Consider the following 144179-nt stretch of genomic DNA (forward strand, 5'->3'; position numbering starts at 1 on the left):
GCCAGGGGCCAAGGGCAGCCCCAGCAGACAACAAGCAGAGACAGGAGTCAGCAGCAGGCTCTACCCACAGACCCAAGCAAAGCAGGCAATGAGCCAGCTTCCAGGGTCCATTCCAAAGGAGTCCAGCTGGGAAACAACAGCAGACAGGACTGGAGAAAATACTGCACTATGGGTCCAGAGCCCACACAAAAGTAATGGCTGAAAGACATGACTGGAGACAAAGTGCAATGTACCTACAAGGGTAAGCACACAGGAGACACCTACCTACAACACAAGCCTAAAGTCCGCCCAAAGGACCAGGGGAAGAAATACACCTACAGCACTGCCAAAGCCAGGCCCAGGTCTGAGCTTAAATGGAGCTCCTTGGAGCCCAGCCCATGGGCCAGAGGGTGTGGGGCATCTGGAGGCTCCAGGTAGGGCTGGTCAGGACCATTAAAACCTTTGCAGGGCATTTGGGCCCTTTCCTCAGGAGAAGGTAGGTTTGTCCAAACAGAATGTGACCAGCGTAACACCACAGCCCTGCTCAGCCCATGTCATTACAAGATGTCCCGAGAGGCAGCCAGAGACCCCGGAGCACTTCTGCAGAGGGAGGCTCAAGAACGGTCTGGGCAGGACACAGCAAACCTGGTGTGACCTGATGCTCTCGGGACAAGATCAAACCTGCTCTTGATTTTGTCCAGGCCTGAGGGGACAGCTTAGATATTTAGTGTAACAGTCCTTCACTAAATTAGCAATGACCTGGTTCCCAGCTCTGCTGCTGTTTGTGTCTTCCATCTACTTTTGCCTTTGCTCCTCACCAGCAACATTGAAATACTACTATTGCCTGGTTTTCCCACTTATCTGCTCTGTACTAACTCTGAAAAGCATCCCATGAGGTTCTCAGACAGGTGCTTTGAAGAATAAGAGTTCTTTCCTAAATCAAGATTTTAGAGCAAATGCTAGTTTGTATTAGATCTTTGCCTTACAAGGTGACACCGGAGTATTAACTAGTTAAATAATAACATTTCTGTTAAAATAATCTAACCCCCTGCACTGTTTCACTTTTTTTTTTTTTTAGAGAAACTTGCACCTATTGGACCTGTTCACCTTAAAATAAATGTAAAAAAAAAAAAAAAAAAAAAGCAAAAAAAATGAAGAAGCAATGACAATGAAGTTATAATATTTGTTTAAATAGTATAACTGAAAAAGAAAAATAGTTGCTTTGTGTACATGTGTTTTGTTTTCAGGTTATTCTTTAACCCTGGACCATATGAATTAATGTGATTGCCCAGTTGTAGACTTCTAAAACAAGAAAATGATCTTTATACTCTGAAATGACCATAAAGACACTTTTAAAAAAACGTGGAAGCTGAGAGTTGCATATAATCACTTGACTCCAGGAGCCAGGACTGAGAGAAATTGCTGTTAGGATAATCTCGGGGATAATACCCCAGAAGCTGTAGGAGCAGCTTCTGGGAGGTAGCTGGTAGATAAGGTTGAAAGGCAGCCCTCGCCCCTGCCCTGCAACAGTCACAAGCCCCTCCAATATTTCATTCATGCAAGATTCAGGCTGAGCCTGAGAATAAAGTTCTTAAATGCTAACAACGACCAAGGGAAATAACAACATCCAATCCTTGTTCAAAATACGCTCCCTGGGCTAAAGGGCACTCAGTTCATTACTGCTGAGTGATTCCTTTTTTCTGCTGGGTGTTGATCATTTGCGCTTGCAAGTCTAATTCATTTGTAAGGGCATCTAGAGTTTGGGGAGTTGGGAGTGGAGTAGGGTGGGGTGATTTCCTGCCTTATTTACATCTGAAGGGATATATTTTATTGAAAGTCCATCTGAGTGTATCTCCTGTGTATGTACCTCTTCGAGAGCTGCCTCCAACCGCCCAGGAAAACAAACAGCTGGGGCTGGGGCACCTCCAGCCCAGCCGAGGTCAAGGGAAAGCAGAGAGCGAGTGGAGCTGGGCCGGCTGATGCCGGCAGGGCTCGAGCTAAGGATGCTGCTCTGTGGCGCATCCCAATCCATCCACAGAGGGAATGCCAGAAGAAGCAGCAAAACAAGTGCCTAACTTTCCGTTCTGGTGGGCAGCTCCAAGAAGGCCGCCAGCTGACGCCTGCCGGCAGCCCAGCCTCCAAGCTGCCCCCCGAAAACAGCAGCAAGGACTGGGGGGCAGAGGGACCAGGGCGAGCAGGCTATGCCCCCCCCACCCCCATCCCCAGCAGAGCGACAGGGGCCGGGTGGGCACCATCCCTGGGCCCCCTCTGGCTCTGCCACAGGCACATCCCAGGGGTGCAGGACAGAGTGGGGGGCTGGAGGTTCCTGAGGCATCACCCCCTCCCCAAAAAGGGAAGCTGAAATAAAAGGCAGAGGGAGCCTTGTGTGTGTTTTTATTATTATTATTTCTGATTAAAGAGGAATTCATTTCATCTTTGCCTCCTGCCAGGGGCTGAGGTGCCGCCATTGAGGTTAACGGTGCGGAAGAATACAAAAAAATTTCATTGAGGAGGATTATAAAAGTTACTAGCTGGAACATTAACAGAAGAGTAACTTGTAAAAAATGCAATATTACAATATTCAGAAGGACGGTAGAGCGTGGTAAAGCTATAAAATTCAACATTAAAATCTTCTACAGCCTAGATAACCTAGTTAACAAACATTGTATTGGAACTACTTTTTTTTCCACGGCGCTGAGGATGCGCGGGGCCAGGGCCGCCCGGGGCAGGGGCTGAGCCCCCCTCGCCAAAAGCGCGGCCGGGGCCCGGGGCTGGGACCCCCCGGGGCCGGGGCTGAGCCCCCCCCCCCCCCAGGAGCGCGGCCGGGGGGCGCGGAGCCGGGACCCGCCGGGGCTGAGCCCCCCCCCGCCAGGAGCGCGGCCGGGACCCCCCGGGGCCGGGGCTGGGCTGAGCCCCCCGCCAAGAGCGCGGCCGGGGTTGGGGTGTGCGGGGCCGGCGCGGCTCCGGCCGCGCAGTCAGCACTAATGAACTTTTTGTCATTAGCAAGGCGTGGGAAGTGATTTGGTTCGGCCAGACCCTCAACCGGGAAGCACCGATTCGTGTCATTTGTCACCGGCACCGAGCGCGCGGACAAGGCGCAGCCAACGCGTCCTCCGCGCCGGCGGGATCCTGCAAACACCCACGGCGGTGTATAAAAAAAAAAAGAAAAAAAAAAAAAGAAAGAAAGAAAAAGAAAATTAAGGACAAAACGATGGAGGGGAATGAGACTTTCCTACTGTTACTGTCAGTGCCGCTCTGGCCGCCGCCCAGCCTCGGCGCGCTGCCGCAGGGACGCCGGCCCGGCAGCCTCCCGCCCGCAGCCCGGCCGCGCCGGCCGGCCCCGCTGCCCTGGCCAGGGGCGGGGGGCTCCGCCCGGCCGAGCGGGGCCGCAGGGGCTGCGCCGCCGCAGCGCCCCCTCGCCCCCCGCCCGGGCCCTCCGCGCCGGGGGCTGCGGGGCCGCGAGGAGCAGCGGGTGTGGAAGGGCCGGGAGAAGGAGCGGAGCGAGAACCGCTCCGAGCGGCTGCGGAGCGGAATTCAGCTCCCCGGGGAGTTGGCAGACAGTTTGTGGAGATGTTACTCCAGAGTTTCAGACTATGATAAATATGATAATTTGTATAAAATTTGAATGGGTTCTTGTTTTCAGGGAGAATGCCTCCGATGATGAATGTTCATGATTTTCAGATAGATGGCTGATAAAAAGTGTATTGAATTGTTGAAAGCGATTTTAATTTTAATTCTCTACCTGCAGATGTCTGATAATAATAATGTCTCCTAATAAAATAGGAAGGTGTCAGTTTAAGCAGCAGTATTTCGCTTCACTTCATCCTTCCCATCCCCAGACTGTGGCAACATTAACCTCTTCTTATAAAAAGGCACATAAAATTATTATAATTACAGAGTTATTAATTTTAAAAAGAGGGTTAGCAGGATTTTTTATTATTATTAATAGAGCTCGCACAGTACCCCTGCAAGTAAATCCCCGTGTGAAATGATGGATCCGATTGCTAATTCTATTATTAGATATTGCCTAGGAATTGCCTTTCGGGTTTTTAATTAGAGTAATTGAAACTAGAAGAGGCGGGGCTAATTATTTTTATTTTCCCCCTTTGTTATTATTTAAAAGTCATCGATAATGCTCCCTGCATTCAGATCTCGGCTTCAGAGGGAGACCTGCAACAAAGCAACAAAGGGAGAACAGGCAGATCCCCGGCTCTGGAGGCTGCAACTCCCGAGCTGGCAGCGTGTGTGGCGGCCGAGCGGGGTGTTGGGGGTCTGGGGGTCTCGTAGGAGCCCAGCCTCAGCGCAGCCCCTGCTGCCTCTGATCCGGGCGGGTACTTCACGTCAAAAAAAAAAAAAAAAAAAAAAAAAAGGGGGGGGGGGGGGAACCCAACTACAACAACAACTCCGGTAACATGAAATCAATGACCTGGCAGTTACACTCTAATTAGCGCCTCCTGCGAAGCTGCCCAGAGCCAGCCCAGGAAGCGCTGCGGCAGGGCAGGCACCGGCACCGGCCGGCACCGGCCGGGAGCCCCGCTCCCGCGAAGCCGGCCCTGGCCTCCCCCACTCGCGGCGGGGAGACGCGGGGGGCGGCCGGGCCGCTGCCCCGCGCCCAGCCATGGGGGTCCCGCAGCCGCCCAGCAGCCCCCGGCTCCGCTCGCGTCCGCCCGAGCTGTTTTTCTCTCTCCCCGAAAGGAGCAGACGATCTTGTCCATTCATCAGACAGGCAGGAATTTGGTGCTTCTGGTTGACTCCGAGCCGGGTGATTCAGGGAGAAAAGCAAGCTGGACGAACGACTCGGGAGTGTAAATTGGAGTGGAGGGCGCAAACCGCCTCGCGGAGAAGTACGGTCTTATAAACAACAGCATCATCTGGCAAAAGGGTAAAGAACTGTGCCGAGCTCACCGCTTTTCTAAAGCATCACGTTGATATTTTATACATGCACAAGAGGGGGGAGAGAGAGAGATACGTGTGATATATGTGCATAAGCACAGGCTGTGCAAGCACACAGGAGCGTTCCCCCTCAAATCTCCGCACAGGTGCATCTCTCCCCATGTTAGATGCTCCCTAGCTGTCTCCGAAAGAAATCGTTATACGCAATAAAATATATATAAATTAAAGTATCTCCATTTTGATATAGAGATTCGGGTTTATACTATACATTTCGTGCATATTGCCACGTATTCCTCTCCACAGACGAATGTATTTCGGGTATATGCGCGTAGCTGTGAATATAACGTATATACTTATAGTCATGCAGGGAATCTGAGAATTGGCAATACGTCTAGCAATAAGAGAACTCGTTAGATATATAGTTGCATAAAGGATCGTGTACAGTTACATTAAGTCCCATTAAGAGAGAGAATGTCGGTCTGCGCCGTTTCGCACACGAAATTACAATTACAAGTTCATCGCGACAGAGTGGGAGGAAATTGCCAGAAGCTGGGGTGGTCCGGTTCCCCCGCCTGGTGCCTGCGACCTCCTTCCCACCGGGGTGCTGAGGGGTTTAGGGAGCCGGAGATGGGGAAAAGGCATTTATTCAGGGCAATTAGAAAGCAGGTACCGCTTCAAAAAATGGATTTATTAAGGGGGAAAGGAGTTGAAATTATTGTTTAAAAAAAAAAATTGCGCATAAACGAGTCTAACAAAGTAGGGAAGCAGAAGCAGCTTGGCGTGTAAGGTATCGCACTGGAACTGCTTCTACTTCAGACCTCGGGATTAATCAAAGAAATCGGTGCGGCTGATGAGGAGTTATTCAGCAGCTGAGCTCTGGAAAACTGCATCCATGCTTTCTTTATACATTTTATTATTTTCAATTGGGTTGAAAAATTAGGAGTGTTTAGAGAAAAGAAATACACATTTCTTCTTCCAGCGGGCTGGAAAGCTTTGATTTCATTTCCCCCCTCTCTTCTTATCTTTCCTTCCCTTTCTATTTTGCCTTCCTCCCAAGTTTGCGGTGGGGGCCGCAGGGAAGGATGCGTTTGAGAAAGTCCGAAATTGAGGCGTTTTTCTGGAGGGGGCTGCGGCCCTCCGCCCCCCCGCACCCGCGACTCCCGCTGCCACCACTCCCCCCGGCGCGGGGAGCCGGCAGCCCGGCCGTCCCGCACCCGCCAGCGCCAGGCGGGGAGAGACAAACGCGGGCGCGTCCTGCCCGCTGTCCCGCACCTGCCTGCAAACCGCGCCCGGAGGGCTCAGCAAGTGCCTCTGTCCGCTTGCGGGCGGCCCTGGCGGGGGGTGGCGGGTGCCCCCCCTTTACGTGGACGTTCGTCGATGACCAAACTTTGTCGGGAAACTTGCGGGAAGACCCTGCCCCTGGCAGTCAGGGGAAAGATGGCAGCTGCCGGGGATGCCCCTTGCCATCAGCCCTCCGCAGCTTTCTCCGCTTTCCAAACCAAGGGGAATACGCCTGTCCCCGGGCTGGCCGTCTCCTCCCTCCGTTATTTTTAAGGATAAATCTTTAAAGCGGTTGAACCAGAATCTCCGTCCCTCGGCAGGCTCGGAGGCAAAGCTGATAGGCTAAGGGGATGCTGGGGAGGTAAAGTTGCTGACACGAGTGGGAGAAGGCAGGAGCGGCCGCAGCCCCCGCGCCCACCTGCGCTGTGCCGCGGCCACGCACGCCAGGGCCGCCCGGGAAATACCCCCGGGGGCGTCCCCGGGCGGGGAGCGCGGAGCACATCTCCCCCTATGGCCGGCGGGGTGGGGGGGCAGGGAGGAGGGAAAGGAGCTCTTGGGCCACTCTATCAGTTATTGAAGGACCCTTCCTGGACCTGCAGAGCTCAGGGGCATTTCTCATCTCAACTCCAAATAGGAAAGGAAAAAAAAAAATGCAGTCAGCTATCTTTAATCATTGACTCGAGGGCACATTTCACATCATCTCTCAAATCTGCATTTTTTATGAAGTGGCCAAAACGTGTGCTGTGTGCCTAATTTTCTCTCCCTTATAGGCGTTAAGAAGAGTAATGAGAAATCGGCTGGAAATTAACTTGCTTCTGCCCCTGCAGCCTTCTCTCCTCATGAGAGACTGGAACTTTTATCCCTCTCGCACACACTTTTATATCAACTGGTTCAGAGCCCGGGGGCTGCCGGGGGTGGCGGGACAGGCGGGGGGGGGGGGGGTTGGCCGCAGCGGAGTTAGGAGACAGACCTGCAGAACTCCCTTTTCTCTGCAGCTCCCAGACCATAACAGAGATTCTTGTCACAAGGACAATGGTTGTGTTCCCGGTATAAGGTGAAAGGCACACGAGTTACACCTCCCCCGGCTCTCACTCTTCCCATCAATGTCCCTCTCTCGAACCCACCCCGGCCCTCGGAGCACCCTCAAAACTCAGCGCGTCCCAGAAACCCGGGGAGCGGGAGGCAGCGGGTGCAGGAGGACATTTCCTAGGTTTTAATATACGAAAACGCATTATCACTGTTGTCATTACTGTTCCTGTTATCATTATTAGTGCCTGGAGTATTGGAGTTTTCCACCGAGGTTTGGAGTTTTCCACCGACGTGGAGGCGGCGTGTAAGGACCGGCTGCCTGGGGAAGCGAAGTGGCTTTCGCTTCCCCACTTCCCTGCACCTTGAGGTCCTTCTTTCGTCGCTCCCGCAGCCGCCCCCCAACCGTCGCCCCCCGCCCGGCAAGAGCCGAGGAGCTAGACAGCCTGTCCGTGCCTCCCCCCGCCGCGGGGCCGCCTGTCCTCCTCCCCACCCCGGGGGAGCCGTGCCGGGGAAGGGCAGGTCCTTCCCCTCCCTCGACGTGCCGGGGAACTGTTGCTCCTGCCCGAAGGCCCACCCCGGCGGCTGCGGGCCAGCGGGGAGCCGCCTGCTGCTCCCCCGCGGGACCCCTGGTCTGCCGAGGTGGGCGGGGGCGGGGGCGGGAGCCGCCGTGTCCCCCCGGCGGGAGGCACTCGCTGTGGGGCGCCGGGCGCCGGCTGCCCCCGCTGCGAGGGACTGGCGATGGCAACTGGAAGTGAACCTAGAGCAGAAAAGTGTGGGGGGAAATAACTCTTACGGCTCAAAACAGCGTTAAGCGGAGATTTAGGAGCTCCATAAAATGCCAATGGGGAAAATCGCCTCGGCGCGGGCTGCCATAAATGCTTCTGCTTTTCTGTTCTAATTCTGATGTCTACCAACTGTTTGACAGCTCTTAAAAACCTCTTCTCATGTCTTTTTTCCTTTCCTTTCCTTTCCTTTCCTTTCCTTTCCTTTCCTTTCCTTTCCTTTCCTTTCCTTTCCTTTCCTTTCCTTTCCTTTCCTTTCCTCTCCTTTTTCCCCTCACTCCCTTCTTTCGGTCCACAAATGCTAGAAGGGTTTTTTTCACCCCTCATTTTCTGTTGCCCTCTTCTCGTATTTTCCATCTTTCCCATTAAAATATTATCTCTGTTCTGTCTATTTATCCATCCATCCATCCATCCTCCTTTCATCGTCAAATTAAACGTCCCCTTCTTTATTCAGCCCTTTTTTTTTCTAATATTAGTAAAAATCAATGTCTGTCTGTCTGTCCATCCATCCTGATTTCCACCTTCTCACTTAGTTTCATCCATCTTTTATTTTCCCCTTCTTTACACATTAGTACAGGGCGCGCTCTGCGCCTCCAGCCTCTCGGGTTTTTTACGTGATCTTCCACTTTCCCCTGCCCCTTTCTTCAGTCCTGGCAACGGCGAGGGGTGCCCCCCGCGCCCGTGCCCCCCGCCCTCATTCCTCCCCGGCCCCACGCAGCGGCCCCCCCACGCTCCCCGGCCCCGGGGCAGCTCCCCGGCCCCGCCAGCCTGGCGGGCTCCAAGCGCAGGGCACCCGCAGGCCGCCGGGCCCCTCCTGGGGCCACAAACTTGTGCTGAACTATCCGGGGAAGGAGGGAGCGCTCACACCGCCTGTCCTGAGCCCCCGGGGAGCGCTGCCGCACCGGGGCTGCGGCACACCGGACCCAGGGGGCCCTCGCCCGATGTTGCCAGCTGCCAGGGGACGGGGGGGTGAGCGTGGGAATGTGCTGGGCGGCGCTCCTGGGCCCCAGCCTCGCCACCGGGGCTAAGCGCCGCCGTCCCCGCCGGGACCGGGGCATAGGCCCCCTGAGCGGGCCGAGGCCGCAGCCCTGTGCCCGGGGGGCCCGGAGCGGAGCCCGGCACCGCCGATCTGCACTGCCCCCTCTGGCGGGACAACGGGCAATGGGGCCGGAGCCGCCCGGCGGCTGGGGCCCGAGAGCCGCGGGGCCAGCGGGGGTGCGCCCCCGGGCCCCCCCGGGCCGGCGCCGGAGCTGCCGGCCCAAAAGCCGGTTTCCCGCAGCCGGCCGGGCTCGGTGCCCCGGGGCGGCAGCGGGACGTCCGCCCGCCCAGCCCGCTCCTCCCCGCGCCGCGTCCCGGCCCCGGCCCCGGTCCCGGCCGCAACTTCACGCCAAGGCCGCGACACCGGCATCGCCTGCCGCAGCTCCGCCGGCCCCCACCCATCCGTCCCCCCCAAGCCCCCGCCAGCTCCGCGATACCCCGCCGGAGAGACCCGGAGGCAGCGGGAGCCCTGCGGGGGCGGGTCCCCCCTCCTCGCCCCACAGCAGCCCTAACCCACCGCCTCCCCAGGCGCTCGCCCCCGCCCCACACCTCTCGCGACCCTCTTCCCACTCCACTGCTCTGCCACCAGCCCCGTCCCCAGGAGGGCAGCCTCCCCCCGTGCCAGAAGCATCCCTCCGACCTGGGTAGTTCAAAGTTGCTCCCGCTGGTCCCACGCCCCCCCCCCCCCCCGGGCAGCCCCTGGCCGAGGGGGAAGCCCACTCCACCCTCTGCTCCTCTCCCCTTCCCTGCGCCCTCCCCGGCACCTCCACCCCCGCCCAAAGGCACCGGGGGGGCGGGCCCGGCGCCGGGGCACCGCGCGGGGCCCGCCGGCAGCGACACGGGCGTCCCCGCGCCCCTGAAGTCGCCCCGAAACTCCCGGAAGGGGCCGGCTGGCCCCGGGCTCGGCTGCCGAGGGGCCGCGACGCTTGGGGGCCGCCTCACCTCTGCCCTTGCACCCCCCGCGCAGGCTCCTCAGCCCGTCCCCCCCTTCGAACCCTTTCTATCCTTCCGAGCGCACCCGACCTCAAAGGGAGACGAGGCACCGGACGAAGGGAAAGGCACCCACTTCCTTACGCCGCTCTCCAGCCGAACGGCCAAGCAGTGTGCCCCCTGCTCCCCGTGTCGCTGGTGGCTGCCCTGTTACCTGTTGCAGCCACTTTCTGCCTCGGTCTATGGGAAAATATCCTGCCTCCCTCCTGCATCCCACATCCCCATCAGGAGTTTATTCCTTAAAACACTCCGTCCCGGTTTCCCTCCAAAAACTCGCAGGCGGCCGGACCCCCAGCCCGTGGCGGAGGAGTCGGGGAGTTCCCGGGGGGGTCCCTTGGGGGCCGGGGGCCGCGCTCCCGCGGCCGGGAAGAGGCGGCCGGTGCTTGGCGGGAGCAGGGCGAGCCGCGCTCCCTCTGCCTCCGCATGTCCCTGGGAACTTTCTGTTCCGGAGTTAACTATTAACTGCAGGAAAACAGGCAATTTTCTTCGGAATGTGAACTATTTCCTTTATCCACCAGATAGATGGGGTGATTGATTAATATGGAAATTTATATTAAAATATGGGTCGCAGGCATGAACACTTTCCCTGTAGTCACAGCCGCACAGAGGAACAGGCGTCCAGGGCAAAGCGGCGCACGGAGCTACTGCCGGGGTTCTCCTGGCCCGCCAAGACGCGTTAATGGGGAAATGCACGCGGAGGCAATTAGGACAGCTCACGTTAACACATTCCGAACAGCGCTGAGGGAAAGGGCGCCCGGAGGGGGCCCAGGAGCACCCACACGGGGGAAGAGGGGCCGGCGGCCCCGCCGCGGAGGCGGGGGGTGCTGGGACAATGCTCGGTGGCAACCTCGGGAGCAAAGGCGGGGGTCCCACATGCTGGCAGGGCCGGGGGGGGGTGAAAACCAAAGAGAGCCAGGCACGCGGAGACGGCGTGCAGCCAGCCAGGTACCCCCCGCCCGTCCGCAGGGAAGCAGCTCGCTGCGAGGGGAGAAGGCAGGAATTGCAGCGGCAGGTCCGTGATTGCGGGCTCGAGTTGGGCAGCACCTCGGCAGGGCTCCCGGGCAGGGACAGACGTATGCCCGCGGTGTACCGCGGGTCCCCCCTTCTCAGCCGCTCGCCCCTTGCACCCGCGGCAGCAGCGGCACTTGCGGCCCAGGGCCGCCCCCCGACGGGAGCTGTCGGAGCCCGCAGCGCGGTCAGCGGCCCGGTTACCGCCTCCCCGGCCCCACCGCGCCCTGCCGTTCTCCCTCGGCCGGCCCCGTCCTAATTAACAGGCGCCTCTTTTAATTAAGAGGAGGACCGGCTCGGTGGCGACCCCCGCTCTGCCCGGCCGCCCCCCCGCCGGGCGGGACCCCCGGGGGCCCCCGGCCGCCCCCCGGCCCCGCAGGAGCGCTTGGCGAGGCACCTGCTCCGCCCGGCCCGCTCGGCTCAGCCCCCCGGCGGCGTTTTTCGTGCTCCTTCCCCCCTCCCTCTCCCTGCCGATTCAGATGTTATCCCACTCACCCCCCTCCCTTCTCCTCTCTTTATTCTGGGGAGGGGGGAATTTTCCAGTCTCCTTCGCCGCTTTTTCCTCTTCTCCGGGTCTGCCCCTCTCCCCCTCGCCCCCTTCCCCCCCGTTTCCCTGCTCCTCGCCCCCCCGCCGACGTTTGCTTGTCCCGGTGCCCGGACGATCATCGCGGTGTATGAAGTTCTAACTGGTTTGTGTCAGGCAGCTCTCTCTAAGCAGCCTGGCGTGACGGATTAAACATCAACTAGTTAAATAAAAATTAATATCAACTGCCTCCTAACTTCTAATGTCATGTTGTTTATAACTAATGAACTGATTAGGGGATAAACACATCAGGAAGACATTTCTGCTTCCCTGCTCTTTCGAGAGAGATTTGCAGAATTCAAAGTAAATCTCCCAGAGTCCCTCCTGGGTTTTTCCCACACCAGCCTGGGAGGGAGGAGGGGGATCCCGCGGGGTTCGCTGGGGCCAGGTCGGAGGGAGCCGGCGCCTGGGTGAGGGTCACCCGCGCTTATGTCAGCATCTCCCCGCGGCAGCGCGTTTCGGAGCGGCGGGCAGGGCTGGGGCTGCGGCGGGGCGAAGAGCCTCCAGACCCGCGGCTGCTGCCGACCGGGCTGCAGACGGCGCCTTGGAAAAATGCTCATTGCTGCCATTATTGACTTTTGGCGTCCCGTTTTAATATTTAAAATTAAATTTCTCTTCCCCCCCGCCCCCCCTTGCTTGAAGCGACAATCGATGCTTTTTAAGTGTTACGAAGGAAAGCGCTGCCTCCACCTTCTTTATTTTTACAACGATCCACTTGTCTGGGGCACGCTTTTCGCCAGTCCGCGTTGTTAACATTTTCCTAAACACTTTAGAAAAAGAAACACATGCACACACAAAACCCCCAACAGCCTCATCTTGGAGACGTCCCAAGCTTTTAAATACTGTTTGCCCAGCACCGCCGGCTCTGACAAGACAATAATAACAGGGGAAGCTTTTTAAAACCAATTTAGCAAATGCAGAAATGTAATTTTAATGAAGAATCGATAGCAGAATGGTTCATTTTTCCTGGGACTCCTTGTTGGAGCTGAGAGAGACTTTCAATCAATGGGGAGATGGAAGAGGGGGGCTGGAAAAGAGAAAGAAAAATATTCGCTCGGTGATGTCTTTAGCACTGGGAATTTTTCTTCTTTTCTTTGGAGCTTTGTTTTATTAATTATTTATTTTCAGTCGCGAAGCCTCTACCAAAATGAGGCCGTAAGAGCAAGGAAGAGGCGAGTGGACAGATAGATGGACGGACGGACGGAGGGATGGGCAGGCAGACAATCCCGCAAGAGCACAAAGCCGGGTGCTCCCAGGGGCAGACTCCACGGGACTGCCTGCCGCCGCCTGCCAAGTCTGGCGGAGCCCCCGGCCGGCTCCCCCGCCGCCCCACCGGGAGGCTGCCCGAGCCCCGCGCGGAGTGCTGCCGGCCCCCGGGTGGGCTGCGCCGCCGCATGGACCCCCCTGCCCGGCTCCCCCCGGCCCGGCCCGCTCACCCCACCGCCAGAGCCCACCGCCTCCCTCTTCAACTCGGAGGAAGTTCCTCCTCTGTCCCGCGTCCCCCTCTCCTTGCCAGCCCCTCTCCGAGCACATTTTTATGGTAATAAGACAACAAATTAATCTGCTGTTGCAACAAGACTTCCCTACAGGTAGCCAGTTTGCGGGAGGGGGGCAAGGGGAAGCAGATTCAAAGTCCAGGCGCTGCCCCCCCGCAGCCCCCCCCCCAAGCCCCTTCCCTCCCCGGCTACACAGCCCTGCTACACTGGAGCAGGTGAGACTCTCTCCACTTTTATAAGCAGCAGCGCTGCACTTGCTTTGATTGTTATTTATTTTCTCCTCCTTTTAGCCTGTCCCGGCTCAGCAGAGCGGCGTTTCTTTCTCTGTGGCTGGCCTTTTTTTTTTTTTTTTTTTTTTGGTGGTGGTGCTCTGGTGTGTGTGTGTGCGTTGTTATCTAAACCGTTTAGTTTTGGGTGGTTGCGCCTAGATCTCGAAAGTCAGCGGGGGAAAGCAAGACACCCAAGCGGGGAGGAGAGAAGCGAAGAAAAGGCCGCGGCGGATCTACTGGTTTGCAGCCGTCCCGGGGAGACGGGCCATTAGGCAGAGGAGCCATGGCTCACAGCTCAGGGAGAGCAGGTAAGGGGGGGGGGGGGGGGGCGCTGAATATTCAGCAGGGAGGGATGAGATCGTCACCCCCAACTCCCTCCTTTGGCAGGAGGCAGCTTGCCTCTGCTCTCCTTCACACACACCCTCCTCGCCTTGCCAGATTCCCCTCTAAGACTCGTCACCTCACCTGCTAAATGCCCCGCTGGCCTAACGGGGGCCCGCTCCAGGCCCCCTCGACGGGCTCGGTTCCCCCGTTCGGACCGGGAGGGCTGTGCCAGGACCCGCAACGCAGCCGCCCTTCAGGCGCCAGGGCGAGCCGGGCCGACCCCCGGCCCCAGCCCTAGCCCCGCCGCCCACCCCGCCGCCAGCCCCCAGCCCGCTTTACACGCCAGTTTTGGCGATTTGCCCCTGCCCCGCAGCTTCCTCCCGTCCGTAGAAAGTTCAGGGCATCGCCTAAACTCTCCTCCCCGACTCCCCACACCGACCTCGGCCCGCTGTGGGGCCCTTGGCGCCCGTCCCCGCCGCGGGGCTCACCGGCCGCCCAGCGCTGGCCGCTCTCCGCGGGGCCGACCCGGGGGCCGCGGCAGCATCGCCCCCACGAGGGTTGGCTCTGCTCCCCCCGAAACCTGCCCCGCCGCCCGGGAGGCTCTCCGGATTGCCCCCCCCCCCCCCCGGCCGCTCCCCGTCGTCAATTTTATGATTTGCAAACAAAGCTTCAAACAAACCCCGCCGGAGAGGAGGCTTTCCCCGGCGCTGCCGCTTGCGGTAAAGGCACCATTACGCGGATTTGGTTCCCTCAAATCACGTATATAAATGGAGCTGCTTGTAATTTAGAGATCGGGGAGGGGAGAACACAGAGGTTTAAAACGCAAACCTCGCCGAGCGCCAGTACGGGGCCGCTGCCGGCCGGGGGGAGCCCTGGCGCGCGGGGGGCCGGGGCGCGCGGCTCCGCTGCCTGTGGCCCTTGCTGCTGGGGTCGCAGGGTGAGGTGCCCCCGTCTGGAGAGCGGTTCGAACAGAGGGACACGGACGGGAGGCAAATAAAACCACCCGCCCTTCAGGAAAACACATCTCTTTTCTGTCGATAGATTCCCTATATATAAGCGCGCGCGCACCGCCTCAGTAAATCTTAATATCAAATACGCTGTGTGTGTATGTATATACGCGCATATACGCACATACACGTGCGAGCGTATATTTTCATAATCGAACCAACAGAGTCTATTATATATGCCGTATATTACATATAAACACCACGAAGATTCACCAAACGTAAAGGAAAAATATAAAGGCAACAAAAAAGGCCTCCCGAAAGAAAAGGCCACAGCGGCTTTTTTTCTCTGTTCTGCACCGAAAACCTTCAAAGTCGAAACTAAAAAAAACCTTCAGAAAGTTTGCAACTCCCTCTGCTCCTTTTCCCTTCTGTGTTTTTAAAGGATCTGCCGAAGTCCCTTTGCATCTGAGGTTTAAATAGGGAGATCAATAGAAAACAGTTGTAATGATCTAATTAATTATGGCAAAATTAAAAGCGAGTAGAAAATCAATCTCTGATGGTGTTGAAGATGGAATTAAATTGATAGTCCATCTGTTCACCTCCTAGACCGTATAAATATGCAACCCAAGGACGGAGCTAATGGGATCAAGCTGCCTGGGAGACTCTCTCTCAATCTCTCTCTTCTTTTCACTCCTTCCCTTGCCGAGGTTGAGCTCCCGGGCTGTCCCCGCTCCCACCGCGGCCCTGGGGCTGCCCCGCGCCACCCGCTCCGGGGGGCAGGCGAAAGGAGCTTGTGCCGAGCAACTCACACCGACACCAGCAGCCTGCAAACCCGAGGGCAAAAAGCTGTATGGTTGGGAGGGGTGTGTGTAAAAAAAGGGAAGCTGAGGAGACAGCCTTCAGTGACAGCGTGATCCCCATCGTGCTGTTTTTAAATCAAACGGACAGGCTTGATGATGATGATGATGATGATGATGGCTACGGAGTAGGCTGGGGATGCTCGCTCTCCCTCCCTCTAAGCGTCTTTTTTACATCGGTGGGGGTTTCAGAAAAGTCAGCCGTTTCTTTAGCCGGATTTCTACAAAATACCGTGTGTGCGCTGGCAGGGAGAGGCGACACATTGAATTGGTTTTGTTTGTCGGGATTTTCCGACTGTGTGAAGCTCTGAGGGCAGAGACCCAACGGGAGGACCTCGGTGCCGCCGTGTCCCGACGCCGGCCCCCCCCGCACACCTGCCCGGTCTCCGCCGGGCCAGCCCCCCCCCCGGGCTGCCCCCAGCCCCCTCCCCCCCACACCGCCCACCGCGGCGGGCTGCGGGGCTGCCAGCGCCACCTCAGAGGGAAGGAGCGTCGGTGTCGGTGCTGAATTAAAGAGGGACAACGCAATTCCTGTATTTACCCGTTGAAAAAAAAAAAAAAACCAAACACCAATACCGAAAGAGCCTTTTCTCCCCATTTCCCGCTGATTCGCAGGTGCGGGGCCCCCGCACGCTAAGCGCAGCGAGAGAGGACGAGCTGTGGGGCTGGGGGAGCTCCCCACCGCCCCGGCCCCTGCGGACTGTGAAAAATGAAAGCCAGGGGCTGCGGGTCCGCCGCTGTGTATCGCCCGGGTTAGAGCTGCGTGGGGTGGGACGCAGTGCGGGGGGGGGAGGGGGGGGGAAGTGTCGCTTAAATAAGTGAAGCCTAAATATAAATCAGCTAAGGCGGGGGGGCCCAGGCCCGGCTCTAACCGCGTGTGCACACCCCCACCACCGCCCCTGTGGGGGCCAAAAACCCGGCCCGTCTGCCCCCGGGCTGTGTCATGCAGCCCTGTCAGAGCCCAAGCCCCGCCGCGGAGAGCCCCCCGGCTCCGGCTGCCGCCACCGGGCCCGGGCCGCGCTGCCGGGGCTGGAGCCGGGGCCGGGGCTCGGCGCAGGGCCGGGGCAGGGGGCGGGGGCCGGCGCTGCCTGCGGGGACGGCCCTGCCAAAGTTTGCCTTCCCCTCACACTTCCCCATCCGGCCAGAAAGAGTGCCCGGGGGGGAGCAGCCCGCAGCAGCAATCGGATTTATTAATTGATGTATTGAAAAGAAGGATTGATTGACATCTCCTAATGGAAATTACAGCCCCGCTTTCCTGCTGCACGCTGCCCTCCCGGCTATCCCTTCATAAAGAAACCCTTGAGGCGAAAGGTAAATTTTCATTTAAAGTGCCCAATTTCAGTCCTCAATTTCACAGATTAGATACATTTTAAACACAGACACACATATTGCAAATCAGAAGCTAATTTAATTATAAATCAAAACTGGGCATAAATCTGCACTCACCACAAAGGATCCATTTAGCAGAATGCAACCACCTCCCCTAACCCTGGAAATCTGCCTTGCAGAAATAACATTGTATATACATTGCCAAAGTTATGGCTTGTGCACAGTTCAAAGAGATCCACGGGAGATATTTTTTCCCCACGCTGGGGGAGGGGTATAGCCCCGTGTGTCAGAAATTAGCCGATCACATGGTGACAATTTCTCTTTCTCCTAGAGAAAGGAATTCTCCGATAAATAAAAGTTTGCATAGATGTAGAAGGTTGTAATTCTGAACTTACAGGCTGGGAGGGAGTCGGAAGCGGCAGATTTTTGAAGTCCAGCAGGTCAGGATCAACACACACGCTCACACACACTCACACACGCACACACACGCACCCACGCACCCACAGAGCCGGGGTTCGTATTGATTTGGTGACGTTTGGTTTGCAGCCTTCAGAGGGCTGAGGAAGGAGGGAAGGGATCAGGGTGCAAGAGAGGAGAAGGCGAGACAGGCAGCCAGGAAAAGCGCTCGGCGGCTCGGACGGGCGCCGTCCCTCCGCCCCGCCGTCCCTCCGTCCCTCCGTCCCTCCGCCCCGCCGCCCCGGAGCCGCTCGCCCGCTCCCCGCTGCGCGCTGCCCGCCCTCGCCCGCAGTTGCTCCCTGACTCCATCCTTCTCCCGAGTCTGCCCGGCTGAGGCATCCCGGGGAGCTGGCGGGGAGATCCGGTGTCGGCTCACAATCCAGTCCTTCCCCGCCCCCTCCACCTTCCAGCTCCTCTTTTTAAGTTAAGATTCTCCCCTTCCCTCCTTCCTTCGATTTCTCCTTCTCTTCCTTCACCACGCCGGAGACTGCCCTTCCCTCAGCCCCGCCGTTTCCCCGCACTCTGCGTTCCCCTGCCTCTCGCTCTGCGTCTTCCTCAGATGCACTAAACTCCGAGGCCATTAACAGCTGATGTTAAAGAGGAATGACTCTTCCTGCCACTCTTTTTAATTAGGCGCCGAACTTGGGCTGTCGCGGCTCCCAGCCAGGGGAAGGGAAGGGAAGGGACTGACCGAGACCCCCTGCGCGAAGGGAACGGGCGGGGAGAGAGAACTGAAACCGCCCGGGCTGCCGGCTTTCCCAGAAAGAGGGGAGGGGAGAGAAAGTTTCCCCACCGACTTACGAGCAGTTTCTCCTGAAGCCCCGCAGACCCCCGCTCCCCTCCCGCCGGTGCCGGCACTGCTCCGCGAGCAGGACCCCCGCGCCCGGCCGGGCGAGCCCCAGCGCTCACCTGCGGCGCTCGCACCGGGCGGAGGGGCCGCGCCAGGTCCTTTGTTGGTGCGTGCCCAGCCTTTGTTCGGCGGCGGAGAGCAGCCTGCCTTCCCGGCCCCGCTCCGGCGCGGCCCCGCGGCCCGGGAGCCGGCCCTGGCGGGGGGAAGCGGGGGCCGCGCCAGGGCTCGCAACGGGGCTTGGGGAGCGCTGCCAGGAACGCGGCCGGGGCAACTTTCTCTGGGGAGGTGGGTTCGTGTGTGTATAGAAATTGTCCGGGCTTAGCTTGGCGGGGAAGGGAAAGAAGACGGGCAGGGGAGAGGGAAAGGAAGAAAGATGGGAAGAGAGAAGGGGGAGAGAGAGAGAAAGACAGAGAGAAAGAAAGAAAGGGAGAAAGAAGCTGAGAGAAAGGAGAGAAAGAAAGAAAAGAGAGAGAAAGGAGAGAGAAGGCGAGAAAGAGGGAAAGGGGGGGGGGGACGGGACGACGGACACAGAGGGAAAGAAGCAGAGCAGGAGAGAAAGAGAGAAAGGAGAAATAAAGTCTGGAGGCATATCTATCACTTTCTAATGCATGTGTGGAGAAGCCTGCGCCCAACTTCCCCCGGCCCCGCGCAGGACGCGGAGCGCAGCGGCCGCCCCGCTCCCCGCGGGTCCCTTTGTGCCACCAGTTTGGCGATGGGAATCCCAGGCAGTCATTACCACACTTTGGCCCCTCTGACTGCTGGAATTACCCTTTCCGGGGACTTTAATGGGCAAGCCATAGGGTTTTTCGCTGATCCGCAGCAGTTTTCGCTCCCTCCCCGTTTTTATGGGTGTATTATAGTTAGGGGTTATATAAATGTTTTTGCGTGTGATAACTGTAAATCCTAACATTTGCAAATGGCCCGGAGGCAAACTAACCTTGGACGGGCAGAGAGAGGGAGGGAGGGAGGGTCTCCCACTACTGCTGATTAAAAGGAGACTTTAATAAGCGTCTAATTCACTCATCGGGAGTTTTATGGAGAAATTAGAGGAGGACAAAAAAAAGACATCTCCAGCGCGGAGGGAGGAGGCGGCAGGCAGAGGGGGGCTCCCACGCCTCCTCCCCGGCGGTAGCCCAGGGCAAAGGGAAGAGGCAGCTGGGCCTCGCCAGCGCCGCAGCCTCCCATCACCAGAGGGCCGGGAGGGTTCAGATCTGGGCCAGCTCCTTTGGGCCAGGCGCAGCACGGCCCCCCGCGCTCGCCCCCAGCCCCGCTGTGGGCTGGCAGAGGGGTAGCAGGGCCGGGGCACAGACAAAGGCAGCGCTCCGCGGCGGCGGCTTCGTGGCGAGCGGGCGGCCGAGCCGGGGCCGGGCCCCCGTGGCGGCGAGAGCTGCCCCAGCCCGGGGCCGGAGCGAGGCCCAGGCCCGGCGCCGGGAGTCGGGAGCCGGGAGTCGGGAGCCCTCTCCCTGCCTACCCGCCTGGGGAGGGCGAGGCTGGGCCGGCGGGCTGCGCCCAGGCCGGCCCCGGCCCCATGTGTCTGTGCCCGGGAGGCTTGGCGACTCGCCCCAGCTCCGGCCGGCCCCGTGCGCTGAGAGCTGGCTTTGTTGCAGAAGTGTCTCTTCACATTGTTGGCTTTTCCCCCCAACTCTTTCTTTCTCCCCACCCCCCACCCCCTCACCCCCCACCCCCAATGAGGCTGCAAAAGGTCTCCGGCTTGTCTCGTTTTTGTGGCAAACGCTCTCTTGTAAAGAGGAGAGGTTAAAGTGTTGGTGACTGAATAAAGAGCAGCACACGTGGGCTATTACCATTCAGGGCAAACAAATGCAGAGCAGGGAAAAGCCAGCAGCAGGCAGGGCAGGGGGAGCGCGGCCCCCCGCGCACACACGCACCCGCCCGCCGGCAGGGCCCGTCCGCCGGCCTCCGCGCGGCCCCGGCGCCCCCCAGACATGCAACCCACCCATGGCTCACAAAGGAGTGAGAGAAAGGGAGAGGGGGAGACATGAGGGGGTCTTAGATGGGAAAAAAAGAAAGTAGCTTTAGGGGGAATGTGCTGTGGAGTGTGAAATTGCAGCCCGTGGTGCTCCATATTGTACCAGAAGCTCTCCAAAAACTCATCCTCCAACGTGACCAGAGGTGCTGAGAGGGGGAGAGAGAGGGAGAGGGGGAGAGGGGCTCAGAGACACAGGGGGAGGGGAACGATGGGCATCTTTTATTCTTTTTGCTCTCTCTTTTTTATTAATTGTTCATTTAAAATCTAACTTCGTGCTTATTTGTTAAACTCAGCCACCGAGAGCAATCTTGGGTCTCCTGGGCAGAGCGGCTGGGGGGGCAGCCGGCAGGGTCCTGCTCCACTCCCCTCGCCCTGCCCGGCCCGGGGAAAACCTCTCAGGCAGCTTTGATCTTGCTCCCACATCTCCACACCGCTGCCTGGCACCTCGTCCCTGCCCCATCGCCCTCTCTCCCGGGAAGATCAGACCCCAGCACCCCTTATAGCGAAGGAGTGATCCCTGGTCCAGACACCCCCTTCCCCTGGGTGCTGGCTGGGGAGTGGCAGCAGGATGTCTGCTCAGGCCAGAAATCACTCTGTCCTTAGACAAAGCACCCCAAAAGTCGCCTGGGAAGGTTTTATCAAAGCACTCCCTTCCTTGAAGACCCTTCTCACACTCACACACATGCCAACTCCTTCCTTTAAATGTCCACAGCCCTGCCCCCCCCCTCCTTTTTTTAAAATCTTTTCACAGCCAGGGATTTTGCCCCCAACTTTCTCACATGAGGTTAACTTAGTTGTTGCAGGTCAGGAAAATACATACAGAAGGTCAGTGCACATTTCTCCTGCAAATTTGTAAATATGGTAACGTGGTGTTGGGCAGCATCAAGGGCCTGGCTAAACCACCTCCGAAGCACCAGCACTATGGCTGTAGATGCTCACCTGGTGCTCACACGGGGAGGAAGACAGGCGGTGCGTGGGGCCAAGGGACTCATGGCACCTCGATGCAAGGTCAACACAAAAATTCTGCATCCTCAGCATGCCATCCCACTAGCTAAGGTCGCGTTTAGCTGGTTTCCAGCATAACCAGTGACAGAAAACCTGTAGAAAACTGGGAGCCAAGCTGGGCACAAGCCCTGGCCCCAGAGAGGATGATGATGGCAGACATGAGGGCTTTGCTGCAGGCCTGGCTTCTCCCAGGGGCTCCCGTCACCTCCCGCATTGTTCCCGGCCCGAGCGCCCTTCCCAGGGCCAGCAGCCGGCGGTGAGGAAAACGCCAGGAACAACACTTGTTCCACCCGCATCCCAGGGACACGGCCAGCACGGCAGGTTGGCCAAGCCAAGGAGCACGGGGCAACCGCAAAGGCCTTGGAGGGAGCTGACAGGGCCCTCCGGGTATGTGTATTGGGGCCGGGGGTGGGAACAGGATCAGTGGAGAAGATTTCGGCTGGATCAGCTGGAGAAAGCCGGCTAACGAAGCAGATCGAAAGATAGCTATCGCAGCAACTCCCCCCAAAAGTTTATTTTTCTTGAAAGTTCCGCAGAAAGGCAGCCGTCTCTTTTGAAGTGTAAATGTTCCTAGCTGGGAGGAAGGGGGGGGTCTGGGTTTGCGAAGAAGGGGAGATCCTTAGATCCTCTTTGAGAAAGAGTAAAAGAAATAAAAGGGGGGAGAAAAAGAGAAGAGAAAACAAAACAAAAAAAAAAAAAGAAGAGAAGGGAAAAGAGATGAAAAGAGAAGAGAAAAAAAGAAGATATGAAAAGAGAAAAGAACAGAAAAGAACAGAAAAGAAAAACGAAACAAAACGAAACGAAAAGAAACGAAAAGAGAAGAAAAGGAAAGAAAAGAAAAGAAAAGAAAAGAAAAGAAAAGAAAAGAAAAGAAAAGAAAAAAGAAAAGAAAAGAAAAGAAAAGAAAAGAAAAGAAAAGAAAAGAAAAGAAAAGAAAAGAAAAGAAAAGAAAAGAAAAGAAAAGAAAAGAAAAGAAAAGAAAAGAAAAGAAAAAAGAGAAAGAGGAGAGATGGAAAGGTTCATTTGAAGTGGGATGAGGAAAAAATGCACCCAGGGCGGGTGAAGTGGGAATAGGCTGGGGAGATGCATGTGGAGCCGCGGGAGCAGGAAGAAGCCCACGGTCTCGGCCTCACCCGGTCCCGCAGGGAACAGAGCCGTGCCGGGGCCATGGGGACAGGCCGGTATTTTTACTTTGGGCAGACAGAAATTGTTCGGTGGATTTAAATGTTGACAAAGCAATTCTTCCAGGAAGTCTGGTGCGGGATGGGGTACCAGGTGATACTGTGGTATGCGTGGTGAGGGTAGGGGACAGCAAGTGAGGAGCTTTTTCCTTCTTCTTTTCCCTTCCTTTCCCTTCCTTTCCCCTTTCCTTTTCCCCTTTCTTTTTCCCTTTCCCTTCCTCCTTGCCTTCCTTTCCTAAGAGAACGGTCCCGTTCTACCAGGCAGGGGCTCCCCCGTTTCCACAGGTTCCTCCGCACCGCGGGACTCAAGACTCGCAGAGGGCTCACGGTGTGTTTCTCGCGTCCCTCACTCCTGCCGTTCTCCTCACTGAGATGGGGAAACAGCACCAGGGAGGGAGGAAACTACGGCAAAACACATTCCTGGGGGGAGATTCGGGGCTCGCCCCCCGCCCCCCCCGGGCTGTTATCTGCTCGCCATACAATCAACAGTTACAAGGGCCCGCAGAATCCCCGCGGGAGGCGAGGCGGACGCCCCAGCGCTCCTGAGGGCACAGGCGGGGGGTGACCGACCGGGGCGCTGGACAGGGGGGCGGGCAGGACAGGTACCACCCGCGGGGCGCGCCCCGCTGCCCCTGCCCCCCCGCCTCGGGCCGCGGTCCGGCTCGACGGGGCGCCCGGGGAGAAAGGGAGGGGCAACTGCCGGCAGACGGGGGGACTGTGCCTGCCGGGCGGAGCGGGGTTACGGGAGGGCCGCTGGCCGCCGCGGGCAGCACGGGGGCCGCGGGGGGCGGCAGGGGCTAAGGGCGGCGGCAGGGCCGGGGGTCGCGGCAGCGCCCGGGGGTCGCGGCGGCCCCGCCGCCGGCCCGGCCCCGCCGCCAAGCCGACCGGAGGGCGCCATCTAGGGGCCGCGGCGGGGAGCGCCGCTGCCCCGCACCTGCGCCCGGCCGGCCCCGCCGCGGGTGGGCGGCCCCGCCGTGGGCTCAGCAGCCCGGCGCGGGGTGCGAGCGGCTGATAAGGCGGGCGGCGGGTGAGCGGCGGACGCGGGTGGGCGAGCTGCGGCCGGCGGGTCCGGGCCGCCGAGGGGGGGGCGACCCCGGAGCGGGGCCTGCCGGCGCAGCGCAGCGGCCGCTCGCGAACTTGGCGCGGGGCGGGACCCTCGGGCGCGGCGCAGGGGGCCCGGCCGGGCGGGGGGCCCGGCCCGCGCGAGCGCGGAGGCGCTGCTGGGAGGGCGCTGCCGGGGCCGTGCCCGCCGTGCCTCTGCGCAGCGCGGGGCCGGGGCGCAGCGCTCCTTACTTGGCGCTCAACCCTCGGCGGTGTCAAAAAAGAAAATTATTATTATTTTTCCCCAAACCATCCCTTTTTGCACGCAAGGGAACGAGAGAGGGGAGCGGGGGGAAAGAAAGATAAAGCATCAGCTGAAGTGCCAAAATGATTTATGAGACAGTAGAAAATATTTCATAAAGATCTCTCACAGATTCTTTACTTAAACCAGTTAGAAAACAAAAGCGGCTGTTTCGTGACAGATCAGCAGAGGGATGGGGCAGGATGACGGAGGAAAAGAGGAGCAGGAGAAAGTACGTTTCAGGTGATGATGAACTCGCCGCCTGAAAACCAAAATTGAGCTCGCAATTCGTGCCTTGTCTTTCTACCCCTGGTTATCACCCTCAGAAGGTGTTTCTCCCTCGCTCTCTGTTGCTCTGCCAGGTCAAAGACACGTCTATTTTAGCCGCAGACTTACCTGTGAAACAATTTTAAAATTCCACTCTAGCATTAAAAAAAAAAAAAAAAAGAAAAAAAAGAAAAAGAAAAAGAGAAAAAGCGGCGGGGATGGGGAAAGTTGAATTTGCTGTTATTTCCCCAAACGCGCGCGAGGGGAAACTTCGCAGTGGCTGCAAGGGGCCCGGGTGCGGCTCAGAGGGGTGCCAGGAGCCCGCCCTGCCCTTCTTTCGTTCTCTCTTGCCTCCTCTCGGGCTCTCTGGCTTCTATTTCTTTATTTTTCTTCTTTATGTCTTCCCCTCCTGATCTCCCTCGCCCCTCTCCTTTTTCCTTCCTCTTTGCTCCCCACCTCCCTTCTCTCTGTCTCTCCCCGTCCGCCTCCCGCTCCCCGCCGCACCCCGCGGAGCCCTTGGCGTGCACCGACCACCCCCCGCCCCGTTTCACCCCCACTAATAGACCTCGGTAACAGAGCGGTGCGTGAGCGGGGAGATGAACCGCCGGGCCGTGTGCGCGGCCGCTCAGGGAGTTGGGATCCAGAGCCGCAAGTGACAACAAAGCGGGGCTCCCGTCCCCGCCGCGGGCCGTGCCGTGCCGCCCCGCACACGCGTGGCCCGGGGCGCTCCGGAGCGCGCGGCCGGGTCTCCCCCGCCGTCGGCGCTCCCGAAGGCGGCGGCCCCCCCCGCGCCCAGCGCCGCCGGCCCGGCTCTCCTCTCCTCTCGTCTCCTCTCGTCTCGTTTCGTCTCCACTCCTCTCCTCTCTTCTCCTCTCCTCTCCTCTCCTCTCCTCTCCTCTCCTCTCCTCTCCTCTCCTCTCCTCTCCTCTCCTCTCCTCTCCTCTCCTCTCCTCTCCTCTCCTCTCCTCTCCTCTCCTCTCCTCTCCTCTCCTCTCTCCTCTCCTCTCCTCTCCCCTCCCCTCCCCTCCTCTCCTCTCCCCTCTCCCCTCTCCCCTCTCCCCTCTCTCCTCTCTCCTCTCTCCTCTCCCCTCTCCCCTCTCCCCTCGCCTCTCCTCTCCTGGCCGCGCTCGGCTCGGCGCGCTGGCGAATCAGAGAGTGTCGGAATCTATTGCCTTTGTCTGACAAGTCATCCATCTCCGGGGAGGCGGGCGGGGGGCTGAGGGCGCTGCGGCTTTTAGAGAGACACACACCGGGAGCGGAGGCTCCAGTCTCCGGCCCCGGCTGCTCGCAAGCACTTCCCACCTCGGGCCAAAGTCCGCCGGGCGCCGGATCCTCGGCCCGGCCGAGAGGAGGGGGCGCGCCCGCCCGCCGCTCGCCGCTTACCCGGGGATTGCTACTCCGCTTTGAACTTAAATGAACTAGCCCCGGACCGCGGGAGGAGGAGGAGGAGGAGGAGGAGGAGGGAGAGCCGCGTCCTCCTGCGCCTTCTGCCGCCTGGCCGCCGGCCGCACCTTGCTCCGGCACCCCCTCCCCGCCGCCGGGGATGCTCTGAGCCCTCCCAGCCATGACACCCACCTGCCCCCCGGCGCCGCCAGCCCCTCGCTCCCACGGACTCTGCTGACTCCGCCGGCCCCACCGCTCCGGCCCCCCAGAGCCGGCGCAGCCCTCCCGCCCCCCGGAAAGTACTTCGCGCCCCGCTCCACCGGGCAGGGGGGCCAGCGCAGCCCGCCGCTCCCCTCCTATCCTCTCCTTCTGTGTTTTATTTTTTTGTTTGGTTTGGGTTTTGTTTTTTTTTTTTGGTGTTGTTTTTTTTTTTTCTCCCCTAAGTCTTGAAGTTGAGTTTTAGAGGCGACACGGCGGCTTCAGCCGATTTCTTCCCCTTCCTTTGCCTCCCCATGGATATGCACTGCAAGGCAGACCCCTTCTCAGCAATGCACCGTGAGTACTGGAGCCCGGCTCCTTCTGCTGCTCTCCCTCCTTCTCATCCCTCCATTCCTCCTTCCCCAACCATTCTTCCTCGCCTGATCCTCCTCCGGGTCCATCCCTTCCCCGCCAGCCTCTCCTCCCGCGGCCAAGCCCGGGCTCAGAGCCGCTCAGCAGGCAGGACGGGCACGGCCGGCCGCGGCGGCAGAGCCAGGGTCCCGGGCAGCCCCGGGCCCGGGGGGAACGGAGCTCCGTGCCAGGGGCGGGGCGGGGGCCAGGATCCCCAGCCCGGGGGGCAGGGGGCTGTGTGCGACCGTGCCTGCGCTGCGTGCCGTGTGTGTGCGAAAGAAAACACACACACACACCCCGAACCAGACCTCTCCTCCGCAAAGGCACTTTCCCCATCGCCCCTCAGACAACGCGAGTTCATTCCTACTCGCGTCAGCCCCGGGCTGGACCTGCACCCCCCGCCCCGCCGGGCGGGGGTCCCCCGACCCCCGCCGTGGCTCCGAGCCCCCGTTTGCCCCGCGGTCCGAGGCTGTTCGCGCTGACTCCGGGTTTCAGTGGCAGAGGGGAGACGCCGGTTTAAATCCACGGCGGGCTGGTCGGCGGCTCCGCGCCTCGGCCGGGCTTGGTGAAAGGCTGGGTTGCGGGGAAACAGGACAATTGTGTGGCCGGGAGATGTGGCGGCTTCGGAGGCTCCCGAGAAGCCACGGTCCCTCCTGGTTTATTTACCAGGTGCCCGGTGAGCATTTTAAATGTATTCCTGGCGCAGAGGAAAGCGCATTCGTGATGTATTTTCACTTTAAAGAACCTTTCTATAATAGGGGAGCGAAGGAAAGCGAGAAGACCCCTTTACCAGGGACTGTAACAAGGCATTTTCAGGAATTTTAATTTCACCGCACGGAAGGAAAATAATTCCGAGATTTAAATTAAAGAGGAAGGAAAAAAAACCTACAACAACCAAAAACCAAAACCAAAACCGAATAGAAAGCCGAGACTGAGAGCATCTTGAGTCAGGAAATGAATAATTAAGAGCAATTTGTAACTTTTGACACCGAAACTTTTTGAGGACACGCCCTGACCCCTGCATAAAAACAAACCTAAAAGATGCAAAATGGAAATGCTTGAAGTTTGAAAAATTCCGATTTTGCCGTGAGAAGGGAGGCACAGAAATATAAACCCACGATCAGATCCCCAAACGTGGATGTAGGTAACTGTCTTCCTGTTTCCAAACCAGTGATTTCCAGGAAACATTGCTTAAAATGTAGCGTTTCATTTTCGAAGACCTTTAACAGCAAATGGTCTGTGCATTAGACATTATTTTTGGTTTCCAGCGTGCAGACGCGATGGCAGTCATTCCGCCTCCGGTGCGATCCGGAACATGTAGGCAGCCGAAAGAGGCGTTTCACTGCCGCTGGTTTTTTAAAAACTCCAGTGAGATTCGTGAACAATTCTGGCTCTCGATTATGAAAAATAAATAAAACCAATTGATTTGTTCCCTAAAGTGCATTTCTAGAGCTACAGACCTCCATATTAGTCAGCAATTAAAATACGTACGAGCGCGGGCTCCTGCCACACAGAGAGCAGAGCACGGGCTGTACGAACGCGGCACCGGCTGGTGTGTGTGCAGACGGCGGCACTTACACACGGATAAATACACGTAAATATCTTTACTGCTCTGATAGAAATAACCGAGGAAACCACGGGGCAGAGCAAAACAAACTTGTGTGAAAAATATCCGGGCTGCAATAATTTGAATTATTAATTTTTAATCTTTTTTGCATCTGTTGCCTTTTAATACTTTGTAATGCGAGTGATAAAAGGTGCTTTGAATTATTTATCATGGAGTTGCCGAAGAAATTGCTGTCTTGTAACTTTAGAGGCAACATGTGCAGAAGGGGTTCTGAACAATTGAAGAAAACGCAGAGCAACACATACCCGCGGGTTTTAGTGGAGGAAGATAAATACACCCCCCACAACCCACCCACCCCTTTCCACTCTGAAACCCCAAGTATGTTTTAAGAAAGACTAACAAAAGAATGCAACAAATAACCCCTGCTCATCGGGGAAGGGACGGGGAAGCCAGCCGGCGCCCGGGCCGAGGCGGCTGGGAGGGGGTATGTGGAGGTGTTACTGAAGGGGTGGGGGAGATAGAAAAAACTCTATTTGTGCGAAAGGGCTTGGATCGATCGCAGGGCAATGAGAGTTTCCACTAAGTTCAGAGCCAATAAGTCAGTGTCAGAAGCAGGGGAGAAAAAAAAACTCAGCGAAAATACAAACAGATCATTTTTCAGCAAACCGCAAAACGAACTAAGATCTCCTGGCGAGGAAGATACAGAAGGTTAGGGTTGTGTGAAAGGAAAGCTTTAATGCAGTGCGCGCTGCACAGCTATATCAGCTGGGCGCCGCGGACAGGGACGCGCAGGTAGCGCCCGCGGAGCCGGCAGCGCTGCTCGGCCCGGCCCGGCCCGGGCAGCCGCCCTCCGCCGCCGTGCTTCCCTTTATTCCCGTCACTCCCTTCCTCCTGCCCATGCTTAGCAGGTGCAGAGTTATTTCCCCCACAAGTTATTTCTCGAAATGGGGAAAGACAGATCGGGAAAAAGCGACTCTAGCAGTCCTATTTGAGAGAGAGCGGTTTTTTTGCCCGGAAAGGGGGGGGGGGGGGACACAGAGGAAAACGGAGCATTTTGAGTTCTCCCTGAATTAGACTTGTGTGGGGGAAAAAAAAAACACCGGAACGTGCGAGTCGGTTAGATTAATTTTTTGTAACTGGAGGATTTTTCCTTCAAAGATCGAAAGCTGAGGACAGAGAGGGTCTGTCTGTTAACGAACACTGGCCGCGGGACAAAAAATATTTTCTTTCTCTCTCCTTCCTTCTCCCTACATTTCTTTCCCTTCCTCTTTTTCTCTCTGAATCCCTTCCACTCGCATCCGAAAATAACGGGAGAGGACGCGTTGCAGGGGGACACGCCGCGGGGTAAGGGAGGGCGGGGTTCGCCAGGAACTGTAATTGACAATGTGATAGAAAATCGTGGAAAGAAAATGAAAGGCGAGAGGAAAAGCCCAGGAGCAGAGAGAAGGGGACAGCGGCAGGGTCTGCCCGGCGCCGCTGAGCAGCTGAGCCCCGGAGTTGGGGAGCGCATCGCCCCCGAGCCCCGGGAGTGGAGCGGGCGCTGCCGCCGTGCCCCGCACAATGGCCCCGCCGAGCTGCCGCTCCGGCGTCCCGGGCGGGCACGGCGGGAGGGGGGTGGCCCGGGCCCGGGAGGGGAGGCGGCGTGCGGGGGGGAGAGTCCCCGGCCAGTCTCCGGCCCGGGAAATCCACGCTGCCTTCTCCTTCCTTCCCTGCTTTCCTCCTTTATCTTTCTTTCTTTCTTTCTTTTCTTTCTTTCTTTTCTTTCTTTCTTCCTTTCTCCTCCTTCTTTCTCTCTCTCCTGTTCTTCTTTCGCTCTTTATCTTTTCTCTCTCATTCTCTTTCTCGTATTCTCCCCGTTCTTTCCTCCTCCTTTCCCTTTTTCTCCCTTTTCCTCTTCTTCTCTCTCTCCCTCACTTCTTGCTCCCCCCTCTCCACCCCCTGCCTTCACCTCCATCCATCTGTAGTGACTGGAGATTTTGCAGTGCGAGTGGCAAAGAATCCACGACTAACGGTGTGTTTCTGGTGTGCGTGGGTTGTTGTGTTTTTTTTATTTCTCTTTCCCCAGCAGGGCACGGGGGTGTGAACCAGCTCGGGGGGGTGTTTGTGAACGGCAGGCCCCTACCTGACGTGGTCAGACAAAGGATAGTGGAGCTGGCTCACCAGGGGGTGCGACCCTGTGACATTTCCCGGCAGCTGCGGGTCAGCCACGGTTGTGTCAGCAAGATCCTGGGCAGGTAAGGAAAGAGGCAGCTCCTTTTCCTCCCCTGGGACGGCAACGGTGCGTGTCCCCCCCCCCCGCTCCGGTGTGACCTCCCGCCCCTGCGGGCTCTCCCCGCCGCCTCCCCGGAGAAGCCCAGGCCCCGCGGCTGAGCAGGGCCCCCTCCCCTGGCCGCACCGAGATGCCCCTCCCGCCTACCCCCGCCCCGGCGGGGTCTGGAAACTCCTGGGAAGACAAACAATTTCCGAGGGGAGGGCGGGAGAGAGAAGGGACTGGGGTGGGGGTGAGGAGGTGGAGGGAGAAAAAACGAAAGAACGACAAAAAACCACCCAACAACAAAAAGATCCCCAACTCACAACAATCCGTGAGCGGCCTTAGCAAATACACGGGTAAATAAACAAACAACGGCGCAAATAAATAAATAAATACCCACGGTAACCGATGGCCGCCAAACGGGATGTGAAAGACCCCCGGAGGCAAGGCGGGGGCCGGCCTGGCGCCCCTGCGTGCAGCTGTGCCCGGGTCAGAGCTGCGGCACCGGCGGCGGGGGCTGCCTCGCACGGGCACCCGCTTCCGAGTGCCCGAGGGGGTCAAACGGCGCCCCCGCCCCCACCGGCGCCCCGAGAGCCCGCCGGGTGCTGCGAGCCCGCACTGCCGGTGTCCCCGGCCCGTCTCCGCGGTCGGGGGGCTTCGCCTGCGGCTGGCCGCACCGCGGCGGGGGCTGCCGTTTTGTTTCCTGATGCCCGGGCCTGGAACGAGCGTGTGCGTGTCAGGCGGGCAGCGGGGAGGCAGCGGCGAGCCCAGCGCCCCCGGCACCTCACACACACAAAAAGAGGGAAAAAAATAAAATAAGGCGGGGGGGGGGGGGGAGGAGAGCGGGAGCGAGCCCTGGAGAGGAGGAGAAGGAAGCCCCCAGCCCCAGCCCCGGGAGGCCGCGCCATGCGGCACTCGAGCCGCCGCGCACCGGCACCGCGCACTGGCGGGCCGGGGCCGGGGGCCGCTCCGGGGGGCAGCCGGGCACTCGGGGGCGGTGGGGCCGTTCCGAGCACGGCAGGTCACTGACCGTCCTTTGTGCAGGTATTACGAGACGGGGAGCATCAAGCCCGGCGTGATCGGCGGCTCCAAACCCAAAGTGGCGACCCCCAAAGTAGTGGATAAAATCGCCGAGTACAAGAGACAAAACCCGACAATGTTCGCCTGGGAGATCCGGGACAGGCTACTGGCCGAGGGCATCTGCGACAACGACACGGTCCCCAGCGTCTCCTCCATAAACAGGTAAGCGCAACCCCGCAGCCCCGCTCGCGTCCCCGTCGCCTCTTTATGGCCCCATAGTCCCCCCCGAACGGCGCGGCCGGCCCAGTCCTCCCTGGGTCAGGTCAGACCCAGCCTGCTCCTGCCCCCCGCCCGCAGCGGGACCCCGGCCCGGCCCGCCCCGCGGGGCTGCCCCGGGGCTGGCCGCTGCTCGCCGCGGGGCTGCAGCCTGCGCTGCCGCCCGGCCCGGGGCGGGCGCGCTGCGGCGGAGGCTGTAGGCTGCTCAGGCCGGCGGGGTGGCGGGCGGCGGGGCCGGGCTGTCCCCTGCCCCCCCCAGCACCCCCTGCCCGGGGGTACGCGGCCGCCGGCCTTGCCGGGGCGTCAGGGCTCCGAGCCGCCGAGCCGCCGCCGTGCCCGCAGCCCCGCGCCGCGTCGCGCCGCGCCGGGGGAGGCTCCCCTCGCCCCCCGGTCCCCTCCTCACCGCTAGCCCGAAGGAACGGCCCCACTTGCGGGGCGGCCCCTTCCCCGGCCGGGGAGCGCTGCGCCCTGCGACCCCCGCTCGGGCTGATCCCTGCCCTGGCCGCCGGCTGGGATCGATTCCGTAGTAGCGAAGGATCCCCCCATCTCCTCCCCCAGCTGCTAGGGCGCGACTCTTGTCGGCGGAGGGACTCAGGTCTCGGGTTTGAGGTGACAAAAATAACCGTATGACAGGCAAGGAAAAAGGATCGATGCAGGAGAAAAAGGCCGGTGATAGATGTGATCGAGTGCTGCCTGCGAGGCGCTCAGCCCGCTCACACGGCCGCGATCTGAGCGCGGCACACCCCGCACCCCGCGCTCCGTACCCCGCACCCGGCAGCGCGCAGCAGTCTTTGCATGCGGCAAAAGTAGTTCGCTGTTTTAGTGTAATGTACGTACAGATCCTGTGCCTATGCCCACAGACACACAACCTCTAGAGAGTGACACAGGGGTGTTGGCAGAGGTTACACACACAGCCACCAAACACCTTGCCGGCGGAGTAAGCACACATGACATTTTGCATGCAATCCCAAATATACAGTACTTCCCGCTCAAATAAACACACGTAGCATATATGTAAATACGCATGCAGGATTTCATAGTGTCTGCGCAGATAAAAACACACAAGTCAGTATATTGGCCCTTCTGATATATAACAAGTTTAGCTAGATTTTTTTTTTAAACCTGGTGTATTTATAGCAAGGGAAGCAAAAAATAAATAGCAAGGAAAATGCGGCGGTATTTTTTGTCTTGTGCTTTTCATGGCAGATTTATCAAAATATGTCTAATAACTCAGACTGTGTATTTCTAAATCTGGCATCCTATATAAATGGGTTTTAATATTTTGCAAATGATATGGAATTATCCCAAATCATCTTGAAAACAGCAGGTAGAATTAGCTAGTGGAATGTACCTTGGCTAAGAAAGATTCCCTCAGACACACTGTCTCTGTAATATACTGCTAGGCTACCCTAGGAAATTATCCCTGTGTGTGCCATCTGTATTAAAATGGTTATTAAGTTATGAACAGGGTAACATAATACTGATCGGCTAATTATACACCCTCCTAAAAAACCTCCAGGTCTCTGTTACTCTCTCAGTCAGGTATTGAAATAATAACAGTTTGACATTCAGACACCTTACAAAGGCAGCTGTGGAAGGACAGCCGGCTATCCCTGGGAGGAATTAAGCTGGTGGTACAGAAGTCCAGAGGAACGGCTGCGGGCTCTTGGAGGAATAGCCTAGACGGACCCGACACACTTGTATGCCCCGGTTAGCTCAGGGGATGTCAGCGTCCAAATGCCACTGAGGCCTCAGCCCCTCCTGCTGGACCTGCCGCCTGGTGTTGGGGCGCGATGTCCCAGGCAGAAGGCAGAGCGCCAGGTTTTGTTCCCATCTTTGCCACCAGTTTGCGGCAAGGCTTTGGGTGTTTTGCACCTCAGTTTCCCCACCATGGAAATGGAAAGTGATCCTTCTCAGAAGGCAATGGGAACAGATGTCAGTTAGATTGCGCTTATAAAATGCTTTGAGAAGGACAAGTGCTTTGTAGCCTCTAAGTATTATTATACTAAAAAGGCTCAGCTGTGACCCACCATGTTTGATTCATACTGTGATGGCATTTGATGTCTAGTCAGCAAGGTACAAGAGCATTTTGGTTTCACACAGTTCAGTCTTTCCCCATTCCTTTTAAATGTTCAGGCCTGACTTCCCATTGTTCACTGTTGTATGAGGCTCCCTAAAACCCACACCTGTGAGGAGGTGAGCCCATCGCACCACAGGACATAAAATTTGCAGGTCTGTGCTAGGCAAGAACAGGAGAGTGAACTGGGAAAAACTGCAGCTGAATGGGAAATAGTATGTAAGGGCCCAATCCTGGTGCCATGGAGAGTAGCTTAAGCTTCATCACTCCAGTGACTTTTGTGACTCCAGCTCACAAAACTCACAAAATGTAAAGATGGGACTAAGTTCACAATTTAAAGACACATTTTCCTTTCTCCCATTGCCAAAATACATGTGTAGAATCGGGTCAATCCTTTGTAACAGCACATCCCTTACCTGTGGTGCAATCACAAATAGGAATGAATCTAACACTCCGAGTCTCTGAGCACCTTCAGATAGATGACAATTTTAAAAGTTAACCTTCTAGAAATACCTGGCACCTTATTTTTGCAAAATGTGTTTTTTTTCCAAAGCAAAATCTGCATTGGCTCAGTGTCCAGAACTGTTAGAGCTACATCCACGAGCGCTTTAGTATCTTGAGACTATATGCGAGGCATTTACTGAAACAGAAGTTACCTAGGTCCCTGGATAGGCTGTGAGTAGTGCACTTAAAAACAGAGATCTCCTTGTACATGGAAAAAAATTACTTTTGGTTATTACAAGATTTTTCTGAAAATGTATTAATTACATTGTCTTTCCTTTCTTTCTGGGGATTAGTCTAACATTAACAAAGGCTTTTGGGTGAGAGACTACAAAGCAATGCAGTTTCAGTTCAATTTTAAAAGTCTCCCTTAAACATTTAAAAAATCTGTTTTCCATGATACCTGAATTCTCCGTGCCTACATTGCACTGATCTTTCAGTATTGCACTGAGAGTATCAGGACGCATTTGGGGCGACGTGTGTTGAGATTTATCAGAAACTTGTTCATACCAAACTCATGCAGATACAAACTCGGGTGAAAATCATGACTTAACTACCCTGTCAAGATTCAGGAAAAATATTAAAGTCTTCTGCTATGCAGTAATTTTCCTTTAATTATGGCAAAAAAGTCTAGAGCGTATACTAGTTAATAAGCAAGCACACCAGAACTGACAGGATCAAGACAGAGCAGTTATCTCTGCCGTGGGAGCCTTCCTGTTTCTGCTTCACACATTAGGTACTATACGGTATAAACCTATTGTGTATGTGTAGATACACACACACATACACACAAACATATATATATACATGCATATATGTAAACACACACACTTAGACACAGCGCACGTAACTGAGAAGCAGGCAAGTGATTAAGAAGCTCTTATTTCTTTGGTAAGCAATTAATGCTTACTTCAAATCACTCGAGCACCTTGCTTCTTGAGCACCCTGCCAGCCTGAACTTTTCCATCTATCATATGATGACAAACGAGTTACCTTTGGTCACTTTGGGTTAGAATATTTTGACCAGACTTAGGCACTGCTGTAAGCCTTGTGGCGGTCTCCTAAGTGTGAACTTGGAGGCAGATATTAATGAGAAATTTTCCTTTGTTTTGCGGCATGTACAGTTAGCCTCAGAACACAGGTTTCATGAGATAATGATCACCCTAGAATCTGAATTACACAGTGTACTTCAGTAGGAACAGGATGGAGCACATCACGGACACACGTTCACAGTGATGCAGCAAGTGATGCAATGGGCACCGTAGTTTATGCGTTATTTTCTGCTTCTGTTAAATTAGTGAATTCCTTACAGGAATTCCTTACAGGTCCAGAAAGGCAAAGCAAAACAACTCCCCCCACAATCTGTTCCTCTCTCCCAGCTCTCTTGCAGCTGGGTTCAGGATTAGGGACTCCCCCTTAGCCCTTAGCCAGGGAATGCTGAATCCGAAGCATTACGGAGTTCCGTCAGCCTTCTGGATATGCCTTGGACCCTGAGCTCCTGAGAGCAGACCTAACTAATACCCCATGGCAGAGAACAGAGTTTAGCAGACATATTATCTCAGTCAAGCCATTAGATGTTTTTTCAGTCGTCTCTTAGGTATTGGGTAGATGTTAATTCCCAGTGTTAAGCGTTTGGTTTGGGGAGATGTCTCTTGTTTCATTATACAACAATTGGCTAATAATTCCTAGTTAAAGTTTCCAATAATGATGCGCTTTTTAAAAACACATATGGAAAGACACAGACATTGATTCAGGTTATAATGACCAGTGAAATACATGCGTACACTGAAATATTATTGAGCATGTGGCCAATTTCAGTGGCTGTGGGCAGGCCTGTAGTTTAGACCAAAGAATGGCATATTAGGAGATCAGATTTCTCTTACCAGTTCTTCCATTAACTTCCCAGTTGATCTGGGGCAGGTCACACGGACTCCTTATGAGGCTGCTTTGCCATCTGTAAAATGAAAATAACAGTATTTAGCTACCTTTCTAAAACTCATTGTGACCCTTCACTGAAAATGCCCATGGAGTTACACGCGTAATGAGAAAAGGTTCAAAACTGAAGCTAGGTTGTTTTACACCAGCTGAGGCTTTAGCCCACGCAAGGGAGACAGAATTGAACAGAATCTTGATTGAGGTAAACGTAACATCTCAAGACAAACAACCGAGTCTGGCAAAAGGCAGGTGTATTAGGGCAGGGGCTGTGTCATATGCGGAAGAAATCAATGTTATGCAAGCTGAGCTTTCTGAGTCACTCTCGCTGGCCTCGCTTGAGAATTTCCCCAAAGGACACCCTGGACAAAGTCATTGGTGGATCTCTCCTGCCTTTCCCACCAAACAAATCTGGAATCCTTGGAGGACAGGTAATAAGTCTAGGGAGATGCTGGAAGAGTACAGAGTATCTCTATAGTGGCAGTTTGTTCATAGTGACCAAAAGCAGCAACCACTGCATGGCCTGCAGTGAACACGGGAGAAATTGCAGTTTTAACCAGCAGGTGTGTGTGTGTGTGTCACACAAACCTCTCACCACCACCAGTATTTAGTAGCCACAAGTCAGTTTTCTCAATAGAGAGGGCAAGGATTAGACTGGCCATGTAGATGGGATTAGCCTCCGACTGGCAGTGTGTTGGCGCAAGGCAGGGGTGAAGGAAGCTTGCCTGGCAGTACCTGACAGAGCTCACCAGCTCTCATAAGCTGGCACTTCTTAGGGTGCACAGAAGGAGCTCGGGATCCTAGCAGGCATCCTCTCCCTTGGTGGATGCCGAGCCTCAGGTTTCCATGGGATTTCCTGCATCAGGGCATGCCCTCAAGGCAGAAGACTTCTTACGGCCAACTGCTTTCAGCTGAGCAAAGGAAGCGATTGGGTCACACAGGGCTTCATTACAGGGAATATACTCCTTTAAATTCAGATTCTTTTCCATCAGACACAAACCTGGTATTATCTTCTTTTTATCATTGCAAATAAAGGACAGGCTCATAAAGCAGAGGTTACAGACAATGTTACTGCAGCTGAAAGAGTAAATGAATGCTCATAGCATTTCTCTTTGTCTTATTCCTCATATCTGGCCACTGGAATGTTGTATGGTGGGAACCACAATAAGCTAGCCGCATTTTTTCTAATTTTCATATTGCGGAGATATTAGCTCAACAGAGGTGGTTTCGCAAGTAAAACTGATTGTGCCTGGGAAGTTTTCAGCTCCCTGTTTTGTGAATCTTGAAGTTCAGAACCACATCGGTCCCTTTATCACCTAAAAATCCCCGCCCTTCCTTTTTGTATAGATGTACAGAAAGCCTGATTTTTTGTTGGAAGTTTTTTCAAGTTTTTGCATCTAGTGAAAGATTGCTACATTCTGCCATAGAGGTAGCTGCATTTCAGTGCTGGGTGAGTGAGTCCTATGGAGCTAAACCTCATTTACCAGAATCACTATTATGTGAAAAAACTCATTTGACTTTGGGAGAAAAGAGGAGAAAATATAAGTAGCTTGGCCAAGCAATGACGAAGTGGTGAGAACAATACAGTGATCTGAAGGGCACAGTCCCTCCAACAGAAAAGGAATTATTCACATTTAAACAAAGCAGTATAGCCAGGAACGAAGGGAGGCAAACAAGAAAGGAGACATTTAAATGGTAGCAGAAGGTATCTCCTGATAGGGAGGTCCATTAAGTTGTGGAATTGCATCCTATAGGAATTCCTGATTTCTTGGAATGTATATAACTAGACAGCGTTAATAACAAGCAAACACAGAATAACAAATAATCTTGTGTTGGCTAAAGAGATAGATAATGCTCTAGCAGGCCAGCTGGACCCTTTATGATATGATGACATGCTGCATACAAAACAAAGTCGTGTTTTCAGCCGTATATCAAATATCCCAGAAAACCCGTCTCTGATCCTAAAGCCCGTTCAAACAAAAGATTTCCATACTACCTGAATAAAAAGATACGACTTCAAAACTGTCGAATAAGGCTGAGATTCACTTAGATTCCATGGTCTTTAATTAAGGCATGTTGAAATGCAAATGGAGTTTAGGCTTTCTACTTACAATCAGCAAAATATTTAGGGATCCCACTTAATGAAAAGGTAGAGACTTCCAAAAGCATTTGTTATTGGCCTGACATGCGTGCAGCTAACTAAGGCTTTAGGAAATCCCATCTGTGTGTAGATGGCTCTGGTGATGATTAGAAAGGTTTGAGTTTTTCTCCCAAACAATCATTCTTTAAACTGAGAGCTAATGGGAATGAGGACTTTTCCACTGCAATCCCAGTTAATCTATTGGAGCCTATACATGCATGGCCGTATTTACCAGTCCCAACTGTTTAAAAATGCACAGCCTAAACCATGCAGTTGGCATAAAAATCATGAGTATGTGTAATACAACATGGGGATGGTTTTACTTGTTTTCTCTTTTCTACCCTATATTTTAAATGGATTTGGGTATCTGACTCCCATTAAACAACTTTAAAAACACCTTTGGAGAGCCAACAGGCCCCTGTACAAGTGCCCGCAAGCATTGGAAGCACACTTTATTAAATGAGAACTGAAATTCTCATGCTATCACTTGACTAGAGGAGCTGGAAAACCCACAACAAACACCGTTAGGCTTGTGATGAAATACTAGACAGTATGATATTCAGTGCTAGCCTCCAATTTTCTCTAGTGCCAGTAACTGAGAGCTGATTTTGTAGCACTTATATGGCTATCTACCCAGCTGAAAATCACAAATCTAATCACTTGGTTTCCAAACTCCTCAGAGTGCACTTACAAATATTCATTTCCAATCAATTTGCACCTGCTAATATTTCTCAACGCTCACATGCGATGACAGAGTCAGAAGCAATGCCGGTTCTTACTGTTTCTATTGCAATGGCATAAAGAGGCTCTGTGCATAGATCACAGCCCACCGCCCACCATCCAAAACAGGCACAGCGTAAACAGGAATTTCTTTCGAGAGGTTCTTTTAGAAAATCAGTATATACACACGTCTGTCTTTACACCCTCCCCTTAGCTTTGACGAGGCTTGTAATTCAGACAGTCCTCAAGGTTTCAGGGATCCTGAAACAAACATCTTTGTTATAGGAAATAAGATATCTGGCCACGGCTCACCCACCGAGCCTGAGTCTAGGTAAAAAGGCAGAGCAAAACTGGAGAGTCCTCTTCTTCAGGCTCACAGCTGATGAGACGGAGGCTGAGCACTAGCTAGGCTGCAACTGCCTCCCCCTCTTCCCTGATAAGTAGGCATATAAATAAATAAATAAACGGCATCCTAACTGCACTGAGAACTCAATAAAACAATCACATCAAATATGAGGAGGTATAAATCTCATGTCTGCACAGGTAACCCACTCAATTGCTTTTATTATGGCTCAGCCTGACTCCATTTATTACCATCCGTGGTCTGGGTGAAGGATGTTTGCATGGAGGGTGGTCTCCTGGTGAAATCCTATCCCTGGAGCAGTGACAATCAACCCATACAGAGGTGGATTTTGGTGGGGAGACCAAAGGCAGATCCATCTGTCTGCATGAAAACCAATCAATAACCCTGTAACTAGACCCCTTGTCACTGGGAAATGGACAACAATAGTTCAATCCTGGAGCCATAGGAGAAGAATAGCTGTGGTTGGGGTGTGAGGAATGACAGGATGTATGCATGAAGTGTTTGAGACATACGGACAGAGTATGTCTGTCCATACAGATACTGAGGAGAAATGACAGGATAGGCGGAGAGCAGCGAGTACATTTATATATATATTTTTTTTTATATATATATGTAAGGCAAATTTGAAACGCTGATGTGTTCAAAGGTGGGTATGGCAAAGCAAAAAGCAGAGTTATACTGTGTTTTTTTACAGGACATTTATATGGGGACTGTGAGTGTGATGCAGGTACCTTTGGTGGCACGCACCTGCTGGTTGGATACTACCTATGAGTATATTGGCATACGGCAGGGAACATGGATCTCTGGGCAGGCACACAGTCAGGGACACAAAATGCTGGTAGGCTAAAGGAAGCATATGCGGGAGTTTGATGTGGCCGGGGAAGGATATTCCTTTGTCCTCTGTCTGGCTTGGGATTTATGTGTGTACTAGTTTTGACAGAGAGGAGGAAGAGTGATGTGCCTAAAGCCTGAGCTAACGGACTGTGAGTTCACAGATATGCTTCCCAGAAAATACTACGTATGAAACATTTACCCAAACCTCACTGTTAAATGAGGAAGGGAAATTCTGGAGGCTTATTTCTGCCTGTACGAAACACAGAAATAGGACATTTCTTGCTGCTGTCATTCCCTAGCTCTGCAGTTCCTGTAGTGTTTCTAAAATCTGCAGAGTGTATTGTTCCCCAGGCTTCTAGCAACTCCCCCAACACAGGCACACATGCATACGCACACAGATATGCTGGAGTTGGCCTCTATGAATTGTCCTCTCTTGGGGGCCAATTTAGTTTTTATTCCTTCGGCTCCATTTTGAACAGTTCCTCCTCTGCCAAGGTAGGCACGCTCCCCTCTCGGCAGGGTCCAAGGCACAGGGTTAAATGTCCATCTCTGGTTGGGAGGCAAATTGCATCAAGAATAGCAATCAGCTCTGCCCAAAATGCCCATCACTGTATTGCAGTTCAGAGGGGAGGTATCCATATTTTTCAAGGCAGATTGATGTCTGTTCGTTAATTTACAAAAGGAAAAGCAGAGACTGTGACCAATTGACAGGGTCACAGAAGAAACCCTCACGTATCTGTCAGACAGGATACCCTCTAGTTTCAGGGTAGTTTGGATGGTTCTGGCAACAATAATAGTACCCATTTCTTTGGTCAGGAAGGGTTAATATACCGGCCCTTTGACTCTTGAACTAGTCCTCATTTTCTTCAAGCTGGGCTGAGATACAGGGCAATGTCGTTACTCGGCTGCCCATTTTCAAGCTCTCACTTTAAAATTGTAATGGAGTCTTTGGGCACTAACATTTGGGCACTTCCTAAAGGGACTGTTGCCTTTCAACATACTCGTGTTTCTCTAAAAATTCTTTTAAGAACAATTTTTGGTCACTACCTTTAAAAAGGAAGACCACAGCACCATGTAGCTATGTAATAGTGCTTGCTGTTAATATTCGCCTACGTTTAAGACCTTTCTTGGTTGTCTAAATTTAGACTCTCGAGCTTGAAAAATTACACATTTATACATAAATTATACATGCACAAAAATACATATACACTTATTTATAAAATCAATATGGAAGACAGAAGGTGTAGAAAGGAAGAGGAAAGGAAGGAATAGTATTTCTGAAGAAAAAGACATCATGTTTGCATACTGAGCACATAGGGGAAGGGTATTTCTGGGACATGCTATGTACAAATGGGCCAAGGCTGTGCAAGCAGAAGTAGAGTGGAAAATGTGCAATGTCACAAATTCCCTCTCCCTGTGGAACAAACAGTAAATTTAGAGTTTTAAAGAGCCAATGTTTGTGGTGCTGTCTCTGGCAGACAGACGGCCACAACACAAAGCTCCCACAGCAGGTGGAGAGCACAGCTGGGTGGGGTTGGTGGAGGAAAAGGCAAGAGATAAGGATGGAGTGAAAGGCTAAGGCAGATGTGACTTGGATTGGGTCAAAACCAGACCTGCTGTAGTTTCAGAGAAGGCAGTCTTGGCCACTGGGCCAAACAAGATGCAGAGTCACCCAGTACCGGCATCCAACACCCTTACGTGGCTTTAACAGTTTCAGGCTACGTGTGTGCCTGAGTGGGGAGTCTGTGTGTATGGAGGCAACCAGGATGGGGACAGAGTAAGTGTATCTGGCTGTGTATTCCTGTGAGGTGCGCAAGCTGGAGAGCAGGGAGGAGCTGCATGGGTGAGTTTGTGTGCTTGCACGTGAGACAGCATGTGTAAATTGTAAAAAGATGACTGCTGTGATTCTAACCCCCTTTTGAGGATTACATGAATTTTTGTGACCTGCAAATGTTTTACGAAAAATACATGCCTATGGGTGACCCCCCATCCCCATGGGTCTTGGTGTCCAGCAGATGAAACTGGCAGGGCTGGTGGCACAGGGAGACATGAAATGAAGGGAGTATGGCCCATTTCAGGAATTGCCCCTGGCCCAGTGAAAGGCAGGAGATAAAGCGATCCTAGGGAACAGTCTTTAGAAGACTGCAACAGGAAGGTGCCTGCCCTGTAAATGAGGCCTTTGTACTGCTCAGAGCACCACCTTTCCAAAACGAAAGCACCTTCTGCACCATTTGAATGTGCTCCTAGATCATTCTGTGCACGGTGAGGTAATCTGATCATGGAAACCTGGGTGCATTTGTGCAGATAGACCGCCGAGTATTGTTCCACCAGACAATCTTCTCTGTAATGGATATTTGGGTGAGACATGCCCTATACCCCATGACATGTGTACAAGGAGGAGCGTGGGCATATCACTAGGGCAACATGTCCAGCTGGGAGTATAGACTTATAGCCAGTAGGTATTACTGGTCTGCGTGAGAACTAAGAATAGTCTTAGCCATGGAAACAACGTCATAATCCTGCAGTTACACACAGGGAGTCGTAGGGGCAAGAAAAGGCGTGGTAATACGCATCTTGGGAAGCCCATCTGGTTTCATGGGGCTCTGCACAGGATGCTGTGTGACTGCTTCCCATGGCAAGGCAGCCATGTGAACGCACTGATGAACCGTGGCTGTGAACAAATGCACGGGGGGGGGTCCTAGCAGTGCTCACTTCTTTGTCAGGAGTCCTTTTGGGCAGACCTGGGCATAAGGTGCTATGGCAGCCAGACCACCAACGTGCTGAGGAGAACGCAGGAGAACGCAGCGGGCAAGATGGGCAGTGCCAGTTACACAAGTGCGTGCGAGTGTGCGTACAGCAGAGTGGCGTCTGCTGAGGCGTGTGACCGCAGAAGGCGTATGGCAGGGCAGATACATGTATACATGGAGATGTCATGTACAAATGTGGGGACACGTGCCTGCTGGGGGTGCCTTGTGCATCTGAGGGTACAAGGGGCGCCTAAGGCACAATGTATTTGTCAGGGAGTGGATCTGTGCTAGTTTGTCGATAGGTGATGCAAGAAGGGGATACCTGGGGATAGTGGGGGCAGAGGCGGTTATGCTAAAGGAGATATTTCTAATGATAGCCATAGTTTAATGCACTGGACTCTGCCCTCCTCTCCTCTCCCCTCCCCTCACACTCTTCTCCTCATTACCCAGGTTATCTTGTTTGGGTTAAGAGGCCAATTTCAACAGACTATAATTGAAGAGTGAAGAGAATCTGATAAGATAAGGAAGGGACATCATTCCTCAAGGGATCAATAGAGGTTTCATGTTCCTCCTTCCCCTGCTGTGTCCCTAACACGCTAACACTCTGTGTCCGTGGGCCTGGTTTATTTGCTTTGCTTGTCTGCAAGCCCGGAAAGGAAGCGTGGGAGAGGGGTGGGGGGTGGCTGTAGCCCCTGTCTGTCACACAGACAGAGCAGAGGAGGGGGCATAAGAAAGGGACAATGGAGAAGTCGGAGGCAATAGGAGCCAGGAGGAGGCAGGGAGGTGTCAAGCCTGATGCCCTCCTGGCTCTGGCAGGGGCACGGCTTGCAAGGGAGGTGTTCACCTTTGGCCTTTTATCTCAGCGGTGTGTGCTGCAAGGGAAGGATACTGATAAGTTGTCTAGATTTAGACTTGCTTTTCCTAGTGTCCCCACGCAGACAAACTCAAAGCTTTTTATAAGTACTCAGGGGGCAACCTCTCAGGGCCCCTCAGGGTGAGGGAGGAATAATTACCCCTACCACAAGGAGGGCTGGTAGCTGCTCCTGATTAGGTTTATGTTAGGATCCGAGGCTCAGGCTTGATGGCCTCAGTATCTCACAAGCCATTCTTAGCAGTTTTTTGGACCAAGCCAGCATAAGCAGATCCTCCTAAGAAACGTGGAGTTGCCTCAGCAGTGGATACAGGTCCCCTCAGGGCAGGGCTGCCAGGGCTCCTGCACCCCTGGGCAGGAAGGTGCCCTTGCACAAGCCGCATGAGACCCACGTGCACCGGCAGCCGGGGCAGCCAGGGCAGTGCAGGGCAGTGCCTCCAGGAGACCCAGCCTCTCGCATCAGGTGAGCACTGTGGGCGCTCCCCCATCCTCATGACCAGTGTAGGGATGCTCGGGCACGGGGAGGCAAGCGGAGAGGTCAGCACAGTGCAGGAATCGATCCAGATCCCATACACCAGGGCCGGGCAAGTTTCTGGAGAGCTTGAGACACGGAGGGGTCTGGGGCTGAGATATCTTCTTCCAGCTGATTTCTCTTTTATTTTTAACACCCAGAGAAACAGATGCTGAGAGCAAGTCAGTCATGCAGTGAGCATGTGGCAGAGTTGGGAATACAACCCAGATCCCCTGACTCCCAACCTCAGGCTTTAACCACTAGACCATGCTTCCCTCTAAGCCACCTTGAACTTTCCTCGGTGAGGATGGGGGCTACTAAGCCTCTGTGGGCTGCAGTTTACCAAGCTGTCAGGAGTGTGCTCACTGGACCGCCTCACCAGAGACAGCCTTCCTCACGCATGCTAAAAAAGTTGAAAAGAAATTCATTTCATGGACGGTGGCTGCTTAAAAAAGGCGATTCCAGCATATGTATGTGATAAATGTTAACTGTGCATTAATCGCATTAAAGAGGACCCTATAAACTTTTCATTTCTAATTAAATTCTGGCCGGTGATTCTGGCGAAGCCAGCACACTCCGGGCCTTTGTTTATGTGGAAAATTAAAATGCAAATACAATGGAATTTATTTCCATTACTAGAGTGATATGCTGGGCTCCTCTGTTTAACAGCCTCCAATTATTTTCAAACAGGTCTCTCTCCCCCTCCCCTCCCCCCTCTCTCCCTTCCTCACTCCCTCATTTTTTTCCTCCCCCTATTACCCTGATGCTGCTACCCAGTGTGAGGGGTGGAAGCTGGTAAAGCAGTGGGTGGGCTAAGGATGGTGTCATCTGTTCAAGGTCAAATGCAGGCAGGAATACAGAGGAGGAAGGGGGAAAAAGACTGGGAGAGCACAAACAAGCAGGCAGGTGAAGTAACAAGACTTGAGCTAATGCAAGGAGGAGTAAGGAGTTACCTGTTAGCAACCTCACTGAAAAATAAAAGCTAAACTCACTGGCTTGCCATATCCCAGCCATATAGATGACCTGACTGAGAGAGCTCACAGGTCTTTCCCTGATGGGATATTTTGGTGAGAGGGTGCAGCTGAGAGCTCTCTCTAGAAGTTTCCTGGATCTTTCACAGCCTTTTTCATAGACTTTGTCTGGATGTGGCTGCTGCTGGGCCAAATCCTGATGGCTGAGGAAGCACAGAACAGGCCCAATGCCAGACACATTGCCTGCACAGAGCAAATAAATCCACGCGGCAATGACACATAATCATCAGCTGAAAAATAACTGAACTTTCTTGTTCATTTCCAAGGGACCAAATGTGGCTACACAGTCTTAGGGCATTAGTGCACAATATCCACACAAGTCAGAAGCCATTGCACAAACCCAGAGATTCATCATACATTTAAAATGTCTTAACATATATATTTACTGCTAAACGCTGCTGACATAGAATCCCATTCTTTCTTACATATATAAGAGACCCAGGTCAGCTCAGACATGGAACACTGCCAGGCAGTCATGCACAGATCAGAGGCATCTGCTAACTGACACGGATGCCCTTCTATGCATTAATACAGAAAGTCACGCAAGAAGACCCTTGCAAAGGCAAGTCTTCATTGTAGACATATGTAGTTGTTTGTAGATCCCATCACAGGCTCAGTCAAATCTATTTGAAACTGCACAGTATAGTCTTGCATATATTTGTGAAGAAACCTAGGATATGGAGACGTCGAAAAATGTAACTGAAAAGCCTTAGCAAAACCCCTGCGTGCACCAGAAGGCGCACACACCTGTAAGCGCATTCACACAGCCGTAGAAATACGCTGACACACACAGACACATGGTTATTCACAAGCAAGTGGCCGCAGACCTTGAAGCGTGCAGCTGAGAACCGGCCACACGTGCCACCCTAAGTGTCACACACGCGCGGGCAGCGCACCCTAGGCACACCCCGCTGGCAGGGAGAGCTCGGGAGCCAAAGGGATACTCTTTTAGTGCATGTGAGCATCTTAAGGAATCACCTAGTGTAAATGATCCTGCCCCAGCCGAGACAGGGAAACAGGAGAAGGACACATTCACTTACAACACTGAAAAGAGGCCATTACCCAGTCAAACAACCCAATCCCTGACATCATTATTCAATACACAGGAGCCCTGAAATGCACACTAACTCAATCACAGAGACACACGATTACAAAATAATACTGATGGAATCAATGAGACAGACATGCGGTCATACAAAGCGCACCCACCCCGGTGTTAATACACAGTAACAGCCACCCAACAGGCGAATACAAAACAGCCATTCACCACCACAATGGCAAAACACGGCCGTTCTCAAAGGAGACTCAAAACTCTGGCAACAACCCCCACCCTCAGCAGAGGGGGCTTAGACCAGCACTGGGGGTGTGGGCAAAACCCGGCTGCTGTCAGCCTAAAGAGTAACAAATAGTCACAGCCTCGCCAGGAGGTGCCCAGTGTGCTCATCTCCTAGTGAGGCTGGTGGACCCCCAGAGCATTCAGCACCATGCAGGATTGCACCTGCAGCCATTGAAACAGACCCGTTGGTGAAGTGACATGTTTGCTTAATGACCAAAAGGGTTATGTGGTCACTACTAACGCAGGCAGGGGTGCATGACATTCAAGACTCATCGTAACACAAGCCAACACAAGCCAGCAAAACCTACTGAGTATCAGAAACACCACACGTCCACGCTATGGATGGATGCAAATGCTGCTCTGCACTCTGAGCCACAGAACCATCTCACAGACGTGCCTCTGCAGAACAGCCCAGCCCTCTTCCCGAACCACAGCACCACACCCAAACCCATCACAGCACTGGTGTCTCTCCCTTTCAGAGAGGAAAAAAGCGAAGTGCCCGCATAAAGCATGCTCGTAACGCCACAAATAATCGACCTTCCTTGCGCCTTGCAGGCTGTGCCACAGCATGCTAACCCAGGCGCTTAACACGCGGCCCGAACGGCCGGCTTTTGCAAATCCTGCATGATCTTCTGGGGAGGGAGGCAGGAGAACTGGGCTCTGACGTCCTTTCCCTGGCACAGCAGGCATCCGCTCATACCAGGTTGTGTGCACAAGAATATGCTGTTACTGAAAAAGCCCATAAGGCTGGGGGAAGACTGCTGTCGGTTCTGTGTGCCTGCGTGTGCTCTGTGTACAGGAATTCCCCTTCCTCTGCTGAGTGCCGCTGCTTGTAGCCATTAAAAAGCCCAGGTCCTCATGCTGGGTGTTCAGTGAGTATTGATTCAGTCTGCAAGCAATTTTAATATTTCTTCAGGGACTTTCCAGCAACAGCACAAGTCATTAATTCACCCTCCCAAATTGCTTATTCAATAGCAGGAACATGGCTCCTGAATAAAGTCCCAGAATTTATGTGACTCACATGAGTCAGGAGGTCAAACAACTGTTATGGAGCGAAGTTAAAAATCCAAATAAAATATTGACACTTTTTTGGGGAGTGAGAGGAGGGGGAAGGGGGAAGGGAAAGAAAAGGTATTTAAAATAGGGTTTTGTTGCAATGCCCCCAGGATAAAGAATGGAAAGAGATTGAAGACAAGTTGGAGTTTGTAAAATCAATGGGATTTATTGCATATCCGCTTGGCATTTAATAACTCCTTCCTTTCCACCTCCCCCTGCTCTGTATGTACATGGGGAGATAAACTCTTCAACAAAACTACAAATAGCCATCCACAAAGTACACAGATGGGCACCCAAACCCCAACACATGAAGGCAGGGATGTGCAGGGATGAATGTTACTGTAAAGCAGTGGCAGAGCATCACAAGATTTCCTTAGGACCCAGAGTCTTGCCTGAGCTAGGCAGAGCCCATCACATGTGGCGTTACTTATGCCCATGTGGTAGCAGATAGTCTATGTCCACAGTCTTTGTAAAGAAAAAGAAGGGAGGGGAAACTGAGGCACAGAGTGAATTAAAAGAGCCTGCGCAGTCACACAGAGCCCATCAACAGGGCGGTGGGATCAGGATCCAGATCCCCTGATGCCCAGTTAGTGTTTTTGCTGCTGAAGGACGCTGCCTTTTACAGGACTGAAAGCACACACAGTGATGGAGATCAGACTGCAGGAAGGCATCCATCTCACAGGAGGGACACACAAACCACACTAGAAGAAACGCATCCACAGACACTACACAAGCCCATCCGTATGCAGATAGATGCACACGCTGATACAAATACATCCATACTTTTACTGAGCTCATTGCTATTCAGAAAGCACTGCAGCCAGATTACACACACAAGCGGACACACACCTGCAGACAGACAGACAGACATGCCAATGACTTCGTGTACAAGTGCACATGCACATACCTGCACACGCTGACACGCCAGCGTAGCCTCATACAGCTGTACAGCCACACCGAAAAGGCCATGCAAACTGATGTGTTGCTACAAAGCTAGATTTTGCTTACAGTGGCCTCCTTCTAGCTAGGTTTACGTAAATGGATGTCCCCACACACTCAAATGCATTCTGCATAGGCATATTAATACATAGGACTGTCTCCTTATTATATTATACCGGTAACTGTTTCAGTGAAACTATGCTAATTTTCTACCAGTCAAAGATCTGAGACTGTAGGAGCTGTCAAACAACATTTATTCATTAGCACTAACACCACAAAAAACAAACTCACAAAAATATAGCCTAACCATCTAATCAAATAATACTTGATGGCTTAGGGATATTGAAGGGGGCTTTCTTTGCTTTTTTTGTTGTTTTTATTTGTTTGTCTGGTTGACTTTTTAGCAAAGATTTAGGGCAGGTTCTTTCTCTGAGTCGAGATTTTCCAAATGGCAATTTTTCAAGGGCTTTATTGCATTGTGATAAAAATAATGTTCAATGACATTTTCCTCCTAAGACATCTTTTGAGCAAATACACAGTGTGGTTTTAAAATTAAGCAAGGTAATGAAAAGTTTGAAATTTCCATAACAATGCTTAAAAATGTTTAATATTTTTGCATTGAAAATACGCTTCTGTGTTATTTCTAAGATTGTTTTGTTCATGATCGATTTTGCAACTGCCCTTTAAAAACTGCAAGATAGAATCTTTGGGCCAGCTTATGCTACCTCCTGTCTTCTTAGAGGACAATATATTCAAGAAAAAATGTAAAGGCAGTGTAGTTTTTTAAATACCATCACCTGTGTTCCCCTGTTCTCCTCTGCCTACGAATCCTGCCTGCATCTGATCTTGTCCAATCCAAGTTAGATCAAAAAATGAAACACAGGCTAATTTACAGCTGGAGGTATTCCAATTGATTAGGTGAACAAGTACTTAATTCAGATTACAGGGACCATGTTTTGAAGTAATGGAAGTGGATAAAATCACTAAAATTCTCTAGAACATTGTGATTTTCAGAAAGAATACGTTGTAATTTGTAATACAGCATTCCACAGCAAAAGCCTAAACTGTAAAATTTGAATAATTAAATATTTATAACCTAGGTTTTCAGACAGTGTTAAACAATTGCTGTGCCTCTTCTCTGTTTACCCCAGCCAGTGCCTGGCTCCATGTACCAAGCTCTGGACAAATCAGTCTTAGAGATCACTAAAGCTTATGGGGAGAAAAGTTGCCTGCATGGGGATGCAGGGATGAGGAAACACCTGTGCATGTGGGGGGATCATTTAAACTGCTGCTCTGGGGAGGCTGTTTGTCAGCTCGGAGTTGTTGAGGGAGTCTCAGCTGAGATGGTTTCATTGACAGGGAATAGTCAACAGGTGTGTTTACACAGGGGCAAATGACAAACTTAATCTGAATTAACTTTGCAAGTGCATTGGTTAAAAGCATTAAAACATTGTTTGGATGCTCATTCAAAATTTGAATGTCCTAAATTGAATTTAGTTTACTTCATTTCCAGAGTGAATTAAGCTAAACTAAAGCTGCCTTAATTCTAAACAAGGGAGTCAAAGGTGTAATGTAGTTTAACTAGACCACTTTAATTTTCACATATTTAGTTAATTCAAATTAGTCATTTTGCACAGCTGTGTGTAGGTAAACCCTTAAACTGCTAACTCGTATGGACAGGGACTGTATTTATACAGGAACCAGGAAAATGGGTCCCAAGACTCCAGTGTATGCTACCAGCCATCGCCACTGTAACAGAGGAGGGCAGGAATGAAAGGTCGCTGAAGGCCTGCAGAGCCCTATAGCTCTGCGGGTAACTGGGTGGATGCCAGCTGTGCGGTTTAGAAATAGCTCACAAACTTACACAACTGTGCAAACGTACACACGGTTATGGGTCTTACCATACAGCAAGGTTCCACATTAGTTATGTATCAGTATTCAGATATGTTAGATATTACATCACAGATATTATAGCCTCGTTATGGATAAGTTCTAGGTGGTGATAACTTATTTGTAATAACTGTGCTTGGTGCTGTACAAAAACATCCATACAGCTAGCTGGTGATGGTTACAAGCCACAGGTCTGAACAGCCTATTCGCACATTAAACTCCGTTAAAAACTGTAACGGTTGAATTAATGTTTATTAATTCTTCATGGGGTCTGAATATATAATATGAGACCCAAACATCTAACTCCATATAGCCACAGTTACAAATGCAGACCTATAGGCAAAGACAGACAAAGTACGCACATTGTGTGGTAAATTAAAACATACGAAGGGACTAACGGTAGTGTATTTGCAAACACAATACAGATACACAACATACAGCAAACATATATATTTGTTTACATATATATTTATGTTTATATATAAACATATAGCAAACAAAACATATAGCTCGTGCTCTCTAAAGGTTAAACCTGGTAGTAACTTGCATACGTCAAGCCTACCAGTTACAGGTTTGTCTTTCCATTTCAAAAAGATGGCTTTGTCCTGTAAATATGAAAACCAGACTGCCTGCTATGGAGGTGGGCACCGGCTTTGTGTTGGGATGTAGCAGCCATGCCCTGAAGTGCTCACCTGGGCCTGACTGCTTGGGGCAGTATGATAAAGCAAGGAATAAATAATACCAAGAGCAGTGAGGACTAGAACAGGAAGGGAAAGATTCAGGTTCTCTGTGGAAATTTTCAACTTCTCAGTGTGCTTTTGAATCAGAACTTTGATAAAATTCTACAGCTGTATTTCAGTGTAGTTGGAACCTGCCACTTCAATCAAATCTCAATATATTCTTCTAAATTTTTTTTTAGCATAGTCTCTCATTCACCCTAAACAGGCCATTTTAACGGGAAAAAAACAATTTTTCCATTCTGAGAAGACTTAAATTATTCTCACGATTTCTTTAAAACCCAAGGTAAAAATAATATTAGATCTAAATTGACACATTCCCAGCACTGTTTCAGTTTGGATTTTGGGCAAATGTCTGCTGCTAAGGGTTGTGCTATGAAGCTTTCACCAGCTCCAACGAACACCAGGGAGGCACACACAGCGACGCCCCTCAAAGGGAATCGTTGACTTACCCAGCACACTCAAGTGGAGCTCTGCAGGACGCAGAGATAATGCACAGCTAACACACAATCCTGCCGAGACCAAAAGTTAGAAAGTCCTGAGTCGATACCCTCCAAAATGAAGAGACTGGCATAAAATTCACAAGGCTGTAAATGAGAATGTATTTGGGTTTTTTCCCTTTGCCTCCAGTTCTGGCCACTTGGGAGGCAGCCAGGTCCCGCTTCCACCTGGCCTTTGCAGCTATGAAAGCCAGAAATACCTCGGTATTAAATGAAAGCTGAAATAATTGCTTATCTTCAAGATCTGAGGCTTACACAAAATGGCATAACTTGCAAGAGGGCTGAGAATGTTATCTACATTTATCTGGTTCCTCCCAGTTCAAGACTCCTTTCCTAGTACACACATGTCTTCTGTTAATCAAAATGAATGTCCACAAGGAATTCAGCACAGACTCCTGAATTTTAATAACTGGAAATGGGCTCAAAGCAAAGCTTTCAATTAAAAGTTCCCATGCTCCAGATTAAGATATTTAACCTTGGCAAGCCCATGTGTTTCTGTAGGTCTCCTTAACTCACCTGCTGGCACAGCTGCTGCTGCGACAGCTCCGGCCAGTGTTGCGTGGCTGTCACCGGTGTGCTGGCAGCTCCTGGGGCTGTGCCCCACACCAGCCCCATGCTGCTGCAGCGACGCTGCTAGCAGGACCCAAGCCAGCCAGTCCCTAGGGAACAGAAGATGCCGCTTTGTACTGCAGTCATTGCAGTGTAGGTGTACACTTAGAAAACGGTGAATGCCTAAGAGCTCAAAACCTTCCGGGCATTTTCATGGCAGAAACCTCTTGCTAGTGAAGGGTACCTAGCCACTGGCAATGCTTCTCTCCTGCTCTCTTCCTGTGGCTTGTTGTTTTTGAAGCTTTTGGTCTTTTGCTGCAGAGATTATGAGTTTGTAAAAGGGGAATGGTAGGTCTGTAGCTGCTGGGATGGATGCTTTCAAGTGTGCTGTGAGTTGAACATCTGCTCTGTGGTTGCTTGTGATATCAGAATGTGGACTTGATGACCCATTGACCCAGGTGGTTCCTCCCAGGCCTGCGTTTCTACGTCCAAGACGAGCAGAACTCTTTTTGTCCTTTAAGATTTCCTTAATTCACCTTAAAACCAAGATGTCAAACACCTACAGCCAGGATCAAGTTGACTTCCAATATTTTGTAAACTGTATGACATCTTCTAGATGTTTGGATTTTAATGAATTTCTGGCTTTCCTGACTGTGAAGAAAGCCTTCCAAACGTGAACCGAGTGTAATAAAAGTAGAAACACCTGCCTGAGGACATTTCTATGCTGCAGTCACTGCTTGACTGCAGCTCATGTAGATATACTTTAGCCAGCTTTAAGGCAGGCAGCCCGGGTCCCGATGGCTCTGTAGCACAGCTTTGCACAGCACAGCAACTATTCAAGCACACCTTCTGCTTCCCAGGTGGGTTCTGTACCCTAACACAAATCCGCCTGGATGAATGGGAAAATGTTTCTTAAAGCTTCATGCAGCAAATTCTGGGAGGTCAGGCTAGGCAACCTATACACATGGGGCTGACTGCTGTCAACCACATCAGTACCAGTGGCATGAAGTTGTGTGTTACTGCTCAGCAGAATGAGTTGGCAGGCTGCCCCCGCTGCCTGGCAGATCTCCCCCCTTCCAGAAGGCAGGCATCTTCACCTTTCTCTCCTTTCTTCCACCCCTCTTCCTCACTTCTGGACTTGTACCGTGTAGCACAGCAGTACTGGAATGGGCAGAGATCTGCTAGAAGCTGAACGTTAATGCTTTGCTCAAATTAAATGAAATAAAACCATATGGTGTCATCATGGGTCACTGATTTAAAACAACAAAAAAAATCCTAGCTCCTCTCTAAGCCCTTCAGATAGTAAAACTGCTGCTGTGAATTCTGCCTCTCCGCAGAGTGCAGCCAAGAAATGCAGTCAGAAAAAAGAGCAGGATTGGGCTTTCTCTCTCTGGGGTCTGGAGTGAGCAGGCTGACCTGGAACACAGCGGCACATTCTTCCTTGTGTCTTCAAGCATGATGTCAGCGTAGCTCTAGTGAAGTTGACAGACCTACACAGATTAACAGCAGATAAGGGGTCAAATTTTCTCAGGGAGGGCTGGGACTGTGTTTTGGGATATGTAAGGCATCTCCATTTCAACCTCTCATCTATTTAGAAGCTTCAGGAAAACAGATAATCCCTCTTCAGGCACCTTTTGGGACTGTCAATCTATCTATCTAATCAAGTTAATCTCTCCTAGTTGTGCTTATATACTAATATAGTACATGATCACCCTCCTTCTCTCTCCCATTCCAAAAGGTAGGGAGAAGGAAATGCAATTTTCATGACAGGAGAGAGTTTGAATGTGTGAATATTGCTTGTGGCCCCTGAATATGGCAGGGTTTGAAGGCATTCTGCTGCCTTGGCAGGGAGCACCAGAGCCGCAGGCCAGCTAGCAAGGAAGCTGAGTCTGCTGCTCCTGCCAATGTCAGCTGTTGTTCTGAGGGCTGCAAGTGTTGCAGTGGATTTTGAGAGCAGTAGGAGAAGCTACTTGTCCCCCCCACATCCTAATGAAAATTATGTTGTGGCTTTTGGGGGGCAACTGCCACTCTCATCTTCCCAACTGCATCTGCTGCCGCAAATTCAAACGTGATCACCAAAGCCAGTGCAGCTGAAATACGGCTCCTGTTGCCTTTGCCTATCTCCCTTCCCTTCACGTACAGCCACTGTCAGCAGGGTACATGTCACTTCTGCTTCAAGCAGGGGAATGAAGCCAATACTGTGCTACAGCTCGCTGAAGCACTTACTTGGCCCCTGTTATTGCAGAGTCTGAGCCCTTCACTCCTCCTTCCAGCTGTCCTCACTGTGCCCCAGGTGGCACGACAATGCTTCTATCTTCACACTTCAGGCAGGAAACAGAGCACAGAGAGAAATGCCATTTGTCCAAAGTCTTGACGAGAGGTCCATGACAGAGCAAGGAACTGAAGCCCTTTCCCTAAGTCGGATTAGGCTCTAACTATCAGACTTTCTATTTCCCATCCTTCATCCCCAAATCCCTTGGTTGTTTTCCCTCACCATGCTATGAAGCTTGCTTTCCATTTTGAACTTGGTGCAAACAAGACCTTCACCCCCCCGCCCCCTTTTTCTTTTACTCAACTGTGAATTCAGATGTGCCTTGACCCATGCACAGAAACATGACTCTCTCCCATTGGAGCTCCTTCCATGTTCAGAGATCCTTATGCCTGCTCAGCACCAGTCTGCAGCTGGGATACTGTTGGCTCCATGGGGGCTGTCACCAAGGAGCCCAAACCTGCCTCTTCCCATCCCATGTTCTCCTTCTTTTCCTCAGGCATGCTTTGATGCCAGCATCGCTGGGATGGTCACGAGGCCCTTTGTAGGAGCAATCTGATGCAGAGAAGGCATCACTGTCTTGCTTAGCCCTGCACTGAGTCCCCTGCAGCCTGCCTCGTCCCTGCCGCCGGCACAGCCCGCGACTCAGCAGTACGGCCCTGCACTAATTAAGCAGTGTGGCACAGCAGGGTGTGTGTTCCTTGGCCATCACAGCCTCCCTTGGACACACTGCAGAGAAAAGGCTGAAGCTTCGCAATGTTAGCCTTCCAAGAACCGCTTTAATTGCCCAGTAATGCACACCCTGGGGCCTTGTAATGTGCTTCTAATATGGAGCATTTAAAATATGAATACTCCAAAACAATTACAAGGAGTTTGGTGCTCTGCTGAGTGTATCCTTCCACTTTGAAAAATAATCCATGACAAAGGAGTATGACCAAAGCGAGGATACCAGTGCTTTCCGAAATCTGTTAGGGTCTCCTCCGGGCAGGAGGACACACAGCTCTTTCCCTTAGTGCAACTTCAGTCTGTTCTTCCAGGATTAAAATTGCTAGACTGGGACTCCAGAGGAGTCAGACCCACCTCCTCTCCCTCTGATCAGCCCTAGTATGATTCTTTCTATTTGTGATACTAATGACTCTGCCAGTAATAGTATGAGAGGAGAAACCACAGAGTATGTCAGGCCAGAAGAGAGTTTGGATAGAAATGTCAGAGAAGCAAGGGACGTTTCCTGTGAGCTGTCATTTTTTTAGCAAATAATTTCTGGACATGAATTTACAAGGAATAGAAGAAAGTTCTGTTTCTCAGACAGGACTATGTCTCAGCTAATTTTAGCTTCTAATATTTCTTTCTACATTCTTGACCAAATTTGATTAGTGCTTCTTACAACTGTCATACTGGGAGAGATGATTTTTGCCTGTCCATCTGTATTCAGAACCAGCAAAAGGAATTGCATTAAACCAGCTGAAAATAATGAAATAGAAATCAAACATCAGAAATTCACGATCTGATGCTGAACGTTTAAGAAAGTCAAAGGCATTTGGAAACAGGCAGTTGGTTTCAGCTGGAGCTGTATGTGGTATTAACTCTAGAAAAGAGTTACTACAAGCCAGCTATGGTAAAACTCATGAATTCCAGGAATGGATGTGTAATTCACAGTACAGTACTACGTACTGCAATGACATTACATGCCATTACTTAAGATAATATCGCGTATTAAATTCAGATTGTGAAATGAAGTTCAGTTGCTTTACTGCAATCAAAGATCTATAAATGTCCTGTTGCTGAAACTTCAGAAGGTTATGTATTAAATCTGTGTATATTCTCTGAAACTCAAAGTAGACAACTTGTGCAAAAACCTCCCACTGGAAAATGAAAAATGGGAATTTACAGTAAATACCGGTTTATGCCCCTAATTAAACGCAGACACTGTTACTGGAGTCACTGACTGTGATGGAATTACAGCAGGGATGAATTTAGTCCAAAGTGACAATTTCTTCTGGAGGAAAGAAAGGCGTTTGAAAATATTGGTGCTTACTTCGAGAAATCAGCACTGCTGACTGGTGTGCCAGGATTTGTGACCCTTCTGCTTTTGGGAAGGGCTGAGGAAGTGTTCTGCAAAAAAGCTTGTTTTTTCTCCAGTGTCTAGAGGCAAGAACAAGCCATCAGAGGCAGCAAGAGGTGGTCAAGGTTTTGCTCCCTCTTACACAGCAGTAATCCAGAAATCCTGGGTTTGAGGCAGCAGAGCTGGCTTAGTGCGTATTTTAGTCTCGGGTAAGGGTGTGAAGCTTTCAGCAATCCTGAAGTTTAAAGGCAGCATTATTATGCTGTATCTGTTGCTACAGGACCAGGTCAGCCCTGTTCATCTCTCATTTGCTGTTTCATTAGGTGGTCTCGTGTAGGACAGCCTCACTCAAAGCCTCTTAAAGCAGCAACAGCAATGCCTAGCTATCCTGCTGTTTGTCACTATCCCTAAATGCTTCAGCCCCGGGGGACACACTGCCGTGTTCCATGCTGAGCATCAGGGCCCTGAGATTTCTCCTCTTTACTTACACACTAGAGTTCGGCCATGACTGCAGGACAAAGGAGCACTCCTGGGCAGAGCCTCTTCAAAACCTGCCTCTTCTTTTAGCCATAGGAAACAACCTTCTGCCTGAGGCCTCATTAGGTTTGCTGTTCATTTGATACCAAGAATTATCTGACCCAGGCCACTGGAGGCTGCACAACCAGAACTGCTCCTCTTTGCTCACCATTTCCAAGCGCTTTCCCTTGACATAAAACCAGTTTCGTTCTTAGGAGGGGAACGTTTTTGAACAGAGCCTTTCACCCCTGGGTCACCAGCTGAAATCTGGCCCTGGTTGGTAGTGACCAAAAATCATTAGCAGCTGACGGCTACTTGGTGAAATGAGCTGGTGAGTCTCATTCCAGTTCCCACTGGACACATCTCAGTAATCACAGTCACAACTGGCAGTGACTGGCATTCTTAGCCAAGAGACCATGAACTGAACAGGGAAGGAAATTGAACCTTCCTCTTCATCCTTTGCCGGGGTTTTTGAAGCATTATGGACAGGCATTTTATACTGCCATTGTTTCACAGGCTGGTTTCACTCTAAAAGGCTTTTTGAAACTTCGCAATTTTCATGCAGCGTGGTTCAGCACAGCCTGATCGGCCATCTCAGTATAATTAGGCTCATCTTATGGTTCCCCTCACTAGAAGCTGAGCTGTCTGATGCCACCTCCCAGTACGGATGGAAAATCTGATGTCATATCTCCATATGAATAGAACCGTCTGATGTCACCTCACTGCTAACAGGATTTTTTATAATATGTCATCTAAGGCTGCAGGGATAATCTTCTAATCCATTCACTATGCTACACTACAATAGAACGTAACACAGTATAATGTGTAGGTTAACTTAGACACCTTCAGGCAGATTTTGGATAGACGGACGGACAGATGGATGGATGGATAGATACATTTATACAAAGTATACATACATTATATCACTCTATTGATTTTTAAAAAGTTGCAGGTTTGCCTGGCTATAATGAGATTTTTGAACTTTGTGTTGCGATCAATGAGGGGAATATTATTGGCCTGGAGAATTGATATACCTGCTCTCTGTGGCTTGTTCTGCTCCTGGACTGCCCCTGCCCCCAAGGTGTACGATTCCATCAGACACTTAACCTCTTTTACAGTGTCATCAGGCTAAAAGGAATCTAATAGTGACACGGGACTTGTGCTCAGCACTCTGGCACTATTGCTTTCCTGTCACAAATAATTTATAGCTTTCTATTTCCATCCCTTTGCCTGCACCCCATCCCCTCTTTCTGTTTCTCTGGGCTGGGGGAAATCAATAAACTCACACAACCAGAGTGGCACTTCAGGGGGTTTTAGGGGGAATGTGAGAGGAGAGGAAAGAAAAGAGAAAAACAGAAAAGAAAAAAGTTGTATTATTTGCCCTAGCACAGACTTCTCAGATCAGCTCCTCAGCTAGTGCAAATAAGCAAGACCTCAGAATCTGGCCCTGAGGCCCTCGGACACCTTCTGAGCTCCTCAGCAGCTAAGGAGTAGGGCCCCTGGTACTGCTGAGCTGTATGGGGTGAAGATCTGGATCTCCATCCCCAGCTAGAACCTTGCCATTCCCTGCCTCCAGCTATGTCCCAAGCAGCCTCTCTGTCACTTCCAGCTACTGCCTAGGCTTCATCACGTGTGTATCGGAGTTTCCTAACTTGCTGAGGTGACAGCGCTCTGAAATACCTTTCTTTTCCTAAAAAGATTTCACTCTCAGGAGTTGTGCTTTTTAAAACATGCCTTCTCACTGCCTCTGCTTATCTCTATCCATGCCATACCGCTCACCAGCCAGACACTCACTCTTTGAAGTTTTGCCAACTTATTCTACAGAACGAATCTTTAAGGGAAGATCTCGGGTGGGCAGGGAGAATGCGTTATTTGCTTTCACTTTCTGGAAAGATTTTTTGGAAGAAGTTAAAGCTAATATAATGCAGGGCTGAGAGTTCCAGAAACTCAGGCTGAAGAGCATCTGCACTCTTCACCCTAATTGGAAAGGCTCATTTTAATGTCAGAAAGGAATCTGGCCTCCATAGGTCATGGCTTATTCACAGAGTTCCTTGCTGAGACAGTCGTCCCTGGGTCACAGATACCCAGCACCCGCCAGCAGGCAGGGACCTTGCCAGCCAGGCACTAGGTGCTAGTGATTTACCTTCACCGCTGACCTCAGCTGGATTTAAACCACTGACACAAAGGTGAAAGATTTCATGTAACGAGAAACGGAGCACTGGCAGTTCAGTTTATTTTAATTCTGAGCTGCATTATGAGCTCTGTGGCATTCACGGAGACATCTTTTTGAGTTCCCGTGCTGTGTTCATTCACCACCTGATAAACACCAATTTTTGCCCTCTTTGTTGGGGCTTCTTTTTCCTGGTGATCTGTATCCCATCACCACTTCCTACAGGAACCTTCTGCTCCCACCTTCTCATTTATCAAGGGCAAGGGCTTTGGCAAAGCCTTCTATCAGTACAAAGCCTTCAGTTCTATGCCAGAAAGGTATTTTTTCAGTACACAACAAAATTAAATCTACACCGTTTGTAAATCCCGCAGTGGCTCTACTAGCTGCAAAGCCTGCCTTGTGATCATGCTGGCAGATTAGGTCATAAACGATACTGCAGTTGCTAACACACAGGAGATCCTACCTCACTCACTGAGCACCACAGTTATGCAGGGAATACCCAAGTTTGGGGAAAAGATGACAGAGCACAGCAAGGACAACTTGTTGGGAATGGGACCATTGAAACAGTAGAATCAGAACCACAAGAAGGCAAATGACGGCACTTTGCTGCACCCAGAGCTCGGATCAGGCCTTCGGGTTCCGATAGCCGGGATTACGGGTGTGTGAAGGCAGAGAGAAGTTACAGTTGAGTTCTGAAAGTGTTTTGCTCTTTTCCAGGATCATCAGAACCAAAGTTCAGCAACCTTTTCACCCAACACCAGACGGGAGCGGGACAGGCGTGACTGCACCAGGACATACTATTGGTAAGAAGACCGGCATGAGGGGTGGTGGCAGGGCAAGTGGAAATGAGGATGAAGCTTAGTTGAGGGAACAAAGTCTGAGAAGCAGGTGCTAAGCAGAGCAAAAGGGAGGAGTGTGTGTGTGTGTGAGAAGCCTCAACAGAAATCAGAGGTTTCTGTTCTTCGTTGCCCTTGTTGCATTGTAGGGAAGGGAATCATGGCAGAGAAACCAGCCCAAAGCAGGGGTTTGCCCAAAGTGATTCTGCCTTAACATCCATTTCATGGTCATGCTCTCCCCTTCACCTCCCCAGAGAGGAGTATTTACTGCTATCCTGTCTAAGAACCAGTCTTCACCTTTTGTCTCCTTCTTACCCTGACTCTCTCTTCCCCTCCCTCTCCCAATTTCTCTTCTCTCCCTTTGCTGAAACTGGTCTGTTTCTTAGAGCTAGTAATACACAGACATGGGTAAGGTATTCCTGATGCCTCACAACTGAGTTCTTCATTGTTCTAGCTCTGCAGTCAGGTATCCCATGGGTGTATTTCACTGAGAAAATGCCTTTTCTGCTGGGGGAGATGGGTTTGTCGAGGTGAGCAGAAGATGGAGGCTGTAATAAAGTGACCAAATGTCTCCTGGTCTGCTGTGTTTAAAGGTACTGTGCTAGATATGCAATGAGGTACTTTTCACTCTGTGGGCCGTAAGGTGCATATGTCTGCTGTTGCTAGTACAGCTTATCCACTAACAATTCAGAGCAGGAAAAAACACACAGTATTCTGGGATACTGTGAAATACAGTGGCTTATTTGTGGCCTTAGATGCTGTCTTAGATTGTGTTGGTTACTGAGAATCAGTTGCTGTACAAGGATTTACTGGAAAGTGCTGGTCTGCAGGGGACAGAGCTGGCAGATATAATCCTGTACACAAATTGTGTTCAGGAGCACAATGGAATTAACAGGCCAGTATGGAAGAGCATTTCTGGATGCCCTTTTAGTCTGGACTTGCTCACTGGACTGGGGATCACTGACCACAACAGATGGATTGGCAGGTATTATTCCTTCTTGGAAAAGTAGCGCAATGTCTAGAGAATGCATTGGCTGAGATGGGATAGCGATTGCGAGTGCTGCTGCTGGAGTCTCTCATTGCTCTGGGATGTACTGGGAAGTGTGGGTCTACATTGGATAGTGTTGACAGATTCTGCTCCACCCTGGAAGGCTTGTATTGGACGTATTGATTACTTCATGTCAGTGCTTTATGAGCTGAATGATGGGTAGTGGCCTATAAGAGATTCGGGACGTTCTCCCCATTACAGAGACACACTGGGACATAATGAGCATGCCTACGGAATGCATAGCTCTACTTGTTCTATAGTCTAAAGCCCCGATTATCACAAAATGATAATTTCCAATCTGGATGACGTGTCATTTCTGATATATTGGAAACTCACGAGCAATCTCGGACAGCCCTGAGTGGCACGAGGAGCCTGCCTGTTGACATTGGCAAGTGCCAAAGGAAGACACTAGATTGTTACTGATCTGGGTCGGAGTGTGTATCACCGACTCGCCATTTGTCGAGTAGGGAGCTGAAGTGCCCAACACTGAAGTTCTTCTAACCTATGCTAAGTAGGTAATTTTTCAACGAGTGTTTTGGGTGGACATGTAAGAGGCTGATCTGGCTAACACAGAACATGGTGCTCCTGGTGGAAAAACGCTAAGAGGAAATGATCTGGCAAAATACAGATGGCCTAGGAAGTCACAAGAGAATGTGGCCTGTGCAGCATTGCACTCAGTTACCATGGCATGCACTGGGAAGCCTGATTGGAACTGGGGTATAACAACAAGGTTTAGCTTCTTGGTGGAATACACCTGCTTGTTATTAATGGCCTTGTACTGGAAGGCTGAGGAGCTACGGTATAAGAATGGACTGGCAAAGCTGGGATGCAGCAACATTAGCAGTAGAGTGAGTATGAGTCCTTCAGTGCGAGGGACTGGAGTCTGCTTAGCGCCCAGGCTTTCCTATGCGACTGGTGGCATGTGTAGCTTTCAGCTGGGGGATCCCTGAGTGCTGTGCTGCTCTCCTCATGGCCCTTTTTCCCTTTTCCTTTTGTCCAGTGCCCAGCACAGCATCCCCTCCCGTCTCCAGTGCCTCCAATGATCCAGTGGGCTCTTACTCCATTAACGGGATCCTGGGGATTCCTCGGTCGAATGGCGAGAAGAGGAAACGTGATGAAGGTAGGGGGAGGGGAGAAGCTCATCCTCCCTTTTATATTCTTTGTCCCCATGTACAGGCTCCAATTTCAGGCCAAGGTTTGCAGCTGCTCCAGGGGCTAGATCAGTTTTAGCAACAGAGACCCGTTCCCCGCTACTGCCCTGCTGGCTTGGAATGCTCTTCTTCCGAGGCCCTTTCATGACAGGCTGCGTCTCCAGACATCTGCTCGGCAGGCAGAGAGCCGTCTCCATTGCTGGAGCTGATCCCAAGTTCATTCACTGCTGGAAACGGCTGGAACTGAACTCCCCAGGTGCCAGCAGGTGCCCGGACTTTGAACTGCGGGTAAACGTGGTTTCCCCGACTCACTCGTTTTCAAACAAAATGCCATCTCGGAGAAGCACCAGCAATGTGGGAGTTATCTTTCATTCCCCTTGCAAACAAGTTCCTGCCCTGTGACGTGCCATGAGCTACATTAGCTGGTGCTCATAAGGGCCCAGTTTTCTATGGGTAGCATCTACCACAGCAGAACTGCCACGCTTGCAACAGTCTGAAAGCAGAACAGGAGGCCTCTGAGTACTGTGGCCCTAAGGCTGTTATCCAAGCCTTTGCTAGGGCTCTAAAGAATTAGGATTAAGCTATTTCCTTTTCCTTCCTACCTGCTGGGAAGGACTCAGGGCAAAGTAAATCCTGAAATAAGCCAACAGCTGGAGTCCCAGGTCTAGACAGACTGAGTCAGGAGGGGTGGGTAAGGTCTTGGTGCTCTTGTGGTGGCTTTGTAAACTTTTTTCCTAAAGTCTTGCTCTTTTAATTTGATGCATTAAAAAACTGAGGGCCAGGAGGTGAACTTTTCTTAAGAGTAGTGCCTGACCACTTTGTTTGGTTCAGCTCTGCCTTCAGTATGTTGTTTCCCGCTGTTGTCTGTTGCGTGGAGGGACCTCTTAGCAGTACCGGTGGCTCAGTGTGCTGTGTGTGCTATAACCCCACACCTGTGCGGTGCAAGAGAATGTGAGGGTTCTCTGCGATACGTGGCAAGAAGAGAAAGCTCTTCGGAGAGAGATGCTGTATTTTGGGGTTTTGCTAGTAATTTTCTCAGTATTGGTTCTGGTGAGGTTCACATCTGTTAAGTTGCTGATCCAAATGAACATAATAACCCCATGAAAAAAAGGCAGTCATCATGACCCCCTTCTCCCTAATACAAAGTAGAACTAGAGGTAAGAACCCAATCCAGCTCCTACTGAAGCAAATGGGAAGATTTTTGTGATGTCATTGGAAATTGGATCAGGCCCCAGAGGAAGATCCACTTCCCAGCTAGATGGCAGTAGGGCCCAGCTAAGAGAAAAGTGTCACAATCGAAGGGCTGAGTCAATGCCTCAAAGTCAAAAAATGTCAGGAATAAGAGGGTGCAAACATTGCAAACCCCTCCAGCATTTCCCATCACTACATATATAGGAAATCGCAACATTTCAAACTGAGTGACAAGTTTCTCTAGTGGTTGTGCTAATCTCTTGGCAGTTATTTGGGGGTTTTGTGAACCCCTGTTCTCATACCGTCTAGCACAGTGACCACCAGCTCTCAATATGGTGCCTCCATACCTCATTTTGAAATGAAGCAGTTCAGTCTGGCTTTAGCAGCTGTTCTTTCCAAATACCTGGAAAGATCATCCCACTTTAGGTGCAGCCACGCAGTCACCTCCAGCCTCAGAACCAGAGCTTTTTTTGAGCGGTACAACTAAATGCAGAAACAACCAAGTCACAATCTAAGACTCTGACACTTCACAACGATACACTGACAGTAAGAACAACTCCCTGTGTCTGTCCTTAATTCATCCCAGATTTGATTTATGAAGAGCAAGCAACACTCTGTGACTCCCTACTGCTGGACAAGAGCCCACATATCCCACTAGGAATGAAAAAGGTACCAAACAGACCTGGAGATGTTGCTTGCCTTTAGCTTTCAGAGTTTTAGATGGCAGTTACATCACACTGCTGCAACTGCCTTAGAGAACAGCCTTCATCCTGCCACCCCAGATAGATGCTGCAGGGAGATGTTGTGCTGTCCCAGAGAAACCTTGCATGGGACCCCTAGCCAAGAGTTGAGTTATCTGGGCTCACACTGGCCTTAAGAAATGCTGAAAGACATCATCACTTTGCAGAGTTGGGTCCCAAAGCTAGAAGGGTCCAAGGGGAGGTTTTGCACAGCTGGGAACCTGCACTCACTCCTGGGCAATCTCCCCTGTAGCTCTGAGGGCTCTGATTGTGCTAGCTGAGATGGGGATTAGGAAAGCCTGGCAAGAAATCCAGTGCAGGTACCTCTTTCACGCTCATGCTGTATGCATACACCTTCTCAGTATTTCCCAGAGCTTCTAAGCACTGCTCTGTTGCAGTTTCTTCACTGCAGGGTTTATTCTTGCGTTGAAAAGCCCTTATGAGCTCCCAATGCACATCTACTTTCCCAGCATTTTGCGGGTGGATCTTCCCTAAAGGAGACAGAAGCAGCAGCATTGCTTGCTCTTGCTTTCCGCTCTGTTGGACCAGCTCTGCTGCAAGGATTCCTCTATGAGGAATGCAGTTAAGCAGAAGGGGGGGAAGTACCAAGCTGCTCCTGAATCCCCAGTTCTGAAAACCTTGTTGGCAACCTCTGTGATGGCTGGGGGGAACAGGGTGGGAGAAAGACAGAGGAGCACACCCCCTCCCCCAGGTCCTCCTTGCTGCAGCTGGTGCTTACATTAGACAGTAGCACAGATGATTAAGAAGAGGAGAGATAATTATGTGTCAAGATGATGTAGCAGAACTCCCGAGTTGGACAGAAGGAGCCAGACAGATGCATGAGGTGGGCTTAGCGATGGATGCTGACAGTGAGGTGTGCCCCTCACAAGGCATTAGAGGGAAGAGGGGAAATCCCAAACTATCAAATGTGCTGGCTGCAACTTCGAGGGTGGCCTGGGATGACCACGGCATTGAGAGTGAGCTGGCAGGGAGGTAGCTCTGACTGTCTACTAGTCACAACAAGGAACTGTCAGATCACAAGTCTTTCCTCAAAACTCACTGTGTCTTCCTCAGGTGAGTGCCTAGGAAGGATGGTCAGGATTTGTCTTGTTAAGACCATGTATTCCTTTTATTTCAGTTTTTGGTCAGTGATTGTAAACCCTCTGGCTTCCATGACAGATTAGACAAAGCAGAGTTGGTGTCCTCTGATTTTTTAAATAAATTGGCTAAAAAAAGTTCACCTCCACTTGTGGATGCCATTTCTTGCAGTCTGCAGGCACTGCCAATGTTGCTGTAATTTCACTCTGACCTTCTCCACCACTTACGCCCACCATCTTCCAGAGGCAGAAGTGTCCCTGGAGCATGTAATGACTTTCCCAAGACCACTGAGGGTCTTGCAGTATCGTGCTGCAGCTGGAAACAGGAATTCCTGGCTCTGCACGATCCTAATGTTGTACCATGCTGTGATGGCAGGCCAAGCTCAGCAGGGTCATTGTCAGACTAAGCAGCAGCAATAAGAAGTCCAGAAGGATAAAGGGGAAAAGTAATACACAAATATTTCTGTTGTTCCATAACCCCCAATTGATAGCTGAAAGGATGAGAATTGGGGTGACCCAGAGGCACTAACAAGAAATAGGTCTCACTCATGCTTGTAGTCTTGAGCAATGTATAAGGAGAAAAAGAGAGAGATGGGGAGGATAGGAAGGACAGATAGATAGATAGATGGATGGAGGGACAGATAAACAGATAATTGGGTAGTAAGAAAACAGTATTTCAAACTGCTCCCTGCATGCCACAGCATCTCCAGCTGGGTGAAATTTTTGGGATTTTTACAAAACCACTCTCATTAGAGATGGCTCTTTCTCTCCATAGCAGAACACAGACTTCTATAGACACAAACTCTCACTTGGGATTCATCTTCCAGTGAGGCTTGTGCTGTAACATTCTCAGCATTACTAATCTTGGTCCTTGGCAGTATCTGCAGTATTTGACAGCATTACCGGCAATAATACCTGCCATGCCGACAATGGCAGAGATAATATCCCCCAGTATTATCGACATTAGCAGGGATCATATCTGCAGCCTGCCATTGGCAGAAGCAGACGTAATGTGTCCGGTATTATTAGTATCAGTTGTAATAAAACCCACAGGCTTGTTAGTATGATCAGTGCTAATATCAGCAGCAGGTTTGTGGGAGAGGAGGGGACGGAGTGATTGCTACTGTAAATGGCAATAATACTCGGGCTGTTTGCAGTAAAGGAATCCCCAGCAGAGATGGGGGAGCAAACCTGAGAAGGCAGAAGTTCCTCCTTTCCTTTCTTCACCTGTCATTTTGATGATTAGAGTAATTTACATTGAAGTGAGTGATGCAGGGCTGCATCAGTGCAGGGGGACAGTAGAGTCACCAAAATTTTGGCAGGTCTGGTGGCATTTTGCAAAGAGTGTTAGCTGTGTCAGCCCAGGTGGTTCACTGTACTCTTCAAAATGGGGTTCAGCTATGCAGAACAGGGTGCTGCCTGCTAGCACTAGGAGCATTTACACTGTCAGTCCCGTAGCTGCAGGACTTTCAGCATCACTGCCCTTCCGCATAATTTTCTGTTACTACCACAATACCCTCTACTGAGAAGCATTGCTTTTATTACAGGTAGCTTTCTTTTCCTTCCCTCCAAATGGGAGGATGCTGACTGCAGGGCAGGGTTTTGACAGTGTTCAGTTTGGGCTTTTCCTACCTGGCCATGATCTCATTTTCCTACTGGGAAAGCAGAACCTCCTCCGTTGGGTGGAGTGTGAGGCAGGGAGATCTGCAACACTCCCAGTCCTGAGAGCTGTTTTTTTTAGATACTGCCCCAGGACATAGACTGTCTTGAAGAAAATTGTGAACTCAATTGTTTAAGTGGAAAGTAGTGCAGAGAGGAGAGATGTGCAATGTGTTTAATAGGGTCTGTGTTTTTGAGCAGATACACAGCAGCTGGATGTGCCACTGCAAGTATGATCCCATTTGTGTGGTTCACAGTGGCGATAATATAATTTGGCAGATGTAGTTGTGACATCTCAAGTGACTTTGTGTCATTGTCAGTGGCATCAATATGTGTTTGCTGGCAGTGTGGCTGTGGTTATCATGTTGTTGTAACTGTACCACTATAGGTTGTGGGTCGGTGACACCACTGATGAGATGGAGTGTATCACTGCTTGCTACGCTGCCCTGTTACACTCAAGGCCGTTACACCCTTCACAGAGGCGGCTGTGAATTGTTTCTGGTGGTGTGTCTGCATCGCTGCATGCGGTGAGGTTGTTTCAATGTGGTGATTGTTGGTACACTGGTGCAGGCTGTACTGTACTGTCACTGCAATTCACAGAGTTGTTACTGCAGCTGATGTAATGTGTTGATTGACAACTGACTGTCACCTGGCCACGAGGGTGAAGTCAATATGGCTATGTCACTGCAGCACTGTGTTGAGAATTGTGTATTTTCACAACATAGGACTGTATTGTGCCACAGCATACTGGGGTTGTTTCAGGACATACAGCACGCTTATGCTGGCATCTGCAGTATGATGATGCTTTACCAGCGCTGTAGTTGTTCTAGTGCGGAGAGGTCTAGCCCTTAACTGTCCTGTAGGGAAATGCATTCATTTTCCTATGCTGCCTGCATACATTTGCCAAGAGTACAAGTGAGTCATTCCACTTGACTGTATCATGGCATCTGATGTACGTTCACCTCTGGGCGTGTCAGGTGTACCTGTTCTCCCAAAGCCGTTGTGTTGCTGAAGACAACAGAGTGAGTTTGGACCCCTCCAAGTGACACAACCACACAGTCTGTGGTGTGGCTGCATCATTTCATGCTGTGATTTCTTGTCACCACAGCTGATGTGCTTTGTGTTGTGCTATATGATTACTTTATTGCAGGTCAGCAATAGTCTTAGTGACACTGGAGACACATGCAGGTACATTGCCTTGGGTGCTGACTCCATGTTCCAACCATTGCACAGAGCTGTGGGGCGTGCACTCAGCAGTTTATGGCTGTGCTAGTGGAATGAGCAGTTTCTGGAGACACTCTTGCAGTGTCTTCCACCTGCCTTCCCTGTTCCATGCAGTGTGGCAGAGTTTCCAGTGGCTGCCAGCTTGCAGCAGTGGCGTATCACTGCAAACAGCCGTGGTCACAGGGGATGTCCAGGTGCATTGTGTCTATACACACAAGTGTAGGTAACACTCCCTGCCACTGTAGATGAAAATGTAAACTGAAGAGGGAGTTTATTCTCAGCAGCCACCCACTTCTCCCTCCTGAGGGTCTCTAGCTGGTGAGACTTAGCGGCAGGACATAAAAAAAGTGCCTGCTACTGATCCTGCACCTCTTTAAATAAAACTGCAGGAGGATGGTCAGAAAAGGGAGAGTATGTGTGGAAAAAGAGAGGAGGGGGAAGCTGGATAAAGGAGAGGACAATGAATAAGTAGCACAGCACTGTCAGAAATGAGGGCTGATGCTCCATGCGTCTGGAGGTCAGCCTGTAAGCAAAAGGAACAGTGGGTGTGCGTGTGTGTGTGTCCGCACACACCCTGGGAGTGTGGGGGGTACGCGTTGCTCAAGAGGACTTCAGGTAAGGGAGAGTTAACAGCTTACATCACAGAAAGCAGTTTGGGCAGAATGCTCTGCTTCTGAAGCTTATAGTGCTGCTTAGTTTGACAGGTTTGGTACTATCTGAAGACAAGCTGGTCTGGCTTCAGCTGTATTTGTGTGCGTCTCTGCTTGTGTATTTGTGTCCCTAGGAATGCACGTCTGTTTGTTTTTTGTATTTCTGTGTTAGGATCACTGGTTTCTACTACTCTGTGCTTATGTGCTGGGGTGAGTGGCAGGCTGGACCCGTGTCTTTGTGCATGCCTATGGAGACCTGGAAAATGTTTATATTAAGCTGTGTATAATATTGCCTAGTAGGAGAATGCATACTGTGGATCACATGGATGTCTGGGCATGTATGGCTCAGTATTAGTGCTATGTATTTCTATGAATGCCAGGTATTTGTATTCACATTTTGAGCATATATGTGAATGTTGTATATTTGTATGTATATTCTGTGTGTATGTGTTGTTACATACTTGGAGTATCTCTGTATCTTTGTGGTTGCTGGATATGAATACGTAGCCTGTTAGTGCTGTGCACTTCTGTATATAGTTTGTACAGATGTGTATTTGCATTGGGGTTATATATTTGCGTGTATGTTGTACATATATATCGGTTGTTCTTGCCTGTGTGAAGGTTGTTTATTTATGTAAATAGTTTGTATTTGTTTACATGATTTAATTTTGTATATGTGAATTTAAGGAAATTACTTTGAGTTCCAGGTTTTTGTTTAGTTAGTGTATGTATATTTTTGTAAGTTATTTGTTTATTCAGAAATTACATTTAATTGACATGCACCTGCATTAGTACCTCCTTGTGTCCCAGTCTGCATTCTTGTGTCTTTAAATGTTATTGGCTACATTTGGTGAGTCTTGCTCATGCATAGAGCTTTTCTTTAAGTTTATTTGTGTGAGTGTCGTGAATGTGTGCTTGTCTGACTGTTTATTTATGGGTATTTAGTTTGTGGTTAGTTCTTCTTCCACTTTTTGACTCACTCCTGGGAGGAGTTGCTGCAGCTGATGTGTCAGCAGGAGTCAGGCAGCTACAACTCCTCCCAGCGTCTCTGCCTGCTCCGTGTCTGCCTGTGCAGAGGCTGCTCCCCGGTTTTGCTGGTGCCCGTCTCTCTCTGGACCTTCTTGCTCTAGATGAGTTGTACCCTGGCTCTGGCTGCACTCAGGGAGGTGACTGCTACGTTTTGTCATGGATGTAGAGAGCATGGGAGTCAGAGGGAGCATGGTGCCTGGATCCGTGAGGATCCCAGGTGAATGCACAGTGGATGACAGAATAAACTGCAAAAGGGATCAGCTGGCAGTGTGCAGGCAAATGGCATTTTAGAGGGTTGTTGGTAACTGGTATAACAGCGGATCAGGGTGCCATGACAGTGGGAGACAAGAGTGACACTGACGCTGCTTTTGGGGTCAAGTGACATGGCAGTGAGACATAAGGGCAATACTGCTATGGAATCAAGGTGACACAGCGTTGAGGCACAACTGGGATCAAGGTGACATGCCGATGGCCCAGGCTGATCGATCAGAACAGGGAGGGCTGGGAAACCTTCATCAAGAATCAGCTGAACAAGGCAAAGTAGAACAGGAGAAGCAGGGTGAAGAAGATTGGAGGCAAATCAAGGGACCCGTACTGCAGCTGTAGCAGCCAGGTCACCGGCAGTGTGGGACATGCAGCGTCCCCATGAGGAGATCAGTTGCATCGTGTTGTGGAAGGCTGGGCCAGTCTTTTAGCAGTGGCTGTTTGCATCACAGTAATGGAGAGCAGGGACAAACACAGTGATGACATCAGGTGATGGACATATCCTGTGACAGTAGCCACAGACCACAGGGACTGTGTGGGATGGGGCACTATTCCCAGTTGCTGGAAAAACAAAGAACCTAACGGGCAGTAAAACAAAAACAAAGGAGACTTGGAAGCACCTGACAGCCCTAATTCATCACAGCCCAAGATTTTTTTTCCCCCCTCATGTTCCCATTATATTTGTTTGTAAAAGTGGAAATCAATTTTGAAGGTAATTTTCTGGAAAGAATGGAAGGGAGGTGGGAGGGCCGGATAAGGCAGAGATGGCAAGAAGAAAAAAAAATTTAGGCCAGGCACAGCCCAGGGGCAGCTCTTGGCAAGGTGAAAGAAAATTGCATATTCAATCTCCATCCATGAATCTCCCTTGCTGCTGCCCGCCTCCTGCTCGAAAACAATGAAGGCTTTCTCCCCTACGCTGCACAACGCCTGAGTATCAGCGCTCACTTTAACTTCAGGGTCATTAATTCACCTGATTATTGCAGGAGAGGAGAGGGTTGCAGAGGCATCCTTTCTAAAGAGCCCTCCCTTAGCTCATCCTTTGATTAGTTTGGGGTGGGGGGAGTTGAGATAATGTGTTGTCTTGGACTCAGTTTAAAATGGGAGGGGTTGAAGAGGGGGTGGAAGGAGGTAGAGGTGGAAAGGGAAAGATGTGGCCCGGCTTGTTGTGGAAGGGAGAGTCAGAAAGCAGTCATTCTTGCATCCTTCTGCTGTGGTGTTATTGCAAATTAAAAGTAGCTTGTTCCACTCCATAGCTATCTTTCAGGGAGGGGAGGGGCATGGGTATATGTCGGCATGGGGATGGGGGGGATCTTATCATTGCTTCTTCAGCAGCCCAGCGTAGTGTCACCCTGTGAGGTGACATTTGAATTTACAATTCCACTGAGAAAAGCCATTAATTCACAAATTAACATTTCTCCCCCTCTCTCTAGCTCTCTCTCTCTTCCTCTCTCTCTCTCTATCTCACATGGATGTGCAAGCAATTGAAAAGACAAAGGAAATAGCCTTAAGGAAGAGACTTTACTGCTACTCTGTCTGTGCAGAGATTGCTACTACTGCTTCTAGATAGATAAACCAATTACCTGAGCTGCTCTGTTCATGGCAGCCTGCTATTACCTCCTTTTGTAGGGCTGACTCCATTGCTGGATTACACTGTGTGTATCTCATTAATGTAAACCAGCATGATACTGGGCACTGTCCGTGACCCTTCTTGCCAGTTCCCATTGCTCTGCAGTGGCAGAGGGAACTGGGAGAGGAGTCAAGAGCAGAGGTGATGGAAGGCACAGACGTACTTCCTAATGTACAGGGACCAGGCCACACAGAGAACCTGCTTAGAATACCTTAACTGAGCTTAGGGAGACAGGGGCTTCCCTTTTCCAGAGGGGATGCATAATGTTAACTGGGGTCTCTTCCACATCTTGGTGGGCACTGAGAGTGCTGCGCAAGAGGCCTTATGCATTGGTACCAGGTGTGGGCAGCCCCTTGTGGCTCCATTCTCAGCATTACCCTGAGTTTCCTCCAGGTGTGGAAATGTGCATGGTAGGCAGAAGCAGAGGTGTTAGTGCGAAAGCTACGCATACATAGCTATAGACAGACTGCACCCAGGAGCTAACTGACTCACAGAGGTACACGACAAACCTCAGAATAGGAAGCAAAAATAAACACTCTAGCTTATGGACTGAGAGGGCCAGATTTCTCTGTAGCAACTCCACTGAAAGCCAGTCAATGATGCCTGTCGACACATTCTTGTGAAAGACAAACACTGGACGCTACTTCCACACAGCTCCCAGTCCTCTTCTGATTCCCTTTTGTTGCTCTCTCCTGCTGTGCGCCTTCTCACATGCTTACTTCTGCTATCCCTGCTGCTGTGTATGCTAAGACAGCACATGTGTACAGTACACACACACACACAGGCACTCAGCCACATGCTGATGCCACCCCAGGCACACGTCTGTGACACCAGCAGCCTGCCTGTGCATACCCACAGCTCTGCAGACACCCCTTCTCCCCACCTGCTCTGGTGAGGTCCCTTTCAGTGGCCCAAGCCTGCCCTGGGGTGCACAATGGTTGGCACCTTCTGGTGCTCTCTGCAGACAACCTTGCAGGAACACACCTGGCTACCCCTGCCCTTTTGCAGGGTCACACAGCCACGTGTGCCCTAGCAGTGTGGTTTACATAAAGCCTTGCACGTTAGTCTTTGCTCACTAAGCATTCTACCTATGTAGAACTGAGCAGAAATCTTCACCGACAGGTTGTTCACCCCATAAGGGTTTGACAGGCCCTGTTCAAGCCATTCCCTTAACTTTCATGAAAGGCAGAAGCTTGCAGGGGTTCTCCTGACAAAAGAAAAACAGATCAGAACTGCTGTTTCTGGAAGCCTGGTCTCTACATGCTCAGCGCGTGGAGCTGAGAAAGGCGTGTGCCTTTCTTCAGCGCTGCCTTGGCTCCTTAAATCTTCCTAAAAACTCACCCTCTTAGCAAGAGCATCTACCTCTCTGACATTTCCTACGCCCCACACCATGCACAGCACATGGCCAGGGAGAAGCATCCCGCAGCCGGTGCTGGAAGACGCATCACGATCAGCAGAGGAATCGGCAGGCAGTGCCAGTAATTCAAACTATCCTGACCGTTCAGTGAACCTGAACCTGCTGACCTTGACAGCACTAGACAGCAGTGGCCTCAGGAATCCCAACCTTTAGAGAGGCATCAGCGGAGGATGGCTCCTGCTTTCTCCCTTTCTTTCTCTCTCTTCCTGCCCCCCCCCCCCCCAATCACATCCCAGCAGCCAAGGGGCTCAACAGTCAATCCCCAGTGCACCAATTAGCTCCTAATTTGGCTATCTCTGCACTCCCAAGTCTATGTCAATGTAATGTTAAGCATTGCTTGCCATTCATAGATGTAAATCATTCCTATAGAGGGGTGTCTTCTTGTGCTAAAGGAAAACACTAAGCACCTTGTTCCCTGTCAGGGTCAGAGAGAACCCCCTCCTCCTCCTCCTCCCAAAATGGGGGCTGCTGCTGTTTGGAAGGAAAGCAGGAGCAATTTTGCCTCCCTAAGTGATAGCATCAGATCCTCTAGTCTTGTTTCACTGGATCACAGGGGAAAGCAACAAGATCTCACTGAGTGATTAGCCTGTGAGAATCCTGGCTGGAGAGATGAGGGGCAGGGAACTGATTTGCGTGCTGCAGGGGGGAAGAGGGGGGGGTGAAGAGAGAGAGAAACCAGTATGCTTAATTTTGCCACAAGAACTTGCATTAAAGAAAAATGCAGTTTGTGAACATTTTAAGAGCATTTCAGGGAGTACTGGATTTCCTCCAGCTATCTCTGTGGCTGCCAAGCAAGACCTGAAATAAACAGCATTTTGTGTTGGCCTGCAGAGGCTAGGCTAAGCTCTAAGTCCTTGCATCTGGAGGACAACTCTGTTAACAGTACATGGCCTGAAAGAAGCAGTTACAGATACCTATCTACTGAGACGTAGCAGACATGTCTGTCTCCATCCATAACTCTGAAGGTGATTTTTACATCCATCAATCAGATAAAATAAGGGGCCTAAAAATAATGCCTAGGTCAACCTTTCTCCTTTGCTTTTCCTTCATCCATCCAAGCATCCTACTGCTTACATGCCATCAGGTTCAAGGTATACAGTCCTTTTCTCACACAGGTTGTCATCAGCTACAGAACACACAGGAGCACGGTGCCAGAACAGGAGCTAGGTCATGGGTATCACTGTTTCCATTTGGATATGGAGTAGGCCAGCATTTCTTTTTCTCACTCACTCTGCCTATTTTGGGAGCTCAGAGGTGTTATTCTGCTTTTAAGCTAGGGGATCTGCATCAGAACAGGTTTGTAGGCATCTGATTAAGCCTTAATGAAGTGGTTATTGTGTATGAAATGTCCATCAAGTCTTGAGTGCCTTCTAGTCCTCTCTTAGATGCTTTAGAAAAAGCTGTTATAAAGGACAAGTGCACTTACATGCTTGGGTTTCCCAAAGGAGCTGTTGGGTTTTTTTTTGCTTTGGCTTTTGGCATTTAGTGTGGGAAGAGGTAGGCTTTGAACAGAAGAGTTGATCTTGCAAGCAGATCAGAACTATCCTAGAGTTTGGGACAACTTTACTAAATCCCAGGAAATTTAAAAAAAAACACCCCTCTAGCTAATCCTTAAAGATACTTACAGCTGTTCTCTGCAGGGCCCTCTCTTATTTGTGAAACTGACTGCTACCCGTGACCGGGCCTCCTCTTGTTTGGGGAGGTATCTCTTACAATTTGGGACATCTCTCTCACATGTGTCTTATAGAGGTGATATTAGTACAGGTTCCTTCATATACCAATAAGGGCCTTTACATGAGCACATGCAGAAAGATTCCAAATTACTCTACTAATGATTTACAGTTATTATAAGAAAGAACATTAAAAAAACCCAAAGAGTTTGCATGTTGACAGTCCAAGCAGATTACTGCATATTGCAAGCCTGTAGCTCTTTCATTGCATGGCATTTTGCAATTACCCATCCTGTATCATACATTGTTTATTAACCTTCCCATTCTTAAGATCTCATTTAATACTGAAATGTGGCTGACTCTCGGGTGGACCATGGCAGATGTTGAACAATACAGAGCATCAACTGTGAAATTTTGCTGTGCCATGTCCAAATGAAACCACAGGAGAATTAAGATATGCTGTGGGTAATCACTCAGGCTGGATTTTGTTCAGGACAGCCAGGTTAATGTCTGCACTCTTGCAAAAAATGCCATGGGAATTTTAATGACTCTGAGTGATTGGAGCCTTTGTTTTATGGCACGTCAAAAATGGCAGCTCTAAAAACACACTGCTTGAGCACTGGTTTAGTGCTGACTCAGAAGAGCTTCCAATAACATGATTCACTAGCATCTGGCTCAGGGGCAGGCACAGCCGCCTTCGACTTGCGAGGCTTAGGTAGAAGTGTGTATGAGGGGAAAATAAGGTGGAATGAAAGGAAGGCAAAGTCTAGAGCAAGGGAAATGGAAGGAAAGGAGGTATTAAGAGGCATGTTAGTGGGTGACCAAGCCAATGGAACCCAGCAGGCTAAAGAGGAGTTCATATTTTCTAGACACTGCATCGAAGGTGTCCATGGCCTGATCCAGATCTGCTGAGCCCTAACGCTGGTGGCCTCTCAGGTGTCAGTTTGCTCCACTGGAATCTCAGGGATCTCCCAGAAACTGGGAGATGGGGCTAGATGGGGACAGCCCAGCTCTGTGCTCCCTCCCTTGTCTCTAGTGGTCCTGATAGCAGCGTTGATTTGCATGTCAGGCAGGCAAAGCACTGCTTGAGAAAAAAAAAACCCTCCGAGTGTGGCGGTGTCAGCGCTCGCTGTTGTTCGACAGTGTAAAATTAAATTAATAAAGCCCCCAACACAGGAAAACATAACAGGAAATTAATGGCCTTTACTGTCGCTCTGATGCAGTCATTTGCAACCCTGCTTTCCGCACCAAAGACTTCATAAATGCAAGCAGTTTCTCTAAACAAGCATAGTTAGGGCTGCATGCAATGTAATTTTTTGCGTTGCTTCTGTCCTTTGGAGCTACAAAAGCCACCCTTTTTTATGTGCTCACCAAGGGGGATCCTGCCAAGGAGTAGCCCCCCAACAAATGGGCTTAGGAAGGTGAGAGGAGGGAGCTAAGTCACACCAATGATGTTAAGAACATCTTCTGCCCCGGCAGAGGGAACCGCATAGCTCCCGGTGCCCCGCTTTCCCTGCGGCAGCAGCTCTCCCTGAGGGCTCTGCGCTGAAGGCAATGTTGTGGACACCACAGCAGCATAAATCAGGATAACCCTTCTGATAACTTTCAGGATGTGTAAATCTGTATAACCACTGAATGCAAGAGACTTACAGATTTACACTAACTGGAGGATCTGGCCCGCTGCGTGACAGTGCTGCTTGCCACTCTGCCAGCATAAACAAAGCAAATGTACTGGGTCCTGGAGGCAGCTGCATTTCTGTCTGGCCAGCAGTCAAGCCTAATAGTGCTAGTAAGAGAGACTGGACCCATGCTCTGTCCCTCATTACAATTAAATCCCCAGTGCTTCTTCTGAGCTAAGTGAACTGTTGCAGATCTGCAGCCACCTGACTAGGAGCAGAATATGTCCACTCACCTCCAGCATACCCAAAGGTCACAAAGCAGCAGTGACTGCTCGCACAGCAGGCACCAGCTCTGACTACCCAGGCTAACATGCCTCATCTGCACACCCACACATGCTGTAGTACATGTTGCACACACATCTGAGGCAGCTGCTTGCATCCCACCAATACCTGGAAAGGCCCTTACTGGTGTATTCAGTAAGGCTGGATGTGCTGATTATTACTAACACATAGACCTAGGTCTGTACAGACTTAGTTTCCCAGATGCTCTGGGCCAAATTTGCAATCATACCCTTAGATGCTGTAGTAAATACATATGATTTTCATACGCATACACACACACTCCCTTAAATGCGCTTTGCATGCTCCCATGATAATCCAAGACAGATCTGAGTACACACTTCATTATGCATTTGCACACACAATTCATTTCATTTACATTCTCATTGAGCATTGCCATTTTGCTCATGTAAGCCCTGCATTAAAGCTGCACTGCCTGTCCCTGCTCCATCTGAGGGACTCAGTCATACACAACCCTTGCGGTAGCAGCACGGCAGCCCCTCAGCTGTCAGGCACCGGCACACATCTCACTCTTCCTCGGTCAGGCACACTTCCCACTTCCCTGCATGAGCAGCCTTCCTTGCTCACCGATTCCTCATCTGTGCTATACCCTCATTTCAAAACATAAAATCCCTTTGTTTCTGAACCTTTTGGCTCTAAGTCTGAGCATATAAGGAACAAATACACACAGTTTATGTGTCGCTGACACACTTAAATTACAGAGACACGTGGACCGACACAGTACCATCAATTAGCATACTCAGTTCCAGGCTTGAGGATTCCCTTGAGGCAAATGGTCACAGGAACCTCAACAACTGCAGAGTTCACGAAGGCTGATACACTTCCTTGAGGTGATACTGTTCCAGCACTCACCTCCCAGTATCCCTGTTTCTGCAGGATCCTGTACATAACCTGAATTTGTACCTGATCTTCTTGCACTATCACAGTGGAGACCCCTGATAACATTCCCTCTCTATGTGCTGCTTAACCTCGCCAGCCCCCCTGCACTCACTTGAGATCCTTTCCATCTGACTCTGAGATTCATCTTTCTCCCCACCTGTTCAGTTATCACAGTGAAAGCCCTGACGATTCTTGCAGCACTACTATGTGCTGAAATACAGCACTGACCCATCTAGAGATGACGTCTTCTTCCATGCTGCCCAAAAGGCTGCAAAAATTCTTCTGCAAGGAAACAGAAACCAAATTTTTCAGCCCTCCTTACCAAACCCTACTGAGTAGGGCAAGAAAGTCAACACAGGTGAAAAGATCACCAGATTAGGGCTGCTAGTCCTCACCTTTGTCCCTGCTACTGGGAGCACAGCATTAGCTTAATAATCATTGAGGATGCAAACAAAGTCTTTAGAAACACCACGACTGCAGACTGGTGCTGACCAGGACGCCAGCACCAGACGCTTCTGGCCAGGTGAAAATGTGTGATTTGCTCCCTCAGCCAAGGTCTTTGTCTTTGAACTCTCCCTTGGTTGGGGGTCAGCTCAGATGCAGATGCAAAAGGTCCGCTATTCCCAGCAGAAGCCTGATGCCAGGGTTTGAAGCCTGGGTCTGAAAGCGCTGCGCTCCTTCCTGGCCCTGTGCCGAATGCAGCGTGAGGGTCTGTGCAGGGCTGGCTGCCGTGAATGACAAGCACTGGCTATCGATCGCGTTCTGAACTCGGCCCAGCCGATAGAAGGTAATTAATGACTCCATTTGCCTCACTACCGAGGAGAACAATTGAGTTTGAAACTGCAACAACTGGCAGTGCGGGGAAAGGCCCCCCGGGACGGCCAGGAAAGCCGCCTGACAGGCCCAGGCTGTGCGGGGACACCGGAACACATCAGAGGGGGAAAAAAGAGAAGGGAAATTGGATAAAGGGGAAGAGCAGCCCTAACACAAAGGGTGACTTCAGGAAGGGCAGCACACATAGTGACGAGTGCCCAGAAAGCAGGACAGGACTGTTCTGGGCTAAGCCCCCCAGCTGGGATGGTGACAAAGGCAGGCTGCAGGAGGGGACAGGCTGTCTCGCTGGTGCAGGGGGATGGCACTGCAGCAGCCGGCTCAGCACCACTGCGTTAGACAGATGCGTTTCCCTCGGAGGCTTTTGACAATTAGATGGGTTCTGCTGTGTCACCTGGCTGGCAGTTCTCATGCCAGTCACATTCACTTTTATTATGACTGTGATTTTTATTGGTAGCGCTGCGAGGCCCCAGCCGAGATTGGGGCCCCACGAGGCAGCAGGCAGACACGTCATGGGGGTGGTAACAGCCTCTGCCCCGAAAGAGAAAGTATCTCCATGTTTGCATGCCAGCTGCACGGCTTCTCATGACCTTCCTACATGTTTCTGTGCCACAAAGGTCTTCCTGTGCCAGCAACACTTCTGGATTGTTTGTTGGAGACAGCCCTGTCCCACCCTGAGCAAGGGTGCTCTCTGTTGCCTCTAGCCAGGGAGGTGACTGCATTACGCTGCTCTGTGCTACCTGTATGTGGTGGTGACTTTGTGGCTTCCAGGCCTGGGAACATCTCTTGTTTTGGAGCTATTTAATGGGTGTATTCCCTGCGTCAGATGTAGTTAAAGTTGTTCCTCTGTCCTCTGGCACAGCATTTCCTTGTTATCTGTCAGGATACTTCTGTGACACCTGTGGAGCATTTCTGTGTCTTGTGTCGAAGGTTTACGCTGAACATCGTGTGTGTGTGTGCTCCCTCAGCAGCCCCTCAGGAGGAGAGATGTTTCCTGTCACATGTGCAAGGCCAGTCCTGATCGTGCTGACAGTGACTGTGTGTTCTTGTGAGGGACACTGTGACCGAGGCCATGGTTCACCTCTCAAACTGTTAAGATACTTCTGATTTAAGAGAGAGGTGTCCCTGTGTCACAGCACCACACAGTTTCCCTCTCCAGTAAAAAGGGAACTGGGAAAGGTGATGCTGCTTCCTAATGCTACAGCTAGTGCAGTTATCCAGGTGGCACCCCCAGACTTCTCCTGCAGCTGAAGCCTTGCTTCACCACGGTACCCCTTCCAAGAGCTGCTTTCTTGGCAAATCCCCGTTCCTTAAGCTTTTACTCCTAGCACTGTTCTTCATCAGCTGAAGTGACTGTTGCCCACCACAGTGCCATTCCCCATGGGATCTGCTAGTCTTCCCCAACCCAAATTTTCCCCATGAGCCCTCCCTTCACTTTCACCCACAGCGCTTTGATGGACCAGTCTCCTCTGCTCCTTACTGCCACCTTTGCTCATATCTATGCAGTTGCCAGCTCCCATACTTGGTGTACTGTATTTGAGGCTTCTCCTGATAGTCCAGCTCACCGTCATATGCTTAGATGAGAATTGTGACTTGATCTAAACCCAGATATAAATGCCTGTCCCTTGCAGTTTCAGGGAAAAAATGAAAACGCATCCTCTATAGGTTTTGACACCAGAAAACAAACATAGGGGATTTACAATCCCTTGGTTTTGAAGAAAATATAATGATCTATGACTGTGAATGTCTCAGTGTTAGCAACACAAGATGTATAAATCTGTCTTTCAGGATCACCTCTCTGAAACTTTGCTTTGTAAGTAAAATCCTTATGCACAGGTCATATTATTGCTCTGCGAAGTTTGGGATTTGCATGCCCTACCATTATTAAGTCCAGTACTAGTGCAAGCAGTTTGGACAAGGCCCACCCTGAGGTAGCCTACAGGTCTCTCTCAAAAGTTTCTTTTCTTTTGTAGATTTTAAAGCCTAGGCCATGGCAGACTACCCCCTGCCCTGTATCCAGATTCCTGTACTGCTTTTCCACTTCTCCCTATCTATTTGCTTGCTTTGATCATTCTGATTTCTTATCTAACCCTGCTCCTTCCCCTTCTCCTCCCTTCATCTTTTTCTTTAATTTCCCACTGACTGTACAGGTCCCTTCTTATCAGCCGGTCCTGAGTTTCCCAAATACACATAAGCACATGCACGCGCGCGCGCTCACACACACACACACACACTCTGTCACAAATAAATAAATAAATAGAAAGGTCAGTGAGCAGAGCAGCAATAACCCCTAAAACAGTACTATCAGAGGGACATGATTGATCAATTGAATTCCATAGCGGCTCAAAAATGTGGGATTAAGTAGTGTATTATACGCACAATGAGTTGAGGCATGATGTTCATTTCAAGTTCATTTCGCCAGCCCTCTGCCACCAGATCAGGCAATCAATAGGGGCAGCAGATATCATATATCACCTCTCTCCGTGCTAGGGAGAGAGCACCATAATCTCTCGCAAATTTAGAGTGACAGATTTGTCAAGATCTGAAGGGCCCCTGAATAAATGAAGGAAAAGAGACTCCTACAGTGACTTGGGAAAGCTGTGGTTTCAGCTTCTTCACACAAAGGCATGGCCTGTGCACACACAGGAGACATGCGTGCACAGGGCTCTGCAGGCAGATAAGAACTGCAAATACACATGCATGTGTGCACCAATCTGTATAACCACCCAGGGCAACTCACTAAGTGTAAAATCTGGTTTAATTACAATCAATGGAAGTTTTAGCATACACGTGAACACACGTCCACTCACACCAAACGCCATGCATGGTGTAGGGCTGCCATTCTTGAAAATCAAACATAGCCTAAATCAGCCGCTGCAGATGAACGGCTGCTCAGAGGCATGCACAGTGATGCAGAATCTAAAGAATATCAGAATAATGATCTGCTGTAAAAATACCCACATGTATTAGCACCATGGTGTGCACAGTCGTGCACACTGACTGACACGTGTGGAAAAATCCTCAAAGGCAAACAGCTTTACAGTCTGCAGACAGGTTGAGACACGTGCTGTTACAGAAAGAAGTATTTTTTTTTTTTGCTTGAGCCTGGACCCCGGAGCTCTGTGCCAGCTTTCTGCAGGGAGGACCGGACAGCAATGCCTACTGGAACTGGCAGCATGAGCCTCAAGCTACCCTAGTCCTCCTGAAAGCCACTCCCTGCAGTACCAGCCCAGTCCATCTAAAACATGAAAACTGCACTGACATACACAATGTGCAGTCCACCAAGCCTCATCTTTGCTTTGTTTTCTCTTAGTCAAATCTGTCATGAACTCCAGCTTTCGGGAACTTGAGAGATTTCCCTTGTGCAGATAAGCCTGAGGAGAGGAGAAAATGCCAGGGATCCGTGCCAGTGAACAGCCCTGCTCTGGCTAGGGGTGGAAAAGAAAGAGAGAAGGGGCTGCTCGAGGGAAGGCTGCTGGCCAGGACAAATCAATATGTAATATTTTCTATGGTCTTGTGAGTGGTACTGTACTACGTTACTGTATATAATGTACTATTGATTATATCATATCATATAATCACCTATAAACGGATATATCTCATAGCCAGAAGGCAGCAGGCTCAGTTATAACTCTGGGCCACCAGTTGGCCATGAACTGTGCCAGCAAAATACCCGCCTTGGCACCATCCACAAGCTAAAAGATGAAGTGGCGGAGTGGCACGGTTCTGTCTGTTGCACAGCAAGTGCCAATCCAGGCTCCCGGGAACATCATCTGCCCACGAGTGCCTCGCAATCTCATGGAGTCAGGGAAGAAGTCTATGCGGATCCCTCAACCATTTTCTTGACAGACAGACAGCAAGTTTCTGAGATTCACAGACTGGGAGCCACCACTTCAGCCAAGAAAGGCTGAAGTATGAGGAATAATAGTGAAAAAGCAGGAAGGTAATCACAGCGCAAGAGGGAGAACCCGATTTCAGGTCAGCCTTGTGTCTGACGGAGCACAGTAGGTAGAGACTCAGCATGGAGGGTATGAAGGTACATCAGCCTGGATGAGACAGGGGATTATAACCAGTCTCACCAAAGTTAGGCTGAGAGGTGACAGCAGAAAGATACTCAGCACAGTTGGAGAAGATTATAATGAGCAGACTTGCCTCAGATGAGATGAGGGATTATGACAAAGGAAGATTCACTTCAGCTGGGACAGGAGGTTATAACAGACAGACTCACCTTGGATGTGACAGATGCTAATAGCAGGAGACTCACTCCAGATAAAAAGGGGTTATAACAGAGATAAATGTACCTCATTTGAGTTGGGGGATAACAGGGAAAAAAAAACAAAAACAGGTGGGTGATAAGATGGTTTATCACAAGGAAAGATTCACTTTGGATGGGGCAGGGCATTTATAACGGGCTTACCTCGGAGGGGATGAGTGGGCTGTAAGAGATGTGGGATGGCACAGCAGAGACAGAGACACCTGGAACATGGCAGGAGGCGCTGCAGTGAGACTGAACTGTGTCAGCGGTCTGTTGCAGGGACAGAGAAGCACTTCTGGCAATGCTTCTACCAGAAAAGGGCTTTTTTCCTAGGAAGAACAAAGGAATACCAGGAAGGCCAATTCCTACAGAGTAGGACTAGGTTTTGTAATACAATAATTCATTTTGGATAGGAAGGGGGACCAACAGAGACAAAGATTCATCTCGTTTTGGAGGGAGTTTTATAACAGAGATATGGGTTGTGATAAATCACGAGCTACACATAGGAGAATGGGACAGAGATCATAACAGAAACCAACGTATGTTGGATGGGGCAGATGCTCCACAGGGAGAGACTTGTCTCTGGTGAAACATGGAGTCAGAAGCAGGATTATTCCTGTTATCTGAGGGGATGAAAGACTCATCTGGGGTACAACAGGATAAGATCAGATGAGAAGGAAATTATATCAGAGATATAACTTCTATTGGGACTGGGGAGGTACAACTGACTGACTCACTTCCAAGCTGTAAGAGAGCCCTTTCTCCATCCCAGGCATCCTTAGCCCTCTCCAGTACAGGCCCACCCTCAGCACGCTGGTTTCTCTATGAGCTGCCTCTCCCGGTAGCCTTCCAGCGATGCTAATCGCTCTGCTTTGCTCCCATTTTATGCTCAGCGATGGAGATTTGGCAATTTTTAACACTGAAAATCAGCGGAACCGAAACTCATCTCTGAGCCAAGCACCATTCCCCACAGCCTCACTCATCCTGGGCAGGATTGTCCCACAGAGCCTGTGGGAGCAGCCTGGCAGCTCCAGCAGACAGGAGAGGGCTTCCCCTGGGTGCTTCAGCCCCTGCTTCCCGCAGGAGCGGCACAGCTCCCTGGATGGAGGCGGAGTGCCCCACTCTTTCCCACTCCATCCTTTTCCTGCATCCCTTGCTGATCCCAGCCAGGGTGGTGCTAACTCCCTGTTTTCTCTGTCTGTGCCCTGCAGATGTATCCGAGGGCTCAGTTCCCAATGGAGATTCCCAGAGCAGCGTGGACAGTTTACGGAAGCACCTTCGTGGCGACACTTTCACCCAGCAGCAGCTGGAAGCTTTAGATCGAGTTTTTGAGCGTCCTTCTTACCCAGACGTCTTTCAAACATCAGAGCACATCAAATCTGAGCAGGTGAGGGCCTGGCCCAGTAATGGGCACCCACAGGATGATGACAGGGAGATTGTCTCACTGAAACCACTCTCTCCCTCTTCACTCACCCCTTGCTCTCACACTGACCTGTTATTTCACATACACCACACTTACATTTTACAGCACTTTCTAGTTGTAAATATACCACTGTGCCGATGCACATGTGTACACAAGTTCTACCTCATCTCATGAACTTGCCATGTACGCACGCACTTTGCTCTCCCTAAATCCCCATGTCCACCTTTCCGTTGGCACAGACTCCTGCAGGCAGGCGGGCACGCTCTTGCCCTGAACGTGCAAACACCGCCATGCATGTTCACCGGCACACAGCACTGCACAGAAGCTCCTGCACTCTCAGATCACACTGGTGACCAACGAGCCACAGGGCTGGGCTTTAACTGAGCATTTTCCTTCATGGCCCAAAGCTGAGACTTGACTCCCATCTCCAACCTAGTTTTCTGCACTTCTGCAGCTCTGCCCCCCTTACTCCCCCGCTCCCCCGGCCTTTTATCCCAAAAGCTGTTTGTCTTAATAAAATGAAAATCAAAAGTCTTTTTAAACCGCCCCAAGCCATAAACCAACAAAGGAAGAGAAGGAGAGGCTGGCTGTGGACTCCCTTCATCCCAGAGTCCCTGGGTTTATTACAATGAATAACCTTTATTTACTTTCATTAGACTATTAAGCACCAGCACAGTCATTTTTCCCCCTGAAACTCTGAGCAGGGCCCATAAAGCAAATCCGAAGCCTAATTGAGTTCATTTTAATTTCTCTCCGATCACAGCGAATTACTCTGGTGATAAATCAGGGGGCAGGCTCACCCCCAGTAGAAGGCCTAATTTGCAGCTAATTACAAAACTGATTTCTACAGGAAGATCAATACAAGAAGGAATTGGAAATGACTAGGCAGTCCTAGCCAAGCAGGGACAGGGGCGGGGAGGGGGCAGCGTGCAGGGAGCCTGCTGGAGGAGGGGGAGATGTCAGGAGGGGGTTGGGGAAGCGCATGGAAAAAAACGGAGCAGAAAGAGCAGAAAATCAGTTTTAATTTAACGTAATATTAATCAGAGCAACTTTTCCTGCTGTTTTGTAGCCTTCCCAGTTTCTCCAGCTCCCGCGTCTGGTCCGGAGGCTGCCACAATAAAAAGGCAATTACCAGAACCTTTCGGACAGGATACCCTTTCAGATTCAATGGCTCTCCCCCTCCCACCCTTCTGTTAGCCATGTGGCTCCCCCCTCCCCAATTTCATACCCCAATGCACAGAGTGACAGAGGCAGGGGATGAGGCTTCTTTGTTTGTTTTTAAAGAGCTAGGACAGAGGTAACAGCGGAGGGGAGGCAGTCAACTCAGCAGAGAGCCTGGCTACAGTGGGCCAACACTGGCTGCTTCTTACAGCCCGCCTGTCCCAGTCATGTCATTGCAGCCCTCCGCTCCAGCTGTCCTTGTCACCAGGGCAAACACCTCCTGCCTCCGCTCAGCCAAGAGGAGGAGATGTGGATTTCCCCTCTCTTCTCCCCTGGGTTGGCACAGGCAGCTATCCCCATCCCCACAGCACTGAACTGGGTCTCAATTGTACTGCAGTAACGGGTCAGATCCCTCACCCCTCTTCCCCTTCACAGCAGCACACAGCGGGTGGTATAGTTCATCCTAGGAACCGCAACTCCCCCCCGCAACCCATCTTCTCTGTTTCCTCCTTCTCCTCCTCTTCCATCTGTGCAGGGGTTTGCATCTCTCCTCTTCCTCCCCCCCATCTGTACACTCTTCCCTTTCTCCTGGCGCATCAATAGCGAGCTGTCTTTCTGCTCTCTTCCCCAGGGTAATGAGTACTCCCTCCCAGCTCTGACCCCTGGTCTCGATGAAGTCAAATCAAGTCTATCCACCTCTGCTAACCCAGACCTGGGGACAAATGTGTCAGGACCCCAGACGTACCCTGTGGTGACCGGTAAGCTGCCTGACCGAACAGCAAAACCAAGCTTTTTATTTATTTCCCTCATCACCATTAGCTTCTGCTTTTTCTGCTAATGCAAGATATCCCTCTGTGGCAAACATGGAAAGAGACAGAAAGACTGTGGAGGACATAAGGGCTCAAGAGAAGCTTGACATTCAGAGTACTGGCAGGTTTGGGTACACCTAGAGCTGCCCAGCTCTGATGCAAAGACAGGCAAACCAGGCATGAATCAGGAACTTGTGTGCCCAGATGGGGCTTAGGGATGGATGTTGGTGGAGGACAGCCATGTCCAAATAAGCACTGTGGTTTTTGCCTTTGTGTCTGAGAACAAGAGGGTTGTGGCTTACCCATGATCCACACTTGCTTTTCTTCAGGAGAAACAATAATTTAAGTTTTATTCAGCCCTGGCATTTGGAAGGGGCATTTGCAAACTAAACACTGAGGTCTGCTGAACTGTGACTGCTAAACAACTTCTTCCTTAAGCCCATGAGTCTCTAGCAGCAGCTGGCAAAAGATGTTTTTTCACAGCCTTCCTCCTTGCCTCACATGCGGGCACATGAAACTCAGGTGTGTCTGGGAGAGTAGGGAATGAGAGCGAGTGCATGACAGCAGAGGGGTTGGGATGCACACAAGTAGGAGGCAATTCCTGCAGCAGCTGCTCCACAGAAGCTTCCTCTCCGCTGATGGCACATGCAGGACCTGTGCGGCACAGGGCCGTCCTGGGGCCATGGGGCACACCACCCTGATGCTAGTGTTAGATTGCCTGCCCCGTGCGTGTCTAGAGCCGTAAGGAGGTATTCTGGTGCCACAGCTCTTCTTCTCAGGCTTTAGTGGCCGCTGGTCCCTGCCCACACAGCTACCACAGGTTTGCACATCTCCTCCCAGGTAGCTAAGGCAGCTGGCAAGGCCCGAGCACCTCGCCCGTTTGGTACATCCCTCCTTCCCTACAGCTGCTGTGGCCCCTCTAGAAACCTCGTGGTGGAAGTTGAGAAATAACTCATGACAAAGAGGTGTAAGTCCTCTTAGCAAGGGAAGGAGCTGTTGCCTCTTAGCCAAAAAACTGTCCTGTCATGGCACAGCGTCAAGAGCACTGGCATTTGAATCTCAACTTTTTCTTGCAGCAGCCGCAGCTAATAGCCCCTGAGGTCAAAGCAGCTCCTGGCTGAGGCAGGCAGTCATCGCTTGTTCGGTCAACACTGAGCAAAGGCATATTGTTGCATGCAAATTTTGGCTACCCAAAACTTCGGGACCAGGCAGGATTAGTAGCTGTTATCCCAAATACAGAGGCGATCCAGTGTGAGGTCTGCAAAATTTCATGGAGAGTCATGGGGAGGCAAACTGCCTATTTAGGAAGCGTCTAGAAGGCGTGCTACTCCCAGACTTTTTTTCATGGCTTTTACTACTATCAGGCTTGATCCAGGATCCTTGTAGCCATGCAGTTTCTTAGCCAACCAGAAAAAAATGGCTCAGCTGTGGCAGAATTGCTCCACGTTTCTTTGCATTTGCATATGCAAGACAAAGCTCAGCTGGTGTCCATCTACTATTTAGCAGCTCTACATCTCTTACAGGAAATACTTCCCTGTCTTTGGGGTGCAAAGCCAGTTGGATAGTAGTGCTTTCCTTCCTTCATGGAAGGCAGATCCCCATAGCTGGATGTAAAGGTGAGACAACTAAAATCAGAGTTTAAGGTTCAAAGGGGCCATTAAAATAATTCTTTTTAGTCCTTCTGCCTCAGTGAAGATGGTGCATTCCAGCATGTTAATATGAGAGCAGAATTCCTGAAGGCTGAGGACACTGCACAAGCTTTGGACAGGACTGTCACAAGGGGACAGCAGGAGAGAGATTTGGCCTTGCAGAAGAGGCTGTGGGCTGAGGCAGAAAATCTTCTTGCCCCCACCCTAGTGCCATCCCCACTCTGTTCCCTGCAACATTCCCAGCTCAGCTCAAGAACATCCCCATCAGATCCATCTGGATCCAAGAGTGAGAAAAGTTCATTTCAGACCCAGCTTGACATTCCCAGGTGGCAACTTAGCACTAACATCTCAATCTGTATGCGACATTTCAATCAGCGCAGAGTAACAAAAGCAGAACTATTAGCGTTGGGAGCTGTTCACTGGTGGTAATGATGGGGAAACTCAGAAACTGGAAATGAAAATGGAAAAAAAACCCTCAACACCCTGAAAGGCAGCAGGGAAAGAAGGGCGGAGAATTTTTCCTCTACACTTAGGCCAGGATCCAATGTTTGGATTAATGATGCCATTACCCAAGAAAGGACTTCAGATAATGCTCATTCTTAAAATGTTTTTGCTGGCAATTAAATGGTTGCAGTTATTGATCTTCATTGATCTGATGTCCTCAATTTGCATAATCTATTAAAGATGAATGATTCATGATATGTTTGCTATGGGGCTGGGCAATGCTTTCAGGAAGGACCAGAGAGGTGAGGAGCTCAGTGCTGCCTCCTGATCTACCCTGGCCAGGAAATTAAGGAAGAGGCTGGGAGCATGCAGATTTCTTTGGTATCGCCCAGATTCCTCTCCCAAGAAGGGATACTGGAGTAAGAGCGAGTACTTAATTGCTGGCTGCCTGTTCTGCTGCTATAGTGTTATCTTTGAAATGCCTCTTTGCTCTTGTCGCAGGGCAGTCTGTGAACCCAGGTGATAACAGAAAGAGATGTGAAACAAAAATCCACCCACACAGGCTACAAACTCTGCGTGCAGTCACTTCAGGGTGTAAGATTTACCTTCAGTCTACAAGATGGTCTCCTCAGCTCAGTCTTGCCAGACAGAAAGAAGTATCACTAGCTCCTTCCAAACCAAAGCTGTCCAGCCCTGGATTCTTGCCCTTTCTGAATATTTCAGAGAAAGCCCTTCTCCACTCTCTGTCTCATGACTAGCTTTCCTCAGCAAGCTCTCTCAGCTCACACCATTCTGAGAATATACCCCTCCAAAAGCCATCAAAACCTCAACAATATATGGCTACCTGAAATCTGGGAACTTGGTGAGATAGTTGAGTACAGGTGTTGCTGAAGTCCCCTTATCTGCTTGTAAGCTTTGTTGAACCGAAGAGCTAGAAATGCTGCAGAGCAGGCAGCCCCCTCCCCAACATGCAGGATGGACCTCCCCAAAGTCCTGGGCATCTACTCCAAGACAGAGCTTAGCATCACAGTTAGGTACAGCGCAGCCTTGCCTAGTACTGCCAATATCAAGCTCTCCCTTTCAGACAATTATTCTATCTGATGCATCTTAGATGGTCCATTTATTACTTATATCTCCTAAAGCAAGTAAACAAGAACATTTGTTCAGTATGGAGCAGGCAGGTCACCCTTATTTCTCCCCAGTAAGTACCTGCAAGGCATTTCCATGAGTGAGCTGACACTTGGGGGCTAGTTGGGCACTAGGCTAGGAAACATGCTCCTGCTCTCCATCATATAGAACAGTCAACACAGAAATTTTCAACTTCCTTCTGAAGTATCAGAGAAAGCTCTAAGAACTGTCTGAGAACACCATCTCCCCTCTTCCTTCATGCAGAGGCCAGTAAGCCAGCTACATCTTGCCTTGATGTTGCATGGCCATCATCGCTAGATTGGCGTAGATCTGTGACACCTTTCCCTGGACAGTAATTTTGAACCCCAGTCAGATTTCCTAGAAGCAAAGATCCAAGCTCGAACATACCATGGCGAGTATGTGCAGTACATGCGCAACACCAAGACAAGAATTTTGTTGTTCAGAGATGTTCTACTTTGGTTATTTCTATTGAGTGCAAACGGCCCAGGCAGATGGGTATAAACCTGTACAGGGCTAAGTAAACACAGAAAACCTCAATAGCTTTCTTTTATTCAGTAGTTTCCATAGATCTTTGAGTTTGGAAGGTACTCGGTAGCTAACACCCAGAGGTGAGTGGAGGACAACCTCAAGATTTTGGCACTAGCAACAGGAGTACTTTAAAAGCACAAGGTTGTTCTCAGAAGCCTTGAATAATTTGGGAACAAAGATTAAGATCCTTCTTTAAGCACTATCAGAAGCCACATCTTTTGGAATAGGCATGCATGAAAGAAGTGAGGTGTCTTCAGATCAGGTTCTGAGTTCTGGGGACTTTGATAGTTTGGGAGCAGAGTCCTTTCCAGCTCAGTTATCTAGCCCAGAAGTTACACAACAGAGAGGTAGCACTATGGGAAATAAACCGCAATGAACTTTTAAGGTATGGTTTGAAATGTTCTTATTAACAGACTACTAAAGGGGAGGATTTACGTACTAGATGGATCCTAAAATTACAGCAATGGTAAAGAAAAAACTTCCCTTAACTGAATCCTGGCAGTTTTAACTAATCAGACCATGTTTCCCAGCTCACTACAACCAGTGAGATCTGCAAAAAAAAGTAAAGGTAAAAGACAAGCCCAAGAGAAACGGGGCAAAAAAAGCACTTCAGGAACTTCTACCGCTGACTGAAAATGGGAGTATGTGTCCCCATCTTGTCCTGTGAGGCAGTTTCTGAGTGCTTTGTATGCTACGGTTAGCACCTACTAACAGCAATAGCTAACTTTTTAAAATCAACACCACCCACCAAAACAGCTACCGCATCCTATACAGAAAACGTTTCCTTCTCTCTGGGAAAGAAACTTTTCCCTAAAGCAACAAGTATCAGCCAGAGTGCGAAATCCTGATGACAGCTCATGATGTGTCAAACAAAAGCACCAAAAAAACCACAAACCCCATTGGTCTAAATCTCCTCCAGACCTTCCCTTTTCGGCATGGGACCAGAGTTTTTGTCATTTTAAGTTATTTTTTCAAATTCATACATGAATGTATGCAAAAAAAAATTGGAAGTACTGACATAAAGGCTACTTGCTATATCTGAAAGATGTACAAAAATGATACTTAAACAGCATCTGATTTTATGTAAGTTTTCAAGAAACTTGTGATGCTGAGCATAGAGAAATCACTGGCTAGACACCTGGATCCAAAGTTTTTCTGAAATGATAAACAATCTTTTGAGAACTTTAGCCTCCTGCAAGGTGAAAAGACATTATTTCCTTCGTTTCAGCCTAGTGAGTGAATGGAAAAGAATTTTGTTCAGTTCAATAACCAGGTCATTCAAAACTAAGAAACAAACTAGGATTTGAAAAAAAATTTGTTTTCCTCTGTCAGTAAATGAATTAAGCTTGGTGTGAAAGGATGAGATCTATTAGTTCTAAAATCAGTTGAAATGTCTCCTTATATATATTTTTTTTTTCTTCATTTATTAGTCATTTTTAATGCAAAACCTGCTTCAAAAGGTTTGCATTTTCTGTTCTAGTATATTTAGGAAGTCAGGGAACTTGTGGTCATTTTATTTAATTAGCATGAATAATTACAAATACTGTTTTAAATTTAATTCTAATTTCCAACCAAATATAACTTGACACAGATCACATGTAAAAAGTTAGTAATCTCATAAAATAATAATATGGACTCATCATTCACTATTTTCTCATGTAATAACATGTAAAGACAAATTATATTAAACAGCATAATTGCTTAAATAAATGTGCACAGATGTAGTTCATCTACTTAGCAAAAACTGAAATAACCACGTTTAGTGTAAATTTTGTATTTGTCAGAATATTTATTACCACCCATAAAATGCAACCTTTTAGACAACAGCATCACAGTGCACATGTAAAACAAGTTGATCCAGCCTGCTGTTTTAAATCATAATTAAAATTGACCATTACGTTCAGTTGTACTTATATCATTACGCTGAGAGGGGGAGCATTTCCTTCCCCTTTTCCTTGTTGGTACTGGTGAAGATTCCCTGCCTTGCTCCAACCTTCTTTAGCCTCTGATACCAGTGAGCAATGGCCCCGGTCAGGGTGTGACTGAGCTGACTTAGGAAAACCTCAGTAAGAACCCGCTGAGGCCTCCGGCTGGCTTTGGTGATGGCCACCCCTGGAGATGCAGACCCGCGCCCTGCGGCACAGCACCACGGCTGCAGCCGCCAGCAGGCAGCCAGCCAGAGGGGCACATCGCTGGGCGCCCCAGTGCCCCCAAAATGGAATATGATAATCACTCACGTGGCTGCTACGAGGCTGTTACTGTCCTGCCTCATCAAAATGAAGGAGGTATTTCCTGAGAGTGAGCCTCTCCTCTATTCAAGATGAGGAATCGGCAAAAGTAGAAGTCCACAGGACCTCCCAACTTCATCAGTTGTTTCTCATCCCTAAGAAGAGATAGCATCTTCTTATCTAGTCAAGGAATTTGAAAAGGCAAAAGGTGTTACTACTCTTCTCCAGGACCAAATGGCTGAGGGTGATAGATGGTCAGATGAATGATCCTTGCAACAGACAGGAATAGCAGGGGGCAATCACATAAACTATTTCCATGCATCCAATGGAAGTTTCACTTCACATCACTTTATGATGCTGAAGAATGCGGCTTGTGGGCTTGAAAGGCACACTGACGTGAGGAACCCAGAAATGAATGGGCCCGAAAGAAATAAGGAGTTCACCTTCCTTAAATTAGCATTTAAGTGAATGATAGCAGTGAATGACAATAATGCTGTGTAGTGACAACAGCTGTGAATTGGCATGACCCGTCTGATTTCCCTCAGCAAGGGGACAGCACTGCAGGCTGCCACATTCTATGCTGCTGGTGAAAAACGGACTTTTTTAGAGAAAATAATTGTATTGTCTTCCCAGCAATTCAGTTTTTGCCTTTTCTTTTGAGGCTAAATGCAGGATCCAGGAAGTATAGCTATGATGAAAATTTTTGTGATGTAGACATTTTCCCACTGACAGCAAAGACAGTGTTTTATATCTGAGTTAGGCAACACCTGTCAGCAGGTGTTAATAACTTTTGATCTCCATCAGCTGTACTGGATTTAGGCAGGCCAGCTGCCTGTACAATTCAAACTGCCCACTGCAGTCTTTCAGAGAAACGGAGAGCTTTCGGCAGTCTTTGGTCCTTCTTTGCAAATTTTGGATTGCTGTGGGCTACCCAGAAAGATCTATCCTATCTTATGATCAGTAGAATACCACTGTGATGAAACCTTGGAGGTATCGGTAATGAACACTGGGTGAAAAACTAATGTGTTCTAATTACATTTCCCAGCATATATTTCAAAAGCATGTTGTTTAAGAGGTAACATTCAAGTCCCAGACCACCAAGGAATAGGCATATGCTACACTTTAAAGCAGGAAGTAGTTGCCCAGCATGACAGGCTGGGACTTCAGAAAGGGGCAACAGTACAAACTCCACTGAATCTCTCTGCCTGCCAAGTGTACAAGCTGCACATCTTCCCCCCGACTTGAAAGCACATCTTCCTTCATCAGCTCCATCTGCAAACAAATGTACTTGGAGCCACATGAAGTTGACTTCAGTGGAGTTCTCAAGTGATTAACATAAACAGTACAACTAGCTTTAACGAGTAAGTCCAGATCACAGGTCTACTGGAAGCTCCATGTTACGAAGACTATAAAACTTCTTCCGTCCAAAGTAACATAGAGAGTCAGCACATCAGATTACTTGGAGAGCAGCAGTTCACCAGATCAGACACAAAATCTAGATTTATAAAATTCAGTTTTATAAAAATTGGGGCAAATAGATTTCAAAAGTTGACAACAGTGATGTTACAAGAGTTTTGACTCTCAGTGGAAAGCAATCCAAGGCAATAACCTGCAAGTATTGGGCTAAGAACGTGGATGGATCTGTGCAGAAACAGGAAATAAGCTTGAACACACAAGGCTCATTGTCCAGTTAGCAGAACACAAAGAGAAGACAAGAAAGGTACAATGAGAAGCCGATTAGTCTTTGCGCACTTTTTCTAGCAAAGATCTGTTGTGATCAGGGGGAGGGAAAAAAATAGGATCATTTTTCTCTTCAGTGCAACTTGCATAATGCTCTTGCAAAAGAAAAGCTAGAAAACTAAGAAATGAAAGAAACAGTGGTTCTGACATGACAGAAAGCAGAAGTAAAAGATATGCAGTGTCAGTCCAGTTTGGTCTTTTGCACGACTTCTAGAATCTGAGGCAAGGTTCTCATGTGGGATAAAGTGATGTGACTCCACTGGCTGTAGTGTAAACTACCAGTTTGTGAATGCTGAGGACTCAGGCCCGTTCTGTTTGCCCCAGTGAAACTTTTCTAAGGAATGGAGAATGCAAATATGGAAAAAGATGTTTCAATGGTGGGTACAAGCACAGGATTTTAAACACCTGCTTTGGCACAGGGCTCCTACATGAACTTGGGTACGTTTTCTTTGTGCTCAGTTCCTCACGGATACAACAGTGATCCCTAAGGGATGCTGTAAGGATATGTGTTCTAAAGAGCGAGGCGCTGCAATCATATGAATATTTGATAGAGACCCCAGGAGAAGGCAAAGGGTAAAATTGTCAGGGTGGTGAGCAGTGTTGTTAAGTGGTTGTGTACAGGCCATCCCTTATGCAGGGATGCGCCATCTTGATATTCTTTGTTTACTGAAAAGGAGCACCGGATGGAGGTAGCTTATCCTCCAGGAAACCAGCAATGAAAAACAAGCAGCTTATCTAGTCCTGCGAACCCCTCTGCTTCCCTTCCCTTCAGCAGCAGACAGCACGATAAAAGCTGAGACAAGTCTCTGTAGGAACCCAGAGCTGTGAATCTTCCTCTCACCCTGTCTGGCCAAAATCCCTTCATTCGCAGGGGGAATTTAGGCCAGAGATCACCAGTTCTAGCTCTCCGCCAGAATAACAGAGGAGAGGGTTAGAAAGGAAGAAAAACAGCCATAACTCAACAAGTACAGTCAGAAAAAGAAGAGATGCACAAAATATGTAGTCCTCTGCTATGCTTCCAGCCATATCCCCACTCTCCTGACCCTTTCAAATTTCCCCCACCATGACACTGGGTGATTTTTTTTTTGGTCTCTCATAAACAAGGATATCATTTGCCATTTAGATGAAAGGAGGCTGGGACAGGAACAGATTTCAGTTGCTTTGGAAAGGGGTTGCAGACTCATTCCACCCTGCATTTGATTACAGGTCAGTATTCCGGCCTTTGGGGCTCTCTGACGCAGCCTCACTGAGGGACACCCCGAGGCACAGAGAAGCCAACAAGGCAGTGCTCCGCAGCTTGCTGGCTCTAGAAGGATGTGGGACAGGAAGGGGCAAGTTCTCCACCACAAATATGGAAAAATTAGACAAAGGAGAAAGAAATGAAAACAAAAAAATGGCAGCTGAATTTTGACGTGGTTAAAATGAAGAATGGGACCGTGCCATTCACAGGTGGATAGATAGATCAATCAATTGATCTCATCTACACTGACACACTTTGGAGCTATAATTCACTGCTGGGGCAATTATTCCAGCACAGCAGTGGCAGGAGTTACATCGGAGATGGAATTCAGGTGCTTTTAGTCAGGGGAGAGTTGGACAACAAAGGAGTAAAAATTAGTAAATGCCATCCAGCAGTAAAGATACGTGGGATAGAAGTTACATGTGTGCAGTTGCTGAGCGTGGAGGAAAAGACAGACAGAAAAACAGACACATAAAAGTCTGAGTTTTGGTTGTTCAATCATTCACTGTCTGACCTTATTCTTGCCTCCTCTCCACTACTCTTGGAGAGAAGAGCGTTTAGCATTATTGTGTCCCAGTCTCTTTGCCATGTTGCTGTTGACTTCTTTATTCCCCCGCACTGAGTAAATGGTGCTGCCTCTGGAAGGTGCAAGGAATTTTTCTTCATAAGCCTTGATGTGTTCAAGAGAGGGCTGGACTCGTCTCTGCTGTGAGTCTGACAGGGGCTTTAACAGCCTCACAACACCGGGACAAATAGCTCCTGGTCCCTTAACCCTTCCCAGCTTTGCAAGGCAAGGCCTAGCACTGTTGTTCCCATCGCAAGGGCTTTAGACAGTCTTTCAGGCTGAAATCCTCTCTGTGGTGGCTGGGCAGAGCGGAAATCCAGGGGCTGGATCAGATTGGCCTAATGCTACAGGAGCTTAAGCGGTCTGTTTTACCAGAGATTATGGTTTCACTTACACAGAGCGCCTGAAAAATGCTGTGGTTTAGGAAGGATTATAGCTGAAAATTCCATGCTTTAAAAGAGAAATAAAGCAGGGGAGGGACTAGGAAACCCAACGTGCCTGGAGGTTGTGCAAACAGGATTAACCTCTGCCCATAGCACCTCTGCTTCTGCCCACCCACGCTTCCCGTGTCCATCTTTTTCTCTGCCCTTTCCTCCCCGGCGGCTCCCCACAAGATGGAGAGCTGAAAAAGGAGCCCAGAAAATGCCCAGGACCAAAGCATCCCTAGTTTATTTAGATATGACTGTCAAACTGCTTCCTTGAAAAATATCACTTCTCTTGCAGCCCATGAAAGCCAGGGGAACTTTTGGCCCTTTGCCTGCAGGTAGAGCTATTCATCCAAATTATCTAGTATCAACATTATATGGATAAAGGCTTCAGCACTCCCAGACTGCTGGTGGTGACTCTGCCTGTCTGGCCTGAAGGTAAATCCGTGCACTCCTCGCCATCTGATGACAGAGGATGCAGGGGAAAAATAGCTTTAGGGGTTCTCCATCTGCAGAGACTGGCACTAGCACATGGAAGCTCACTGGTAGGATTGTAGTTGTAAAAAGCAGAAGGTGGGCACTGATGTGCTGCCTACTCTGGTGACTTTAATTAACTGTGCAACAAGAAGCAGGCACTCCAGCTTCTATCCCCCATATCCTTCACAAAAGGCCCTTGCCAAACAGAGCTTCCTATAGCAAAAGGGGAGAAGAAATTACAATCCTCACAGCATACCAGAGACTCCACACAAGTAAACTAACTAAAGAGGAACTGTACACCTTTTGGCCAGGACTGATCCTTCCCAATCAATGGAACCATGAACATATGTCTTTGCTGCAAAGGAGTGTCAGTGATCAAGAGGCCTTTGCTGGCCATCCAGGTTAGAGGTACTTGGAGAACACAGATGGCAAACCATCGTTTTTGCCAGGTAGCAAACCTTTAGGAAACAAATGTCTCAGGATAAACAGCATTCACACACAGAAACTGCCCAGCCCTTTATTGTCTAGGTGAGCATTGCAGTCTCGTAATAAGTGCCTAGAGTTAATTAAGGCAGTCCTACATTAATGAAGTCAGATTTATGACCTAATTATATGTCACATTTCTATTTCTCTGTATAAATCAAAACCACCAGAACTAACTTATTTCATAGGCCATTGGCAACACTTGCCGTCATGGCAGAGAGATGGCTTTCATTTATTGGCTTTAATCTGTCCACCTGAGGGTGGATGGTTTGCTAGATGATTTGGATTGGATCTGATCACATCATCCATACTTAGCTTCAGGTGTTCAAATACAGGATTCTATTACTGCTGACCCAGCAACGGTGGGTGTTCTGGAGTAATCGTGCTTTAGGTCACAGAGTTCTCCAATTCCCAAACCTCTTACTTGGCAGCCAAGTTCAGAGCAGTTGCAAAGCTGTATCTGTTGTGCCTGTGCAAATCTGCATATCAGAAATGGAGGCCCAACACAAACAACAATGAAAATGAGACCTCTTATAAGTCACCCACTTTTCCTCTCCTCCATTATATCTCTCTGTCAAGGTATCTGTCTGGCAACACTATACTGTGCGATCAACCAGAGTCAGTTCTGACTGCTTTTATGCTTAAAGCTCCGAAGTGTGCCGCTGTGAACATGATCAATTGATTGATCTATTTGTCTATCCACCTATTAATTGCACAGTCCCATTTTTATTTTAACCAACTCAAACTTCAGCTACACCTTTTTTGTCAAAGCTTTTCCACAGTTTGGCTTGAGAAGCTTTGGCTGTTACAATGAGCATCCTGTTCAATAAGATGCTCATAACAGTGCTGCTCTCCTGGGGAAGGTTACCTTGAGTTTGAAGAGACAAAGCAGTGTAACTCCCTGGGCCAAAATGTGCAAGTGTAGCACCTTCATGTGCCCTCGGCCAGTGAGAGAAAGCAGCAGGAAAGGGAGCACAGAAGCTTCAGAGCATTCTTCTCCTTCCCAGCCCTACGCTTCTTCCTGTCCTCCCTCTCCTGCATGTTCCCTTCGTCACCTCTCCTCTTCCTGCATCCCACTCCTCCCATGCCACTGCACTCCATTCTCCTCATCTCCTGCTGCTCCTGCAGAGGCATCCCTGCGGTCAGAGCCTAGCCCCCGGGTACGTTTACTGCTGTTGTCTCAGCACTGGCTCCTCTGATCTACTCCTAACCTTTTTATTTTTATTTTTGTTTTTAAATTAATTTCCCTGTAGATTTTAACCACTCCATTTTCATTTACCCATTTTGTTCTTCCTCTCCTCCCTTCCCCACCCTCCTCTTCCTCCCCCTGTTCCCTTTGTCTGTCTGTGTCCATCCCTTACCCTACCACAGAAAACCTCTCCTCTCCCCTCAGTATAAAGCAAGAGCCTCATGGAGCCTCTCTCACCCCTTTCACCCCCACCACGCCGGTCGGCTCTGGGCAGGCTGATCTTCAGCCCTTCCACATGGCCCTTTCAGACGATGCGTCCACGCCTTGCTACAGTGCCTTCCTTCATCATGGTGCCCACTTTGGGCAGTCCAGCAGCCAGCCTCTGATAGCAGGTAACCGGCCTTGGCCACGAACTCAGTGGGGATGCTGCAGGCAACGGGTTCAGTTTCATCTGACGGGGAGACCAGTAAATGCTGCAAGCTCTTTGAGTGCAAGTGGGAACCAGAGCAACCAACCATGATCCAGTTCTGTGTATGCAGCATGTGTTCTCAGCTCCATGGAGAAGCAAAAAAAGATTTCATGCCTGTCCTTCATTTTTAGCATAAAATGGGAAAAGAAGCTGTAACTACCTAGAAGCAACTGGGTGTCCCCGTTGGATGGGTCTGGGACTTATTACAGAAACACTCATACAGCAAAGTCCCATGTTGCCTCAATAGCCATAGCCCCTGAGTTCTGCAGGCCCAGCAAGGGTGCTGTGTGCTAGCCTAGGCAGATGGTAGCAGCTTGACCAGCCCAGCCAGCTCTAGGCCTGACAGGGTTGTTCAGTGTGGGTTGTACAAACCCTGAAGTCAGATAAATACATAGGCAGCTGGTGAGCACTCCCACAGCTACATTGTGAGCAACATTTGAGTCTCCTGGTTTGGAGTGTCAGTGTCAGCTGGTGCCTTCACACAGCAGACCAAATAGTTAAGAAACAGAGCGTCACGTCTGAATGTCCAGACCAGGAAGGGTGGGTGAGAGACTATTCATGTCTTACAGCTGAAGGAATACAGACCTGAGGTAGGCAGCCTTTAAGGGAAGGACAGAAGAGAAGAAATAGGTCGCAGAAGGTGGCAGCACTTAGAAGCAGCAGGGTGGAGGGGAGGATGTGGAGGAAGGACAAGTTCCAGGTAGGTACCAGGGGAAACTCCTGCGCAAGGTGACTGAAGCAACACTGCTGCAGAAGCTCAGGGGGTGCTTGGATGAAACAGTGGATATCATTTTAGGTGACCACTGAGGCTGTTGTCACTCCACTGTCAAAGAATGTAATTTGGGCTTCTTCAGAACAGACAAAGTCTTAGGGCACACTGCAGTTCCTAGTGCTGAAGAAACACATCTTACCTCTGTCTCCTTCATGTTCCTGTATTATTTTTCTCTTTTGACCTAACATCCTCCCTTTGTCTTGTCAGGTGAGATTTGCATTTCTAAACCTCCCTGTAGGACAGCATTAAGTAACAGCAGAGAAGACTTTGAGTTCATAGCACTGTCTTGGTCCAATCTTACTGCAGCCAGCAAGTGCCTCTGAGCTCTGAGCACTTCCTAAGCCAAGGAGTCTCCTGACAAGACTCCAACAATATAGGTCTCTGGGGATGCAGACATGTATGATCACCCTCTAGCCTAGAAGGCACTGTGTTTCAGGAGAGGCACTTGCCTTAGGACCCTTATGGAGAATTAGACATGGGAGAAAGTGTTCAGAAGCTCAAACAATGTCACAGTGGTGAAGGTGCTGTTCCTCATCCAGAGGGCTCTTGGAGAAGGGAGAATGTCTGGAGTTGGAAGCATGTTATGAGCAGGATAGGTGCTAGCTTTGCCACAGCCCTGAAGTACAAGAATTTAATAATCCTATCTACCTGTTGGTAATGAGAAGAGGTAATGAAAGGGGCCTGCTTGTATGTAACAGCATTTTCAGAGTCTCTCTGTGGAACTCTTATTCATGTTGCTGATACCATACTTGTTTGTTATCTTCTTCTTCAAGATTGGGAGATTTGACAGATGATCACTTCCCAATGAATTTTCCACACTGAGTTTTGAACATCAGCCTCTGTGCACTCATGTCTGAATAAAAACACAGGGGCGTATGTGCATAGATCGAGTAGCAGAGTGAGTGTGTATGTGTTGCCACCTGAATGGAAGTGTCAAAATGAATTAATTTCGCCTGCTGCTACATAATGTTCTCTCTAACTTTTCAGTGACACTGTTTTCTCACTCATCACCTGTTGTTATTTCTCAGGCTAGTCAATAAATGAAACCAAAAGAACATGAATTTTAAGCATAGAACTTTCTTGCCTTAAAAGAATGTCAGGGGAAAAAAAAGTACTACATCTAGTAGGTGCTAATCATGTAGCTTAACACACAGCTACAAATCACTAAAGGAATGATGGTGATAAGAGTAGAAGAGTGTAGAATATAAATCCCTGAGGCATTATATATTTATTTTTATCAGTATTGGGGAGTGGCTGGAAAATGGCTCAGCTGTTGTCTGGTGGTTCTGTGCCACTACCTAAGAGGAGGTGAGCTAGGAACATCAGCCACTGATCAGAAAACTCTTCATGGAGAAAGAATGACCTTGCATTTCTTTTTTCTTGAGCAAACCACCTTAGTAATCTTTAGTCAAGATGAATCACTATGAAAGTGATGACACTGGTTTAGCCTACCTCATCCCAGAGAAACTTCCTCCCTTCAGGTTAATGCTCCATGTTGATTAGTTTTTGCTTTGCTGTATAACTGGTTTTTTTATTTCTGATTCCCCAGCCAAGGTCCATGTTTGTTCCAGGGCCTGCTTTACCAGTTACCATTGTGCCACTAGTACAGCTAAACCAACTCTTACTCTTCTTTCATTGGCATATCCCAGCACGGTTCCAGTAACTCCAGTGGTGTTAACGGGCCATATTTAACCTGTCACTTCTAAAGGCAAATCAGACTCCAGCCCTCCAGTTAGAACAGACAGGAGAGACAAAATTTAACAAAGGAACAACAAATGGCACAAACTTCTCGGTGAGCGACAGTTCACCTAGGAAATGTGAAAGGCTTTGGATGCCTGGAACAGGCTGAGATCTCAGTAGGCAGCGTTGGAGGCTGAGCTGTAAATCTCCCAGCAGCTGTGGGGGAAAGATTATCTTAATTTATTTAGCTTTTTTTTTCTTTTTTTTTGCTTTTTTTTTTTTGCTTTTTTGTTGGTTTTGTTTTTGTTTTGGCTTGAAACTCCCAGCAGCTTCTGAGATGATTTTAGTTCATTTAAATGCAATAAGCGCTAACAGCAAATGCCCTTCTGGCTGGCCCATTTTCAGGCTAACCAGTCCAAATGAGGAAATGCCTCTGGCATCAACCAAGAAGCCTCCAGCTGCACTTCCTAAGAGATGAAAAATAAACTACAATCATCCACCCAGTTCACACCCCTCTCTACTTCTTTGGTGGAGAAAAGATACTACGACTTCAAGCACTGCTAACAAAAATTGGTACCTGTGATAAAAATGAAGTGGAACTCAAACTAATTTGCATGATCCTGTTATATATATTACACTAGCACCTGGAGGGAGTCAACCAGTATTGATCTCATGCTAAGCGCTGTGCAAATGTACTAAAAGTGTGCCCTTGCACCAAAGAGTTTGCAGCATAAAAAGAAGCATAGAGAGGTGAAATGACTTGCCTAAAATCATCATCAGGTGAATGGAGAGGTGGGAAGACAGACAGGCACAGAAAACTCTTGGATCACTTTCCAATGTCTTGCGCATTGATCACGCCCTAAAGCAACATCACCACAGTTTTGGAACTGCATCCATTGCATATAGGCAGGACCTCAGCTACTCTGGCAGCAACTATGCTGCCATTCTCTGTCCAGCTCAGGGCCATTTTGATTTAAAGTAGATCCAAAATCTACAATGAAAGAAAACAAATTATTTTGAGCCTCACAAAACTAAGTTTTAACATCCAGCCTTACAGGGTGAGATCAAAAGCACCACGACCTTCCCCCAGAATTGTCAGTGGATGGACAGCACTTACATAAGACAAAGGCTGCACAGCACTTGCCTACCAAGCTGCTAGTCATGTGACAGTGGGACAAAAGGTGATATCAAATCAATATTGAAAGACCTTATCCCTATTGATCACCTGCCCTGATTCTTTCCCTTTCCAGGTCGTGATATGGCAAGTACCACCTTGCCTGGCTACCCACCCCATGTTCCCCCAACTGGACAAGGCAGCTACCCAACCTCAACTCTTGCAGGAATGGTTCCTGGTAAGTCACCCCCTCAGACTTCAGTAATGGTGCACACGTGTTTGAACAGTGTACTAGCACTGTAAGAGCTTTCACAGTTGGCTTTGCTATTGTTTTGCTGATCTTAAGGGCTATTCTTTTCATAAAGAAGTCATCAGGTGCCTATAACCAATGTAGCTAACAACCCTTTTTGTAACGTATCCCTCTCACCCTAGTAACTGATTCACTGCTGCTATGGGCAACTAGCTATCTGTAACCTGTGGCAATTAATTGGTAATTAATTAACCTTAGTATTCATTAACTAATGTAATTATTTTCCAATGACCCGTGCAGATTATTATGTACTGCTCATGGCTCAGGATATTCAGCTATCCGCTAACTTAGGGTATGGACTTACCTTCTATCTAAAGCCAAGGCATCAAATTGAAAATCATCAATGGTAATTTAATACCCGCAGTTTTTGGAGACCTACTGTCCATAGCCTAAACTAGCTAAGACTCAGCAATGATTAACAGCATTTCAGGAGAAACTGACTATTCACTTTCAACAACCAGCTACTTGCCCATCTCCTGTTTGTAAGACAGTGCCTCCAATCCAAGAAACTACCTACGTAACCCTAGATCCAAAGGCAAACTCTTTCTTTGCTACCCAGTGCCTTTGGAGAAATACCTTCTCTTGGCATACGGATTCTCCCACTGCTTAGGGAGAAGAGAAGAACATTTACCCTAGGGCAATTGAAGACTGTCTTACCCCAGGCTCTGTTCCCGGCTCCTCTGATGACAGTTATCCCCAGCAGATAAATTAAGAGGCAGGATTTTTGTTTCTCAGCCACCGCAGCTCAGAACTTCACTTGCCACTGATTTCTGTTTGTGTTACTGCCCTCGGTTGTGAGTCGTGACAGCTAATGAGCAGGTACACAGTCCATTCAGCAACCTCTGCTACTGAAGGGATGACTCCAGAACTAAAGCAGCAGAAAGCAGATGACAGAAAGCTCTTAGATCACTGTGATATGATTTGCCAGGGCTTATGAGCGAAAAGCCTAACTTAACCTTCATCCGAATCTCGGAACAGCTAGCTAAATGAACATACACTATAGCGAGGACAGTGAAAATATGGCTGATAGGAAATGTTTGCGAGTCAAAGTCTTAACGTCTTTAAATGACAAATCACTGCTTATATACCATGGAGTACTGGCTAATACCTATGGTCACAGAGCTAACAAGCTACCTACAGCTTACAGTCCTAAGGCAGAACAAAATCTTGGGCTATGTTGTGAAGAAGATGAGATTGACCTCCAGATCAGGAAACAATAGTGGATTGGTCCCATCCTCACCCCCACTTTAGTCCCTTGGAATAGTTGACCAGTTTGCAGAACTTTTGGGGTGGTGCAGAGTTGGCAAATTTTAGGGCATCTCCTTCTACACTAAATTTTTCAAGGAGATGGTTTAGCTCCAGAAGCAGAGAAGCATTAAGACAATATAAATCAATTAAAAAACCCCACACAGTAACACTAGGTAGATGCAGTTGTCAATATTAAAGTCAGTTATAGGTCAAAACTTATAGAAGGTTGTGGCATGTTGAAATATTTAATAACACCAAAGTAGCTGGGTCTCTGAATAGGTACTTTTAAAAAACAGGCTCTTCTCAACTTCTAACTGTTCTCAACTGTTCAGTAACTGCTATGTAAGTTTAACATCCTCATTGCAAGGATGATAGTGGCATCTAAACTGGGACAAAAATCTTAAGACCACTAATATGACAGGAGCCGCTTATCCAAGAATAGGGTATTTCAGTTCCTTAAATGTGAAGGCTACTTGTCCATAAGACAGCAGTGTCCCCAAAACCACACAAATACCCCCAAAAGGAAAAGGAGCAGGTGATAAAGAAAAAAGTTGAGTTACACTTCAAAGAAAAAAAGATTATTCAAGTCAAATGGATATCCTTACATTACACCTGATGTCAATATTCAATTAGAGGAAGTTTTCCCAGTGTCCTAATTGGGCATCCTGCAGTAGTTGCTCCCTCTTTCCACAGAGCACCAAGCTCTGGCTGTTTCAGTCATAGCCCACTGGTCAGACCCAGCCTGGCAGCCCTTCTATTCTTGTCTTCTAACCTGATGGAAGCCCACAAGCTGGAGATAAAGAGGCTTCCTGGGAAGGAACAGAAGACTTGGCTTTAATGGGTCACACCACAGATCTCTGCAGCCACTACTCTCTGCAGGGGCCAAAAGTGAATGCCTGGGGAAGGGTATAAGAGTAGAGGAAGGATGTATCGGTGCTTTCTCAAAAGCTTTCCCAGCCTCCAACAAGCTGCAGCTCAGAGACTTCCTACACCAGATTTAGTATTTTTCTATTTAGTATTAAACACCCTGGATAGGTTTCCCTTCCACAAACTTGAACGGTATCTCTTGAACCCATACAAGCCTTCAGCATCTGTAGCAACCTATGGTAAGATGTTCTGCAGCTTAACTGCATATTATGTGAAAACTACATCCCTTATTTGTTCTGAACCTGCCACCTGCTAGGCTTACTTCATGCCTTATGGTTTCTGTATTAAAAGACTAAACGTGCCAAGATTTAAATACAGATACCAAGAAATATTGTTAGTAAAGGTTCCCAGAGCACAGATTGCACAGAGTATAGGCCTCATGAGATTGATCCTCTGTGCCTGCTTGCAACCTCTGTTGAGAGTCCAGGTTGAACTGAGAAAACAAATATGATGTTGCCAACAGTTTGTTACATGCCCTCAGGCTGAGAAAGATCAGGGGCCAGCGCTTTAAATACACTGCAAACAAGAAGCCAGCAAGACAGCCACTCGGGGAGTATCTTTAAGAAACATACTGGCGCGCAAACAAACCTCATTGTCCAGATGTAAGTGAATATAAAAAGGTGCCCTGTCTTTTCTACATAAAGGCACAGAGCTAAAAATAGAACCGGTCAGAAATGAGAATTTCCAAGCCATGCAAAACACTGTGGTTTTTTACATTTGCTTTCCTCTTGTGTTCGTATGAGGAATCAAAATCGAAATAGTTCATTTTGCAAACATCAGGATGAAACATTTCAATAATGTCAACATGTTCTAGATGTCAAGACATATTAAAATAATAAAAGAATTGAAAGGAAATTAAATGAGATGAGAAAGGCAAAATGAAACAAAACAAGAAAGTTGAAACATAATACTTTGTTTCAATTTGCAATCATTTCAGAACTTTTCTTTCCAAAACTCCATTGAAACTGACAGGCTCATGCAAAACATTTCCATTTCGATGAGACAGCATTTTCCAGTGGAAAACTGTTTCTGAGAAGATTGTTTGACCAGTGCTGACCAAAGCCGCTTTGTTCTATCCGTGACAGCCTTTCACTAGACTTCTACTTGTATAGCCTAGAGAGGAGCTTGTCTCCAGTAGCATTACGTCCATGCAACATGGTCAGTCATGCATGCAAGTATCTCTGAGGTTTATGCGGATGATGTGGTGTGATACATATCCTGCCTTTGCCCTTGCCCATAACGGCAGGTCCCAGGCTGTAGGTGTGGATGTAAGTCCTGGAGCACAGACCTGAAAAAGCAGGAGTTAGTTCCTCAAAGAAGGATTAATCAGGTATTGTGCTATGCTTAACCCATGTGTCTGAGAGAGGTTTCCTGCACAGGTAACAGAGAACCTTTGATCCCTGCCTTAATTCTTCATCTCTCCCAGAAAGGCCATCTAGTTTCTGCAAACTGTTTTGGTGAAGTGAGCATCCAGTGAAGGGAACTGCAGTTTACACAGAGCAGCGCAGAGTCTGCAGAGGGCTGGTGATGGCAACGGCAGGGAGTCGTTAAACAGAATCCAATGTTGATGAGGAAATTACACTTGTTTCATTAGTGATTGGGGAAGGCGATAGCTCAGTTCCTCTTGGTCACAGTTGAGCTCAAAAGCTCATTATCCTGCTGCATGCATGCTTTCACTCCTCGTCAATAAACACTGTTTCCAGTGGCTGCCCTCCCTCCTCCCCAGCTCTCCATAGCTGGGGCTTTTTCTCCTCTACTTAACCCGTGCTTTAGGAACACTATAAACAGTTTAGGGTGACAACTCAGAAGAGGGCGAGAGAGAAGCATTGAAATAGCAGAACAACTTTTCTCCATGCAGAGAAGTGACATAAGTTTATATGAGGCATTTCAAAGCAGAAATTCTCATCCAGATAGGTTTTTTTTCCTTCTTTGGGGGGCAAACTCATTCCGGTATATCTCACAGATAACTCACTTCAGTTAGAGCTAACTCTGGACTATGCATTGCTTTTTGCCTTTGTATCCTATCCCACAGCATCTTGGTCACCATAGCAGGTTTCACCTATTTGTTCCCAGCCAGCTGTCAAGATTTTCAGTGGAGGATGTTTCTAGATATGGAAATATGCTGAGTCAATTATCACTAAAACAGTATTTAGAAAGGTCCGTCACACAAAATGAGGTTTGAATGCTGAAACTAAAAACTACTGTGGCTAAAACAGCTTTGGATGATGATTCATTTTGATATGTAGACATTTTCAAACTGACTTCTTTGGTTATTACACAGTGTGTCTTTGAAAAATCTGGCTGGACAGATTCTCTTCATGTTTAAACCACGGCAAATCCCCTGACTTCAACAGACTTAATTTTCACCATTGAAGAATCTGTGGGTTTGGCTTTAACCCTCCGGTGAGGGGAGATTTGCGGAGATTACAGTATAATTAATTGACATTTATTTGGTAATTGTATCACAGGCATCCAGCGTGCCTTGCATTGCCCTCTTTCCCTATTCCATGGTATCTAGCAGGAACCCCAGGTGCTTTACAAACACTTCTCTCCTAACAGCTCTTTTCCTGCCCCAGGGCAGACCAGAAGCCAATAGTCACACTGTTCTTTCACTGTCTTTTAACCGCACAATACCTTTCATATTGCATTAATTGTCCCCAGTCTATTGACACTGCATTAAATTGAGCTTATGATCAGATAATGGCATATTTTTACTTAACAGAATCATACATTTTTAAATGTTGGGAGATTTATTTTCAATGCAGCACCATACCTCCTCAGTTACCACATACAATTCCTTCAGCTGTGCACAGCCTTCTATAAAACAAGGAGACTCAGCTCCTTATGCACAATAAGAATGAATATTTAAGAAGACTCTACAACATTCAAATCTTGGGTCAGAGCCTTATTGGATCACAAAGCTCGCAAGTATTTTGGTTTGGGCCCATTTTACTGAATGTGAAAAAGGATGCTGTAGCTCAGCTTGCCTTTCAGATTCAGAGTAGTACCTAACGTGCTAATCATTAGAAAACTATCTGCCAGAACTGGAATACAGCAAGTTTTCTATGTAACTCACTAGCTAAGCATAAAGGTGGGGTTAATCATATATGAATCAGTTTTCTGGCTACCATCATCATATAGAGTAAGAAAGAGTGATTCATACGTTTTCCATTTTGGTTTGTATTTAAGCCCACCCTGCTCTCAGACCATTTCCAAAAATGAACAGTACTCTTCTACACAAAAACATCATCACCCTCAGTACCCTGTGAACAAAACATGACAATACCTATCGCCATCAACAGCACTGCTAATCCCAATGTGTTTATTGTGAACTTGTCCCATCAAGCTCCCATGTCTGCTGCCTTGAGAACCTTAGATCCTATTTAAAAGAAAGCTGACGGCTAATTGCCGAAAAAACCTGCACATGCAATCCCACTGCAACCTGAGGAACTGAAGTCAGAAGGCAACGAAAAGTAAACCATTTTATTTATTTGTATTACTGAAATTCATTATTTTAAACTAATTTCTTGATTCTGAAAAGGTCAGCTTTATAAGTTTAAATTTTATGGGTGAGTAACACTGCACTGAACAAACTACAGTGTCCTCAAAGGCACAGTCTCAGTTGGGCTAGGAAGGTACGTATGCTAGTTTTTATGTTGGCATACGGATTTGGCACGAATGCTGGCTTGATGGAAAAGCAGATGTAAATCTTCATTCCTAACCATATTTCACACCTTCCTTGTTTTCTTCCAGGGAGCGAGTTCTCAGGGAATCCCTACAGCCACCCTCAGTACACAACCTACAACGAGGCCTGGCGGTTCAGCAACCCTGCATTACTAAGTGAGTACCTCTTTCCCACAGCACACCCCCAGCTTCGCGCTCCTTCTGTTTGTCTCTTTGTTTTCTTTTTTTTTTTTTTTTTTTTTCCCCCTAAAGAGGGGTTTTCAAGTATTTGAGCAGGTGAGAGGCCTTCTCCCTCACTCTCCAGTCCAGCATCTAGATGGGTATACACCTCATGTGTGTTTTGTATGTGTTCTGAAGCCGATGACACTTCCATGAGATGGTTCAGAATTCCAATTCAGCTCTGGCTTCTCTGTGGGCTGCATCCACAGTTCATTCTACATTAGATCAGAAGTTAAACTCAGGTTCTGCTACTCTTTCAGGCTGCAATCAGCATCCATTCAGGATCTGATTGAAAACCCAGATGAGGTTTCACTCCTCTCTCAAGCTACACCCAGAGCCAGCTGCTGGGGATCTGGAAATCCCATAGAAGTTCTTCCTATCAGGCCAGTTGGAACAGTGTCCGGAGTGGGAGGCAGCCTGCATCACTAGGTTTATAATAGCCTGTAGAGATTTCTTGCAAGGGTAGATCCATCTTCAGTGACTAATACGCCCAGAAAGAGTCAGGGTTTTTTTCGGAGGGGAAAAAAAACTCCGCAAAGACTGTGTCTTCTAACACAACGTTTTTTTGCAAGGGAATAGGAAAAGATTTATTATATGAAAAATAAATCAGCTGTGATTATTACTTACATATTTACTGAGGTTTAACAACTGGGTAATAGATGCACATTTCACTCTAGTGTTGTTAAACCTCAGTAAATGTGATCTTAATAATCAATCACTATTTAACACACATTCAATAAACATCTAGAGAGCTTTCATACCAAATGCGACCAAAATCCCAAACAATAAAACCCTGTAATTTTGTTTAATTTCTCCCCTCCTGGTTTTAAAAGTGACCTGTTATACTTTGTCAGATATGTTGAGGCTATCTGGCCCTGACACTTCCTCTGTGGCTGCAGATCAGGTGTGGCGTATTTGTGCTGCAGCGCTCATGGGCTTCCCTCTCAGCAGCTTACTGATGGCCAGGAGCAAAAGGATCTCCTTCCCATAGAGGGGCTCCAGAGCCAGCGGCCACAGTAGCATCATCTCCACACAGAAACGCAGTCCTTGCCTGGCCTCCACTGATTGCCTTTCCCTAGCCCCATTAAGAGCAGAGTCCCCAAATTTGTTCTTTTGGTTCCTTTCTTCTTCTTTCTTCCTTTCCTTTTCAGTTCTCCTTCGCTTCTTTTCTTCGTTTGATTGTTTTGGTTTGGTTTTTTTGTTTGGTTTGGTTTTTTTGTTTGTTTTTTTTTTACTGTTTGTCCTTTCAACCAGTCCATTCTTCTCCTGTGTTAACTTTCAGGTTCCCCTTATTATTATAGTGCCACATCCCGGGGCTCCGCACCTCCCACTGCTGCCGCTGCCTATGACCGCCACTAGTTACCATGGAAACCACATGAAACTGCAGGGCGACAGCTTAGGCCTCCACATTGTACCTGTCTGATCACCTCCCTCCATCCCTGGGAAGGGTGAAGAGACCTTCTCCGTTCCTCCCCAGTCCAGTTCCTTCCTCTTCGCCACGAAGGCACCGGACCAAGCGCTCACCACACAAGACTGAGACCCCCGCCCTCCCCTGCCCCCCACCCCCACCGCTCCCCCCGTGCTGGGAAGAGCCTGTGGCCCAGCGGCTTCTCCTGCTGGAGCCCTCCACCGCGCCTGGGCCAAGTGCAGCCCCACCAAGCCCCCTCGGCTTCCAGGACTTCAGGGGGACTGGGAAGCAATGCAGCTGGCAACCATTGCCTTATGGGACCCCCTTCTTCTGGGAGCGGTAGGGGCCAGGGGAAGCAGGGGAGATCGCCGCTCCTGAAACACTGATCCCCAAAGATACGGTCTCCCATGGCGGACCCTTCGGCATGTGCAACCCGCGATGCTCACCCTGTTCCCCAGGACAGAGGGAACGGTCTGGCTAGAGCAGAGATGGCAGTGCAGAGACCTGCCCCGCCTGGCAATGAAGAAAAGGACCAAGGACCTGCGCCCCGCGAGGGGTTCTCTGCGCACCTCATCCCCACGCTCCAGCACAGCCCCCCACGGTCGGCTGCACCTCGCGCGCGGCGGCTTTGCAGGCCAGAGTCGGGAGGAACCTCACACACACCCACAACTTCTGTGACACACAATCAGCTCAGACAGGAGGATGGAGCAACATTTACAAACCAACCAACGGAATGAAGAAATATATAAATAGATATATAAATATAACTGTGTTTTTATGCTTTGTCATGAAGGTCTGTAAAAAGAAAAAAAAAAAAAGAACAAATCCCCAATTTTCTAAAAAACCCAAGCAAACAAAAACAACAAAAAAACCAAAATAATAATTAAAAAACCCTACAAAAATAAAACTCCAAGTCCCATCCCTCCCCGCCACCTGAATGGCAGACAAGTTCCTCTGACGTTTGATGCTCCTCTTTCACTCTAGGGTTTTGTTTCCTTTCTGTTTTGCACTACAATGGGATGGTGGTATTGGAGAGGATTGGATGCCAGCTCCACCCCTGTCGCCTCCTCCTCCTCCCCTTTCCCAAATCCTGTCTCTGGGGAGCAGTGTGGACAAGTCACATCTGACAAAGTTACCAAACACATCAGTCGACAAAAAAAGCACTCTGAGTCAACAAACGTTTTCCATGTCACTGGTTGGCAAACAAAGAAAACAAGCCCAGCTGCGCTCTAGCTGCGCTGTGTGGTGGAAAGAGTGGGGCTTCATGTGGGCCCATCTGATTGCCCTCTGGACAGCTGAGACTGAGATGGACAAATTCAGGATTGGCTGGGATTATTGCTTGGTTCCCTAGCCCTTAGCCTCTTCTCCTTCACCTTAACCCCTGTACCTGTGATGACTTCAGTTCACCCTCATCCCAACTCTCGCAATTTTAGATACGTCCAGCACCCATTCTCCAGACCCTCACTGCCGGTGACAACAGCCTCATGATCTGTGCCCAACACCTAATTTCCTAACCACTGCAGCCTTGCTGTTACGGCCCCCCTTCGATTCCCAGCCCATCTGCTCATACACCTACTAATTTATAGGCCTTCATTCAAATCCATATGCCTGCATTCAACCAGCCAGTCCCAACATACAGCCCCATCTTTTCATCTTCAATCCTATATTGTGCACCCCTAGTATTTACCCCTTACCCAAATGCTCACCTGATGATTCTCTAGGGATTCTCTGCTCTTTTTGGTTCCCAAGTGACTGGCAAACACTGTTCTGCAAAAGGCTAACTGTCAATAGAAACGCTTATTACTCCTGTATCGTCAGCAAACTCATAAACTGTTCCTTGCACTGACACTTCCTAAAAAATACTCAAAGAAAACATGAAGGCAGCTATAGCCTGTCCCCAGGGCATCAAGTCTGCCAAAGTAGATCTGTGTTGTTTTAGAGAGGTTTCAGATAAAACTTGTGGGCTACTGTCCATGGACAAAGACAGGATTGAGAATCAAACCCCCGAAGGGCATAAAAGCGAACAGCGGAGCAATCTGTACAGCCAACATTATGTATAAAATCCAAAGTTCCAAGCCTCAGAGGAGATGTGGTTGTGGACTCGGTATTCTGTCTCCAAGTTTAACTTGTATGTATGAAATCCATCATCAGTAAACAGCTGTGTTGATCCCAAAGGCCCCTTTCACCTAACACTTTTAGCCCTTGCATGGCTCTAGCTGATTATAGGTCTGTGTCTTCTTTATTGGGGTGCCCAAATGATAAGGGTATTTGGCGGGATGTTTACATAGAAGATATAGAGCTAAAATCTGTTCCTGTACAGAATAAAATCAAAGAGGTTACTCCTGTTCTATTAAAAGTGTCATTCTGCATGTCTTACCTCTGAGTGACCTGCTGCAAAGAGCGGAGTTGTTACACTGTCACCAAGACCAGAATTTGGCCCGTTATCTCATCTTATTCTGTATGAGAAGCAAATTCTGAGTAATTTCTGAAAATTTACTTTCACCACTCCTTCTGTTTTCCTCCACAGACACCAGACAGATGCTGGACCCTGTTAGCAAAGTCTCCCCTTTAGTGTCTCAGTACAGCCTTTGCTCTCCCTGCGCACCACCCCGTTTCACGCAGCGGGTGGTCGGGGCAGAGGCAGTAAATCCCAGGACCAGCAAGGAGAACCTCCTGAGGAGGCTAGAGAAAAGGAGACTGTCCTGCCTCACACTTGGTGACCTGCAGTCCAGGGGCCACCTCAAGAGAAGCTAGCAGCTCAGAAATGCTTATTTTTATGATGGTGTTGTGCTAAACTTGAGACACGAGCTAGGGTATGAAAGCAGGATTTTGGTTGGCTTACTCATGGCTGGCTTGATTTGACCCTCGGAGGGCCAAATCCATTGTTGGTGTAACTCCACTGATAAAAGAGGATTTCCACCAGGCACTGGATTGGTCTGGAAAGTTCATAAGTACGGCATGTAGTTTGACCAGGAAAATGAAAAGGAAAGCAGAATTATGCAAAGGACCGGGCAGTCTAATCCTCTTCCACCACCATCTGTAGACCCCCATGCGAATGTACTGAACTACATTTGCCAAAGAGTTTCTTGTGTTGGTTGTTTTGATTTACAGTCGGTGGATGCATTGTAAAGCAGTATTATAGCTAAAGTCTAGTATCTGACACAGGGATTTATGTGGTGATATTATGCAGAAGAAAACCATCAATATTCATATAGATTCCATTAGACTGGACTATGCAGGAAACGCAAAAATTCTACCAATTATTTAATATTATGTTATTTGCAAAAACAATTGCTGCTTTGTAGGAAGATAATGTGTGTAATGTGAAGGCAATTCCTCTTGTATATAAGTTCATCTCCATCTTCATCATGGTAGTTATTAAAACAACCTCGTCTCATCCTGTAGATAAGGAACACACTGTCTGTACTGTGCAAGTCTCGTTGTGCTCACTGAAAACAAAACAGTATGTTCAATAAAGCACAGCACAAATCCAGAACCTGAGGGAACAGCCAAACCTTGGAAGGACCCCTTCCCCAACAGGCCAACAGTTGCTTTGTTATAGGTGGATTTTGGGCTTTTTTTCTGTTCTTTAAAAAGTTTTACAGGAAAAAATGAGAAATAATTGGAGGAAGAAATCACTATGCAAAATCCAGTGAAGTCTATGACTCACATCTCTCTCCTCCATTCTGCTGTCTCTTCCCTTTCCCATTTCTTTCTCACACCCTCTTTCCATTCTGTTTCTATCCCTCTCTTTTATTATTCTTCATTCCCAATGTACTTTTCTGTCCAGAGAGGGAACAGGATTACTGATGGAGAGCAGGTATCTGGGACCTCAGACTCCCCAGTTCTCCTCGTGGCTCTAGAGAACCTTTGTCAAGTCCAATTTCCCCCCTGTGTCTCAATTCCAATCTTCTGTAAAATGGGGATAACAACAGTTCCTAGTTCACAGGGGGATTGTGCAGCTGAATTAATTAGCACCGGCTCAGTGCTTTGAGATCCTGGAAAGAAAATTCTATCGAAGTGTTAAGTATTATTCTGAATAATAATTAATGTTTCTATTACATTTCTCTCTTTTTCTCACAAATCATTCTTCATTTATTTATTCTTCCTTAGCTTTCCCTTCACATCTTTCTTCTTCTATCATTCTTAGCTTTGCTGCTACATTTGCTTTATCTAATGGACGAAGCAGAAATGTTGTGTGACTGGATCTCCTTCTGTCACCATTATTTTTGCGGGGGAAGAATCTCATGAGCTCTCAAATGCCATGCTTCACCAGAAGCAACAGGGACCATGGCATTTAAAACTGGGCAGCACTACTGAGTCCTGTTCTCTGAAGCTCCTGTATTTTTTTGGCCCAACAGGATGTGGGGCAAGATGGGAGGAGGGTTGCACGAGGTGGACGCATTCAAGCTGGCACCCTTGTGACCTGTAAATCTGCTGGGGATGTTGGTGGCAATGAGCCCTGCTGTGGAAACAGGGAGAAGTCCACATCTTTCTGACCCATCGGTAGCAGTGATTCAAATTCAGAGTAAGACTTCAGAATTAATCACAACATGAATGTGAGGATGTTAAACAATGAAAGGAAAACAAAAAGCCCTGCATCTCTTTCTCCTCTTGAGTATATAATTATATATGCACATGAACATTTTCCTAAAGGAATTTTTGGGTTGCTGAACTGTTGCAAAAGCCCCACCCTTTTGTCCCTAAGGAAAAGCACCCCTCTGGGAAAATAAATGAGTCATAGCTGCCCCCTTTGGCACTGACAGAATGAGGGCTTCTGAGGGACCCCACAAATACCACAGTGTGCTCCTTGGCTGGGCCCAGGACAGTGGCAAACTTGCAAAGCAGGAAGGAGGGACCAAACAGTGACAATTACAGAACTGATGACAAATCCAACCGTAAGCAGCCCTGCCGATGCTCTCCAGGCTAAGCTAGAAATGAGATCATGGAGGGGAGGGGGCCAGTGCCAAGTACAGGGTCATATCCATTCTAGGCTGCTGCAGCCACTCTTGGCTTTTCCTCATTGCTTCAGTTCTGTTTGACCCTTTTCTTTTCTCTTTTTGTGCACATGAGAAATAAAAACAATTTTTTTTTTGTATGTCATTTTTGTGGCTTCTGGCTTGTTTCTCTTTCTCTCCTCTCCCGTCCCACTCCCCCCTTCCCCAGCGCTTCTCTCTGCAGTGGATTCCCCTTGAGGTCTCCAGGATGTTAATTTGCTGCACCTAGCACCCTTCGGGCACCATGTAAACAACACTATCATTGCTAACAACCACCACGCCATGTGACGGAAGGCAGCACACGTGTCTGCAACACCCTACACTGCAATCCAGCCTCTGAGCCCCCGCCAGCCCCCACCCTGCTCCTATTCATTCATTGCCAGCAGGACTCCCTCTTCTACTGATCTCACCCGACTGACTCCCAATGATCCATAACACATCAGGTATCCCCAGCTAGTTCAGAAAATCAAAATGCTCTTGGGTAGCCACAACATCAGGTAACCCAAACTCCCCTTCCCCTCTATGCCTGTTTCCTCAGAGCCCCAGCTGGGGATGAGCAACACTGGCTCAACACATCCCTAGGAGGATTTTAAGTCTTCCAGAATCAGCCCTGATGCTCCATCAGAGCACTGGGGGCCTGTGCACGAGGTCGCAATAAAGCGAGGGTGGCTGACAGCTCTCAGCTCCCCACTTCTCTGCTACCCTTGTTTTAGTTCCATGAGAGGAATTCTGTTAGCTTGTTGTTTTATTATATCCTGCTCTCTCTTAATCTCTATCTGTCTTGGTCAACCGGGGGGCAAACCCAAATGCGATGTCATTAATAACCATTCTCCAAGCCATTCATCGTCTGCCTAACAAAGAGCTAGGCATTACATTAAGGTATGCTATAAACATACCAAATACTTAAGTATTCACTCTGTTTTCCCTCAGTCAAGCATTAATTCTGCAGGAAGTCAGATGCAGTTTAAGGTCATAGAGGCAGGGTAAAAATGTAGCAAGGAGTCAAGCTAGGCAAAACCAATTTTGCTTCTACAATTTTTAGGCATTTAAAAATATTCTCACAACAGCTCATGAAAGCCAGTGGGCCACATTTTCTGCTGCTGCATGTGTGTATCTTAAGGAAAGCCTGTGCAGAAGTGCTGTCATGAAATCAAATGCTTTTATGAAGCCTTTGCTCATCAGGCAGTTAAAGTATTTCCTTTTGTTTCAGTTTATATTTTCCCCTTGCAGCATTACAAGAATAGGCTGAAAATCCTCCAACAGGGCATTTTCCATAACTGAAAGTAAATTTGTTCAAATCCAAACAGTCTGTAAAACCAATTCAATTTTCACAACACTGCAGCAGAACTGCCTGGCAACTCTCTTGAAGTCAGAGGCTTTGGGTTTGCAGGGTCCGCCGCCCGCGAGGCAGGCCTGGGGTGCGATGCAGGGGTAGGCTTACGCTCAAAATCAGAACAAAACTGGACTCCAAGACTCTGAAATCTTTCATGTGCCAGAATTTTCTTTATCTACCGAAGTTTAGGTGATAGGAATCAAACAGTGGATTAACAGATGAGATCCTGGATGTCAAACTCAGTGGAATAAAAAGAAATTACTAATGTACATTCACCGTCAGAGGTGAAAGACAGGCTACAAATCAACAGACAGATGCACCAGAAGAAAGCAAAATGGATTTTCAAAATTAATCCTGGCCAAATAATCTTAGAAGAAACACTTAGAAACTAGCATGATCATCTCATTTGTATTGCACTGAATACAGCCCAGAGGATCACAGCCTGACATTTCTGCCTAAGTCTCTACAACTGATGATAGATCTATAGCAAAACTTTGGCAATTTTGAAGAACTTGTATATGTTGCAGAAAGAAATGCTTGCATGAAAGAGCTATTTCTACCATTCCAACTACTGTTACGTTGCTTTAGTAATCCTGCATAATCAATGGGAGTTCTGGGTGTGAAAATGTGCGATGAAATTAAAAAGAGCACCACAGTCTGTCTCCTAATGAGGAAAATGATATTGTAAGAGATTATGAAACACTAAGTTAAGAAAACCTCTTTATGATTCCTCTGACAAGAAAAATAAAGATAAGTTTGAACATTCTGAGATGATGACAAACCTTCTTTAAAAATAAATACATTCTTTAAAGAGATGTAGGCAAATAAAGATGATACACATCTGAAAGTATTAATTGAGGCAGCGGATGAATTTACTGGACGCATAATCAGTACTGAAAAACTGTAAGGACCTAGGGAACAGCAAAAATGGAAGAACAGCACCAATGCTTTAAAGGAAAAAACTGATCCTGAAAACTATCATCTAGTAGATCTACAGAGTGATGATTGTATCCAAAGGAAAATACTTTAAAATATTAAGGGAAGGATCAGCTCACTAAACAAGTAGCGGTTAATGAACACATGCATAATAGACAGTCTGTACATAAATTCTTGTCTGCTTTAGAAAAAAAGCTGGGAATATCCTTAGGACAGTTAAGTGATTCAGGAGCTACCTGCAGTGAAGCAAAGCAAGTTTGTTAGAGTCTGTATTGCCAGCCCCTCAATACTTGAAAAATCATGGACCAAGTACACATAAAGCTCACAACATTGACTGGAAATAGCGTAATTTGTACGTAGCAGATACCATTTTGTATATATGTATATTTATATACATGTATATAAAACAAAACCGAAACAACTCTTGCTTGACTTATAATTTTAGTGTTCTCAAGACATCTACAGCTATGTTATTAATTGTGCCTCTTCCACCGCAAGAGTCAGAAATTCACATTCAGTGAAAACAGAGTCTCACTGCATGGCAAGGACCCTGTGGTCTAGTGCTTTCGTAAGCAAATGTCACAAGACCTGGAAATAGCCCTGTAACTCCTGGCAAGGCTGACAGAGCTGGTCTGATACCAAAGCTTGTCAAAGACTTGGGTTTTTTCCTGCCTTCTGCTTTGTGACATTTTGGTGGAAGCTGCCCATGCAAAGCATGTTTGATCATTTCAGGTTCAAAACTCTACCTGAAAATTCATTCCATAGCAGCTGCTTGGAGAGGACCTTTTCCCACTGTTCCTTGTCCATGCAGCCGACCCCCCCCTTGTCTGCAACCCCTGCTTCCTGCCACTTCTGCCCTTTCCTTCAAGACCCCTTCCAGTGCCTTGCTAGTTCTCCTGCCCTGGGCATGTTGTCCCTCAGCATTGCCCCTCATGTGGAACATGTGGATTCTATGTAAATATCCTTCCTCCTCCCCTGCCCCCTACCCTCTCAAGTATAAACCCTCCCATGTTCCTTGTCATACACACTGGTGAGACCATCGTGCACCCCACCTTCCCTGCTCAGGCACTGTTGGCTTCTCCACACACCCCTTTCTCCCACACATTGAGAACCTTCTCTATCCTTACTGTTTTCTGCTGCTCTCCTCAGTCCCGTTTACTACCCTGACAGGAACATCAGGTTTCAGGACAGATGCAATGTCCACCTTTACTATAGGCAGCTGAACTTCCCGCTGCCAGAGTCTGTAAGTAAGTGCTGACCAGCTGAAACTGAAACCACCTGTGGTTTCCAGGAGGAAAACTGTAAGGGACCATCTGACGCAATGCAATGCATGGCCGTGGTTTCACAGAGCACTACACAGTAGTCTTTGGTGAAGGATAAGCTTTCTCTTGTGAAACATAACAAAAATGGCTTCACTTCTAAATTATCTCCTTTCAAAACATATAATTTGCATCTGAATTATTGTTTTAAAGAGACACACCAACAATGACGTATTACAAACATTGCAGCTTTCAGCCCCAGACCAATTTCAAACACACCCTGTTGAACACTTAGAAAGGAAGACAAACAAATCTGACACAGTAAACCCAAAGGGTACAAGACTGAACAGTGTGAAATCTCACACAGATAGAGTACCTCTGTGTACAGAAGAAAGAGGCATTTTTCCTCCATGTCAATGTCCATCAGAATGCAGTTTTAACTACAGACCTGCATTTGGCACCTCCTTAAGACACCAACAAAGGTTAGTTACAGCACCCAGCTAACAAGGCAGCTTCACCAGGTGCACTTTTCAGACTCATATTATGAAAGTCAAATCATCATTAACAAGCAAATCAATCCAAAGCCCCATATTTTCATGCCCCTTTCTCTAACATCAAGACCACTAGGTTTTAATCTTACGTTTTTAACATCTCTAGTTTATTTTTAAGGAAACCACTTTTAATGTAACTGGGAAAAGTGAGCTCATGGACCTAGATGCAGTATACTAGCAGCTATTCTTCTGCTGACTGGTTTTTTGTTCTTACTGTTTGCTAATTGAAAAAGATTGAAAATCACTTCTCTAGACACGCTTCAAATCTCAGAGCATGACATAAAATCCAGGAATCCAAATTTCTACCAAGGAACATCTAGCTAACAGTTAGCTGTCTAACCCATTGGGGAAGTTTATATATCCTATCCCCCTGTTAAAACTGAGTAGAAATAGGATAATAGCTGGCTAACGCTATCAGCTGAGACAACCTTTTATCTCAAGCAGACACGGTCCACACTCAGAAGTCCCAGACAGGCTCTGCTCAGAATCATTCTCCTTAAATGTCATGGATTGCCTGTTTTAAATTGAAAAGTCCTAGAGAAAAAAACAGCAGTAAAAGAATTGAGCCAAGGCTGCAAAGCTGGGTACCCAAAAGTTAGCAAGTTCCATAATACAGGAAGACTGGACAGAACTCTGTAGGCAACGTGCTGGAGGGAACAGGAGAGAAATTAATTAACTTGTCATACTTTTTGCTCTCTTAACTTTGTAGAGCCTATTAGTAACCCATGGTAAGATTCTCACAAGAGGTTTGCACCACCACGAACAGACACCCCTCGTACACCCCCCACTCCCTGTCCATTGGTCTTCCCTACAACACACCTTTGTCCAGTGATCCATTTACATCACACAAATGTAATATGCTAGTAGGTTAAATTTGCTAATAAGCCAGGATGTGAGCATGTTACACCTACTTAGTATTCAGTTTGCTCTTTTATAAATGATTTGGTACAGAATCAGGCCCTCCTCTCCCTCTCTAGCTGACTCTCATCTGATTCTAATTCAATTTCTCTGCCTATTGTTTATTTCACCACTCCCCTGTGAAGTGTCAAATGCTGATGTTCCGTCAGCCTAGAACTGTCGTTTATATTTGTCATTCAGTCCTTGTTAAAAAATAAAACAGGACTGCGCCTGCCTTGGAGCGCTCTGCCTGGGAATTCCCTGTGGTAAAATTAGTCCATTTAGATGGAAAGTTTTGTGTCACTCCCCTGTCTAAATTGGCAGATCTGGCTCTTTTGCAAAAACCAATAAACTGTGAACCTTGATGCATCTGTCAATCAAACTCATCTTTCTTGAGCAAAGCCAGATGACAACAAAAGCTGGGCAGGCTCCTCCGATTGGTTCTTCTCATTTAGGCATATCAGGAGGCACCTGTCACTCCTCTGGCTCAGCATCGTGCTCAGAGGGACTCCATTCACGGAGAGATGAAGCCTTACTGGGGGCTGGGTTGGGGCTGGGATGGGGAAGGAGGAAGGGGGAGTTTACCCTCCTCACTCTCAATGCAATCTGCGGCTTGGCTCCTTCCTCATGGCTCTGGTGAGAGGCAAGGAACTGGCATGGTTTTTTCCACACCTTAAGTGAAAGCTTTGATTTCTTAAACTATGCAGGTTTTCTGGTGGCTAAAAGGATGTAGCAGGAGCGGTAAATGTGACACGCCACATCCCTGGGGCTCTGGGGACTGAGCTACAATACCACAGAGGAGAGAGAGGAGTATTCCAAACCCCTTTCCAAAGCTGCTGTCTGCAGCCTGCCAGGTCACCCACCGAGAAGAAGCGGAGGGTATTTCTACCTCTCTGCTAGGAATGGCGGGGATGGCAGACTGAGTGAACAAGGCCTCACATGCCAAGGGAAGCATTTTTTTATAAAGGCGTAAAAGAGGAAGAAAAAAGGTAGCAAAAACAACAGCTCACAGCATGGTGCTTGAGAGGAGCTGGGGCACTTAGGAGCTGATGATACCTGTGGGAATGATCCCCAGAGAGATCAGACTTCAGGGGACATCTCAACTTGTCCAGTTTTCACTGGAAAATTCTGAATTCTGCTGTCTGCCCCAAAGAAGGGTGCCAAATTTTTATCGTTCCTTTTGCACTCAAAAAAGCGAATTTAACCTAATTTTTCAAAGTGTAATCATTTGCATTAGGTTGCCACTGAACCATTCAAGAAACTTGCTCTTCCACAGAGCTACTGCTTGATGATGGATTTATGTTGCTTCTTAAGCACTGCATGACAAGCTCATTTCAGGCACCTCTATTTTTCCTTTCTACTTTGCTTTGCTCAGAACAGCTCTGCCATCATATGCCACTTACATTGTTTGCAGGTATCAACATAATTCTCTCGTCAGTGCGGTAGCCAGCCAGTTCTCTCAAAATCAGAATGTGGTACATGACTAGCTCTCACAGTTGTCTCACAAGTCTCACGGAAGTTTGGTGCTTTTGCTCCAGTTACAGGATATATAAGATGAAAATCTCAGCCTTCCTAAAACAGTTGTGAGTTCATTTGGTTCAACCATCCAGTTTCAATTACAGGCTCAAAATGACAACACAAAGCACTTAAAAACACACAGGAAAAGAGCTCTTTATGACATTTAAGCTCATGTCATTATTCTTGCAGGTGGACGAAAGCAATTCTTCCTTACTGAGTGTTTGAGACTCGCCAAACTGGGCATACAAAGTACTGATTTTCATGTGAGAAATGAATCTGGTAAAACATTGACCAGATGATGCTAGTTAGCATTCATATACACGTTTGCTGGGCTACACGTATAAGGTCAAAATACAATCTGTACATCATAGTTTGGGGTCTTGAAAAGCCTGCTGAAAGATTGCTTATAGCAGACAGCTGCAGGGGTACTGAACAAGTACACAAAGTAGCATAGCCACAGGCTACAGGCACGGAGAGAAACATTACAGTCCCTATGTACTGCGACTATGAACCATATTACAGCATCACCTAGAGATATCCAGACGACAACTCTGCGTTATGTACTGTACAAAGTAAGACATCACTCCTGTCCTGACCAACGCACTTATCATTAGACAAAACAGAGAGGGGAAGCGAGTCATTCAACGCTGCTTACCTGGTCCTTGACAGAAAGGGAATGACGCACAAACCTCACCAGCCGTGCCAGCATGCCGGATCCTCCTGCCCTTTATGCAGGTAGGAATAAAAGCAAAGTGGGCCACCGCCAATTAGCCCTAGCAGAAGGATACTGGCAAGCAATCACATTCTGGGAAGAGACAAGAGGTGGCTGCTCAGACCCACCTCAGTGACGTACTTTGAAAGGTTCGCCATATTATTGAGAAAGTACAAAAAAGATAATGAATCTTCAGCACAGGTTTTCTACCTGCTGCATCCTTTTCTGGCAGGGGAATACGTACATATAGTGTAAAGAGTGTCTAAGCAAATGAGTTGGAAAATGCTGTGAGAAAATAGAAGAGAAACTTTAGGATGTTACATAGTGGAAAGAAAGCGTGAGCTAACAGATAGCTCACAGAAGCACATCGACAGCCTGAAGAACAGCCTTAAAGCTATTTATGCAGGGAGACTCTTAGCCAAGATTCCCAAATGGAACTCTCTAAAATGTACCCCGTATTCAGGGATCTAACTAAATACCACAACTCTCCCAAATCACCAACAGCCCAGCATTTTCCCAGTTCATGAGCATCTGTTCTTGTTGTAGATGCACTCAGGAGTGGATTGAGATTTCCTTCCATGATTTACTCCCATCCCAGTACTCTACTTTGAGGATTCACTAGCCAGTAACCATAAGAAACTGGCCGGTATTCTGAACTGTACAATCTTTTGTTATTCGGTTTCACCTTTGTCAGCATATTCCAAAGGACATTCCAGTTGTGACCAGCTCCTCAAAAGGGTCCAAATGTGAGCTAAGCATGTAAATATGTACCGCTCAGTATTTTTACCAGAAGGCTTTGAGGAGTGTTTGGGGCACTCAGCTGCACATTACACACTGAGCTTTTGGGGAAAGTTTTGTCACAACAACTGCTGAAGATTCCTGAAAATCGATCCATTGTTTTTAATGTGTCTAATCAGACCTGAGCTTTAATTAATTTATTTATTTTTAACTTGCCCTACTTTGAAAATTCTCTTAAGTTCATTAGGAAAAATCTTACCCTCTTCTTCTACAAGCTAGGATACATATATACCATCCAACAACTTCTTAAGTTTTACTATAAATCAGAAGGGATTTAAATTATACCCTCTGCTCCAACTATTTCATTGTGCTCCCCCTTCTGTCTGTATCAGGTGATCACTCTCACTAGACTGTGGTCATTTCTGTCTGTAGCAGGAATTCTCTTACTGCTTTGTGTCTGCACAGCAGGTAATGTAGCGGGCTCCTGGCCCACACCAGAGGTCTCAAAGAGCTACCACAAAATAAACTGTAAATGGCAAAATATTTTTTGGGGAAAGACCACAAAGTACCATTCCTAGGAAAAATCCTGGTGATGTCGAACATTTCTTCTCCTTGGAGGCAACTTCTCTGCCATTACTGACTTCCCAGAAAATCCTGCTCTGGGTCAAGTTGCCATATGAGAAGTTCCCACCAAAAGGAGGGAGACAGAGTACAGACAAAGCTAAAGGGAACTTAGCACAGTCTTGGATTCTGGAAACCCGGCACAGTCTTTATTGTTATCTCCAGTATTGTCCTGTGTGTCTTTCTATTTTTATCTTTGAGTATGGATTGCCTATTTTGACCCATTATTGTTTGTTTATTCATCTGTTCTACCTCTTCATATGTATTTTGCTTGGGTGATACAGCAAAAGCAAAAATTCAGTAACATCTTTATTTGCTCTGAGACTTGTTTGCCTTCACAAACCGAGACTGAGCACAGACAACACCTGTTCCCTCAGAAGAGAGGGAGACCCCAAAACATTTGGGACCCGTGGTGAAGGAAGTGCCGGGGAAGGCAGATGCTTATGTGGCTGTATCACAGGGCTGGGCTTCATAATTTTTGTGTTCCATTCAGAGGTGACTGGGAGGAAAAGAGGCAAGGCTTTTTGGAGCCCTTCCTTCTGGGTGAGTTGTACAGCAGCAAAGGTACTGGATTTGTGTCACCTCAGAACTAAAAGGGCTTTAATATGGGAAAAGCAACAGCTTTGATGCATCTCTTCCCTTGTGCAGCCATGCAGAACACAGAAGTTGAGCCTGATTATTCAGTTACATATGCACAGAGCTACATGTATGTTTTTTTGTGCAATACATATCTGTGTACTACCTCAGTAAGCATCAGAGGCTGCATTAAATGGACAAGCAAAAGCCTCAAAAGGCAGCTGGAATCTTGCTACTGACTTTGGTTTATGCTCCAGAACAGCAGAAGGGTTCTCATGCTCTTAATTTGCCAAAATGGGTACTTCTTAGTTTGACATTCCCCATACTGCTAAAAGAGGAGATATATACTGACAAAAATCATAAAATCATACAGCTGCCAATGTCCTTACCCTCCTCCTCCTCAGACATTAAGTGTTGTGATTGCAGGTCCTCTCACTTTGTCTCATTAACCCAGTTTCAAGGTGACAAGTGTGGTGAATCTGTAAGCTTAGCAAAGATGGAGAATGATGTTCCTGACACTGTTTCTCTCCAGGCACCCAAAACTAGCCAGTGTTCTGTCTAACATGGCTTGCTCCTAAACTGATCAATCTTCAAAAAACCCTGGCAGGATTCTAGTTGCAGTAAGCAGGGCCAAAATAGTAACAACTATTGTTTCTGCCACCTATCCCCATTGTATTATATTTTTTCCCCTCAAGTGAGCTTTTCTCATCTGTCTCTTATTCAAATGCTGAACAAGTCACCTGAAGTACAGCCTAGACTCAAGAAGCCAAAGAGAGAGGAAAATGCACATTAGGAGGAGAGAGGGGAACAGTCTGAAAACAAAAGCTCTAGCCATCACCTTTTTGCAAAAATGACCCATGCCTCCTCCATGGAGGATTTCACGTCCCTGGAATAATCATGGTGTGAAAGAGCTCCTTTTCTTGCTGCTCTCTGAATTGCCAAAGTAGTAGACTAATACTCACAGTAGTTTCCGCTGTGAATTCTAGCATGACTCCAGTGTTTGAAAATATGCAATCCTGATAGCAACCAACTTGTTTATGCAATCACTTGCAGTACTGAACTTGAGCAATGAGATTTTACCTTTCTGTCGAAGGTCACTACTGTTTCTCAGTCCTACAGCCAGATGGGTGTATATCTACATTGAGGTTAAGTCCCTCAGACTCATTTGAGACCTCCTATCTAGCTCAGTTAATGTTACAATATTAGTATGACAAGTTACTTGTGCTGTACTACAGACAGAGATCAATTCTACAAACATCAGCGAGAATCTCAGTTCTGCTCCTGACAGTATCCACTTGGCTGGGAGGTTAGTCCCTTGGATTTCCTTTTGCTAGCCATAGACAGAGTTGATTAAAAACAAATTGCTACACAGACAAGTGCCACCTCTAGCAACAGATAGAGGTCTCCTGCTTCTCTCCCAAGATCAGGCACTGGTGCTGTGCCTTAGAACACCTCTGTTAGGATCTTTAGGACTTCCCACAGCTTCAACTGGAATCATGACCAAACAGAAGGCACTCAGGGATCTATCTTCAAGTGACCACAATAATCTTCCTTACAAATCTCACATGAGCACAAAAAGCTCTTGTTTCTGCCCAGACTATCTACAATTTTCTGTAAACTTCCATTCCAGATTAATCACTACATATGGAGGCGAGGCGAGGCAAAGCATTATTATCACTGTTATTTTCTCCACCAAGTACAGAAGAATCTTCTGGGCTCCAGGAAGAAATCTTAGCTGAACTCTTCACTCAAAGTTCCTTCCAAATTCAAATCTCTTTCATGTCTCCAGAAATTTTCTGTTCTGTTTTACAATTATGCCATATCCTTACCTTTATCTTTGCTCCATGTGGTCTGCTGCTATGCTGCTCAGGGAATTCTTTGACCTCTGCATCCCCTGGTGTCAGGAAGTCTCTTAATTGCAATTCATCAAAACGGTTCCTGAACGCTCTGCAGAAGGCAAGACAGAGGCTTCCTTAGCAGAACCAGACCCTGCAGGTCACAAGAACACAAGAAAAAGATGACACTTGATTAGGTTACAAAAAGCAAATTCAAAGCTGATTAAAATTTTTCCCCACAGTTTGTATTTTGACCAACTGAATTCATAACCACAAGAAGTTATGAAGGTCTCAGAAAAGACTGGGAAGTTTTACAGATTAAAAAAATAATAATCCAGAGTTATGAGCATTCAACAAACATTCTGGAATGATATGAACATTTCTGGTATTAAGACAATCCAGATTACATGAGGTCCCAACAAACTGCAGATGCTTCCTATGTCTGCCCATTGACAGTTCTGCCTTCCTGTTGCGAGTACTGCTGGAGATGGTAGACCAGACAAAACATAAGCCTGGGCCAGTCTTACAAATTCTATACTCCTAAATCCACAGATTTAGCATTAAAGTTAAGTAAATTCACACTGCAACTCTGATGTACATTTCTAATAGCCACTGTGCAGGAGCTGTATATTGAATACTTTTTGTTTGTCTTGCCATCTTAGCTAGCTACCTTTTGTATCCTGGTTAGCTCTAAATGCAACCTGCTCTGTGCTTATTTTGGTCCATTTTGTCTTCACTATTTTATGCAGACTTCAGTTTTGAATCATTGCCTTTTCAACGACAGGAGGTTTTTCTTCTCCATTTCACAATACAGAAAGATGTGTTTTGTTTCAGGTTTTACTCTCTTTTCAGGTTTTAGGGATAGTATTTTTTATAAAAATGTTTGTGTTTCTGTTCCAAAGGTTCAGTGACATAAGAGAAAATACGCCCATTTACTTCATTAATGCATTCTATGTCATGTTCATCTGACTGGCTCAGGACAGCCTGATCATAACCACTTTTCTCAGAAGCTTGCTTTCTCTTCTGTATCCACCACTGTCAATCAGAAGTCTGAAGTCAAAAGAGTTACACTCATGTAAACAACACGTAAGTGAAACTGGAATCAGGCATTGACTTTTAAGATAGTTGTTTTCAAGTTCATTGCCACAGCTACCCCAGAGGAGACTCCTAGTGCACTGTGATCATCTTGTCTGGCCTCTGATATGAGATACCCATAGGGCTGCTTTGAATTAATTCCTGCTGTGGGTCCAATAGCTGGGACTGAGCTAAGGGAATCTGTTTCTGAGGAACATTTGCTACCAAGTGTAAAGATTTGAGTGCTGGAAAATACAGTGAACCCTAGCTAAAATATTTTGACAGGTGATTACCTGCACTGTTGGAAACATGCACATTATTTCTGGTTGAATTTACCTACTATCAACATATAGCTGCTGGAGCTATGTCAGATCTTTGTATACTATGTTGCAGAGCTTTTGCTACCCAAATTGTACATTCTTCACTTTGCTTTATTTTTCTAAACTGTAGTACTACTAATCTTGTTTTTAATGAGGAAAAAAAAAACCCCTTTGTAAATAACCTCTAGTTAGGCTTCATATCTCTGTGTGGAGGCCCTCTTTATAAAAAGACACAACTCCAACACAAGTGCCTTCTCATTAGAAATCCATGATGTTTTTGTTCTGTGGGATTGCAGCCAGCCAGGTTCCCCCTTCACAGATACCTGCAGTTCAGACTGGCCCTTTCTGAGCACCACATACACCTCCTAAGTTTTCTTATTTCTCTGTGTCTGTCTGCATGACTTCTGTGTAGAAAAATCACTTCTCAGCTATTATTGCCACCATTGTCAATTTGTATATGTTAGTTACTATATGTATTATTGTTTGTTGTCTTAAACTACAACAGAGCTGGTCCTTGCCCCAAACAACTTACATTTTAGGATCCCACATTAAAAAATGCTACATTCATACGCATCCTCATTAATCCTACTATCTCAAGTCATAACTGTTATTTTGGATCCACTCATCTCCAATAGGAGTATTTCTAGATCTGATCCCCTGCACTACAGATGAACCTGAGCTTTATTTACCTGAGGTAACTACAATGGAAACCTGTTACAGAAGCCTTGAGAAGGAGCTACTTGCACCATTTCCTTGGCGTGATCACACCAAGAGAAGGAAAATAAAAGTGTTTGAAAACAAACTTTCCCTCTGCCCAGTATGTCTTTGCATGACTGCCTTTTCTTGTACACTTGCTCATAGTACAGTAACTTTTAACTGGCTTCCTAACTGGCAGGAAACCTGGGGGCACTACAAACAGTCTCTCTCAATCTTCTGCAGTTTGACTGTGCCAGCTCCCTGCTTCCTACATCTCCTCACCCTGATCCATTTTAGCACTCTAGAGACCTGATGCTCAGATGTTCTCAGGTAGGATGCAGGCTGGAGGTTTGACCCAACTTGGGGTAAAACCAATGTAAAGACAACCATAAACAAGCAGTCTTCTCAATGCTCAGTCGCACCATTTTTACCAGATGAGAATTATTTTTGCATTTGCATTACATCTGACTGAACAAAATAAGAGAGAGCCCATCAACCACCACACCTCTCGTGTTTCACCACCCCCAGTGTAGGGCTTGCCACTCAGATTCAGTTCTCTCTCCAGGCTGTTTACAATACGGGCACTTGTTTTGTCAGCTGAATTGATGAAGCCTTTGGTTCCAAGACAAAGATGATGACTAAATGCTGGTAAACTGACCCACAGTGCTCCAAAACCCAAAGGCAGATCCCACTAGCCTGCAGCTAAAGGCTCCGGATGGCAATTTCAGAAATGCTGAGCTCTTGACTTAATGCTGCTTCCAGTGAGATCAGCAGGAAAGCTACTGGTAACTTTTCCACTGATCTCAGCATTGAGTATCTTGGAACATCCCACTTGCAGTGTAGGGAGAGGTGGGGGAGGAGACAGAAGTGAAGACGACACTAATGGAGCCTATCCTCTGCACGTGCACGCAACCAATATTTCACAGACATGCCTTCCTTGGATCAAGTCTTCACTACACCTCTTTAGGTCATTCAAAAATTCCTAGAAAAGACATAATTTTAAAAATCTATCTAATCTTTATTTGAATACTTTTGTTTCATCCAAATTGAATTTCTTTCTGGCTTGAGTTGGTTTTAACATTATCCATGCTGTAGCACATGCATGTGCATACATACCCACACTTCTGCATTCAGAAGCTGTGAAGCCAGAGGGACTAAACGATCATCTAGATTGCGCTGCCTAGAAACTGAATCCACACACCAGAGTCACAACATTTTAATGACAATGTAATTACAATGTAATTTTAATTATATTGGGAAGTCACTTGTTGTCTCTATCTTGGACAATGAAATAATGTAACCCGAGATCATATGGTACCAGGCACCCCTCTCTGACCCATACTGAGGGGAAACTGGGAACCCAAACCGATGACATTGTTTTGTAAGATGTGATTCCTTCCTGGATGTCCCTGACCAGTAGACACAATAGCAGATACCAACACATTGTGAGGTGCTGGACACCACTCAGTACCTACTGAAACAGTATTTGGGCATGTATTAGCATTTTGAGGGTTAACCAGATTTCCCCCTAGCTTCCCACTCACTTTCATAGGAGGAAGAAATAGATTTGGGCATCACATATGGAGGCTTCTGGCTGAGCCCCGGAGACACCACACAACAGCTACTACCTCTTGCTGTTGGTTTGGTTGGGTTTCGTTTTTTATTCCTTTTCCCCCAAGCCATGGTGCAAATTGTGGAAAAGCAGCATCCTGACTCCTGTCATGAGACAAGTGGCACTCCCTTCCTCCCCCCTTTCTTGTTCCCATCCCTCTTGTGCATTATCCATCACACCGAGTTGAACTGGAGCGAGCCAAAGAAGAACAGAATTTTTCCTCTCTCTTTCATTTTGTTTTTTTAAAGAATCTCCTCCTCCACCTCCCCTTTCTTCTACTCCTCCTCTTCTTCATCCTCCCACCCACCCCCACCCTGTCCATCTCCCCTCATCCCACCACACACCACCACCCCCCTTTACCGATATCCAACACTGTCAACCCAAACACATGATAAATTGCCCTGTCAACAGAATTCATTCAGGGACCAATTAATTCCACAGAAATGAACCAGGAGCCATCAGTTGCTGAAAAACTCCAAGTGCAGGGAGCGAGGAAGCTAGCTTTGTGAGTGAGAGAGAGAGAGAGAGAGGCTTGGGAAGTTAGTCTGACAGAAATTGGTCATTTAATGCTTAAGTGCACCGTAGACAGCCCTGTCATAGCAGCCGGCATGGCAAAAACTCCCCCAGTGCTTTATTTATTAATTATGTGGAGCAGCACGGGGGTCACTTCACTGTCTCGATACAGACTCGTCAACTTTACTTCTTGTCACTGGAAGAGATCCCACAGCATGTGGGATAGAGGGCCAGGCCTTATCTTGGCTCTGTCTCCTGCCATCCTGCCACAACATGAACTAGAAGCAAGTTTGCGAGAGCACCACCTGTGCCCCCCACGAGAGTGGGCAGCGGCCGGCAGGGACACAAGAACAACCAGAAGTGGGTGGCAAACCATTATCCTTCTGCTGCCCGGCTCTTGAGCAGAGGTGGTGGGAGCCTGGAGATTTCATTTGCAAAGCTTCCTCATTATCCTCCTTCAAATTCTCCTTAGCCATGACGCCTGCAAAAATCTGACAGCAGTTAGGCTGCTGATGTATGATGAGTACTGCCTATCCTGCTGATCAATAGCATCTCGTTGCTCCTTACTGTATTCCCTCAGCTGTCCATACTAGCCACTGCTTCTTGACTTGTATTCGTAAGCTCTCTGAGGGCAGGACCATCTTCCTCGAGCATGTGAGTACAGCACCAGGCACACACCAGATTCTGATCTCTGAGAAATGCTCCTCGAATGCTAGTAACAGAAATAGTAACAATTCTTTTTACAGAATCACAGAAAACAAGGCTGAAGTTGACCTTAGGAGATCGTCAAGACTGCTTCTGCCAAGGCAGCATCAACCACTGCTAAAGTACTTCTACATCTTTTTGTCTAGGCTGTTTTTAAGAACAACAATGAAGGTTACACAACCTCCTTAAGCAATCCACCCCAGTGCTCTACTACCCTGTTCCCCTCTACCCTGCTGTGGCTTTAAGATTTGAAAATGCTCATTTCCCTCACATAAAACATCAAGCCAGGCCCTGAGATATATCTCCATCTTTAAACAAGAGACAGAAATGTGTCTCTACCATATGGCAGAGATTTACAAATGATGCATGGGCTGCTTTTCACATTCTCTTGTCTGGTTGGAAAACAGTGGGATAAATTCTGGTTTAATCCAATATGACATATTTTCCAATTGGGTCAGCAGAACCAAAACTTCATCCACCATATAAAAGCTGAAGAACACAAAGAAATCCTGGGAGTCATGATACTGCACTGGTGCTGGCAGAGTTTGTGTTTCCCACTAGCAACTCTGATGAGTCAAGGGCCTACTGAAGAAGAAATATCTTTTCCTCCACACATGATTACTGGTGTCCAGTGAAGACCTGCAGTGTTGGAACACTTCTAGTCCACACATTATTTACTCTGATGCCTGGATACACAGAGCTACACTTCAAAGTTTTGGATTCTGGGTCTAGATTTTCCCAAACTTTGGGAATGTTCAAATATGGAACTTAAGCACATTTCTGCAGATGTCTCTCTGAATACACACCTGGCCCTCCATACTTATCAGCGTAACAGGGACACATGACTACAGCAGAAGTCTGAGTTGGTGAATCACTGCAGTTCTACCTTGGCAAAAAGTTGTTGCCTTTATCTGTCCTAACCCCTGCCCCCAGTCTGCTTTAAAGTGGCAAGAAATCCTTGCCCTGCCTATCATAGTACACAGAGGGGAGAACAGTTCAGATAAACCCTTCAGCACATCAGACAGCACAACAGATTCAGTTTAACGTCACAAACTACAAAATGTAACCTGCTGATTCAGAGCTACCAGTCGGATCCCTCCAGAGCCTGGAGGACACCTTGGAGGGACATCCTAGACTGCTCCCTTGCACCCACCCCTATCCTAGAGGTGACCTTCCAAGATCACAGCTCCACAACCACCTTATCACACCACGGGCCAGCTGAAAAACTGGAATAACTGTGCCAGTTTCCTTAAAAGAAAGATGCTTTACACAAGCCAGGGGAAGGATATCTACTCTGTCCTCAAGACCCAACAATATCTCTAAAGAATGTATCTTGAACAACAAATGCTGGGAAGCAAACAACTGATCCAATGACAAACTGTATTTATTTATTTATTTATCTGTATTTCTATTTATGGTTCCACTCTCTCAGTACTTATCCATTAATGGATAAATCTTAGTGTGTTATGGAATATACAGCTTGATCAGGAGATTCAGTTGACAAAGGACTATATCAGTCACACAAAATCCTTACAAATCCCTTCCAAGATCAACAGTAGTTGATGTTGCTCCATCAGCTTTAAGTGCATTTTTTAGCATTCATTTCTTGCTAGCAACCAATATTTCGTAGAGAAACGTAGATAAAAAATGTTTTCTGTTCCTTAGTTTCACATGTGAAGAGGAAGAGAATGTTTTACTTCAGCTAATGAGTAACGTACATGGGCAAAGATGGTTTTAGCTGATGTGCAGGATGCACAGCCTGCAGTCATCCTTACCACCAACTCTTACATAACTGCCTGTGGTGCGAGTATTAGCAAGCAGGCAGAAACAGTAACCACTCCCCTATCTTTTTGTAATCATTGCAATATTGTATTAGTCAGAAAAAACCCAATCATTCTCCCATGGAAAAAACCCTAGACTCAGTAACCCCAGATATCCCTGCTAGTTCTGTTCATTTCATTCCTATGCTTCATCTGAAAAGTGATGAGGAAAACAATGAATTCAAGAAGTGAAACATAGGTATACAGTTGTCATTCTTTGGCCTTTAAAAATGTCATATTTCAGATATTCAGAATAGGGATCATAGCACAAGCTAATTCTCTCAAGTTACAGCTAATATTCTGAATGGAACATTTGATTAACGTCATTTTCACTAGATTATAACTTCTTTGTAATAGGAACCATGAATGCCTAGAAACAACAAGTAATACTGAGATCAGTCTGATATAGTAGTGATACTATAAATAACCAAAACAAAAGATAGATAAATATTTTAAAATGTTCCTACTTGGTGCCAGAAATAAACTACTCCTTCACAGAGCAGGCATGACAGGAGAAATCAGATATGAAATAGTTTTGATAGTGGAGGACCTAATAACAATCAGGTCAGAAAATTTAATTTTGTCTTGGGACAGACTTTCTTAGAGAGATGCTGATCACCTTTATTGTCTATAAAGATAGCAAAAAAGATAAAACCTACTCTGTAGCACAGAGCAGTATTTTGGGCTTCTGCTTCTTATCCCGAGAGACATCCCTATTATAGAAGCACCCTGTATTCTCCTGTTACAAGTTTATTCAATAATTTGTCCTCAAGGAGCTCACTCTGCAGGCCAAAGAACTCAGTGAGCAGGTCCCTGCACTGCAGCTCTGCTGTGGACATCGTTCCATATAATCACTTCCTCTCTGAAGCACACATTTTTCTCAAAGCATCATCTCCTGGCAGCATGTGGCAATTTACCTTGCCTAAACTAGAATGCAACAGGTCATCAGTTCCTAATGTGCAACTGTCAAACCACTTCACTGTCTATTGGGGAGTTATCCTGTGATGCAGCTGATAATGATTTGGGGGGGGCGGGGTGTGTCAGTGGGTACAGACCACCATAATCCACAGTTATGCACATCAAGGACACAGGCCTTGCAATATAACTAATACTGACAAGCAAGAAAAAGTTGTGTGATTCTGTTGCTGTTACCTTTTCTTGGACGAACAGCCTGACTCTACAAACCTGCAGGCACTCAACAGCAGAGGATGAAAGGTGGCATTTGGCTGATGAACTTTCCAGTAATGGGGGCTGCTACCTGCAAATGTTCAACAACTCAGAAGACAGCCTTAAAATCTCAGAAACAAAAAAATGTTGGGGATGATAGAGGGTTTCCTCCTCCTTGTTAATCCTTTTACTTTCTCAGCCACATGGCTAGTAAAGTGCCATGCTAAAACTGAAAGTTACTTCTTAATCTAATACTTTCTTGCCGGCACTGTCATTTAAAAGAAAACACACAACTAAAATGTTACAAAGACATAGCAGTCAATAATGCTGGACTGTGTAATCCCAGTCTTGGGTATGCACAGTGTTTAACATGCAGAAAGCGGTATGAAGACTGTATGCAGTCTCTCCTTGCAAGACAGCTCTCACCTGCCCGTGATACCAAAACGGGTATCTAACACGGGGATCGCTTGACTCACTCCCCCGAAGAGGAAGTCAGTGGTAGCTTAAAGGACAGTAGAGAGCTCTGACCCTGCTCCACTTACTCAGGCCATTTTTTTCTTTTAAGCTGCTGTGTGGCACTCTCTGCTGTGTGCTGCTGCCCTCAAAGGGTGGCGGGCAGAGCTGGGGTCCCAGCACTTCAACAGGCTGGTTGCAGCACCAAAGAGCACTCACTGCCCTCACCCTCCTGGAAATCTCAAGTTTGTGCTACCTTACTTGATTCTTTTTGGCTAAACTGAATGTTCTTCCCACCGATACAGCTGGAACCACTCACCGCCCAGGTGGGTTTGCCAGTAGCTGTTCCTAAGTGCACCTCTCTCCACATGTCCAGAACCCTGGGAAGGCAGTACCAATGCATCACTGCAGGACTGGAAGGGTGGGGGGCCCAATTAGCTGCAAAGTACCTACTGAAGCCTGTAAGGACTGAAGGCCCACACATTTGAGGCCTGTATGTGAGAACCTAGTGTAACAAGCAGAGAGAACTCCTGTCATAAAGGTGGCAGGAGCTGCTGTCACTGTGTGAGGAGAGGAACTTTGGTTTGGCCCTGGAGCTTACAGTGAGTGCTTGTTTTCCAGCAGGTAAAGCCAAGCTGCCTTCACTTTCTTTCTGCCCGATCAGAGTTTTCAAAGAGTACCTGAATAATTCAGGGAGGCTTTTATCTGAGTGCAGATGGACACAGGCATAAACTGTTTCCAGAGCCAGCTGGGAAGCAGTATTCCTGGCACTTCTCACCTCCTGCCACTTCTTCTTGACACCTGATCCTAGGCCAGCAGCTCTCCCAGTTCTCATTGTATTGGCAGCTCAATGATGTGTTTGGTGTCAGTGGAGACCCCACAGGTCTCTCAGCCCCCACAGTCCCTCTCTCCCTCTGTGATATTCATTTACCGCTTGAGAAGCACGGTGGGGCATGAAAGCACATGTGGCTCCACAGGTGTCCTTTAAGGATGGGTGAGATTGCCCTTTGGGGAGAAAAGGCCAGTACAGGCACATTGCTGCTTGGCTGAAATCACCTCTGATCCAGAGGCAAAGGTCTCTGCAAGGGACGCAGGGTCTATTTTTGGGTTGGGACAGAGTCAAAGTTGGAGCAGACCTTTTGTACCTAGCTATGAGAGAAGGCGACATCAAGAGCTTTTACTAAGCTTCTGTGGTCTCCCTGTTGCTCCCTTCCTTTTTCAGGTAATCCTGCATCTTGAGACAGGCTTTATTCAGCCTGTTGGGGTTCACCCTGTCCTGAGCAGGACCATCTGTGATTTACATCAGCCCAATCAGGAAAAGAATCCGCTCCTTTAAAGCTATAAGGTATATGCCTTTCATAGACCATTTACAGTTTCTGATGTAGCAATGGACTTGATTTTGTCCAAGTACACGGAGAACATACGCTGAAAATTAATGTATTCATGTTGACTTTAACAGACCAATTCTGGATCTAAACCATTACGAGGAAAGTTTGAATCAGCAAGTATGAGCAAGATGGAAGTTTTTGGTGGGGTTTTGTGTTTGGCTTTTTTTCCCAGTCACTTTCCTATGACTACTCTTTAAAGTATGCTTTTCTCTCTTTCTCTGACTAAACTATAACCTACTATAGGAACCATGAAAGTTTTCTGATTGTTGATGTGCCTTGCTATATTGATTTGTGCACCTGGACATTCACTATGCTAAGGAGCCAGTCTGCAGTTCTGCCTTTCACTGGACTGCGTACATGTTCTGACCCAAAGAAATGGGAATGAACAGAAAAAAGCAGAAGTTAATGTAACATGAGGGTCCCTGTGTAGTTCTTCCATCATGTAAAAGCATAGCTCTGTCATACAAACAAGACACAATACAATTCTTCCCACACACAGTAACTACCTTTCCAGCAGGTTCTAAGGATGTGTTCAAATGGATCCCACCAGCAGTTTCTCAGCTCTACGCAGGCATTCCTGACCTTCGCCTCAAACTAATGCAGGACTTTCCAGGAGCTCAAAACCATGCCCATTTTACAGTTGGAGAGCGGAGGCACAGGAATTAATTACTGTGTGCATGGTCACACGGCAACTCATAGCTCGGCAGAGAATCGAAGTAATGTCATTTAGATGCCACTTAATGTCACTTAGTATTTGATCCGCTAGACTGTTCTTCCCACAGCTGATCACCCTTTTGTATGTAAATCAGCCACTAGAGCTAGAGGAAAGGCACTATAAACTTAGATATTGAAAGAGGGAAAGAAACTGCTGAAAAAAACATAACAAAGAGACAACATACCTGGCAGGGTTTGCAAAGGGAAAAAATATGCTGTGATTAGCAGTTGAATATGCAGAGGTATGGAAACTTCCCCTTGTAATGCTGACAGTTCTGCTCGCTAGAATTTTCTATCACCCTTCAAGCCAAGCAGTGACATGGGTCTGCGAGTCCAGAAATGGGCTCCTTGTCCCAAGATGAACTGAATGTCCTTCAGAACCAGGACTATGTTTTTGTTGTGTGTTGTCCATTGCTTGTGCAGCAGAGCTCTGGTCCTTGCTTTTTCAGAAATACCAGAAGTGATAACTTGAAGAGGGGAGGACAGGTTGGGTACATCCAGTCCTGCAGTTCCAAAGTCTCTCTTCTGTTTCTTGATTTACCCATCACATTATGACAAGTCTTATAGCACAAGGACGAGAATTAGACTCTGGGCCCTGAGGAGAAGAAAGAAAAGGTTATGAGTAGGAGTTAAGGAATGGAATTAAAGAAGATAAACAGTCCTGGAGTGCAAAGATGCTGGCAAGCAATATTATCTGAATGTGTTGTCCTAATCAAGCCCATACATCTATTCAAAGGAGTACCATCACATACACAGTGTTTGCAAGCTCAGGCCATGATTAAACAGCAATGACATGTAGCAGTCTATGAAGGAAAGCAGCGGGTGCTAAAATGCTTAGCTGTTTTTCTTTTGAGAAATCAAGTGTGCTTCAAAGATAACAGGCCATGAAGATTAAGCTGCTACTGCACCAAAGCAGAAAAGCAGATGGAGCCACCAGCACTGCCACAGACGAGTACACAGAGATGTTTAAAGGCTGGAGATTTTATCAGCCCCTGCTCAAGGAGGGCTGTAGGTTTCAGCTGTGGAAGGTGAAAAGAGGCAAAGAAGAAGGGAAGGGGAATAATGTGAGGAAGAAGGATTTCATTAATTAAAAGAGATTAATTAGCACCATAAAAGCAAGCACCATGGATTACAGCAACTGTCAGCAAAGAGCAGTGACAGCTGCAGCAGGGCTGGCTGGCCACCCCCATCCCCGGCCACTGGCCATCTCTCCACCTCAAGCCGCTGGGGCAGTAAAACAGGCCAGCCTGGCAATCATGGAGTGCTCCCAAAATGAGAGGTAACTTAAAGGATGGATCTCATCTGGACGTGGAACAAGCTGGTGCTGGATTTTTATACTTTCCATGTCACCTTGAGCAAGTCCCTGATCTTGCTATGCTCCAGTTCCTGAAATAGGGAGATATTTCTTCTAAACTGCCAATTTAAATTGTAAGACCTTTGGGGCAGAGAGTAGAGCACACCTTCTATTATATTTATAAGGGATCAGTAAGCATTAAAGAAGTGCTGCAGCGAAGAGCCAGTCAGTTGGTAACCAGGGTCCGGATACACACAGCTAAAGTTAGAAAAAATGCTCATGCACTACCTCCTCCCCACAACGTACCTTCTGTATCAAGAAAGTATTTTGTAATTTCACTATGTTGGGGGAATTTTTAAACTATAAATCTGGAAGCAAATATTATCAGTTTATTTTCTGATAAATCTTTGTACTTCTATTGAAAACATTTTTACTTCAATGTTTTCTCCTATTTGTAAAAAATCAGAATAGAGAAAGGCTCTAAAAATCATACCGTCTGGATTTTGCCAGAGTGAAACATTTACATTGCTCTTAAAATTACTTCATTCAGTTTAGTCAAACTTCTCAAAGACTGTTCTTGTTCTGGATCACAGCACGCTTTTTGATGTATTAAAATTCCTGAGAGATTCTGTATTTACAGCCATCATTATAACCACCTCCAGCACATTCCACTGCAGCACCACCAGTGACGTATACTGTTCACATGTGAAGCATCTTTGTGTTTGCTCTTCAGCATCTATTAATCCTGTAAGAACATATTTATTTAGAAGCCAAATAAAGCGTGCTACAGGGTGCAGTTCAGTTACGGATATGCACAACACTGGAAGATCCGATCTCCACTAAAGGTCCCATTTGTTCTGTAAAACCACAGTGGGTACTTCCATGTATGTCAGAAACAGAGACTAGAAATCTCACGGGAGAGTGCTCTGGAGAGACTCCTGCTCTCAGCTTTCTAACTCTCAAAGACACAAAAGAGTCCCTGCAGAAATTTCTAAGCTTCTTTGTTGCCTCAGTTTCTCCACATACAAACTGAAGATAATATCTAATCCAGCTTCACAATATGTTGTAACACATACTCATCTATTCCTGTGGGGCAGGGAGAGGCTTGAGAGGGAAGCACAAAGCAACGGCAACAGAGTTGGTACCTCTCAGTACAGAAACAAATGCAGTTCCTCTCCAAAAACCTGAATGTTCCAGGTAGACTAAGAATCTTCAAAACCAGAAAATTAAACTCCAGCAACGAGCTAGGTTGGGTTTTTTTTCTGGTGCTCTCAACTGCCACTGCAAGTCACACACATTATCTGGACTCTCAACATGGGGAAAAGAAAATGTGAGAACTGTGGGTCCCCTGCTGTTCACCCTGCCATTTGGATTGTAACTTGCAAGGGACTCATTCTCAGCTCCAAGCACAGAGTGCAGAACTAGGAGATGAAGCTGTAGATTTACCATGTGACATTGGGCAAGTCACTTCTCTTTTCCCATGTCTCAGTTTCCCCAATAGCAAGAAGGAGGGAGGTAAATGACCCAACTCCTGGGACCATTGGAAGGATGCAGTTCACCCTCATCACAAGCACACAGTGTCTGCCAAAAAGATGCATTGTAAGCATCTTCTGACCCAGACCCTCTACTATCTGTGAGGGCTCCCTGCTCCTTTAAGGTGCTGGAGCCAGTGGTCCTGTAAGGCTCTGTACCTGCCTGCTATGCTCACAGCAGCCATCTCAGCACAGACTCAGACTCTGGGCTGCTCCAGTCTATTTTATCACGATTTACTTGGTAACAGGTTACAAATGTGCCATCTGATGAAAATAATGAGCCTTGATGTCACTTAGTGCACGAGGCTCCCTGCGTGTGTGCAGGGAATAGCAAACAACAGCCAGCCTGGCCTCTTTGCAGGTGCCAGCACGACAGGTCCCATGGCAGCATCCTCCCGCTGAGCTCTGCCTCAGTGAGCCTCACCCACCAGCCACATTCAGGTGCTGTCAAAGACTCACTCCAGCATCAAAATCAAGCACAAAGCAACCCTCAGCAGGGCCACTCTCTACAGTGACAGGTCAGTGTCCCTTGGGAACTCACTCAGCAGGCCAGGTCTCAAGGACCCTAGTTATGCCCCCCGCTGCAGCTATGTTCCCCTTCCAGAGGCACAGGTCAGCCAAGGGCAGGGACCAGCCCACCCTGAGGAAATAGTCCCTCTTCTCATCTTAGCGCTGTCAGTATGATGGGAAAATTTTTCAATGAAAAAAATTCCACTGAAAGTCTAGAGGAAGGTTATCCAGCTTTTGGTGACTAAGTACTCCTGGTCTTAGGGGCTGGTCAAAGCAAGCTGTACCAAAGACCTGCTAGGTGGTCCGTACCAAAGTCCCTTTGCTTTTGTGAGTCTTCAGCAGGAAAAAAAAATGGAGATGAAAACACTTCTATACTCTATGGGATGGCCTTGAAGGTAAATCTGATAAAGCCAGCCTGGGGCTACAGACAAAGAAAAAGGAGGTAGCAGCTGGTGGGGAAGGGCACAAGCCTATGCAATATGGAGCAGAGAGAGGAGGGCCAGAGAAGATGGGATCACCATGGAAAAGAGCATGAAACAAAGGCTAAAGCAGATATAGGAATGGAAAATGAAAAATGAAACAGGGAGGGCTGTGGAACAGCCAGGACACAGCTCTTCAGTCATACTCCAAAATTTTGTATCTCCCTGCTTTTTTTTTTTTTAAGCTGGCATTTACCAGAGATTTTCAAATTTCTACTTAAAGCCAAAACCAACCCATGCCTTCAGGTCGAGAAGGACTCAGTATTTTTGGATGCTTTGGCTAGGCATCCTGATCAAATGCCTGACCAGATACTGTGTCTGGAATGGGCCAATGGGCCAGATTTAAATACTTGAAAATCCTCTGGAGTTACCTGCTCAGAGGAAAGCAGCCTTGCAGCCCCCAACATTTACTATTATATTTAAGTTTTATTTCAATATATGGAAATATACCACAGCCACATGCAGACTGCTAGTCTCTTGGGAATAGGAGACATAATAGGAAAAAAAAAATTAAAAATCACTGTTTCACTCTCTTTCTGTGCAGCAATACCAATTTAAAAAGTTATCCAAGGTGCAGGAGGCTCTTACAATACCAGTGCTGGACTAAGGAGCAAGACGTAAGGTTTTTAATCCTTCTGCTCCCCTCTGTGGATCTGAAATCCATGTGTGAGGATACAGTCTTTCCAAATTCCAGGCCATTTGAATTATAAAACCTCTGGGATATAATCTGCTTGCCGTTTTTTGGGTTTTGTTTGGTTTTTTTTTTTTTAAGCAAAACACAAAATCTATCATGACAAGGGCTCTGATCTCATGAGAGCCTTTCATTGCTACTGTAATATAAACACTAACCCCACTCATTAAAATCTCATCCTCCTCCCCAGAGCTTCAACACTGCTCATAGTCAGGTTCCATGTGTAAAGGGAAATGGCAGCAGGACAAGAGAGGGTGGATGAGGACATGCCGAGTACTTAACGTTTGTTGAGCTGGTCACAGTGACACCTAGCTTTTTTCCCCCGTGTTGACAGCATAAGGCGTACAAGAAATGCAAATCATAGGTTTTGGTGTGCATTATCTTACACCAAGTCTAACACAGAAGTATCTGAACAGGGAAAAAACATTAAGTATAAAAGAGCTTTTTTTTTAATTTATCAAAGACAGACTTAACAAGAACCAGTGGCTTGAAAGCTAGAATACAGACAAATTCAGATGAAAAATACAGCCCACAGTTTTAATTTACAGTAATTAGCTATTGGAACAAAGTGCCAACTGAAATAGCGAGTTCTTACTCTCTTAATGTCACCTGCACGACACATGCCTCACTTGGGAGGACACAGTAGGCAATTTCTGGATTCCTCCTATGTGTAAACCTATTCTTTCTGTTACCTACACATCCACTGCTGCCCGGTCCCTCACAAGTTCTTTGTCATCTTTCCTGATCTTGATCAGCATACCAACCCTCTATCACACCTACAAGTTCCTCTTCCCTTTGTTCATCCCTCTTTCAGGTCATTAGCAAATATATTAATACCACTGCTGGCATTGGTACAGGTTGCTGGTTTTGCCTGAACACTACTTTCAGCAATGTAAGAGTTCTCACCAGATCCCTTGCCAGTCTGCTTCCAAACAGATTCTTTTATTTGGAGAGAAAATTTTTCTGCTAGCACTTCAGTGTATGGGAGCCTCTAGGATATGGCAGCCAAGGCATTTTCTCTAAATCTCTGTCCACAGACATTTGAGAGGTCCCCATCTGTAAAGAAGTCTGAGCATTCCTATTTTGCAGATGTAAAAGTATGCCACAAGAGACCAATGTCCAGATGCACAAAGCCTTTAAATGCCTAATTCTCACGGATCTCAGCGCTGAGTTACCCTTACAGATAAGAGCTCAAATGACTTTGCGGCAAGAGAGCTCTACTTAAAAATCCTATGTCTTAGTCAAAGTGCTTTGGAAGCACAAAAATAGGCCCCCAACCCCAGAGAGCCTTCACGCTCACCCATGCACAATATTGTACAGTCAAGAGACAAACACACTAAAGCCAACATGTGAAGCAGCTACCATCCCTCTCCTCTTCGCAACACCTGCATAACCAAGGCCAGCTCCACTCGGCACCCGGAGAACAGCCGTCTCTGCCTCTACCCGCTACAACCCCTAACCCCTGGGGCCTGCTGACTGCAACAGATAGGAAAGCTCTCTGCAGCAGAGCGTCTGCTGGAATGTTTTTTAATTATCTCTGGAAAGTATGGACTGTGTATCATCATTAACTGGACTAAACACTGACGGTCAGCGAGTCAGGTACCAGTAAACGGTGCAATTAACAGCCAGAGGAGAGAAGTGTATTCAATCTGAAAGCTTTCTTTCTCAATCCATCTCCACTCATCACCCAAAGTGCTGAGCAGCGGACTTTTACTTTCAATTACATTAATCAGGTTAATTCCAAGTTAAAGTCAACATTTTAATCAAGAGGCAGCAAACTCGCGCAGGGAAGTAGAGGACTGAGGGGAAAAAAGGAGGGAAAAGAAGGGCAAGAGGAAGGAGGAGGGAAGAAAAGAAGGAAGGATCGAAGATGTGGGGAGAGAAAGCAGGATATTACAGTGGCAGGCACCACTGAAAGAATTAACTATGATAAATAAGGAATAGGCTTTTATATCGGACCTCTAAGTTAAAGGGGGTTAGTATTTACCTCCTTTTTACCTTTGGGATAGTGGGCTGTTGCAGGGGGAAATCTGAATGTAAATCAGAGCAGCCTCGGAAGTGCTGTATTTTATGGCAAGGACTGTCCACAGGAATATCTTTTCTAAAGAGTTTAATGACTGGAGTCACAGATCCATCCCACTGACGTCGGTTTGCCCAGGCATAACTCTCCCACATGTCCTCTAGTGCATAAAAACACCGCTTGCCTAAAAACCCTACCGAGTGCTCCAGCACCTTGAACAGAACTTCCACCTGTCCTGCAGCTGAATCAATTGCATTAACACTACTGGGGGATCCAGTAGTGCACAGATCAGGTATTAATGACTGAAGAAATACAGCATTAAGTGTTTCAAAGAACCCTGCTCTGATAAGCCCATTGCATGTCACTGCTAGAGATTTTTTAACTAAGTGAATGGTGAGAGATGCCTAGTTTCCATTGGATTTCAAAAGGACCTGGGAGCCTAATGTCATTCAGCTCCCTTACAGATCAAGGCATCCAGATCTGCACAGGAAACCACAGAAAGGATGCTGGAAGGTTCATCTGGGCTGAAAGTCCTCACTCTTGCCAGAGGAAATGTAAAGTGTGTGGGGTAAGGTGCAGAGACTTCAGAGCTTTGGTCCTGGCCTATCGCACCCTTTCTATCACAGCCACATCCATTTACAGAGGAAGTTCAAGTGCAGCTCCTGTTCTACAGAGCCCTCCTGAGTCCTGACAGAGGAGCAGCCTCACTGACTGTGAGTGTGAACCTGGACAGTGAAGCTACTGGTCCTTACACTGAATCACAGAAGGCAATCCCTCTGGACCTCAGCAAACTGTTAATCCTCAGCTCACAGTGCAATGCCAGTTTCTTCTCTTGGAGGCTTGCCCAAGAAATCGGAGGGAGATTCAGAGGATGGGAAAACAGAAATTGGAGTAAACCCCACTTTCTGTAGGAAACGGACTACCAGGAACACTTACTCACCCCCTGACTCTCCCATGAACTTGGGTGAACCATATTCCCCAGCCACAATTTATTCATGTGATGAAGACAGCAGTGCTGCATTATCTTCCCAAAGCATTCTGACAAAAGAACTATAATTTAGCATTATTATTATACGATATTATTATTAACTGTAATTTTTAATTAAATCCTGCCCAGGTCCATGTCGCACCTTTGAGCCATCGGGGTAGTATCTTTAACATCTCCAAAAAATACAGAATAATTATATGTAAGGATTCTGAAACAACAAAACAGTGCAAAGGGACTGAGAAGCACATAAGGGAAAGATAGATGTAAAGTGAGAAAAAGCCCACAATGGGAAGATGTCTGGATGCGTTACTTACTAAAATTCAAGCTTAGGGGTCTTTCAAATAGCAGCAGGCATTGCAGTTCCGATCCCATGGTTGTGAAGTTTGATAACATAATGAGATCCACATGCCCCAGCAGAGCAGAATGGTACCTGCCTTTGGAAGGGAGAGACAGACAATGAAACATTGCCAGCCGTTCCCAAAAGCCATCAGGAGCAGAGCTCCAGGACTTTCTCCCCAGCAGGAGCTCAGTTCCAGCACTTCTGAATTTAAATTTTAAAAAGTTCCTTGCTGTTTCGCTTGAACAGGGAAA

At 48.1% G+C, this 144179-nt stretch overlaps 1 protein-coding gene across 2 annotated transcripts; it reads left to right on the forward strand.

Moving 5' to 3' along the window:
* Window positions 1–25665: 25665 nt before the first annotated feature.
* Window positions 25666–113324, forward strand: PAX2 (paired box 2). 2 transcript variants are annotated; one of them, XM_037399888.1, is made up of 10 exons: window positions 25666–25831; window positions 29521–29686; window positions 30748–30945; window positions 59469–59554; window positions 61636–61755; window positions 83510–83685; window positions 85514–85640; window positions 101980–102081; window positions 108082–108168; window positions 109514–113324. In XM_037399888.1, exons 1-10 carry the CDS (start codon window positions 25789–25791, stop codon window positions 109588–109590), a joined length of 1182 nt encoding a protein of 393 aa, XP_037255785.1. In that variant the 5' UTR covers window positions 25666–25788; the 3' UTR covers window positions 109591–113324. The 2 variants fall into 2 exon arrangements, with proteins under 2 accessions (XP_037255785.1, XP_037255786.1); XM_037399889.1 differs by having other exon boundaries at window positions 109533–113324.
* Window positions 113325–144179: the final 30855 nt, after the last annotated feature.

The sequence above is a fragment of the Falco rusticolus genome, chromosome 9 (assembly GCF_015220075.1).
Source record: "Falco rusticolus isolate bFalRus1 chromosome 9, bFalRus1.pri, whole genome shotgun sequence".
Taxonomy (NCBI): domain Eukaryota; kingdom Metazoa; phylum Chordata; class Aves; order Falconiformes; family Falconidae; genus Falco; species Falco rusticolus.

Excerpts from the sequence above, each read along its gene's own strand:
- PAX2 (XM_037399889.1), top strand. The coding sequence starts at position 25,789 with ATGGATATGCACTGCAAGGCAGACCCCTTCTCAGCAATGCACC. Across the intron at positions 25,832-29,520 it reads CCCCTTCTCAGCAATGCACC|GGCACGGGGGTGTGAACCAG; the intron begins GTGAGTACTGGA and ends TTTCCCCAGCAG. Across the intron at positions 83,686-85,513 it reads AGCACATCAAATCTGAGCAG|GGTAATGAGTACTCCCTCCC; the intron begins GTGAGGGCCTGG and ends TCTCTTCCCCAG.